Source organism: Dendropsophus ebraccatus, chromosome 5 (genome assembly GCF_027789765.1).
Source record: "Dendropsophus ebraccatus isolate aDenEbr1 chromosome 5, aDenEbr1.pat, whole genome shotgun sequence".
NCBI classification, from domain to species: domain Eukaryota; kingdom Metazoa; phylum Chordata; class Amphibia; order Anura; family Hylidae; genus Dendropsophus; species Dendropsophus ebraccatus.
Window position 1 is genome coordinate 21,310,966 of NC_091458.1, and position 144,179 is coordinate 21,455,144.

The window sequence follows — 144,179 nt, forward strand, 5'->3', positions numbered from 1 at the left end:
TCCTCTTGTTCCATCCTCATACCACTACACCCCCATCATCCTCTTGTTCCATCCTCATACCACTACACCCCCACCATCCTCTTGTTCCATCATCATCATACCACTAAACCCCCCATCATCCTCTTGTTCCATTATCATCATACCACTACACCCCCATCATCCTCTTGTTCCATCCTCATACCACTACACCCCCATCATCCTCTTGTTCCATCATCATACCACTACACCCCCCATCATCCTCTTGTTCCATCCTCATACCACTACACCCCCATCATCCTCTTGTTCCATCCTCATACCACTACACCCCCCATCATCCTCTTGTTCCATCATCATACCACTACACCCCCATCATCCTCTTGTTCCATCATCATCATACCACTACACCCCTCATCATCCTCTTGTTCCTTCATCATACCACTACACCCCCCATCATCCTCTTGTTCCATCATCATCATACCACTACACCCCCCATCATCCTCTTGTTCCATCATCATCATACCACTACACCCCCCATCATCCTCTTGTTCCATCATCCTCATACCACTACACCCCCATCATCCTCTTGTTCCATCATCATCATACCACTACACCCCCATCATGTCCTTTAAAACAAAAAAATCTTTACTCACCTGAATGGTTCCTCTAGTCTTCTAGTCACGCGCGCTGGCGGGCTTCTCGCGGCGGGGGAGGGGCTTCCCGCGGAGGGGGCGGAGCTTCGCGGGACCTGTCTTTTTGCCTACCTGATGCCCCCAGCCCCGCACGTCAGCCGGCCCCGTCCCAGCCGCCTCTTGTGATCGCAGGCAAAACATTGCTTGCGGTCACAAGAGGGAGTGGGAGGGGAGCAGTGCAGTGGCAAGGGGGGGCCTCGCTGCGACCGTGGTAGCTACGCCCCTGCAAGTAGCTTTGGGGACACAGCAAGGTGGCATGGGGGGCCCAGCCGGGCCGGGTCGCAACTGCGACCGTTGCGACCCCTGTAGCTACGCCACTGTTTTGCCTGCGATCACAAGAGGCGGCTGGGACGGGGCCGGCTGACGTGCGGGGCTGGATGATGGGGGTGTAGTGGTATGATGATGGAACAAGAGGATGATGGGGGTGTAGTGGTATGATGATGGAACAAGAGGATGATGGGGATGTAGTGGTATGATGATGGAACAAGAGGATGATGAGGGTGTAGTGGTATGATGATGGGGGTGTAGTGGTATGATGATGGAACAAGAGGATGATGGGGATGTAGTGGTATGATGATGGAACAAGAGGATGATGAGGGTGTAGTGGTATGATGATGGGGGTGTAGTGGTATGATGATGGAAAAAGAGGATGATGGGGGTGTAGTGGTATGATGATGATGGAACAAGAGGATGATGGGGGGGTGTAGTGGTATGAGGATGGAACAAGAGGATGATGGGGGGTGTAGTGGTATGAGGATGGAACAAGAGGATGATGAGGGGTGTAGTGGTATGATGATGGAACAAGAGGATGATGAGGGGTGTAGTGGTATGATGAAGGAACAAGAGGATGATGGGGGTGTAGTGGTATGATGATGATGGAACAAGAGGATGATGGGGGGTGTAGTGGTATGATGATGAAGGAACAAGAGGATGATGGGGGTGTAGTGGTATGAGGATGGAACAAGAGGATGATGGGGGTGTAGTGGTATGATGATGGAACAAGAGGATGATGGGGGTGTAGTGGTATGATGATGAAGGAACAAGAGGATGATGGGGGTGTAGTGGTATGATGGAACAAGAGGATGATGGGGGGTGTAGTGGTATGATGATGATGGAACAAGAGGATGATGGGGGGTGTAGTGGTATGAGGATGGAACAAGAGGATGATGGGGGTGTAGTGGTATGATGAGGATGGAACAAGAGGATGATGGGGGGTGTAGTGGTATGAGGATGATGGAACAAGAGGATGATGGGGGGTGTAGTGGTATGATGATGATGGAACAAGAGGATGATGGGGGGTGTAGTGGTATGAGGATGGAACAAGAGGATGATGGGGGTGTAGTGGTATGATGAGGATGGAACAAGAGGATGATGGGGGGTGTAGTGGTATGATGATGATGGAACAAGAGGATGATGGGGGTGTAGTGGTATGATGATGGAATAAGAGGATGATGGGGGGTGTAGTGGTATGATGATGGAACAAGAGGATGATGGGGGGTGTAGTGGTATGATGAAGGAACAAGAGGATGATGGGGGGTGTAGTGGTATGATGAAGGAACAAGAGGATGATGGGGGGTGTAGTAGTATGATGAAGGAACAAGAGGATGATGGGGGTGTACTGGTATGATGATGGAATAAGAGGATGATGGGGGGTGTAGTGGTATGATGATGGAATAAGAGGATGATGGGGGGTGTAGTGGTATGATGATGGAACAAGAGGATGATGGGGGTGTAGTGGTATGATGATGGAATAAGAGGATGATGGGGGGTGTAGTGGTATGATGATGGAACAAGAGGATGATGGGGGTGTAGTGGTATGATGATGATGGAATAAGAGGATGATGGGGGGTGTAGTGGTATGATGAAGGAACAAAAGGATGATGGGGGGTGTAGTGGTATGATGAAGGAACAAGAGGATGATGGGGGGTGTAGTAGTATGATGAAGGAACAAGAGGATGATGGGGGGTGTAGTGGTATGATGATGATGGAATAAGAGGATGATGGGGGGTGTAGTGGTATGATGAAGGAACAAGAGGATGATGGGGGGTGTAGTGGTATGATGAAGGAACAAGAGGATGATGGGGGGTGTAGTAGTATGATGAAGGAACAAGAGGATGATGGGGGGTGTAGTGGTATGATGATGAAACAAGAGGATGATGGGGGTGTAGTTGTATGATGCTGGAACAAGAGGATGATGAGGGGTGTAGTGGTATGATGATGGGGGTGTAGTGGTATGATGATGAAACAAGAGGATGATGGGGGTGTAGTGGTATGAGGATGGAACAAGAGGATGATGGGGGTGTAGTGGTATGAGGATGGAACAAGAGGATGATGGGGGGTGTAGTGGTATGATGGAACAAGAGGATGATGGGGGTGTAGTGGTATGAGGATGGAACAAGAGGATGATGGGGGTGTAGTGGTATGATGAAGGAACAAGAGGATGATGGGGGTGTAGTGGTATGAGGATGGAACAAGAGGATGATGGGGGTGTAGTGGTATGAGGATGGAACAAGAGGATGATGGGGGGTGTAGTGGTATGATGGAACAAGAGGATGATGGGGGTGTAGTGGTATGAGGATGGAACAAGAGGATGATGGGGGTGTAGTGGTATGATGAAGGAACAAGAGGATGATGGGGGTGTAGTGGTATGATGAAGGAACAAGAGGATGATGGTGGTGTAGTGGTATGAGGATGGAACAAGAGGATGATGGGGGTGTAGTGGTATGATGATGATGGAACAAGAGGATGATGGGGGTGTAGTGGTATGATGATGGAACAAGAGGATGATGTGGGTGTAGTGGTATGATGATGAAGGAACAAGAGGATGATGGGGGTGTAGTGGTATGATGGAACAAGAGGATGATGGGGGGGTGTAGTGGTATGATGATGATGGAACAAGAGGATGATGGGGGGTGTAGTATTATGAGGATGGAACAAGAGGATGATGGGGGGTGTAGTGGTATGAGGATGATGGAACAAGAGGATGATGGGGGTGTAGTGGTATGATGAGGATGGAACAAGAGGATGATGGGGGTGTAGTGGTATGAGGATGGAACAAGAGGATGATGAGGGGTGTAGTGGTATGATGATGATGATGGAACAAGAGGATGATGGGGGTGTAGTGGTATGATGATGGAATAAGAGGATGATGGGGGGTGTAGTGGTATGATGATGGAACAAGAGGATGATGGGGGTGTAGTGGTATGATGATGGAATAAGAGGATGATGGGAGGTGTAGTGGTATGATGATGGAACAAGAGGATGATGGGGGTGTACTGGTATGATGATGGAATAAGAGGATGATGGGGGGTGTAGTGGTATGATGATGGAATAAGAGGATGATGGGGGGTGTAGTGGTATGATGATGGAACAAGAGGATGATGGGGGTGTAGTGGTATGATGATGGAATAAGAGGATGATGGGGGGTGTAGTGGTATGATGAAGGAACAAGAGGATGATGGGGGGTGTAGTGGTATGATGCTGGAACAAGAGGATGATGAGGGGTGTAGTGGTATGATGATGAAACAAGAGGATGATGGGGGGTGTAGTGGTATGATGATGGCATAAGAGGATGATGAGGGTGTAGTGGTATGATGATGGCATAAGAGGATGATGGGGGGTGTAGTGGTATGATGAAGGAACAAGAGGATGATGGGGGGTGTAGTGGTATGATGAAGGAACAAGAGGATGATGGGGGGTGTAGTAGTATGATGAAGGAACAAGAGGATGATGGGGGGTGTAGTGGTATGATGATGAAACAAGAGGATGATGGGGGTGTAGTTGTATGATGCTGGAACAAGAGGATGATGAGGGGTGTAGTGGTATGATGATGGGGGTGTAGTGGTATGATGATGAAACAAGAGGATGATGGGGGGTGTAGTGGTATGATGAAGGAACAAGAGGATGATGGGGGGTGTAGTGGTATGATGATGAAACAAGAGGATGATGGGGGGTGTAGTGGTATGATGAAGGAACAAGAGGATGATGGGGGGTGTAGTTGTATGATGCTGGAACAAGAGGATGATGAGGGGTGTAGTGGTATGATGATGAAACAAGAGGATGATGGGGGGTGTAGTGGTATGATGATGAAACAAGAGGATGATGGGGGGTGTAGTGGTATGATGATGATGGAACAAGAGGATGATGGAGGGTGTAGTGGTATGATGATGATGGAACAAGAGGATGATGGGGGTGTAGTGGTGTGATGATGAAACAAGAGGATGATGGGGGGTGTAGTGGTATGATGATGATGGAACAAGAGGATGATGGGGGTGTAGTGGTGTGATGATGATGGAACAAGAGGATGATGGGGGTGTAGAGGTATGATGATGATGGAACAAGAGGATGATAGGGGGTGTAGTGGTATGATGATGAAACAAGAGGATGATGGGGGTGTAGTGGTATGATGATGAAACAAGAGGATGATGGGGGTGTAGTGGTATGATGATGATGGAACAAGAGGATGATGGGGGGTGTAGTGGTATGATGAAGGAACAAGAGGATGATGGGGGTGTAGTGGTATGATGATGATGGAACAAGAGGATGATGGGGGTGTAGTGGTATGATGATGATGGAACAAGAGGATGATGGGGGGTGTAGTGGTATGATGATGGAACAAGAGGATGATGGGGGGTGTAGTGGTATGATGAAGGAACAAGAGGATGATGGGGGGTGTAGTGGTATGATGAAGGAACAAGAGGATGATGGGGGTGTAGTGGTATGATGATGATGAAACAAGAGGATGATGGGGGTGTAGTTGTATGATGCTGGAACAAGAGGATGATGAGGGGTGTAGTGGTATGATGATGGGGGTGTAGTTGTATGATCATGGAACAAGAGGATGATGAGGGGTGTAGTGGTATGATGATGGGGGTGTAGTGGTATGATGATGAAACAAGAGGATGATGGGGGGTGTAGTGGTATGATGAAGGAACAAGAGGATGATGGGGGGTGTAGTGGTATGATGATGAAACAAGAGGATGATGGGGGGTGTAGTGGTATGATGAAGGAACAAGAGGATGATGGGGGGTGTAGTTGTATGATGCTGGAACAAGAGGATGATGAGGGGTGTAGTGGTATGATGATGAAACAAGAGGATGATGGGGGGTGTAGTGGTATGATGATGAAACAAGAGGATGATGGAGGGTGTAGTGGTATGATGATGATGGAACAAGAGGATGATGGGGGTGTAGTGGTATGATGATGGAACAAGAGGATGATGGAGGGTGTAGTGGTATGATGATGATGGAACAAGAGGATGATGGGGGTGTAGTGGTGTGATGATGAAACAAGAGGATGATGGGGGGTGTAGTGGTATGATGATGATGGAACAAGAGGATGATGGGGGTGTAGTGGTGTGATGATGATGGAACAAGAGGATGATGGGGGGTGTAGTGGTATGATGATGATGGAACAAGAGGATGATAGGGGGTGTAGTGGTATGATGATGAAACAAGAGGATGATGGGGGTGTAGTGGTATGATGATGAAACAAGAGGATGATGGGGGTGTAGTGGTATGATGATGGAACAAGAGGATGATGGGGGTGTAGTGGTATGATGATGAAACAAGAGGATGATGGGGGTGTAGTGGTATGATGATGATGGAACAAGAGGATGATGGGGGGTGTAGTGGTATGACGATGAAACAAAAGATGATGGGGGTGTAGTGGTATGATTATGATGGAACAAGAGGATGATGAAGGGTGTAGTGGTATGATGATGGAGGGCAGGAGGATGAAAGGGGTAGTAGTATGGTGATGAAGGGGCAGGAGGAGGGGACAACATGGGGGGCATCTGTAAGGGGGATAAAATGGGGGGCCATCTATATGGGGGATAACATGGGGGGCATCTATATGGGGGATAACATGGGGGGGCATCTATAAGGGGGAAACATTGGGGGGCCATCTATAAGGTGGACTACATGGGGGGTGTATACAATAGGGCATGCACAGAGGGGGATATGTACTATAAGGGGATCACATAGTGTCAGGGCTAGCTACTAAATGAGGGTGTAAAGGGGCCAATACAGATGTGCAGTGTGTATAGAGATGAGGATGGTGTCAGTGTGAGGAGACTAATATGTCTGTCTGGCAGATTCTGTGGATTCGTGGCTCAGACGTTCTCATAATGGCCCAGGGCAGATGGAGAAGAAGATGAAAAGGGAAGAACTCCGATCAGAGAAGACGTCCCCTGTGAGTCACTTGATATAACTGCACTGTAATGTATATGGTGTATAGAGCCTGTGTGGAGCTGCATCCACCTCTATATGACTGGATGAGGTGATATTGGTCTATGTACAGAGGATTATATTCAGTAGCAGTGGTGGTGTTAGTCAGTATGTGGTGGTATTAGTCAGTAGCAGCAGTGGTGTTAGTCAGTATGTGGTGGTATTAGTCAGTAGCAGCAGTGGTGTTAGTCAGTATGTGGTGGTATTAGTCAGTAGCAGCAGTGGTGTTAGTCAGTATGTGGTGGTATTAGTCAGTAGCAGCAGTGGTGTTAGTCAGTATGTGGTGGTATTAGTCAGTAGCAGCAGTGGTGTTAGTCAGTATGTGGTGGTATTATTTGTTGTTATCTGGTACTGTGTTTTATTGGATTTAGTATACTGGATTTGGTCAGTAACAATATGGTGGTGAGGGTTGTGGTGTGGCAGTAATATTTCCCCTTGTGTACTGGTAATATGGGTCTCAGTAAACAGGATTTGTTTAGTAACAGTATGGCGGTAATATGTACGGTGATAATATTTCCTGTATACTGGTATTATTGGTAATATCAGTCTTGAGATATATATCTACCAATAGCATCGAGAAAGGGGGGGGGGGGCAAGTTGACCTCTTGCACCAGGGCCCAAGAGACATTAGCTACGCCCCTGTATCTATCTATCTATCTATCTATCTATCCAGGGCCGTTTCTAGCACCGGGCGGGCCGGGCTACCGCACGGGGCGCCGAGAGCTAGGGGGCGCCCGGCGGCGCCCGACCCCCCCGCACTCACCAAATTCACAGCGCCTCCTGCACCGCATCAGAGTGCCCCCCACCAGGCCCCCTCCTCCCAATCCATCCCCCTTCTCTGAGGTCGGACCCCACGGACCTCCGTGTTGATGATTGCATCAGCCAGCGCGACGTACCGCACGCTGGGCACGTCAGCCGGCACGTCATTCCTTCATTGATTGGACGCCAAGGGCGCCACGCTCCTGCGGCGCCTCTCTCCTGCCTCAATTCACACGGCGGTTGTTCAGTGCCCCGGCGATAGCGGCACCAAGCTTGGATCGCGGGCAAGTATTACAACTGGGGTGATGGCGGGGATGGCGACCGGCAGGTAGTGTATGTGTGGGGATCGCAGCGGGGGCATTGGTCTGTTGTTATGGCGGCCAGGTGCTGTTGTGTGTGTGTGTGTGTGTGTGTGTATGTAGAGGGAGATATAGTGTGTGTGTAAGTGGGGGGCAGGAGAGAGATATAGTGTGTGTGTGTAAGTGGGGGGCAGGAGAGAGATATAGTGTGTGTGTAAGTGGGGGGCAGGAGAGAGATATAGTGTGTGTGTAAGGGGGCAGGAGAGAGATATAGTGTGTGTGTAAGTGGGGGGCAGGAGAGAGATATAGTGTGTGTGTAAGGGGGCAGGAGAGAGATATAGAGTGTGTGTAAGGGGGCAGGAGAGAGATATAGTGTGTGTGTGTGTGTAAGGGGGGCATGAGAGAGATATAGTGTGTGTGTGTAAGGGGGGCAGAAGAGATATATAGTGTGAGTGTGTGTAAGGGTGGTGGTGGCAGGAGAGAGATATAGTGTGTGTGTGTGTGTGTGTGTGTGTGTGTGTGTAAGGGGGGGGGGGCAGGAGAGAGATATAGTGTGTGTGTGTAAGGGGGGCAGAAGAGATATATAGTGTGAGTGTGTGTGTAAGGGTGGTGGTGGCAGGAGAGAGATATAGAGTGTGTGTGAAAGGGGGGCAGAAGAGAGATATAGAGTGTGTGTAAGGGGGGGGGGCAGGAGAGAGATATAGTGTGTGTGTGTGTAAGGGGGGCAGGAGAGAGAAATAGAGTGTGTGTTTGTAAGGGGGGGCAGGAGAGAGACATAGAGTGTGTGTAAGGGGGGGGGCAGGAGAGAGATATAGAGTGTGTGTGTGTAAGGGGGGCAGGAGAGAGATATAGAGTGTGTGTAAGGGGGGGGCAGGAGAGAGATATAGTGTGTGTGTGTGTGTGTGTGTAAGGGGGGCAGGAGAGAGAAATAGAGTGTGTGTGTGTAAGGTGGGGCAGGAGAGAGACATAGAGTGTGTGTAAGGGGGGGGGCAGGAGAGAGATATAGAGTGTGTGTGTGTGTAAGGGGGGCAGGAGAGAGATACAGAGTGTGTGTAAGGGGGGGGGGCAGGAGAGAGATATAGAGTGTGTGTGTGTGTGTGTGTGTGTGTGTGTGTAAGGGGGGGGCAGGAGAGAGATATAGTGTGTGTGTAAGGGGGGGCAGGAGAGAGATATAGAGTGTGTGGGGCAGGTTTATTGCAGGCAGAGGGGGAAACTTTATTACTATGGTGGCTACAGCAGGTGCATTATTACTATATGGTGGCACAGCAAGGGACATTATTACTATATGGTGGCACAGCAAGGGACATTATTACTATATGGTGGCACAGCAGGGGACATTATTACTATATGGTGGCACAGCAAGGGACATTATTACTATATGGTGGCACAGCAGGGGACATTATTACTATATGGTGGCACAGCAGGGGACATTATAACTATATGGAGACACAGCAGGGGGACATTATTGTTATATACAGGCACAGCAGGGGGACATTATTGTTATATACAGGCACAGCAGGGGGACATTATTGTTATATACAGGCACAGCAGGTGATCCTACATACAAGGGGCACCCACATACCTACTGACTTTACTGCACCTAACAGCACAGTTACTACAGTTTGGAGTCTATAAGGTGGAAAAGGGAATGAAGTTGCTGGAAATGTGCAGAGCCTAAGATGTTTGTCTGGCAGGTTGGGAAGAGACGAATTGTAGCTGGAAGAAATCATCACGGTGGTCCGGGCAAGAGGAAGAGGAAAAGGAAAGTGACACCTCAGATCAAAGAAGACGTCACCTGTGAGTCACTGAATGACACTTTTATATTAAGTAGAACATTATTTGGTAGGGGTGCAACACTGTTCTATGCCATAATACTCACACTGCTTCTTCCTAGTAACCCAAGTAACCCCCCTTCCTTCCCCAGGGCTGAATTGACCGGGGGGGGGGGGGGGGGGGGGGGGGGGGGGGGGGGGCGCTTTTATCAAGATTCGCCCTGTTGCCAAAATGACCTAGAAACTGCCCTGTATCTATCTATCTATCTCCTATCTATCTATCTATCTATCTCCTATCTATCTATCTATCTATCTATCTATCTTCTATCTATCTATCTATCTATCTATCTATCTATCTCCTCTCTATCTATCTATCTATCTATCATCTATCTATCTATCTATCTATCTATCTATTATCTATCTATCTCCTATCTATCTATCTATCTATCTATCTATCTATCTATCTCCTATCTATCTATCTATCTATCTATCTATCTATCTATCTCCTATCTATCTATCTATCTATCTATCTATCTATCTATCTATCTCCTATCTATCTATCTATCTATCTCCTATCTATCTATCTGTCATGCAACAACAGGCTACAGCAGCGATAATATATATAAGTAGGGTACTAGGGAAATTTTTAGGATATGTAAAATAATATTACACATATCCTGTATCATGTTAGCACTGGTAAGACAATTTTCTATGCATGATAATACTGTATATCTCTAAATAGCTGTCATAGTTACCAAATAACACCAGTATACAGGAAGCGAATATCATCATTATACATATTACCACCATACTGTTACTGATCAATCTATTATAAAGAGACTGATACTACCATTATTGCAGTATACAAGTAACAGATAATATCTCAAGACTATGGCCACTACCATCATCACAACAACATGACTAATACCACTATGCTGTCACTGAATAAAATCCACTATGTGAACACAAGTATTACCAATAAAATGAGTATACACAGGACAAATAATACTGACATACAATGAACACTGCCGTCATCACCATACAGTGACTGGATAATACTGCTGTACTGTCTATAAATAATATTCCCTTTATACCACCAGTATATAAAATTTAATATTCTACCTCAGCATTGACTAGAGATGAAGTTCAGAGCATTTGGGTTCATGTGAACCTAAACTTACTGTAAGGTCACTCATCTCTAGCAGTGACCAAATAGAGGTAGAGATCCAGCTATACAAAGGATCTACAGACCTTAAGAGTGTGTTCACACATACAGGATCTGCAGCAGATTTGATGCTGCAGATAGCTTTGTTACTCAATGACGGAACCCAGCATCAAATCTGCTGCAGATCCTGTACGTGTAAATGCACCCAAAAAGTGATTATAGTGCAGTTACATCCAGTGACTTACAGGAGGCATCTTCTCTATATGAATCATAAGTGACCTTTTGGTAGGTTTTTTTCTTTTCTTTCCATCTGGCTCAGCCCATCATGAAGATTTCTCCAGCCATCACTTGTCTCCCCAGAATCTCCGAGACAACACTTTAGGCTCCACGCTCCAGCATCATCCTAACCCTATACCTCATCATAACATTATACTCCCCATTGCTTTACACAGTAGCAGTGCCCCCTCTGTGCTCCTACATAAGCAATCAGGGCCAATATGCGCCTCCAAATAGTAGTCAGGCAGCTCTGTGTGCCTTTATAGTATTAGACCCTCTCTGTGCTGTGTCATTATATAGGCAACTTCAATGCTCCCCTAAAGTAAGCTCCCATGAGCAGCAGTCCCCATATACCATAGGTCCCACTGATCAGCAGAACTTATATAGCACAGGTCCCCATGTACAGCCCCTGAATGATATAGCCCCCCACACATAATGTAGATGCCCTGTGCAGTCCCACATAATATCTGCCCCCCCCACATAGTATAGCCCTTTCCCCTGTGTAGCCCCTATAGTATATCCCCCCTTTGTAGCCAGCCCCCACATAGTATAGCCACAACGTATTATCCCCCCCTTCTTGTATCCCCCACATAGTATAGTTCTCTATGTAGCCAGCCCCCACATAGTATAGTCACAACATATTACCCCCCCCCCCCAGTGTAGCCCCCCACATAGTATAGGTCCCTGTGTAGCCAGCCCCCACATAGTATAGCCACAACATACAGGGATGTCACTCAGTATATGCACAGTATACAGGGATGCCACTCAGTATATGCACAGTATACAGGGATGTCACTCAGTATATGCACAGTATACAGGGATGTCACTCAGTATATGCACAGTATACAGGGATGTCACTCACTCTATGCACAGTATAAAGGGATGTCACTCAGTATATGCACAGTATACAGGGATGTCACTCACTCTATGCACAGTATAAAGGGATGTCACTCAGTATATGCACAGTATACAGGGATGTCACTCACTATATGCACAGTATACAGGGATGTCACTCACTATATGCACAGTATACAGGGATGTCACTCAGTATATGCACAGTATACATGGATGTCACTCAGTATATGCACAGTATACAGGGATGTCACTCAGTATATGCACAGTATACAGGGATGTCACTCAGTATATGCACTGTATACAGGGATGTCACTCAGTATATGGACAGTATACAGGGATGTCACTCACTATATGCACAGTATACAGGGATGTCACTCAGTATATGCACAGTGTACAGGGATGTCACTCAGTATATGCACAGTATACAGGGATGTCACTCAGTATATGCACAGTATACAGGGATGTCACTCAGTATATGCACAGTATACAGGGATGTCACTCAGTATATGCACTGTATACAGGGATGTCACTCAGTATATGGACAGTATACAGGGATGTCACTCACTATATGCACAGTATACAGGGATGTCACTCACTATATGCACAGTATACAGGGATGTTACTCACTCTATGCACAGTATAAAGGGATGTCACTCAGTATATGCACAGTATACACGGATGTCACTCACTCTATGCACAGTATACAGGGATGTCACTCAGTATATGCACAGTATACCGGGATGTCACTCAGTATATGCACAGTATACAGGGATGTCACTCAGTATATGCACAGTATACAGGGATGTCACTCAGTATATGCACAGTATACAGGGATGTCACTCAGTATATGCACAGTATACGGGGATGTCACTCAGTATATGCACAGTATACAGGGATGTCACTCAGTATATGCACAGTATACAGGGATGTCACTCAGTATATGCACAGTATACAGGGATGTCACTCACTATATGCACAGTATACAGGGATGTCACTCACTATATGCACAGTATACAGGGATGTCACTCACTATATGCACAGTATACAGGGATGTCACTCAGTATATGCACAGTATACAGGGATGTCACTCAGTATATGCACAGTGTACAGGGATGTCACTCAGTATATGCACAGTATACGGGGATGTCACTCAGTATATGCACAGTGTACAGGGATGTCACTCAGTATATGCACAGTATACAGGGATGTCACTCACTCTATGCACAGTATACAGGGATGTCACTCAGTATATGCACAGTGTACAGGGATGTCACTCAGTATATGCACAGTATACAGGGATGTCACTCAGTATATGCACAGTGTACAGGGATGTCACTCAGTATATGCACAGTATACAGGGATGTCACTCAGTATATGCACAGTATACAGGGATGTCACTCAGTATATGCACAGTATACAGGGATGTCACTCAGTATATGCACAGTGTACAGGGATGTCACTCACTCTATGCACAGTATACAGGGATGTCACTCACTATATGCACAGTATACAGGGATGTCACTCACTATATGCACAGTATACAGGGATGTCACTCAGTATATGCACAGTATACAGGGATGTCACTCAGTATATGCACAGTATACAGGGATGTCACTCAGTATATGCACAGTGTACAGGGATGTCACTCAGTATATGCACAGTATACGGGGATGTCACTCAGTATATGCACAGTATACAGGGATGTCACTCAGTATATGCACAGTATACAGGGATGTCACTCAGTATATGCACAGTATACAGGGATGTCACTCAGTATATGCACAGTATACATGGATGTCACTCAGTATATGCACAGTATACAGGGATGTCACTCACTATATGCACAGTATACAGGGATGTCACTCAGTATATGCACAGTATACAGGGATGTCACTCACTATATACACAGTATACATGGATGTCACTCAGTATATGCACAGTATACAGGGATGTCACTCACTCTATGCACAGTATACAGGGATGTCACTCAGTATATGCACAGTATACATGGATGTCACTCAGTATATGCACAGTATACAGGGATGTCACTCAGTATATGCACAGTATACATGGATGTCACTCAGTATATGCACAGTGTACAGGGATGTCACTCAGTATATGCACAGTATACAGGGATGTCACTCAGTATATGCACAGTATACAGGGATGTCACTCAGTATATGCACAGTATACAGGGATGTCACTCAGTATATGCACTGTATACAGGGATGTCACTCAGTATATGGACAGTATACAGGGATGTCACTCACTATATGCACAGTATACAGGGATGTCACTCACTATATGCACAGTATACAGGGATGTCACTCACTCTATGCACAGTATACAGGGATGTCACTCAGTATATGCACAGTATACAGGGATGTCACTCAGTATATGCACAGTATACAGGGATGTTACTCAGTATATGCACAGTATACCGGGATGTCACTCAGTATATGCACAGTATACAGGGATGTCACTCAGTATATGCACAGTATACAGGGATGTCACTCACTATATGCACAGTATACATGGATGTCACTCACTATATGCACAGTATACAGGGATGTCAATCAGTATATGCACAGTATACAGGGATGTCACTCAGTATATGCACAGTATACAGGGATGTCACTCAGCATATGCACAGTGTACAGGGATGTCACTCAGTATATGCACAGTATACAGGGATGTTACTCAGTATATGCACAGTATACCGGGATGTCACTCAGTATATGCACAGTATACAGGGATGTCACTCAGTATATGCACAGTATACAGGGATGTCACTCACTATATGCACAGTATACATGGATGTCACTCACTATATGCACAGTATACAGGGATGTCACTCAGTATATGCACAGTATACAGGGATGTCACTCAGCATATGCACAGTATACAGGGATGTCACTCACTCTATGCACAGTATACAGGGATGTCACTCAGTATATGCACAGTATACAGGGATGTCACTCACTCTATGCACTGTATACAGGGATGTCACTCAGTATATGGACAGTATACAGGGATGTCACTCAGTATATGCACAGTATACGGGGATGTCACTCAGTATATGCACAGTATACAGGGATGTCACTCACTATATACACAGTATACAGGGATGTCACTCAGTGATATCCCCATATAGAATAGCCCCCCCCCCATGTAACATCCCCATATAGAAAAGTTCTCCCCTTTGTGACACTGCGATATATAACATATATAACCTTTATATGGGGTATAAAGGTCCCCCCGGGTAACATCCCCATAAAGATTTGGTACCCCTTTTGTAATATCCCATAAAGAATATGCACCCCTGCTGTGCAGCCCCCATATGAAACATAAAAAAACTGCATGCTCACCTGTCACATCGTTCCCCGTAGCTGTTCATTCGGCTCCTGTCAGCAGCTATTCTCTGCTGCTGCGGCTCACATGTCTTCTCCTCTGCGGCGCGTCCGGTAGTGACGTCAGCCGCCAGGGGTGGGTTGTAGCAGACGTGCCTGTGCGCGGCACGTCTGCTAAACAGAGTGGTAAGGGGATTCGGCGTGGGCTTCGGCGCGGGGGCTGGGGGCCGCGGGAATATGCCACCCATCCCATCCCTGGCACAGGGGCTAAGTGCATAGAATGGAGGCCGGCCGCACTGTTCTCACCTGCTGCAGAGGGCCGCCGGTACCGATGCATAATTACACCTGCGGCCGCGGGCCTATGCGGCGTTCGAGAACAGTGCGGCCGGCCTCCATGCTATTCACTTAGCCCCTGTGCCAGGGATAAGATGGGCGGCATATTCCCAGGTCAGAGCGGCAAGTGAATAGCGCGGCGGCCGGCCGCACTGTTCTCGAACGCCGCATAGGGCCGCGGCCGCAGGTGTAATTATGCATCGGTACCGGCGGCCCAGAGGGCATTTGCCCGGTCCGCCAGATTACCAATCCGGGCCTGGTCAGGACATTTCCAGTATCTAAAGGTTCGTCTACAGTGGAGCAAAGAGCATCTACAGCCGAAGTACTCCATTGGTATTCACTCAGTCATCTTGGGAAATCTTGAGTGGCTAGCTACATCTGGTTGTGCAAGCCCAGGGCCTGTGCTACACGACACTTGCAGAAACTTGTGTCAGTGTAACCGGGGGTGAGAATTACCACTCCTGGCCACCGTGACAATTGCCTAGTTAGTACACTTAACACCTAGCCCCAGCTTGCTTGTCTTGCTGTGCCCCCATAGTAAATGCCCCCTGCTGTGATCATCTCTATCAAGAATTCTCTTTATGCCTCTCCTGTTGGCGCATACAGATGCGTTTCTATGCCGCCAGGTATGTGATACAGAAGCCCATACGAAACGGACTGAAGTATTATACCATGAATATAGACTATCTGGACTATATTACAATTCACTTGGATTTCCATTGGTTACAGTTCATGCTGTGATTAAATAGATGTAACATCACGTGTCGGGTTTTTGTTTCTTTTCACACCGATGTGTAACAGAATACAATATACGGCTTTGTCACACTTGATACAATGGAGGAGAGAATGAATAGCGCTGATATACACGATACGTAAATTAGTGTGAAATTCTACAGCTTCACTTCATAAATAAAGACGACCGTGAGTTAATCACCGAGGGAAGGTTTATTTTACCTTTCTGCTTATTGTATCAGTGACGTACAGCAAGGGGAAGATGGGAAATGAGCTTCTCGCAGTAAACCTGTTATCAGGGCTCGGCTCACACCGCGTTAGCATCTATTTATTGGATGTATACCTTAAAAAAACGTACTTTTTTAATGGATCTTTCAAAAAGTTTACAGATCCCTTAGAGTTATACTCAATCTGGTAGTGAAAGTCTTGTCAAAAACTAAAATATCAACAATATAGTATGGTGTCCGCCATATCAATTCTTTGGGCGCATGGCAGAAACCGCCTGAGCCTAGAATGAAGCCCATGGGATGGCCAGATGTTCAAGCGGAAGCGTGTACGGAATCCGCGGCAAGTTATCCATGTGGTTTCCGTAGTGTACAAGGGCCCTAGGCGTGTTTGAGCATATGTGGTGTCCTACCACTGGTGTTACAGTTACATAGAAACTTGGCAAAAGTCTGTAGTTATTGTATTTGTATGGTGATGAAAGCAGTACCAAAGTTTTGCCACTAGATGTCGCTGTATTATATATATGTATTTGGAAGTTGCTCAGCTGAAGGATGTAAAGGGTTATTGTTTCTTTGTGTGTTACACAACTCTGTAGACCAGTAGGAATCTGTCTTTCTTATCTCCTATCAGCTCTCCTTATTTCTTTCGTTGCACTCTTCACCCGCTCACAGCGCACGTCAGTTACGCGGGGAAGTAAGTCACATGGGTAGAGGAAGTGTGAAGGTCTTTCGTGTTGGACGTTGTGGAGGAAGGACACAAGCTAGATAGCTATCCACAGTGGTCCTATCTGGGCCCTGGCCCTCTGCCAGATCCCCGTCTCCTCAAGCTTCAGTCTTAACTAGAACCCCGTATGGGTAGGACGCAAGACAGTACTCAGTTTTTCTTCTCAGTAACACTACACAGTAATATGCACGGTTAGACTCCTCTTAGGAGAGGACAAGCCAGAGACAGCCTCAACCCACGCCGTGGACTAGGAGAAGTAACAGAGCAGGACCTAATTCCTTCCTGCCTGACTTACTCGTTGTTCTGACCTCCGCCTGACTTTTGACTATCCCTTGTGTTACTGACTTTGTACTGCGTTGCCTGTGTGGTTTGACCCGGATTGTTCCACTATTTTATATTGTGTTTTGTCTGTTCGTATTCTTCTGTGTTTCACTTACGCAGCGTAGGGAACGCCTTCGTGGTTGTCTGCGACCATCTAGGGTCGACTGAGGCAAGTAGGTAGGGTCAGTGGGTGGGTTCAGATGCAGGGCCCACTGTCTCTGTCCTGTCTGTGCCTGCCAGTCCTGACACCCCCCTCCCCCAATATGGCCCTAAAGGGAATCTGTCACTAGGTTTATTCTGCCTTAAATGATGGCAGCATAAACTAGTGACGGAATTGCTAAACAGATTGGTGTACAGTAGTACCTTGGTTTAAGAGTAACTTGGTTTAAGAGTGTTTTGGTTTAAGAGCTCACAAATTTTCAAAGTTGTGACTTGGTATAAGAGCATTGCTTTGGTTTAGGAGCTCCCTGTGCTAGGAGGCAGTGCAAGTGGGGGAGGGGCAAGGCCTGCATAGCGGGGTCTCCCTCACCTTCCAAATCATAGCAGATCCACTTCAGGCTGGGGCTTACATCAGGGGACAGGACTGTGGAGGTAATCTCTCCATAGCTGTAACCCCTCTCTCCCCGGACAGAGAGCGCTGCATGTATGTGCCCACATCTGCCCTGCTCATTCCTTCATGCCCCCTGCAGTCTCTGTCAGTCCTTGTGTTTCCCATCCTCTCCATTACTGTACAGTAACTTATAATATCACAGATTCTGCTGTTTCTGAATGTTTGTTTCATCTGTTTTAAATGTTATTCAGAATAATAAATAATTATTTTTGGGGTGTGGAACCATTCGTCTGCATTTCTATGATTTCTTATGGGAAAATTTGCTTTGGTTTAAGAGTGGATTTGGATTACGTCCCGGAACGAATTATGCTCGTAATCCAAGGCACCACTGTATTACTTACATCATTTTGTTCGACCGTTCTCTTAATATGCACGAGAATAGGACCCTTACCACACCCCTTCCCCCACCCTCCTGCTTCTGATTGACAGGAGACTGCCTATACACAGAATGGATAGATAACTGCCAATCAGCAGCTGGTGGGCGGAGTTTTCTGCATCTCATGAATATCCAGGACTACTGGGCTCATGCACATAATGGAGAAGACTACTTATTGTCCGTGTTATTCAGGAGGAGATCTCTGGATCAGCTGCACAGAACAATGTAAGTGATACATCATTCTGTTCAGCTTCTCTGTCACTAGTTTAAGCTACCAGGATCTCAATATGATTCTTAAGGCCCTATTCCACGGTAAGATTATCGTTCATAAACTTGTTAAAGACAATCACTTCGTGGAATTGGTGTAAACGAGCGAACGACAAAGGCGTAATCGTTATATTGTCGTTCAAAATTGATTTTCAGCATGTCGGGAAAAAAAATCGTTGGTCTTTGAACAACAATTCGCTAATCGGTTGGTAAAATTAGAAATCTTTCAGTCGTTCGTAAAAAACTTTAAAAAAAGTAGGTGTGTCGTATGGTCATGAACGTTTTAAACGACCATGTAACGACCGCAAAATAATGGTTACACTACATATATCGTTCACGTTATGTGTTATCGTTCGCTAAAAGGATTGTTTATTGATCGTTAACGAGCGGTCGTTGGAGCGAGATTATGAACGATAATCGGGCCTTTAGGTTCCATGGGGGTCCTAGAGGTCAGAGCCCCCCCTCCCCCATAGCTGGCCCCACCTGTAAACCACACACAAATCTTTTTGCTATGAAGTCGGCCTCATAGTCTGAAGAATACGCTGGATAGACACGGGGTGAACAGTTTATTCAATAAGTCAATACGTGACTTGCTTTTAGCTAAAGCTGCGGGGATGCGGGTAGGTGGTCACCGGGGGGTCATACCATCTGTCATGGTGGAAAATAGCAGTGACCGCTGTACGACCTTGGGTTATGTGAAGGGCGCCCATCATACACATAAGAAGGATTGGTAACATACAGCGAGGCGACACGTGGAATCCTTCCAAAATGTCTCAAGGAATCAACGTGATGTGCAGATGTCACCCACATCATGTGACCCTGAACATACAGCAGAGCCCCCTCAGTCATCTGATTATGGACGATCCAGCGGTGACTATTAACCAGTTCACCACCGAGACAGTTTCCTCCCCGATCAGGACCAGACAAAGGTCGGCTTTTTATTATTACACGCAGAGTTGGAGACCTTGTAATACATTGTACTCAGGTTATTTAAATTAATTCAGTAGAATTTTTCAGTCTTTTATGTGTGAAACATCCGGCTTAAAGGGGAACTCTGGTGAAATAAAAATTGGGTTCAAATCAGAAAGTTATATAGATTTGTAAAATATTTAAAAATCTCCAGTCTTCCAGTACTTATCAGCTGCTGTATGTCCTGCAGGAAGTGGTGTATTCTTTCCAGTCTGATAAAGTACTCTCTGCTGCCACCTCTGTCCATGTCAGGAACTGTCCAGAGCAGAAGCAAATCCCCATAGAAAACCTGCTCTGGACAGTTCCTGACATGGACAGAGGTGGCAGCAGAGAGTACTTTATCAGACTGGAGAGAATACACCACTTTCTGCAGGACATGCAGCTGCTGATAAGTACTGGAAGACTTTTTAAATAGAAGGAAACTACAAATCTATATAACTTTCTGACAGTAACTGATTTGAAAGAAAAGATTATCGCGGGATAACCCCTTCAAATATAACGCACACAATGCTGTGTGTGAACATTGCCTAAAACTTCACTAAAAACAAGAGGGAATTCAAACCCCCCCCCCCAAAGAAAAAGTAAAAGAGTAGTAAATTGTTCAAGAAGGGTTAATTAATTAGGAGAAACCCTTTAAATTCAGACTATTGGCGAAGCTACAGGGCGCTTCCTGAGTGTGAGGTAATTGTGGACAGCCACAGAGGACCACAAGGTGTGAAGAAACGGAGCGGGATCAAAGTCACGTGGTCCAATGACGTCACTGCCGAGGAACGCCTTTGAGAGAAAAAAAACCACGTGGGAATCCTGGTGATCATCAGCGGTGGGCGGGGCCACGTTCCCGCTACTTCTTACCAGGGCAGGTTAGTGGGATGAGTGGGCGTGGTTGTTGTGGGCACACACGTGGATGTGGGCGCGGCCTGGAGTCGGCGGTTGCGCAGTGTCGGCTAATAAGGATCGGAGGATGTGGCGGAGCTTCCGGAGGAGGAAAGATGAAGACAGAGAGCGGAGACTTACAGCGGGGGGAGGACATAGGTAGGGAGACCCGAGACCGGCACCGGGCGGCTCTATGGAAGGCTGGGGCGGTGGGAGAGACATGATAAGCTGGTATACTACACTGCCCCATGTATAACTGTCACTGCCCCTACATCACTGCTCCCTACTGTCAGCTGTCACTGCTCCTACATCACTTCTCCCTACTGTCAGCTGTCACTGCTCCTACATCACTGCTCCCTACTGTCAGCTGTCCCTGCTCCTACATCACTGCTCCCTACTGTCAGCTGTCACTGCTCCTACATCACTTCTCCCTACTGTCAGCTGTCACTGCTCCTACATCACTGCTCCCTACTGTCAGCTGTCCCTGCTCCCTACTGTCAGCTGTCACTGCTCCTACATGACTGCTCCCTACTGTCAGCTGTCACTGCTCCCTGCACCACTGCTCCCTACTGTCAGCTGTCACTGCTCCCTGCACCACTGCTCCCTACTGTCAGCTGTCACTGCTCCTACATGACTGCTCCCTACTGTCAGCTGTCACTGCTCCCTGCACCACTGCTCCCTACTGTCAGCTGTCACTGCTCCATGCACCACTGCTCCCTACTGTCAGCTGTCACTGCTCCCTACTGTCAGCTGTCACTGCTCCCTGCACCACTGCTCCCTACTGTCAGCTGTCACTGCTCCATGCACCACTGCTCCCTACTGTCAGCTGTCACTGCTCCATGCACCACTGCTCCCTACTGTCAGCTGTCACTGCTCCCTACTGTCAGCTGTCACTGCTCCCTGCACCACTGCTCCCTACTGTCAGCTGTCACTGCTCCCTACTGTCAGCTGTCACTGCTCCCTACTGTCAGCTGTCACTGCTCCCTACTGTCAGCTGTCACTGCTCCCTACATCACTGCTCCCTACTGTCAGGGGGCAATGTTCTAGAATACACTGACGTTGAGACACGTGATGGTGTCTCTGCGGTGTTTTGGTTGATCTCCCTGAGGTCAACCAGCGTCCTTTTGCATGCACTTACTAGTCATTGCTCCCACTAGCCAGAAACCTACTCCACACTGATGAGGGGCAAAAACCCTGAAACAGCTGTCTGTGGATGGATACCTTGCTGAGGTGGTTTCCTTGACTGGAAAATGCCTTTGGCTTGGTTGTTCCTTCCCGGAGGGAAGGTCTGGCTAGTTCACTGACGTCGAGACATGTGATGGTGTCTCTGCAGTGTTCTTTTGCATATTCGTTTTCCCAGGGGGCAATGTTCTAGAATACACTGACGTTGAGACACGTGATGGTGTCTCTGCGGTGTTTTGGTTGATCTCCCTGAGGTCAACCAGCGTCCTTTTGCATGCACTTACTAGTCATTGCTCCCACTAGCCAGAAACCTACTCCACACTGATGAGGGGCAAAACCCCCGAAACAGCTGCCTGTGGATGGATACCTTGCTGAGGTGGTTTCCTTGACTGGAGAACACTTTGGCTTGGTTGTTCCTTCCCGGAGGGAAGGTCTGGCTAGTTCACTGACGTCGAGACATGTGATGGTGTCTCTGCAGTGTTCTTTTGCATGCTCCCTACTGTCAGCTGTCACTGCTCCCTACTGTCAGCTGTCCCTACATCACTGCTCCCTACTGTCAGCTGTCACTGCTCCCTACTGTCAGCTGTCACTGCTCCCTGCACCACTGCTCCCTACTGTCAGCTGTCACTGCTCCCTGCACCACTGCTCCCTACTGTCAGCTGTCACTGCTCCCTGCACCACTGCTCTCTACTGTCAGCTGTCACTGCTCCCTACTGTCAGCTGTCACTGCACCTACACCACTGCTCCCTACTGTCAGCTGTCACTGCCTCTACAACACTGCTCCCTACTGTCAGCTGTCACTGCTCCCTACTGTCAGCTGTCACTGCTCCCTGCACCACTGCTCCCTACTGTCAGCTGTCACTGCTCCCTGCACCACTGCTCCCTACTGTCAGCTGTCACTGCTCCCTACTGTCAGCTGTCACTGCTCCCTACTGTCAGCTGTCACTGCTCCCTGCACCACTGCTCCCTACTGTCAGCTGTCACTGCCCCATCATCACTGCTCCCTACTGTCAGCTGTCACTGCTCCCTACTGTCAGCTGTCACTGCCCCTACATCACTGCTGCCTACTGTCAGCTGTCACTGCTCCCTACTGTCAGCTGTCACTGCTCCCTGCACCACTGCTCTCTACTGTCAGCTGTCACTGCTCCCTACTGTCAGCTGTCACTGCTCCCTACTGTCAGCTGTCCCTACATCACTGCTCCCTACTGTAAGCTGTCACTGCTCCCTGCACCACTGCTCCCTACTGTCAGCTGTCACTGCTCCCTACTGTCAGCTGTCACTGCTCCCTACTGTCAGCTGTCCCTACATCACTGCTCCCTACTGTAAGCTGTCACTGCTCCCTGCACCACTGCTCTCTACTGTCAGCTTTCACTGCTCCCTGCACCACTGCTCTCTACTGTCAGCTGTCACTGCCCCTACATCACTGCTCTCTGTCAGCTGTCACTGCTCCCTGCACCACTGCTCTCTACTGTCAGCTGTCACTGCCCCTACATCACTGCTCTCTGTCAGCTGTCACTGCTCCCTGCACCACTGCTCTCTACTGTCAGCTGTCACTTCTCCCTACATCACTGCTCCCTACTGTCAGCTGTCACTGCTCCCTACATCCTTGCTCCCTACTGTCAGCTGTCCCTGCTCCCTACATCCTTGCTCCCTACTGTCAGCTGTCCCTGTTTCCTACACCAATGCTCTCTACTGTCAGCTGTCACTGCATCACTGCTCCCTACTGTCAGCTGTCACTGCTCCCTACTGTCAGCTGTCACTGCTCCCTGCACCACTGCTCTCTACTGTCAGCTGTCACTGCTCCCTGCACCACTGCTCTCTACTGTCAGCTGTCACTGCCCCTACATCACTGCTGCCTACTGTCAGCTGTCACTGCTCCCTACTGTCAGCTGTCACTGCTCCCTGCACCACTGCTCTCTACTGTCAGCTGTCACTGCTCCCTGCACCACTGCTCTCTACTGTCAGCTGTCACTGCTCCCTGCACCACTGCTCTCTACTGTCAGCTGTCACTGCTCCCTGCACCACTGCTTTCTACTGTCAGCTGTCACTGCTCCCTGCATCACTGCTCTCTACTGTCAGCTGTCACTGCTCCCTGCACCACTGCTCTCTACTTTCAGCTGTCACTGCCCCTACATCACTGCTCTCTACTGTCAGCTGTCACTGCTCCCTACATCCTTGCTCCCTACTGTCAGCTGTCACTGCTCCCTGCACCACTGCTCCCTACTGTCAGCTGTCCCTGCTCCCTACTGTCAGCTTTCCCTGTTCCCTACACCAATGCTCTGTACTGTCAGCTGTCACTGCTCCCTACACAACTGCTCCCTACTGTCAGCTGTCACTCCCCCTACATCACTGCTCCCTACTGTCAGCTGTCACTCCCCCTACATCACTGCTCCCTACTGTCAGCTATCACTGCTCTCTGCACCACTGCTCTCTACTGTCAGCTGTCACTGCTCCATGAATAACTGTCACCGCTCCCTACTGTCAGCTGCCCCTGCTCCCTACTGTCAGCTGCCCCTGCTCCCTACTGTCAGCTGCCCCTGCTCCCTACTGTCAGCTGTCCCTGCTCCCTACACCACTTCTCCCTACTGTCAGCTGTCACTGCTCCCATAGTCAGTAATGTCTTTGCTCCTGGCTGCCCCATCCGCTGTCACTGCTCAGTAAAATTTCTGTTCTCCAAGATCCCTACTGTTCTGTCATTTCCCTTTAACCTTCAGTCACTGATCTCTCCTGTGTTCTGAAAAACTGTTACTATGCTGTGTCCCAGGTGACTGCTCCCCGAACGTCTACCTCCTGTACCATCCCTTACCAGGGACCTCTGATACTGATCCCTACTATACCATCCCTTACTCCAACCTCTGATACTGGTCCCTACTATACCATTCCTTACTCCAACCTCTGTCACTGATCCCTACTATACGGTCCCTTACCACTAACCTCTGTTACTGATCCCTACTAAACCATTCCTTACTCCATCCTCTGTCACTGATCCCTACTATACGGTCTCTTACCCCTAACCTCTGTTACTGATCCCTACTATACTGTCCCTTACCCCTAACCTCTGTCACTGATTCCTACTAACCCATCCCTTACTCCTAACCTCTGTTACTGATCCCTACTATCCCATCCCTTACCACCTCCCCATCTTATCCCTGCTCCCTACTGTCCTGTCTGCTTCCCATCACTTCTCCATGCTGTTTTAGTGACTGCTCCTCATTGCCTTTTATCATTGATCTGTCACTGATCCCTATTGTCATCATCACTGGTCCTGCCTATGTCTAGGAGGATCCTGGGAGGTGGGACTGAGCACGTGCGACCATTAACACATCTGAAGAACAGAAAATTCTTTTACTACTATAATAGCATCATTATTACTATTATCACTATTGTGACCATCATGGCGTCCTAGTTGGCAATCCGTGAAATATTATTTTTTTGTGTAAGCGTTCTTTTGGTGTGTTTCGGAACAGCAGAACACTTCCCGCCTTCATTCCTCTACAGTTTTCTCTAGAAGCCTTTTCGGTGCAATAACTTTGTCGGGGTCAGCGGGTTTCAGCGTGGCAGATGTAATCAGTCACAACATCAGGATCCCTATCTATCATGTCCTCGGTTATTACCCGGACCTGTCATCTGTACGCTGGGAGATTAGAGTCACTGATCGGCTCACGGCGGATGACTGCGATGTTGCACCCTTAGTGTTGTTTTTAGCTTTTTATATGTTTTTTTTTTTTTTGTATTTATAGAGGAGCGATCACCTCACCTCGTGTCTGTTAGTCAATTCTTGTGTTACCTGTGAGGTATCATTCCTGGAACTTCTTTTCTAATACTTGGCATTATGCCGGTCCTCTAGTTTAGTCAGAATGTTAGGCATACCTCCCAACTTTTGCAAAGAGCAAAGAGGGACATGTGCGCCGCGGTCCCCATAGCCACGCCCCCATAGCGACCCTCCATAGCCACGCCCCCATAGCAACCCTCCATAGCCACTCCCCTACAGTCACCACATGCTGCTGACTGAATAGTGCCCTATATAGTATCCAATCCCCCATTATAGTGCCCCACATAGTATCCAATGCCCCCATATATGCCCCACATAGTATCCAATGCCCCCATATATGCCCCACATAGTATCCAATCCCGCACATAGTGCCCCACATAGTGTCCAATCCCCCACATAGTGCCCCACATAGTGTCCAATCCCCCACATAGTGCCCCACATAGTGTCCAATCCCCCACATAGTGCCCCACATAGTGTCCAATCCCCCACATAGTGCCCCACATAGTGTCCAATCCCCCACATAGAATCCAATCCCCCATATAGTGCCCCACATAGTATCCAATGCCCCCATATAGTGCCCCACATAGTAGCCAATGCCCCCATATAGAGCCCCACATAGTAGCCAATGCCCCCATATAGTGCCCCACATAGTAGCTAATGCCCCCATATAGTGCCCCACATATTATCCAATCCCCCCATATAGTGCCCCACATAGTAGCCAATGCCCCCATATAGTGCCCCACATATTATCCAATCCCCCCATATAGTGCCCCACATAGTATCCAATCCCCCATATAGTGCCCCACATATTATCCAATCCCCCATAGAGCCCCACATAGTAGCCAATCCCCCCATATAGTGCCCCACATAGTAGCCAATCCCCCCATATAGTGCCCCACATAGTAGCCAATCCCCCATATATGCCCACATAGTAGCCAATCCCCCCATATAGTGCCCCACATAGTAGCCAATCCCCCCATATAGTGCCCCACATAGTAGCCAATCCCCCCATATAGTGCCCCACATAGTAGCCAATCCCCCCATATAGTGCCCCACATAGTAGCCAATCCCCCATATAGTGCCCCACATAGTAGCCAATCCCCATATAGTGCCCCACATAGTAGCCAATCCCTCCATATAGTGCCCCACATAGTAGCCAATCCCCCCATATAGTGCCCCACATAGTAGCCAATCCCCCATATAGTGCCCCACAGTAGCCAATCCCCCATATAGTGCCCCACATAGTAGCCAATCCCCATATAGTGCCCCACATAGTAGCCAATCCCCCATATAGTGCCCCACATAGTAGCCAATCCCCCATATAGTGCCCCACATAGTAGCCAATCCCCATATAGTGCCCCACATAGTAGCCAATCCCTCCATATAGTGCCCCACAGTAGCCAATCCCCCATATAGTGCCCCACATAGTAGCCAATCCCCATATAGTGCCCCACATAGTAGCCAATCCCTCCATATAGTGCCCCACATAGTAGCCAATCCCCCACATAGTAGCCAATGCCCCATATATGCCCACATAGTAGCCAATCCCCCATATATGCCCCACATAGTAGCCAATACCCCCCATTAGTGTGGCCCCAGCGGAAAAAACAATAAACCAGTAACTCACCTGTCCGCCGGTCCCAGCAGCTCCTCTCCCGGCAGAGCGCGCACTCCCGTCATCCTCCGGGGCGGGCAGCGGGCGGTATACAGACACTGACTGTACCGGAAGTGACCTGCAGCCTCTATATGAATTACTTCCGGTACTGTCAGTGACTCTGTACCCCGCTGCCCGCCCCGGAGGATGACGGGAGTGCGCGCTCTGCCGGGAGAGGAGCTGCTGGGACCGGAGGACAGGTGAGTTACTGGTTTATTGTTTTTTCCGCTGGGGCCACATATATTGCGGGACACGGGGGGCCGTTCCGGGACCGCGGGACAGAACCCCGAAAACGGGACTGTCCCGCGAAATCCGGGACGGTTGGGAGGTATGTGTTAGGACACACCCTATTGACAAGGAGAAAGGTAACGCCCACTTGTCATTCCTTCCTTTTTCTGTACTTACTATCGGTGTTTCAGTACACACTGGGGGAGATTTATCAAACATGGTGTAAAGTGAAACTGGCCCAATTGCCCCTAGCAACCAATCAGATTCCACCTTTCATTCCTCACAGACTCTTTGGAAAATGAAAGATGGAATCTGATTGGTTGCTAGGGGCAACTGAGCCAGTTTCACTTTACACCATGTTTGATAAATCTCCCCTGACTTTAATCAAGTTTTTGTCTGGTTTCGGTCCTCACTTCCTCCCTCTGCTCCCCGTTGCACACAATGGAGCGTGCGGCCGCAAGAAAACTGACATGTGAGTTTGTTGCGGCGCTGCTAGCGATCCCGGCCGGAGTGTATACTGTGAGGGAGCTTTATCAAACATAGTGTAAAGTGAAACTGGCTCAGTTGCCCCTAGCAACCAATCAGATTCCACCTTTTATTCATCACAGACTCTTTGGGAAATGAAAGGTGGAATCTGATTGGTTGCTAGGGGCAACTGAGCCAGTCTCACTTTACACCATGTTTGAAATCACCTACTATGTGTATACACTCCGGCCGGCATTCCATAGGTGGCAGTACTATGTAAGTTTCATATTAATACGAAACTTACGTAGTGTGAACATAGCCTTATACTGCAGAGTCTCAGTGTAGTCTTATGAGATGCTGCTTACAAACTGGGAGAGCAGGATCAGTCTGCATCTTATAGGATATGTTGGACAACGAAGAAGATACAGACCGTGTGACTGTGCAAGTTTTACGTGAACAGTGGTGCCGTCCGGATTGTTTCCTTTTACTTGAAAGGGGGGAAAACCGGTGACCAGGATACGGCCCTATATGGCTTACGGCGTACACCGCAGTCTACCACTTCCCTTCGGTGACTATGTTTGTGGCGGTTTCATCCACACTTATTGGAGTTTAGTTTTGCAAGCAGCGAATATTTTTCTTTTGAACTCCTCAGTCTGGAAACTTTCCTAACCTGAAGAAAACCCCTCAGTCTTATCTCCAAAGGAAGGAAATTAAAGTTTGCCTGAAGACGCCTTAATGAAATTCCTTACTTTTTATTTTCTCCGTAATTTATTTTTTTTACTTCTAATTCAGCATTTCAGTGTTTTTAATGAGAAAGTAGGAATCGCTGCTTTCCGCTTGATGTAATAAGAAGACGCCGTGTTCGGGGCCGGTAATAAGCGTGCAGATGTTTATAGCCTGTGCGGGAGGGACAGTTCAGAGGGGGGCCGCGCAGCGGCCCTGCTCTAAACTGCCGCAATCCCAGGTGCTATGTGCAGCCTGGGATCATGGCTTTTCGCGGCGCAGTCTGATTGCCGCTCCCGCTAATCAAACATTTAAATGCAGCTGTCAAAACTGACAGCTGCATTTAAATTTATTATTTCCCCCTATCCATGGTGTCTAGTGGGGGGATCTCCCCCCCGCAATGCGATCACAGAGGGATCTCTTCTGCTTACCGTGCCGGGGCTCAGCAATCTGTAGATCTGGTCTGCTGACCAAAGCAATATAGCAATGATCTGATCGATCATTGCTGTATTAAGTATACTGCAGTGATCTCTATGGGAGATCACTGCAGTAATGCTGAAAGTCCCCCAGGGACTTAAAGAGGACCTGTCACCCACCCCCCCCCCCCCCCCCGACCCCCAGCTAGATCCCCTTATACTGACCTCATCTGGCCGAGTCCCGCTCCCGGAGCCGGTCCCGGGACAGAGATATCCTGGTCAGAAGCCGGCACGCGCGCTGTGGAGATGGGTCCGGCGCCCATAGAGAATGAATGGAGCCGTGCACGCGCTGCAGAGATGAGTCCGGCTCTATTAATTCTCTATGGACGCCGGACCCATCTCCACAGCGCGCGCCGGCTTCTGACCAGGATATCTCCATCCCGGGACCGGCTCCGGGAGCGGGACTTGGCCAGATGAGGTCTGTATAAGGGGATCTACCTGGGGGTCGGGAGCCTGTCACCTCGGCACGGGGGTTGGTGACAGGTCTGCTTTAATGTATACAGTAATAAAAAAAGGTTTTTTATTAATAAAAAATCCCCTCCCCTATTAAAAGTTTGAATCACCCCCCTTTTCCCATTTTATAAATAAATATATAAACAAACATATTTGGTATTGCCAGAACTGATCAAAATAATCAGATTCTTGATCTCGCACGGTAAACAGCGTAAGCGCAAAAACTCGCCAAAATGCAAAACTGCACATTTCTTGTCACATCAAATCCAGAAAAATTGTAATAAAAAGCGATCAAAAAGTTCCATATACGCAAGTAAGTTACCAATAGAAAGTACAGATCGTGGCGCAAAAAACAAACAAACACCTTACACAGCCCTATAGACCAAAGGAAAAAAGCTGGAAATAGAGCATTTTAGATTTTTTTTTTTTTAAAGGTTTTAATTTTTAAAAGCAGTCAGATAAAAGATGTGATATAAATTACATATCATTGTAATCGTACCGACTTGAGGAACATATATAACATGTTAGTTTTACTATCAGACGATTGGCGTACAAAATAAAAACAATTTCCTTTCTTTTTTTTTTTCAATTTCAATTTCACTGCACAAATAATTTTTTTCTCACTTCACAGCATACTTTTTAAAAAAATTAAGTCTGCCATTTCAAAGTACAATTAGTGGCGCAAAAAATAAGGGCTCATGTGGGTCTGTAGGTAAAAAAATGCAAGTGCTATGGCCTTTTAAGCACAAGGAGGAAAAAATGAAAACGCAAAAACCAAAATTGGCCTGGTCATGAAGGGGTTAAGGTTCGGTTCAGAGGACCTAAACTTTGCATCAAAGTTTGGCGAACCTGCCGAACATAACTTTTTAAAAATAAATGTTATGCTAATACATGAGAAAAAAAATATTAAAAGCTACACAAATTAACAATATTTGCAGTTTTTTGGTCGCGTTTTTCCCATAATAAATCATATGATTGTTTGATCATGTGATTTAAAGTATGCAAGACTGAAAAAATCCAAAAAAACAACAAAATGAAGAAAAATGCCACTGGCGATAAAGTTTTATATTTCCTTATTGATTTCTAGCGGACGCCTGGCTGCATTCTTTCAAAAAAATGCAGAAACTCCACAGCTATTTTTCCTCATGGTAATGTACCCTAGGGCTATGTTTTTCTATGTATTTTCAGTTTAACATAAAATTGCAGTTTTTCATATGAAAACAGCTGAAAGTTTTGTTTGACCATTTTTTTACATGCCACCAATCCCATCCCCCCCCCCCGGGAGTCATGATGTCATCACAACTCCGGGGAAAACGCTCTGCACAGGCACAGGGAGAGGTAAGTTAGTGCTCAATTTATTCCCTGCCGACTGCAGGATTTTATAATCCGCTAGACGTCTCCTTTAATGAATGAAGTTTTTAGCACCCCCTGATTGGCAGGGCGATGTGCTGAATCCATCGGTGCGCTTCATTAGCGAATCCGTTCCTGAGAAATATCAGTTTTTGTAAATAAGCTAAATAGTAAGTCTATTGCACTAGAGGTGGGGTCAGTGCCCCCGGTGCAGTGATTTCCCTCCCATTAATGAGGCACCATTTTTGTTATTCATCCGGCCAAGACTTCTTTATTGTTACTTCTTAGGAACCAGATGCAAAACAGGAGTCCATGGAGCCTCGGTTGCGAGTCTCAAAACACGGGATAGCCAGATATCTCTAGCCTGTTGCCAACGGGGCTCCTCCATGATGGGGAGAGCACCACACCACCCTGATAGATAGCCCCTTACGTCCCACTCGGTTGTGAGTATTGGAACATAAATAGGGAAATACCAGGGTGGCCCCTTTTTGTCATCATCTAAATCAAGGTGCGAGTACTGCGATCATGACAAGGGCTTGCCAAGGCAGACATCCATCCACAGACAGCTGTTTCGGGGTATTTGCCCCTCGTCAGTGTGGAGCAGGATTCTGGCTGGTTGGGGCAATGACAAGTCAACCAACAAAACCCAGTAATCACTGAACTCAAGGAGTTCCAATACTCGCAACCCAGTGGGACTTAAGGGGCTATCTTTCCCCATCAACATGACGGCACCATGGAGAGAGGGACCCCGCCCCCAGGGACAGGAAACCTAGAGTATAAAAAATTTAGGCCCTCCTCTCATCCTCAGTGGTTTCCTGTCCCTGACGGGAGACCTGGAGTACAGAGGCTCTGCAGAGTCTCCAAAGAACAGATGCCGGGACCTCTCTCCTGCTGGGCCGCCCTAGTTGGGGTGTGCTGAGGAGGTCCAGAGGGGATGCAGGGGCCTCCCAGAGAAGACCGACTCACCGTTCCTCCCGGACGCGGTGTCGTCTTGAGACCGGGAACCGGACAGACCAGGGCAGCTCAAAGACGCTGCGGCGAATGAGCTACTTCCGGTTCGGAAGCTGGGATTCCCTATGGGCGCGAGGTAGTGACGTCGCGCGGGAGTCCCGGCCAGGACGCGCCGGAAGTGACGTAGCACGCCGGTCAGAGTACTTCCGGGGCTGGCGGCTGCAGATCTTTCAGGCTGAGTGAGTCGGCCGGCGCTCGGAGCAAAGTAGCAGCAGTAGCAGCGGTAATGAGCTCCAGCAGTGAACGGAGGAAGGAGTCATCCGGCGCGGCATCATCCAGGGTATCGGCCATGCTTCTCCCCCGGTTGGGGGTGGTGAGATGACTTCTATTTGATTGTTCCTCTGTATCACATATTTATGGGCTTTCATTATGATTAATTGCAGGATGAAAGTGCCAAGCGCTCAAGGTCCTCTAGACATAGAGAGTGCAGGATTTGTAAAGATAAACTAAAGTCTGATTACAACAAGCCCACATGTGAAGAGTGTATTTCCAGAATGGTTAGGGCTGAAGTCCCTTCTATGGAGGCTATTATCTCATCTGTAAAAGATATTAAGAGTGAGATCCAGAACTCCTTAAAGGATATTAGACCTGCACCAACGCCTTCTCTCCCGCTTCCAATAGCTATGTGTCAACCTCCTCCTGATGAAGAGGTGCCAGGTCCCTCCAGAGCTCCACTTGAAGTTTTTGGTGAAGCTGAAGATGAGGGAGTAATAACAAAAGAGGGTTCGGGAGCAGAGGGCTCGGACTTCTCCGACACAGATATTGGGGGGAAACCTCTCTTTTCTATTGAGGATATCAGTGCTCTAGTAAAGGAAGTTAGAGCTACTATGGAATTGGAAGATGTTAGAGAACCTAAATCCGTACAGGATATAATGTTTGGAGGACTAGACACTAAAAAACAAAGAGTTTTTCCGGTACATAGAACAATTTCATCACTTATTACAAGAGAGTGGAAAAAGCCAGAAAAAAGGGGGTTCATTCCTAGAGCGGTTAAAAGAAAATACCCGTTCGACGAATCAGAGAATCCTTCCTGGGATAAACCGCCTAGCATCGATGTTTCTATAGCCAAAATGTCCAGAAAGGGAGCTTTACCCTTTGAAGACCTAGGAACCTTAAAGGATCCTTTAGACAAAAGAGCAGACGCTTTTTTAAAGAAATCCTGGGTAGCTTCCACAGCCTCATTTAAACCTAACATTGCAAGCACATGTGTAGCTAGGTCTATGATGGTATGGCTCAGTAAACTAGAACAGGATATACAGGCAGGAGAATCGGGGGAAAAGCATTTACCCATGTTAAAGAAATCTGCGGCTTACCTTTCAGATGCTTCAACTGACGCCTTGCGGTTCTCGGCACGTTCAGCAGCTTTATCAAATTCGGCCAGAAGAGCCCTATGGTTAAAAAATTGGTCGGGAGAACCAGCATCGAAAGCTAAGTTGTGTGGTATACCATGTGAAGGCAATTATTTGTTTGGTTCTTTTCTAGATGACCTACTAGACAAAGCGTCAGATAGAAAAAAGGGGTTTCCCTATTCCTCGCAAAGGAGTCACTACCAGTCCTTTCGGAACAAGGGAAAAGGTGGATTCCAGAGGAAAGGGCCAGAAACCTCTGGAAAAGGGAAAGGAAAAGCCAGAGGGTATATGTTCTCTCAAAAGACAGACAATTCCAAGAAGCCCTCTGCCCAATGACGCCGAGCCACGAGTGGGGGGCAGGTTGGCTCAGTTTGCTCAGGAATGGGAAAAAATCTGCGGCAGTTCCTGGGTGTTACAGTCCATTCGAGAAGGAGTAAATATAGATTTCCATTCATTGCCTCCCACTCGTTTTATAATAACAAAGAGTCACTCGGGAGAAAAGGGCCAACATCTATTGGAGACAGAGGTCAGGACTCTCATGGAGAAGGGAGTTCTGATACCAGTTCCAAACGGGGAAGAAGCACAAGGGTTTTATTCAACCCTGTTCCTAATACAAAAACCGGACAAATCCTACCGAGTAATCATAAACTTAAAACCATTGAATCAGTTCATAAAATACCAACGATTCAAAATGGAGACAATAAAAAGCACAATAAATCTTCTTTATCCAAATTGTTTTATGGCGTCTGTGGACCTAAGAGATGCCTACCTGCACGTGCCAATTCATCAGACATTTCAAAAATACCTCAGAATAGCAATCTGGATAGACAAGGTGCTTCTACACTTACAATTTCGAGCCCTACCATTCGGGATATCAATTGCCCCGAGGGTTTTCACAAAAATTATTGCGGAAATGGCAGCTCATATAAGAGAAGAGGAAGGGTTGTTCATTCTGTATCTGGACGACTTTCTGCTTGTAGCGGAAAGCAGGAGCAAACTGCAGATAATGATAAAAAGAGTCCTAGCCATTCTACAGAACCTGGGCTGGATCATAAACGAAGAAAAATCCTCTCTAGTCCCTGCAACGAGGAAGAAGTTTCTGGGAATAATACTGGATTCAGTAATGCAGAAATCTTTTTTGCCAAAGGAGAAAATTCAGAAGTTGCAGCATGCAGTAAAAACTATAATTCAAAATCCAAAAACGTCCATAAGGAACGGTATGTCCTTGTTGGGTCTGTTTACGGCCACCATTCCCGCAGTACCCTGGGCTCAATACCATTCCCGACGTCTGCAGGCAGAGTTATTAGCAGTATGGGACGGCTCACCCACAGACCTTGACAGAAAGATCACCCTGTCACAAGGAACTCTAGACAGTTTTTCATGGTGGCTTACGGAAAAGAATTTATCAGCGGGTCTGAGCTGGGTTAATAAATCCCTTAAAGTCATTACCACAGATGCGAGTCCCTGGGGATGGGGAGCACATCTGGATCACCGCAATTTCCAGGGCCCCTGGTTGGAACAGCATACCTTTGGGTCTTCAAATCAAAAAGAATTAGCTGCAGTTCACCAAGCTTTGCTGACAGCAAAGAGATTCATTTATAAAACAGATGTAAAAATTATGTCAGACAATTCTACTACGGTTTCTGTGATCAATAGACAGGGTACAACTAGAAGTCAAGGTTTGCTTAACCTGTCTTATGATATCTTTTTATTTGCAGAAAACAACTTGTTAAGTCTTTCCGCAGTGCACTTGAAGGGGAGCATGAATACGAGAGCGGACTTCCTGAGTCGTCACCAGTTACATCAAGGGGAATGGCAGCTAAACCCTACAATATTCCGAATGATAACAGACCTATGGGGGGTACCAGTCGTGGACTTATTCGCAAACCGTCAGAACAGGCAAGTCAAGCTTTTTCTTTCATTGTCCCCAGCAGACCGGCCCCTAAAAGTAGATGCATTAGCTCACCACTGGTCATGGAGCCTTATGTATGCCTTCCCTCCACTAGCACTCCCCGAGTGTTGAAGAAAATAAGACAAGACAGAGCCAAGTTAATTCTAATAGCGCCATTCTGGCCACGGAGAGCATGGTTCTCGTCTCTTCAGAGTCTGTCAGTAGCGGACCCATGGGTGCTGCCGGAGCAGGAAGATCTTCTTTTTCAGGGACCCATCTTGCATCCCAGTGTGAAGCAACTGCACCTGACAGCATGGCTTTTGAAAGGATGATCCTTAGAACTCATGGCCTTTCTGATGCAGTAATTACCACTCTACAGAAAAGTAGAAAGGCGATAACATATAAGATCTACTTTAGGATCTGGCGAACTTTTTTCTCCTTTGTGGGTTCCAATATTATAGACTTACATAAACCAAATATTGCCCAGGTGCTGGATTTTCTACAAAAGGGTCTAGAGAAAGGACTAAAACCAGCCACGTTAAAGGTTCATGCTTCAGCACTGGGGGCATTGTATAATCAGCAGGTGGCATGTGATCCATGGGTCATGAGATTCTTTAAAGCGGCAGCCAGGTTCTCCACCACAGTTAGCTGTGCCGTCCCACCATGGGATCTGAATTTAGTACTAAAAAGCCTGACAGATGCTCCGTTTGAGCCACTCACGGAAATTTCACTAAAGAATTTAACATTAAAAACAGCGCTTTTGGTTGCAGTCACCTCGGCCAGGAGAGTAGGAGAATTGGCAAATATGTCCTGTTGTGAACCTTATACAAAAATCTTATCGGACAGAATAATCTTTAGCCCCGATCCAGCCTTTCTTCCAAAGGTAGTGACTGATTTTCATAAATTTCAGGACATTGTTTTGCCATCTTTTTGTGAGAACCCATCTAACGATAAAGAAAAAGAATTCCATTGCCTAGATGTCAGAAGAGTGGTTTTGCAATACTTGGAATCTACCAGGCAATTTAGAAAGTCCAGATCACTGTTCATACAGTTCTCTGGAGTCAATAAGGGATGTAAGGCAAGCAGTGGCTCCATTTCCAGATGGATAAGACAAGCAATATGCGCTTGTTATTCGGTGGCAGGGGTTCCTCCACCACTTAGGCTTAGAGCTCATTCCACCAGGGCAATAGCGACTTCCTGGGCGGAGAGGAGGGACGCTTCTATTGCTCAGATCTGTAGGGCGGCGGTTTGGTCTTCACCCCACACTTTCTTCAGGCACTATAGATTAGATTTATCTGATTTATCGGGTGTTGCCTTTGGTAGGAAAGTCTTACAGGCCATTGTCCCCCCCTAGTGGTTTCTTCTCTGGTACTCTCTCCATGGTGCCGTCATGTTGATGGGGAAAACAGAAATTACTCACCGATAATGATGTTTCCTCGAAACATGACGGCACCACCACATTCCCACCCTTTTTTGGTGCTATCTCACTTTTTTCACGAGGGTGTGCAAAAAAAAAAAAAAAAAAAAAAGGACATATATATTTTGCATGATTATTAGTTGGTGAAGGTATGGTATTATTATCCTTGTACTAACCAGGGCTCTCTTCGGTCTCTGTAAATCACTGAGGATGAGAGGAGGGCCTAAATTTTTTATACTCTAGGTTTCCTGTCCCTGGGGGCGGGGTCCCTCTCTCCATGGTGCCGTCATGTTTCGAGGAAACATCATTATCGGTGAGTAATTTCTGTTATCAGGGTGATGTGGTGCTCTTCCCATCATAGAGGACACCATGGCAACAGACTAGAGATATCTGGCTATCCCGTGTTTTAGACTCGCAACCGAGGCTCCACGGACTCCTGTTTTGTATATTTAATTTTTGGGGGCATCAGTGGAGACTCTTGAGTACTTCATTGGAATTTTTTCACTGATCTCCTTGAGTTCAGTGATTACTGTGTTTTGTTAGGAACAAGATGGTTGATTCGCTAATGAAGGGCATCATTGGATTGATCGGGTATTGCAAAAAACAAGCTTAATTTATTAAATCTAACGATAGATTTGCTTTTTTGAACTGTTATGTCTGGTGGAGTAGTGTGTATTGTGGTGCAGTTGGTTTATATAAATGGAGCAGTATGTAATGGTGCTGTGTGATATTGGGTTATACAGGTGGAGCAGTATGTACTTGATGCAATGGGATGTTGGGTTATACAGCTGGAGTAGTATGTTATTCTGCACTGTGGTGTTGGTTTTTCACTGGAAGAGAAGTACCTATTTCTGCACTGCAGTGTTGGTTTACTACAGGTGGAGCAGTATGAACTGATGCAATGTGATGTTGGGTTATTCTGCACTGCAGTGTTGGTTTACTACAGGTGGAGCAGTATGAACTGATGCAATGTGATGTTGGGTTATTCTGCACTGTAATGTTGGTTTACTACTGGTGGAGCAGTATGAACTGATGCAATGTGATGTCAGGTTATTCTGCACTGCAGTGTTGGTTTACTACAGGTGGAGCAGTATGAACTGATGCAATGTGATGTCAGGTTATTCTGCACTGCAGTGTTGGTTTACTACAGGTGGAGCAGTATGAACTGATGCAATGTGATGTCGGGTTATTCTGCACTGCAGTGTTGGTTTACTACAGGTGGAGCAGTATGAACTGATGCCGTGTGATGTCGGGTTATTCTGCACTGCAGTGTTGGGTTACTACAGGTGGAGCAGTATGAACTGATGCCGTGTGATGTCGGGTTATTCTGCACTGCAGTGTTGGTTTACTACAGGTGGAGCAGTATGAACTGATGCAATGTGATGTTGGGTTATTCTGCACTGCAGTGTTGGTTTACTACAGGTGGAGCAGTATGAACTGATGCAATGTGATGTTGGGTTATTCTGCACTGCAGTGTTGGTTTACTACAGGTGGAGCAGTATGAACTGATGCAATGTGATGTTGGGTTATTCTGCACTGCAGTGTTGGTTTACTACAGGTGGAGCAGTATGAACTGATGCAATGTGATGTTGGGTTATTCTGCACTGCAGTGTTGGTTTACTACAGGTGGAGCAGTATGAACTGATGCAATGTGATGTTGAGTTATTCTGCACTGCAGTGTTGGTTTACTACAGGTGGAGCAGTTTCTATTGTTGCACTCTGCTGCCGATTTGGCACTGCTCTGAGATATTATGTGCATTTCTTGGCAGTATCTGATGCTGCATAGTAGCATGTGTTTGTGGGTGAGGCCAGAAAACAAAAATTTTGAAGAGCCCTGCTGTACACAGAAAAGCCTTTGGGTGCATTGGGTGTTTTTTTTTTTTTTTCAAAGGCAAAAATTGTGGAGATGTGTGTGTTTTTTTTTTTTTTTTTTTTTTTTTTTTTTTTTTTTACCCACCCATGTCAAAGTGCTGTAATAGACTTTCTTCTTTTGGCTTTTTGGGCCTTCTCTGGGTGTGCATTCCTTACGTAACGTCTCTGTATACACTCCTAAGTGCTCACGTCCATATTAAATAGCCCCCTGTGGATTCGCGGCCCCCCGCTCCGCTCTGTGTGTTCTGGATTAATATACTTTTAATTACTCGTATTTCCTCGTCTATGGCAGACTTGGCTCTCTGATGTACTTTGATTTGGGAATTGTTATCAGTGCTAATGAGCAATTATCTATAGACTTCTCCTCGTGTCTGAGCCTTGGGGGATCACCTAATGTAAACCCGCTAGAGATAATGGGGGTTCTTAAAGAGGCAGGCCCCTTTTAAATATTAATATCGGTGTGATGCCCTAATAGAGCTTTATCGGTAGGTGGGTAGAATTGAATCAACCAAACAGCCCCCTACAATGTGCAATGAGGGTGAAAAAGAGCAAATGTCCATCCAGTTCTGTCTTTCAGCCCGGAGTGTTCATCCAGAAGAAGGCAAAAATGTCATCATGACTCCAGATCTAGGAATCGGAATAAATCCCTGTGACCCTTCGGCAAAAGCAGAATAGTGAGTGCAGCTCTGGAGTATAATACAGTATGTAACTCAGGATCAGTAATGTAATGTATGTACACAGTGACCCCACCAGCAGAATAGTGAGTGCAGCTCTGGAGTATAATACAGGATGTAACTCAGGATCAGTAATGTAATGTATGTACACAGCGACCCCACCAGCAGAATAGTGACTGCAGCTCTGGAGTATAATACAGGATGTAACTCAGGATCCGTACAGGATATGTAATGTATGTACACAGTGATCCCACCAGCAGAATAGTGAGTGCAGCTCTGAAGTATATTACAGGATGTAACTCAGGATCCGTACAGGATATGTAATGTATGTACACAGCAACCCCACCAGCAGAATAGTGAGTGCAGCTCTGGAGTATATTACAGGATCTAACTCTGGATCAGTACAGGATCAGTAATGTAATGTATGTACACAGTGACCCCACCAGCAGTATAGTGAGTGCAGCTCTGGAGTATATTACAGGATGTGAAAAAAAAAACTAATAAAAAAACCTAAAATAGTATAGAGTATAGTTATGTTAGTTATTGTTAGTTAAAGGGGTAGTGTGGTGTTTCACTAAATTTTTCACTAAATAACACACATTACAAAGTTATACAACATCGATATGTGTGTTATTTAAGTGAATGCCCCCTTCCCTGTGTTTCCACCCCCTGATGCTTAACCCGGAAGTGTATACTTACTGAATCACTGTCGACCCTGGCCGCTATCCAGGGGCGTAACTAGAAATGGCTGGGCCCCATAGCAAACTTCTGATTGGGGCCCCCCTTCCTTCCCGACTGGCCACTAAGCTGTTAAGTGTAGTCGTAACTGCAAGCACTTGTCAGGGACATTTGCAGAACCCCAGAGGCTCGCTTGTCCACCTGGTGCTCCAAATGATGACAGCTCAAGGGGCTCAGCGTATTGTAAGAGCTGGCTATGGGGCCCCCTGATGTGGTGGGCCCCATAGCAGCCGCTATGGCTGCTACAGTGGTAGTTACGCCCCTGCCGCTATCTTGGGACGATCACGTCATCTTCAGTAGGCCGACCGGACCGCTCCAGCCCTGCCTCATGCCGGTCCCCCTCCAGCGCATCATCAGCTGCTCAGCCACCATTGGCTGAGCATAACAGGAGACATCTGGGGCTTCTGTTATGCTCAGCCAATCACGTGTTTGTCCCAAGATGGTGGTCGGGTCGACAGTGATTCCGCGAGTATACTGTATCACACTTGCGGGTTAAGCATTGGAGGGTGGAAACATGGGGAAGGGGGCCATTCACTTAAATGACACACATTACAGTGTTGTATAACTTGTATACACCGCACTACCCCTTTAAGTTGTTATGACTTTTGCGAGTGTTATTATTTCTGTTTATTATTGTGGCGTTTTTTGGGAAAAATTTAGTTTGGACATGTGGGGGATAATACAGTAGTGTGTTGGGTGAATATGAGGCTTGACCAGCCAATACCTTTATAGACTTGTATATATTGTACAGTTATGTTATTTATGTTGGTTAGTTTTGGTAAAGTTTTTATATTTTTAAATAAAGGATCTACAGGATGTAACTCAGGATCAGTAATGTAATGCATGTACAGTCATGGCCAAAAGTTTTGAAAATTACACAAATATAATATTTTCACATGGTCTGCTGCCCTCTGGTTTTTATGTGTGTTTGTCAGATGTTTTTATCACATACAGAAATATAATTACGATCATATTATGAGTAACACAAGCTTATACTGACAGAATGAGTTAATGCAGCAAGTCAATATTTGCAGTGTTGACCCTTCTTCTTCAGGACCTCTGCAATCCTCCCTGGCTGCTCTCAATCACCTTCTGGACCAAATCCTGACTGATAGCCGTCCATTCTTGCACAATCAATGCTTGCATTTTGTCAGAATTTGTTGGTTTTTGTTTGTCCACCCGTCTCTTGATGATTGACCACAAGTTCTCAATGGGATTAAGATCTGGGGAGTTTCCAGGCCATGGACCCAAAATCTCTGTTTTGTTCCCTGAGCCATTTAGTTATCACCTTTGCTTTATGGCAAGGTGCCATAAAGGCGCCAAACTGCTCTTGGACGGTTGGGAGAAGTTGCTCTTGGAGGTCATTCTGGTACCATTCTTTATTCATGGCTGTGTTTTTAGGCAAGACTGTGAAAGAGCCGATTCCCTTGGCTGAGAAGCAACCCCAACTGCAATGATGTTGAAATGTGTTTTAGGGATAAACTTCACTTTCTAGGCAAATATTGACTTTGCAAGTAATTGCTGTTAAGCTGATCACTCTTTATAACATTCTGGAGTATATGCAAATTGCCATTTTAAAAACTGTAGCAGTAGACTTTGTAAAAATTAATATTTGTATCATTCTCAAAACTTTTGGCCATGACTGTACACAGTGACTCCATCAGCAGAATGGTGAGCACAGCTCTGAGGTATAATTCGGGATCAGTAAAAGATAACTCTGCTTTTTGTAGATTAACTCTAAGTAAAACTTTAAAATGGTGCCCAAAGGTGGACATACCCTTTAATTTAATGCAATCTGTTCGGAGAGCTAGAGAATGAAATGCAGAGTGAATCTTCCAGGATTTAGGTGACAGCCGAACGTCTCTGCTCGAAACACTTTAGGCTGACAGGATATTGATTTTGAGAACTGAATGACAACTGAACCCAGAGAGAAGCGGTAAATGGAACGCCGAGATGTGAGACGTTGAAATTGGCCCCAGCCATTGTAATCTGCTGATGCTGGGAGTTGGTGAAGTATACTCCTGGGCTCAATCATTAGAAGTCATTTCCCGCACAAGCAGGATGGTTGGGAACATTATGAATTATAGGATATGGAAGGTATTATACAACCATGTACAGTATCGGTGCGATGGCTTTAGGCAGGTTTGCCGCTTCTCCGTGCGTTGCCACACTTAGGCATAATATTGATGATCCTTATACCACTGATCAAGGGACGGCTGCCTGGTGACTGTGTGTGGTGGAGAAGAGGAGACACCGGGGCCTAGGGCTGGGAGGTTAATCAAATTAATCTGACTAATTCGCCTGATACTACTACCCCCACTACTGATACTACTACCCCCAATACTGATACTACTACTACTACTCTCAATACTGCTCCCACTACAATGGCTACTACTACCCCCTGTCCAGATATTACGACTCCCATTACTATTGTTACTACTACCCCCACTCCTGGTACTACTTCCATTACTATAGCAACTACTACTTATTCCAGAAACTACTACTCCCACTGCTATTGTTACTACTACTTTCACTATTTCTACTACTCCCACTACTATGGCTACTACTACTCTTACTCCTGATACTAGTACTCCCACTACTATGGCTATTACTACTACTCCCACTACTATGGCTATTACTACTACTCCCACTACTATGGCTATTACTACTCCCACTCCTGATACTACTACTCCCACTACTATGGCTATTACTACTCTCACTCCTGATAGTACTACTCCCACTACTATGGCTATTACTACTCCCACTCCTGATAGTACTACTCCCACTACTATGGCTATTACTACTCCCACTCCTGATACTACTACTCCCACTACTATGGCTATTACTACTACTCCCACTCCTGATACTACTACTCCCACTACTATGGCTATTACTACTACTCCCACTCCTGATACTACTACTCCCACTACTATGGCTATTACTACTCCCACTCCTGATAATACTACTCCCACTACTATGGCTATTACTACTACTCCCACTCCTGATAATACTACTCCCACTACTATGGCTATTACTACTACTCCCACTCCTGATACTACTACTCCCACTACTATGGCTATTACTACTCCCACTCCTGATACTACTACTCCCACTACTATGGCTATTACTACTCCCACTCCTGATACTACTACTCCCACTACTATGGCTATTACTACTCTCACTCCTGATAATACTACTCCCACTACTATGGCTATTACTACTACTCCCACTCCTGATACTACTACTCCCACTACTATGGCTATTACTACTACTCCCACTCCTGATACTACTACTCCCACTACTATGGCTATTACTACTCCCACTCCTGATACTACTACTGCCCACTACTATGGCTATTACTACTACTCCCACTCCTGATACTACTACTCCCACTACTATGGCTATTACTACTCCCACTCCTGATACTACTACTCCCACTACTATGGCTATTACTACTCCCACTCCTGATACTACTACTCCCACTACTATGGCTATTACTACTCTCACTCCTGATAATACTATTCCCACTACTATGGCTATTACTACTCCCACTCCTGATACTACTACTCCCTTTATCTACTACTCTACCCCTCATCTTCTATACCTCTACTATGACTTCACCCCTCATCTGCTATGCCTCTACTACTACAATCATCGTAATTAGCAAAAAAAAAAAAAAAAGAGATTTAAATCGAGAATCAAGAACATTTTTTTTTATTTTTTATTTTAATCAAGATTTCATGTTTTGGCCATATCGCACAGCCCTACCAGGGCCCATATTAGACATGAGCACAACTCAGGCAAGCTTCAGTCAACCCGCTCTGCATTTGATAACTGGTGGCTGAAGAAGTCGGATGCAGCCCTAGGGGATCTGGGAAAACATGGATACATCCATAGGCCATAGGCTGTATCCAGGTTTTCCCGGACTCTCTAGAGTTGCATCCAACTTCTTCAGCAATCGGCATTCAAATGCCGAACGATTGCCCCCCCTCCCCCCCTCGCACCCACGTTGCACTGTTGCATAATAGATGCAGCAAACTGATAATTTAAAGGATTTGTCCAAACCTACTAAACTAGACTTGGGTCATCCACTTTGGTCACTGAACAAGCATTTTCAGCATGCCAAAAGAAAGTGCTGCTCAGTAGAGATGAGCGAACCTTGAGCACACTCGGGTTAGTCTGAACCCAAGCGTGCAGAATTTAATTACAGCCCGAAGACTGCCTGGAAAACATGGATACAGCCTAAAGTATGGTTTTCCAGAGATCCCTAAGGCTGCATTCGACTTCTGCAGCCATCGGTAATCAAATGCTGCACACTCTGGTTGGACGAAGTGGAGTGTTCGAGATTCACTCATCTCTAATGCTCAGTCAAGACTGGTCAGGATTGACATGGAAGGGATTTGGAACAGGTGAACGTTTTTTTTTTTTTTTTTTAGTTAAAAGTTTAACTAAAACTTTTGTGGGACCAGAGAATCCCTTTAAGGCTAGGATTGACACAACTTTGCCTCTTATTCAAGTGAATTGGGTTGGATTGCAGCCATCTCTGATGGATTTACAGGGTCACAGTCATGGTCAGGCGGTGCGACCAGGACTCGCCTTATAGCCCTAGCCTGCCTCGTCCAGTACAACAGTGTGACCGTTCCAGTCTAACCAATTAGATGCATCTAGTGAATTGTTAAAAAAGAAAGTCTCATCGTTCTGCAGAACTCTTTACTTAGCTGCTAGGAGAATTGCATAGATTATTCCGTCCGACTTTAATCTCTTTTTGATCTCTGAAAGCTCAGACCACTATAATTTTTTCTGGGTCTCGTATGAGTAGTCCTCGAAAAGCATTTCAGAACTATTAAATGACAAATTGGGAATATTTCTTATCCAGGATCTCGATCAGATAATAAAAGTCTTAGACCTAGACCCATTTTGCCTAAATTACTTTAAACAGGCCCTCTATGGGCTCGCTGCACTACATCTAATAATACGCCACCCGCCGCATAATTTACTGGACAACATTGAGCAAATTCTGCACAATTTTCTCCTTCACTGCTTTCTGGGAACCCAAGTTTTGGCCATGTTAATCTATCTTCAAGATTAAGTTTTATCCTCAGATCTCAGCCAGGCCCTGGGTTGTTTTGTGACCTTTTTGCTCCGGAGTTCTTACTGTGTCTTCTACTTGAATTAGTCTTTCATTATACTTTCTTATTATACCATCTCTATATGTCTGCATTTCCCTCTTGAAGCAACCAGCATTATTTCTTACTAGCTATATATTATATAGTCACCAAAACATGGCCTACCAAAGGCTCAGTTTCTATTACTGCCATTTTTCTATTACTGCCAATATGACTGCAAACTTCAAATGGAGGATTGGTTGCATCTAGAGATGAGCGAACCTGGAGCATGCTCGAGTCGATCCGAACCCGAACGTTCGGCATTTGATTAGCGGTGGCTGCTAAAGTTGGATAAAGCCCTAAGGCTATGTGGAAATCATGGATATAGTCATTGGCTGTATCCATGTTTTCCAGACAACCTTAGAGCTTTATCCAAGTTCAGCAGCCACCGCTAATCACATGCTGAACGTTCGGGTTCGGATCGACTCGAACCCGAACCCGGTTCGCTCATCTCTAGTTGCATCTCCACATCACAAAGTACATCAGATATGGCCGCTATGGTCCATTAAAGAGTTGTCCATTATTACATCTGGGTTCCGAATGTTTGTGGCTTGTATATTTGTTCTAACCTTGTTCTTGTAATGGTTTAACATAAGTCGAAATGTAAAGAAGGGTCTCTGGCCAAGAATCGTTGAGACTGCAGTTGGTTCTGTGCCTGATGGACTGGGCTTCAAAGTTTAAAGTAGAAGATACCCAAGTTGGGGTCCCCAGAATGGACACCACTTGGCAGCTGAGCATAGTAGGGATGGAAGGACAGACACCAGACCAGAAGTGTGGATAGCCTATGGTAGGGAGCATGGAGAGTGGACAGTGGGACTGGAACAAAGCTGTCAGAACTCATAGGAGCAGTAGTCAAAGACACAGGACCACCAGACAAAGAAGTCACAGGATTGTAGGACATAGAGTACAAGATGTGGTGTCTAGAAGTGTCAAGTAAAGACTTGGAACAAAACAAAACAAAATAGGCAACTAGGAACAGTTGTGAAAGATTATGGCTTGGTGTGGAATCCATGGGATACAGACTCTGGATTGATCTAGAACATAGATTACTTGGGATAATGTTGATCCAGGGATTTATTCTGATTGCCATATTGGAGTCGGACAGGAATATTTCTCCATGTGATGGGGCAATTGGCATCTGCCCAGAGGGTTTAACTCCTAGGTTGTATGGTAGGAGTACTCCTGTCTTCAAGAAGCAGAGAAAATGGGCAAGGTTAAGGTTTGGAGAGACTGGCAAAGGCCAGTTGTGTGGATGACTGGACCAGAGCCTTGCAAAAACGGCCCGTCTTGTGAGGTGTTGGTATACAGCAGGAGTGGGGAACCTCTAGCCACCGAGATCTCCTGATGCGGCCTGCGGACTTGTGTGCCACTTACAGCGGCTTATGGGTGGCGTGCGACATAGACTACAAGAGTAGGCAGAGGGCATGGCCAGCGCGGGAGTGTGGGAAAGGTACATGGGATGTTTATTTATTTATTTTTTAGTTGGTACTGACTATATAAGGGGCATCACTGGGGGGGGGTAACTACTGCTACCAGGGGCATTATTAAAGGTCAACTACAATACTAGGGGCATCAGGGGAAACATCACTTTGCTTTTCCCCTGGTGCTGCCAACCCACGCTACACCACTGCCATGCACAGTATAACATTGTGTGTGGAGGCCGTGTAGCCTCAAACGGTCCTCCTGGTATACAGTGTTTAGTACTTACCCAAAGCGCTCCAAGGAAGGAAAACCAGGGACAGAATTCTACCCACCCTAGGCTCAGGATATAAGGGTGTCGTCCTCTGGATCCAGATACTTACTGCTTATAAACATTGGTTACTGGACGTTTACTATAGGTTGTCTGCTGTTTATTATTTTTGTCACCTATTAGCACTCAGGTATTGGGAAGGAGTAGCAGAACAGGTTGGGGAAGGGATGACCACGTACTCTGCTGCATCGTAATTATACTCTATTTATAACAACATCTTTTAAGGGGAGTTGTAAAACAGAAATTATAGCAACTAACACTGGGTTAACACTACGTTTTTGCAATCCGTCTTTTTTTTTTCATCTGTTTTTTTCCAAAAAACTGATGAAAAACTCATGAAAAAAACTGATGCATTTGTGTGCATCCGTTTTGATCAGCTTTTCCATTGACTTAAGTTTTAACATACACAAAAACGTAGTTGACCTCATTTTTGTGTCCTTTGGAAAAACGGATGCATGCAATTTTTTTTTTTTCCATCAGGTTTTCTTCCTTTTTTTTGGAAAAAACAGATGAAGAAAATGGATTGCAAAAACGTAGTGTGTACCCAGCCTAATCGCTTCCATTTTTCAGAAGCAGAATATGAAACGAAAGCTGTGCTGTGATTGGTTGATGTGGGAGACAGAGACCCTGTATCCCTTGTTGCTCAGAGTGAAAGTTGTCTCGTAAATCGCTTCCAGGAAGGAGGTAAAAGTGATCTGCCATAGGAATACATGGCATGGTCTACAGGAAAGTGCTCTCGGAGAAGGGTTTTTCTTGGCGGTATACAGTGTGTACCCTCAAGTATACATAATCGACCACAATCTTTATGACCTCGAATAAGTGCAAACAGGGGAAACGTTTATCAGAGTTTGTTCCAAATGGGTCAGCCATGTGGTGATGGAAACAAAGAAAAAAAGTGTGTCTAGCCCATTGTCAAACGCCACCTTGTGTACACTTACACAGTTAGAAATGTATAGTAAAGTATGGGTAAGCATTAAGAGAATATGTAAAATAAAGGGAGGGCTAGGGTTCACTCCATTATGGCAAAATAGCAATCTGAAAGAGTTTTTTAAGATTACTAATACACAGTTCTGGAGACAGAAAGGGGTAAATTATCTATCACAGGTAGTAAGAGATGGTAAACTAATTACGTGGGAAGAGTGTAAGAGGGAATGGGGGTTGTTAGACTCACAAGTATTTTGGTATGCACAAATTAAAAATGCTTTCACACATACAATAAATAAGGAATTATGGAATATTAGTGATCATAGTATAATTGAGTACATTAAGGAGTCAGGTCTAGCTGGGAAGTTCCTAACCCCTTTATATAGAATGCTGATTAGAGAAACAGGAAAAGGGCAATTAGAGAAACTGAAAGATAAATGGGACTTACTTATTGGAGAAATTCATGGAGATAATTGGAGTATTATCATTGCTAATTCTGGTTTGGTTAGCTGTAATGAGCCCTACAGACTTATAGTCTTAAAAATTTTGTATAGGGTTTATTTTTCCCCATTAAACGCAATGAGTAGAGGATACAGAAATAACTCAGAGTGTCCAAAATGTCTGAGGGAACAAGCTGATTTTTTGCATCTATTATGGGACTGTGAAAAAGTTCAAATATTATGGAAAAAGGTTATGGCATATATGCGAGATGTCCTGCAAATGGACCCTGGGTCAGATCTTTCCCAAATATTACTGGGGGGATTCCCAAATGACGGAAAGGAAGGTTCCCTTAAAAATAAATTGTTCCTTTTAGTTAAGGTGCTGATTGCTAGGAAGTGGGGAGGGAATGATTCACCCAGTTTTGGGCAGTGGAAGGAATTAGTAGATAAAATATGTAAATATGAATTAATGTTAGCCAAGAAGAATTCTGTAAAATCAGAAAGAAGATGTAGGAATATTTGGAGTAAATGGGATAGCTGTGGGGGTAATTCTTGAAGATAACTGATAAATGGATCACCTCCTCTCCCTTGCTTTTTGGGCTTCCCCCCAGGTAAATATCTGCAGATATTTATTTATATATATATATATAATTTTTTTTTTTTTTTTTTTGTGGGTCTTTGGTCTATCTCTCTTCCTCGTGGGGGGGGGGGGGGGAGGGGAAAGGGGTGGGTTTAGAGGGGGGATATATAAATGTATATAATGTGATTTTTTTTTTTTTTTATTGTTCTTCACAAATATAATTGTGTTGTGGAGTGTTCTATTGGTATAGAAAAATAAAAGATATTTAAAAAAACAAAAAAACAAAAAAAAACGCCACCTTGTAGCCATTGGCCTGAATGGTTGTAGCCCAGAGGTGGCCGGCCAAACAGAGCCAAACAGATCTGCCACCAGCCTATCCTTCCAAGAACTGGGTTGGATAGTAAACATCCATCACGCTCGACCCTTCTCTCCACTGACGACATCTTTCAATGAGGTTAATGATCATTGGTGTAGTGTGAGGAGGAATAAATCTGCCCCAAAAATCACGTAACCTGGTACTCCACATTAAACGTGATAGGAAAGAAAGAAAATTAAAGGGGTTTCGCAACTCTGTTCTATTGAAGTAAATGTAGTTTATTTGCAAACCCACACCCAAACTGGTGAGAAGAGTGGAGCTATTTCTGGAAGAAAGCGGCCTTGTTTTTTTTTTTTTTTTAAGCCTGGACAACCCTTTAAAAAAATTGATTTGTTTTTGAGCACATTATAAGTAGATTATCTATAAACTCCACACACTTGTTCAGAAGCTGTGAGTACAGGTTACTTTGACCTGACACGTAGGTGACATTGCTGCTCACATTACCGGAGCAGGTGCTGGAGCTGTGATCACTGATCCGGTCATGTCTCCTTAGGAGCGATGCTTGGAAAATTTGTGTTCACCTGCAAAAGGCCCAGAGGTTTCACAACTTGTGTACGTTTCTTCTGGTGCATAACAAAAGGCCAAAATAAGAACGGAGCTCAGTACTGAAAACTTTTAAACTCTCCAAAAAAAAAAAAGTTATAACTGGGCAGTGAGAGGTTAAATGGAGCTCAATACCTTTTGCAGATGGTGTTCAACCAAGAGAAAAAGTAGCGAGAGTGCTGCATTGATGAATCTGCAGTTAAAGTCTACCTGTCATTCCAGATGATTTTTTTTTTAAAAAAGGTCTTCTAATGCTGCGTTTACACGGAACGATTATCGTGCGAATTTGCACGATAACGATCGAATTCGAACAATAATCGTACGTGTAAATGCTGTGAATGATCAAACAACGAATGAGAAATCGTTCATTTTGATCTTACAACATGTTCTAAAATCATCGTTCGCAAAGAATTCGCAGATCGTTCCGTGTAAACAGTCGTTCGCCGATTTAACCAACGTGTGTGAGATAGGCTTAAGCAATCGCAAAACGAATTACCGTACGATATATTGTACCGTCTGAACGTTACTCCGACATCGTTAATCATACGATCGGGCCAATTATCGTTTCATGTAAAGGCAGCATTAGGTTAAACCTTCATAGTGGTGACCAGGTGATGTTGGAGCGTCAAAAGAAGCGTATCTACGTTACGCAAAACAGCTGTCACGCTGATTAGAAGGTGTAGGCGTCTGCTCTCCTGCTTGTCCTGCTATGGCGTTTTTAAGAAACATATGAATTAAGAGAAGTTTTATCGGTGAGTGCCCTCTACATTTTTCTCCCTTTTTCAGAGGGTGGGATCAGAGCTGGGTGGTTTTCCAGTAGTACTCTTTGACACATTTTTAAGTTTTTGTGTGATCTCCCAATACAGGACTGTGACAGAAACTGGTTACAAATAGTGTCACAAACGGATGGAAAAGTTCTTGCTCTGTTCTTACTGGTACTGTAGCATCTTACTTTAGGCACTACGTACTGAAGCCCTTTCTAAAGTGCCATTTAACACAGGAGTAGAGAGCGCCCCCCCTGGCGTTCCTAATTCAGTGTGCAGAGCAGGTACCATGTGAATCTTTACTGATGTCTGAGCCCGGGACACGACTTGCTCTTTGGTGTCCAGTATCAAAGGCCGATGTGAGATCTGTAGACTTATCTTCAAGGGAATATATAAAAAGCAGAAAATATTTATTGGTTTAACAAGAAGGCGCAGCAGGAGGCTCGACCCGGGGAGCAGAGAACGCGCTCTGTTTTACAAGTCTCTTTGCAGCACGATGTTTGAAGCCGTTAACCTTCTGGTCCTGATCGGTGCGGCAGGCGGTGGAGCGTTCGCATTTCTCCTTATTTCGTTTGTTTCATGTAAATTTGCGTCCTCGCTTACAAGACTTTGCCTTGCTTGTGACTCTGCGGCGTGTAGAGAGGACCGCGGCGCACATCTACAAAGACTGCTGTTTTTGTTTTGTTTTCTGGTCCAGTTGGAAAATTTACTTTTCCACCCAAATTCACCCTATTTTCTGGCTTTCTCAAAACTAACCACCCCTAACCCACCCCCACCCAAAAAAAAAAGTTTGGTGTGACTTCCGAAGAGTGGGAGAAATCCTGCAGATTGATTAGAGAGACATTTGTTGGTGTTTGCCCAATTGGCAGCCAAGAGGCTGGAGGAAGAAGTCTGGGACTACTTTCCCGAGAAGTTAAAGGGATTATCTTGACCACTTTCTTCCAGAGGCAACACCACTCTTGTTTCCAGTTTGGGTGCAGGTTTGCAACTCTGTTCCATTGAAGTGAATGGAGCATAATTGCAAACCGCACCTGAACTGGAGACAAGAGTCGTGTTGTTCCTGGAAGAAAGTGGTCATGTTTTTTCTGAAGCTAGATAATCCCTTTTGAAAGTGATACTTTTTGCATTCTGACTTCTCTACACAAGTGTTGAAGGTAAATTTAGCAGTTTTCATACCTTATTTTATATTGTATAAAAGATCACTTTTGACGGTGCTTGTTCAAATAAAGTGATCTTTTATCATCGGCGGATTGTGCTACCTGGGCAGGGCTTCAACAACGCCACTTAGCCACGCCTACATCACCCCCCTTGGCCCCACCCCTCCATGACGTCATGGGCACGTTGGCCCTGCCCTCGCTGACCATTGGAACAAGCTGGCCTAAAGGTCTAGGCTCCACCCCTTCTAGGTCGGCCCATACCAGTGGGCGTCGATGGGGCGGGACCTATGCGCTGATGATCACTGAGGGGCGGAGCCAGTGGTGGACTGGGCCAAGTGGCACTGTTGCCATGAAGCCCCGCCCACTTTCATTTTACTGGAATAAGCACCATGAGGTATGATATAAAATAAGGTATGAAAACTGCTAAATTTACCCATTACACCTGTGTAGAGACGTCGGAATGCAAAAAGGGGGGGACAGTGTCACTTTAAGTCTCTTTTTCAGATGGCAGTATTAGGCAGATGTAATAGCTGTAAATTTGTAAACACATGGTGGGGGTTTGCCGTCCCTTTTTTCTTTAAAGGAGAACTCCGGATAAGAAAAACTTGTTTTCTATTAAAAGTACATTAAATGTTATATAGATGTGTCTATACAATGTATTACTGTATCTGTACAGTTCTGCCACACTGATAGAAATCCAGGAAGTGAAAAAAAATGGCCCTGTGCCAATTCACATTGTCTCCTGCTCCTACTGCTCTCCCCCCTTAGGAGACAAATCTTCCATGTCTCTGTCTCACATTGTGTGTGTTTGCTGATGATGCAGACAGGGGGCGGGGTGTGATGTCACAGGAGGCGGGGCTGTATAACCCAATCCCCTGACTGATTCACAATCTCTGTCCGGCCAGAAGCAGCTGCTGCACTAATTTTACTGATTGTAATGGGTGAGGGCTGTGATGGTCAGCTGAAGGAAAGCATTGCATTCTGGGAAATGCTGAACCAGGAAACACAGAAACACAAAACAGAACCCCCCCCGAAACAAATGGATTTTTCGTAGTTTCAAAACTGGGATAGACAGGTAAGTAATATGTTATGCTTCTGCAGAAGTTTCATTTTTTTTAACCTCTACGCGGAGTACCCCTTTAAAGGGTTTTTCCCATCTCAACCAACATAGTTAGGCTGCATTCCCACGTTCCGTGCACGGACGTGGAATGCATGTACCAGAGTCCCCCCACGCCCGGACAGCATCTGTAATTAGATGGTGGGAGCGGGGGAGACTGTATTCATAAGTGCAGTGCTGTTACTACCGCGCGGCGCTTATGAATACAGTCTCCCCCGCTCCCAGCATCTCATTACAGATGCTGTCCGGGCGCGGGGGGAATCCAGTACATGCATTCCACGTCCGTGATCCGTCAGGATCACGGAACGTGGGAATGCAGCCTAATATTTGTCAATTTAAGTATTTTTGCAAATACATTCATTTACCAAACTTGTTTCCTCCTCCTGATAGGCTGCTCTTTCCTTCCCATTGTTGGCAGCTCATTGTCTGGGTCACTGACCACCACTCTGCTGTAAAAGCAGTGCTCTGGCTAGTGTATATAAAGTTATAATATACACATTTATACACAGGTATATACACTATGGGGGATTCCAATCAGATTCCACCTTTCATTCCTCACAGACTCTTTGGAAAATGAAAGGTGGAATCTGATTGGTTGCTAGGGGCAACTGAGCCAGTTTCACTTTACACCATGTTTACACCATCTCTCCCAATATTTTTATACCTCTACATTATAGTTATATATACACTACCCAGACCACTGCTTTTAGAGCAGAGTGGTGGTTGGTGACCTAGACAACGAGCTGTCAACAATGGGAAGGAAAGAGCAGCCTATCAGGAGAAGCAGACAAGTTTGCTGAATGAATGTGTCTGCAAAATTTCTTAAATTGCCGAGTCCTACAAGTATAACTATATTGGCTGAGATGGGAATACCCCTTTAAGTCCAGAAATGATTGTTGTATTAGCTGACAATATGGCTCTGGAAATACTTTTCTATTATATTGTTATTGTGCCGGCAGACGCACCCTTAATAGCTAAGCTGGTTTCCTGCAATGCTTTACCAGATTGAATCCTTAAAACAATTGTCTGACCCAGAAGGGATAACAGTGTGATATGAGGAAACAAGCTGAATTCTGAATGCAGCTCTGGATGTGTATTGAGAACAACTTAAAGGGTACTCACTTGAGTTCTTCAGATCGATGTGGGGAGATACAGGTCCATGCTGAGCGGTCCTTGGCTTACAGTACACAGACAGTTCTGTGTACAGGCCCATTTCTAATTCACATTACCCTTAGGGGAACCTACTGGGCGTCCTATGGTCGCCTCAGCAACCTGGAAGCCCAGCGTGGTTCTGCATCTGTCCACACTGATTTGATAGACAGGGCTGGAGTTCATCTCTGCAGGTATTCTTTAAAGGAGATAGAAAAACATAGCTGCTTTCTTTTAAAAACAGCGCCACCCCTGTCCTCAGGTTGTGTGTGCTATTGCAGCTCTACTCCATTCGCATCTTAAGGCTACGTTCACACTACGTATATTTCAGTCAGTATAGGTATATTTCAGTCAGTATAGGTATATTTCAGTCAGTATAAGTATATTTCAGTCAGTATAAGTATATTTCAGTCAGTATTGCAACCAAAACCAGGAGTGGATTAAAAACACAGAAAGGATCTGTTCACACAATGTTGAAATTGAGTGGATGGCCGCCATATAATGGCAAATATTTGCTGTTAGTTTAGAACAACGGCTGTTATATTGAAATAATGGCCGTTATTTACTGTTATATGGCGGCCATCCACTCAATTTCACCATTGTGTGAACAGATCCTTTCTGTGTTTTTAATCCACTCCTGGTTTTGGTTGCAATACTGACTGAAATATACGTAGTGTGAACGCAGCCTCAGGGTACAAACACACACAGCAGATACGCAGCAGATTTGATGCTGTGTTCAGTTATTTAGTTCTAATCTGCTGCGTATCGCAGCAGTAAATACGCAGCGTATATGCCGTGTGTGTTTGTACCCTTAGGGTACAAACACACATACCATATACGCAGAGTTTTTACTGCTGTGATACGCAGCAGATTAGATCTAAATAACTGAACACAGCATCAAATCTGCTGCAGATCTGCTGCGTATTTGCTGCGTATCTGCAGCGTGTGTTTGTACCCTGAGGGTATAAACCCACACACCGTATAAGCAGCGTATTTACTGCTGCGATACGCAGCAAATACGCAGCAAACACGCAGCAAATACGCAGCAGATTAGATCTAAATAACTGAACACAGCATCAAATCTGTACCAACAAATCTGCTGCGTATTTGCTGCGTATTTGTTGCGTATCTGCTGTGTATACGGTGTGTGGGTTTGTACCCTGAAGCTTGTTGTTAGCAAAGCATCAGTTGTTAACAACCTGTGCGAAAAACGCATGTAGCTTCATGCTTCAAAAATACGCAACTGCGTATTTTAACACAGAACAATCGTATAAAGCCAACCTGCGTTTTGCCTGCTTATTTTTAAGACTGATTCACGCAGCAAATACTTCAAGTGGGTTTGTACCCTAAGGGTACAAACCCACACAATAGATACGCAGCAGATTTGATACTGTGTTCAGTTATTTAGATCTAATCTGCTGCGTATCGCGTAAATACGCAGCGTATAAGCCGTGTGTGTTTGTACCCTAAGGGTACAAACACACACACCGTATACGCAGCAGATTTGATGGTGCAGATTTGATGCTGTGTTCAGTTATTTAGATCTAATCTGCTGCGTATTTGCTGCGTATCGCAGCAGTAAATACGCTGCGTATACTGTGTGTGTGCGTGTGTTTATACCCTAAGAGTTAAACTGAAATACCACATATCAACGGAGGATCTGGAAGTAGAAGTCCGACCATTCAAAAAATCTCACAGCCGGCAGGGGTGAACATAACTATCAATCATTACTAGCCTTTCCCTGTGCCCGCAAAGCGTTGGCTAACAGGTTCCGGGACCCCCACCGGAAGGCATTTTACCCCCCATTTCTGATGATGTCATGAAAATGCTTGTCCTGGCTGGCAGACTGGTCACTCGGCCAATTTACATTGACTGCAGTGGTATCCTGCCCCAGTCGCTGACTGGCTGAGCAGTCCATCAACTGGGTCATAACGTCAGCTCTGCAGGAGACCCCGGAGCCCAGCGGGGGTCCCGGAGCGGCGATCCAGTGCTGGAGAGGCACAGGGAGAAGTGAGTGTAGATAGTTTAGTCTGTTCCCCCTGCCGGATGGGAAGTTTTTCAAATAACAGAACTTCTCCTTGAACTTTAAGACCCCCCTCCATGTCACCTCTATGTCTCAACAGTGTTCTTTTAACGGCGATTGAGTGGAACCCCCCACCAAATACTAGAATTAGGGGGTCTGCAGCTTGGTCCAGATGCTGTGCCGCTGACATCTAGGTACTCCGCACATACTGCCTGTTTCTATTAACTTCAATTCCATGACGCATTGTGTAATCCTGAACCCCTCCTGACCCCTATAACAAAGTTATTTTACTCATCAGTGCCTAGGTAAAGTAATATCTGAACTATCCGGCACATGGAATAAGGAATCCATACACTTCTCCCCCCTCCCCATGTTTTTCAATTTTGCTGGTGTAATGATTTGGGGTGCAGGCAATAGGTGGCTGGTGCGTGGCCTTTCTATATGGAAATACATGGAAGCCATTAACATATCGGTGAGGGGGGGGGGGGGGGGGCTGCGGGGCGCCATTGATTCATGCCGCTCATTCCTTACTCCTGTACCTCTGATTTATTCTGCAGACATGGAAGTAATGAAGCCTCTAATAGGAGATGAAGGAAGTTCTGATGGGAACTCTGATGAGGATGAGACGGCTCGGCGCGATTACCACCCCAGCAGCAACCAGGACGGCCTGACGTATGTATAGCAATCCATCTTATCCCTGATGTGCCGTTCATTCATGCTGGATGGGAGGTGTAGTGCTCTATGTATAGAGTATAATAGAACATGTTAGGGGTTGTAGTCTTCTATGTGTAGAGTATAATAGAATTGTATTATGGCCATAGGGCTGTGTTTGGCCACCTGTAAACATCCTCAGGTTTGCCCCCTCTGAAAAAAAAAATCCAAAAAAGCGTCTCCTCATAGTAGAAAAAGGAGCATACTCACGGCCCGATCGATATTGTAAACATGCGCTGATCTAGTGCACTGACTGTACTACTACTGTACTGCATATGCACTCCAGCAGTCTTATATAGTACAGGATGGGAGATGGTGGTGCACTGACTGTACTACTAAACTGTATATGCACTCCAGCAGTCTTATACAGTACAGGATGGGAGATGGTGGTGCACTGACTGTACTACTACTGTACTGTATATGCACTCCAGCAGTCTTATACAGTACAGGATGGGAGATGGTGGTGCACTGACTGTACTACTACTGTACTGCATATGCACTCCAGCAGTCTTATATAGTACAGGATGGGAGATGGTGGTGCACTGACTGTACTACTACTATACTGTATATGCACTCCAGCAATCTTATACAGTACAGTACAGGATTGGAGATGGTGGTGCACTGACTGTACTACTACTGTACTGAATATGCACTCCAGCAGTCTTATACAGTAGAGTACAGGATGGGAGATGGTGGTGCACTGACTGTACTACTACTGTACTGAATATGCACTCCAGCAGTCTTGTACAGCACTGTTCTGTATGTGAAACCTTACCAGTGCTAAACTCACCAGGTACAACCTGCCATCTACACTCACAAAAAATGTTCAGATATCGAGCAGTTTGAATAATGTGCAGTGTTAACCCAGCTTTATCCTTGTGGGTTTTGCTGTTAAATCACTATGTATTTTTCCATGGTCTTTAAATGTATAGAAGTTAGGGCTGCTATAAAAGGGAGAAGGACTACAGGTTTTGTTTGTAGTCTGTCACCATGGTATCACACTGATCTTCTTTTTTATTTTTTTTTAATTCTTTTATTTTCAGGTTTGTTCAGACACTGATACATGTTTTGAAAGGGAACATAGGCACTGGCCTTCTGGGGCTTCCTCTTGCTATGAAGAATGCAGGAATATTGGTAAGTTCTTATTCGTACCTTGCCGTTTAATCCATGGGCATTGGGGGCTGGCTTTAATATTGTCCGGGATTCCCCTTTTTCTCCGGGATTCTCTTTTTTGGTATGGAATTGCAAGGATGAATTAGAATATATATTTATATACACACACACATATACAGTGGTACCTTGGATTACGAGCATAATTCGTTCCGGGACCGTGCTTGTAATCCTAATCACTCTTAAAGCAAAGCAAATTTTTCCATAAGAAATCATTGAAATGGAGACAATTGGTTCCACATCCCCAAAATAGTGTTGTTGTTTTTTTTTTTTTTTGAATAACATGTAAAACACATGAAACAAACAATGAGAAACAGCAGAATATGTGATATTATAAGTTACTGTACAGTAATAGAGAGGATGGGAAACACAAGGGTTGACAGAGACTGCAGGGAGCATGAAGGAATGAGCAGGGCAGATGTGAGCACAGTATAGCAGCACTGTCTGTCCGGGGAGAGAGGGGTTACAGCTATGGAGAGATTACCTCCACAGTCCTGTCCCCTGATGTAAGCCCCAGCCTGAACTGGATCTGTTATGATTTGGAAGGTGATGGAGACTTCCTGGGTCGGAGTACAGGGCTGTAGACCACCCTGTGAAGACCATGCCCCTCCCCCTTGCACCCAGTACAGGGAGCTCTTAAACCAAAGCTCTCTCAATCCAAGTTACTCTTAAACCAAGGTGCTGCTGTATATGATATATATATTCCTTGTCTAGGTAATAAAGCTGTGAAAAAAAAGTTGCAAAGGTTTTATTACAGTGGTGCCTTGGATTACGAGCATAATTCGTTCCGGGCCTGTGCTTGTAATCCAAATCCACTCTTAAACCAAGGCATATTTTCCCATAAGAAATCATAGAAATGCAGACAATTGGTTCCACACCCCAAAAATAATGATTTAATATTCTGAATAACATGTAGAACAGATGAAACAAACATTCAGAAACAGCAGAATCTGTGATATTATAAGTTACTGTACAGTAATGGAGAGGATGGGAAACACAAGGGCGGATAGAGACTGCAGGGAGCATGAAGGAATGAGCAGGGCAGATGTGGGCACAGTATAGCAGCACTGTCTGTCCGGGGAGAGAGGGGTTACAGCTATGGAGAGATTACCTCCACAGTCCTGTCCCCTGATGTACATGAGGTGGATCTGCTATTATTTGGAAGATAAGGGAGACTTCCATGGTCAGAGTACAGTGCTATAGACCCCGCTATGCAGGCCATGCCCCTCCTCCACTCGCGCTCCCACCCAGTACAGGGAGCTCTTAAACCAAAGCAATACTCTTAAACCAAGTCAAAATTTTGAAAAACTGTGAGCTCTTAAACCAAAACGCTCTTAAACCAAGTTACTCTTAAACCAAGGTACCACTGTATTATTATTTTTATTATTATTATTACCAAGCTTTTGACTTTATTCTGTGGGTTTAATAGAAGGCTAGGTTTATAGGTGTAATGCTCAGCCAGGCTGGGCTTTGTTATAAATTTCTCTCCCAGCACAGGAATCTATGAGCTTTACGGATGCATTCAGCCTACAGAACAATGCTCGATTTTCAAGTACCTGTGAATTCCTATTCATCCCTCTTTATAGCCTGAATTTTATGTGCTTGTTCTGTCTTGACTTTTATTGTCACTCTGACAATGAATCCAAGGATTCTTCCACGAGTTACTTTGCTAGTTCACCTTTCGAAAAAATTTCCACGCTTGAAATTGTACGTCCTTCTCTTTAACATAATGTACATCTCCAGTTTAAAATCCTGTACCACGTGTTTTTAGTATATCTGCATATACACTGTTTCTCTGAGCTCTAAACCCCTCACATAGATAAAGCTTTAAAATATACAACTTTGTGTACGTGCAGTCATCACTAGGGGGAGCTGAGGAGCTCACTGCATACTCTGTATACATTAAAGGAGAAGTCCAGTGAAAATTTTTATTAAAGTATTGTATTGCCCCCCAATATACACTTATTACGGGAAATACTTATAAAGTGCTTTTTTCCCTGCACTTACTACTGCATCAAGGCTTCACTTCCTGGATAACATGGTGATGTCACTTCCTGGGTAACATGGTGATGTCACTTCCTGGGTAACATGGTGATGTTATGACCCGGCTCTCAGAGCTGTGCAGGCTGTGACTGCTGGAGAGGATGATGGCAGGGGGACACTGAGGGATACAGGACACTGGAGGGACACTGAGCATCCCCCTGCCATCATCCTCTCCAGCAGCCACAGCCCGCACAGCTCTGGGAGCTGGATTGTGACCTCACCATGTTATCCAGGAAGTGACCTCACCATGTTATCCAGGAAGTGACATCACCATGTTATCCAGGAAGTGACATCACCATGTTATCCAGGAAGTGACATCACCGTGTTATCCAGGAAGTGAAGCCTTGATGCAGTAGTAAGTGTAGGAAAAAAAAGCACTTTATAAGCATTTCCCTAATAAGTGTATATTGGTGATTTGTGTAACTTTTGGGGAGTAATACAATACTTTATTAAAATTTTTCGTCCATCATGCACTGACAGCATTTGGCCGCGGGTTAGGGAACAGTAACATAGAAAGATGATATTGATATCCATTGACCAGTTATTGATTTGTTATTTTTTCTTTCTTCTTCCAGTTGGGCCCAGTGAGCCTTTTATTCTTTGGCATTGTCTCCATTCATTGTATGAACATCTTGGTACGCTGCAGCCATTATTTATGTCAGAGGTAAGGAGGGACATTTTTTTTCTTTGTCTCATTTAAATGGGAATCCACTGAATAACCATTCTCCCCCCTCAGGTACGCGGCTATTTTTCTCCTTTGTTCCTTTTCTCTCATTTGTTCCTTCGCTCTCTGGTTATCTCAATCAGAGCTCGGCTTTCATTGCAGAAGACCTTGTTAAGCTATGAAAGCTGAGTTGTGATTGGTTGCTTATATTTATCCCCCACCCATCTGCATGGGTAGACGCCAGAGGCTGTAGCAGCTTCTCTCAGGTAGGGAGCATTGCTTGGCCTATAAGACCCCTGCACCTGCTGGCAGCCTTCACAAGGAGACACAATACCCATCAAACCTATTAGAGGTCTCTAAGGGTACTATTCCATGGGCCGATGGGGGCCCGATCAATAATGTAAACGAGCGCCGAATGTCCTTGAAAAGAGACCGCGATCAGTCGATCGTGTCATCAGCTGATCGTTTATTTAGGTTCAAACCTAAAATTATCGGGCACGGACCGCGCATCGCTGCATGGAATAGTGATGCGCGGCGTGCGACTAACGATTTCACCAGCATCATAGATTATCTAACATGTTGCAGGTCTTCTCCTCCGCTCCTTTTTCCTCACGGTCCCGTGTGCAGCAGCAGCTTCGGTGCGGCCTGTCTGAGCTGACTGCTCAGCAAATCACTGGCCACTGATTGGCTGAGCGTTCTGTCAACTCAGACAGGCCGCACCGAAGCTGCTGCTGCTGCGCGCGGGACCGTGAGGAAGAAAGAGCGCAGGAGAAGACCTGCAACATGTTAGATAATCTATGATGCTGGTGAAATCGTTAGTCGCACGCCGCGCATCGCTATTCCATGCAGCGATGCGCGGTCCGTGCCCGATAATTTTAGGTTTGAACCTAAATAAACGATCAGCTGATGACACGATAGACTGATCGCTGTCTCTTTTCTGCGGAGTGATAATAATCGGAATCGGACGATTATCACTCTGTGAAATAGTCTCCTTACCCAGAAAACCTGCACCCTGCTTTGTACTGACAAGGAGCCACACCCTACGACAGCCCAGTCCCACAATAGCTCTCTACTGGAGGGAGACTCTTCCTATTGGAGGAGATTCTGGTTTGGCTGATAATCCCTCATCATGTAACAAGGCTCTATAGTAGCTAAGACACTGACTTTAATGGCAGCTCTATCCAATAGGTGGCACTTTCCATCAGCTTTCTGCCTTCTAGAGAAGAGCTAATTTACTGATATATCTTTTCTAGAAGGCATTGCCTGGCCTATAAGGCTTCTTATGCTAGTTGGCAGTGTCCACCAAAAACATGACCCCGTCAGACCTTTTTCAAAACCTATTTCATATATATATAATATATTTATTTGTAAATTACTTCTATTTAAAAAATTCCAGTCTTCCAGTACTTATCAGCTGCTGTATGTCCTGCAGGAAGTGGTGTATTCTTTCCAGTCTGACACAGTGCTCTCTGCTGTACATCTGTCCATGTCAGGAACTGTCCAGAGCAGTAGAAGTTTTCTATAGGGATTTGTTCCTGACATGGACAGATGTACAGCAGAGAGCACTGTGTCAGACTGGAAAGAATACACCACTTCCTGCAGGACATACAGCACCTGATAAGTACTGGAAGACTTTTTTTTTAACAATTATTTCTCCAGAGTACCCCTTTAATTCCTTTCCCCAGTTTGACTAGTAAAGAGTATATAATACAGAATGCAATGAACTCGGCCTCCCTTATCTCCTGTGTAGCAGCGGATCCTCCTTTATTACCAATAACAACCCCTTATTACCATCCTGATGCTTCTGAAAGCTGTTTCCAACACCTATGTTATGACTGGGGCTGTGCAGGTATTACCTCTATATGTGCTCGTGTTGTTTCAGGTACAAGAGAGTGAGTTTAGGCTACAGTGAGACGGTGGGGCTAGCCCTAGAAGTGGGACCTGTACGATGCCTCCAGCAATGGGCTTCAGCCGGAAAGTAAGTGTGCTGCAGAATAAACACAGCAGAGAGGAGGGTGTCAGTCGTGTCTTCCTTCACAGATTACGAGGACATGTATAGCCGCAGGGCTAGGTTATCTACTGCCCGAACGAGTGCTGTTACACTGTAGGGGTTAACAAAGGAATCTGTAGAACACATATCCCTGAGGAGTGACAACCCTGGCTACCTGATATGGTTACCTTTCTTGTCTGTGTGTGCTTACATATAGGGTTTTATTATTTACCTTTGTGTTTCAGCTGGGATATTAGTGTTATGCCCCTATTCCACGAGTCGTTTGGAGGAGCAAACGAGCGCTATTAGCGCTCGTTTGCTCCTCGTTCCCCGCTCGCTGCCGCCGCTATTCAACGCGGCGGCAGCGAGCGGGTGAGTGCGGGAGAGGCGGCGGGGGGCTGCCCGGGCGATCGCTGATCGTCCGGGCAGCCCATAGGATACAGCAGCGCCTGCTGCCGATGCTCCTATTCAACGGAGCGACGGCAGCAGATCGCTGCTATATCAGTCGCTTGTTTTTCAACATGTTGAAAAACAAGCGACTGCAACGATCAGCCGACATGAACGATGTCGGCTGATCGTTGCACTCTATTCCACGGGACGAATATCGTTCGTATCGGCCGAATACGAACGATATTGCTCCTCTAAACGACCCGTGGAATAGGGCCATTAGTTTACACTAGGAACCAGTGTGTGTATATGTCTGCGTTTTGGTTTAAGAGCTCCCAGTTTTTCAAAACTGTGCCTTGGTTTATGAGCATTGCTCTGTTCCCTCTGTTGTAATGTAGCATCAGACAGGGGGTGTAAGCAGCCACCAGCTGAGTATTGGCCTCTCATGTATCTGCTTACATGATACGGTTTAGTTGTGTTCCCTCTCACTTCCATTTATTTCCAGCCGGCACCTCTCTCCCGATCAGCCGTTCATATCTCCTATTCCACTTCACGTGCCCCCTCCCCACCTCCTTTATCACTTTGTTTCCTTCATAACCAGCATGTGTTTTTCTTTCCCCTAGTCCACCTACTTAGTCGTACATTAGCACATCGCTCACTATAAGCGGTTACCGGAGCAGATTCCGTATCTCCGGCACAGCTCGTCTCCGTCATTAGTTGCCGCCTTGATAAAACTCGGGCGACATGACAGACATTGGTGTTTAATTCTCGCCGACGGGTTTCCAGATGGAGCCTTTGGTGAGGGCTGCGCTCACATTCCAGCCCCCCCACTCGTGTTACCTTAGCGCCCCAGTTTCCCGAGCAGACGTCTGCAAGGACATGCTCGTTTTCTTGTCACTGACTGATCCGTCCGTAACTATTGTAAAGTGCACCGACAACGATACGGAGGAAGACAATGAGACCTAATCGCTCACCGTCTGCATAGATGGCCGTGTTATCAAGGAGTATCCAGGGAAACTGGAGCATTTACGTCCTCTGAGGTGAGAGGATTGAGAACAGGTTCTGAGGACCATGGAAAGGTGTGGATTTTTAAAGGGGACTTATCAGATAGACTTTTACTGTAAGCATACATCGATCAGCCGTAACTTTAAATCCACCGATAAGGGCAGTGCATGAAATTATTTTCTAGTGATAGTGACTCCTATCATGGCGGAATATATTAGGCAACAAGTGAGGAGTCCGTTCATGAGGTTGATGTGTTAGAAGCTGAAGTATGGGCAGGTGTAAGGGTCTAAGGGACTCCGACCAGGGCCAAAATCTGATGTATAGATGACTGGTCAGAGCAATTTCAGAACAGACGGCCTTTTGAGGTGTTCCTGCTATTAGTGGTTAGTACCCGATCTTATGTGAGCAGGAACAAGGCCCTTAATGTGTGTGGGAAGAGAACACTAGCCCATCTGGTCTGATGGATGAATAGAAGAGCTTCTGTAGCGCAATCTGCTAAAAAAGTTCCTGTTATGTTAGAAAGGAGTCAGATCACACAGGACATGTATGGGGCCCCGTAGATGGGTCAGAGCCCATACGACCCCCAAAAGTGTCCGAAATGGAGCATGGAGAAATAGAAGGAGGAGTCTGGTCTAATGGATCACGTTACATTGTGTGTGCGTCTCTTACCTGGGGCACCAGGATGCACTATGGGAAGAAGACAAGATGGCGGGGCCAGTGTGATGGGCAATGCTCTGCTGGAGACCTTGTGTCCTTGCATCATGTGGATGTTACTGTGATACGTACCACCTACCTATTATACACACAAAGTATGAATTCCTGCATTAGTGGGTTCCCGACCATGCTTGGCGCATGCACTGTTCTCTGGGCTTCCTCTAGCACCTGTGTGAAGTTGAAAGTAAAGCCTAGTGGATGGCAACCTATAAGCTGGAGATGAATAGATGTGACCACAAGGGTATTGCAGACAAGCTGTGCAATTTACATAGCTGGGCTGTTGCATCCAGAAGTAACACCGCCTGGACTTTTGGAGCTCAATTTTATATTGATAAAAAAACAGCTATCTTGGCACGAGAGGGCTCAGTCTGTAAAAAACATGGTATGCCTGATATCCTTCCCTCCACCTACCTCATCTATTAGGGGAAAGTCAGAAGGTCTCCATACACTCTAGACTGGCGGCCGGATTTTTGAAAAAGGTTGTGGCACAGGTCAGGTGGGCATGGCTTGTTAACTATTTTTCATGGGTGCTAGTGTTTGTATCACATTACATGCATTGTATGTCTGCCAAAAATTTTTGAAAAAACTCCTTCAATAAAAAATTATAGAAACGTTAACTATTTTTCATGTCTAAAAGGGGTTTTACCGAAAGTGGGCGTGGCTTGTTTTGATTTTTGAAAAGTGTTGATTTTGTTTCCCTAATTGATGCCAATTGTTGTGCTTTAGGCGTTTGTTACTTGTAGATGCCATGACTTTCTGGGGCTGCCTGATAAATCAGTCATCGCCTATGTGATTTCTATTAATTTTGTTCTCTCTCTCCTCACAGGAATATAGTGGATTTTGCTTTGGTGGCCACACAGCTGGGGTTCTGCAGCGTCTACTTTGTGTTTCTAGCTGAGAACGTAAAACAAGTGAGTACCCAGCCCGGTGGTGTCCTACATCACTTCCCTTCATAGTGTTTGGTCTATTTTCACATATATTATATCTGTGTGTAGTTCAGGAAGCGCATACTTTCAGAAACGGACCAAACATAGTCACCCTTACACTATTTGTCGCTTTAAAGTCAGTGGGCATGTTGGGGCTCCACGTTAGCTTCCTCTTCTGATAATTTGCCAACGTAGAGCCTGACAGAAGGGCAGAAACATGGTGTTAATGGGGCCTTGGGCAGCCGTGAGTAGTTGAAAAGTCCAATAACAAAGTAAAAGGATCAGCGGTTGAGCATCTTCCTATCTATAGTTCAAAGAAAAACTTCACATCCAGTCACAATATGATGTAGGTGCCAGTGGTGAATGTCCCTTGGCTTGGAATCCCTGAAGTATACAGAAGCAGATATCTATGGCATGGAGGCATCTGCTTCTGTCTGTCTGTCTGTCTATCTATCTATCTATCTATCTATTCATCTACATACATAGATAGATTAAATTAGAGAAAGAGATGAAACAACAGTGTCTTCTTTCCCCTACACTGCTCAGGAGAGGCTGTTTCTCCACCCTTGGCCAGGTGGTCACTCTGTGATGACAGTGGTGGGTGGGCTTACAGATGAGGTGTTACAGCTTGCCTGGCAATAGAAGAGACAGAGATCATGTGACCTCTGTCTCAGAAGGGAGGGGAGGACAGAGGAAAGGAGACAGAGTAGACCAGGCAGTGAGGATTTTCAGCTGATTCAGTGTGTGGCGGCCCAATTTATGTCATAAAAACCTATTACAAACAAGCTTAGATTATAGGTGGGGATTCAACAGGGTTAAATCTTTCTGAACCGGAGTTCCCCTTTAATGCTCTTGAACCTAACAAAAGACCAGGGGTCCAGTATGGTGCAGAAAGTGGCAATTGCTGCTCTCTAATTACTCATATGACTTGTCCCGTCTTCCTGCTCATAGATTTCTCTTTCCCATTAGGTCACCTATTCTCCCCTCTTTCTGCCTGTCAGGCTGCTGGCTGCAGCAGGAGCCCCCCCCCCCCCCCCCCCCCCCCCCACTGCTGTTGGCTGTTGAAAAACTACAACTCCCGGTATCCACTGGCAAGTGGATCTGACAGAGCATGCAGAGAGTTATAGTTTTGCAGCGGCCGGTATCCCGTGGGTGGTTTGACTTCAAAACATGATGGGAGTTGTAGTGGTTGGGTAGACTAAAAGGTGAGTCTGAGGACCCCGGATAGTTGTTGAGGTTTCCTCCAGTGACACCATTCATTTTTTACGTTTCCAGGCTCAAAAGTTTCATCCCATAAAAAGAAAAACCCAAACTAGCGCCATGTGACCCCGGTGACTTCTCCTGTAATAAGAGTGTGATGTTCTTGCAGGTTTTTGAAGCTCAGCTTGAGAGCCATCTCCAGTACACCGGAGCAGCAGGGAGATGGAGTCTTGATCTGCGGCTGTACATGTTATCCTTCCTTCCCTTCATCATACCGCTAGTCTTTATACGGGACCTGAAGAGCTTGTCCGTCTGTTCCTTTTTAGCCAATGTCTCCATGGCCGTCAGCCTTGTTATCATTTATCAATACGTTTTGCTGGTAAGTGCCGTCGCTCCTCTCTTCTTACTCCTGTAACTCTTTTTTCCTAATGGGAAACTGAATCCTTAAATAAGGACATCTGTGGGGTAACCCTAAGGGGTTACATCTTAAAGGGGTACTCCAGAAGAAGAAAATGTTTTTAAATCAACTGGCATCAGAAAGTTTTACAGATCTGTAAATTATTTCTATTTAAAAATCTCCAGTATTCCAGTACATATCAGCTGCTGTATGCTCTGCAGGAAGTGGTGTATTCTTTCCAGTTGGACACAGTGCTCTCTGCTGCCACCTCTGTTCATGTCAGGAACTGTCCAGAACAGCAGCAAATCCCCATAGAAAACCTCTCCTGCTTTGGACAGTTCCTGACATGGACAGAGGTGGCAGCAGAGAGCACTGTGTCAGACTGGAGAGAATACACCACTTCCTGCAGGACATGCAACAGCTGATAAGTACTGGAAGACTTGGGATTTTTAAATAGAAGTAAATTACAAATCTATATAACTTTCTGACGCTAGTTCGTGTAAAGTACACCTTTACATAATGACATTTGTGGGGTTACCCTAAGGGGTTAAAGTGTATAAGCAGGTTTGTAAAGTTTAGTCTGTGTTCCCATCTGAAGCTTGGCATCCATTCCTGGGAGGCGTCTGTCATTGCGACAGTATGAATATTATTGCTTCGATAGCAGAGCCTCTGACACACCCTATATTATACCCTGTATACAGGGTACTGATCCTGTATTATACTCCAGAGCTGCACTCACTATTCTGCTGGTGGGGTAACTGTGTACATACATTACATTACTGATCCTGAGTTACATCCTGTATTATACTCCAGAGCTGTACTCACTATTCTGCTGGTGGGGTCACTGTGTACATACATTACATTACTTATCCTGTACTGATCCTGAGTTACATCCTGTATTATACCCCACAGCTGCACTCACTATTATGCTGGTGGGGTAACTGTGTACATACATTACATTACTGATCCTGAGTAACATCCTGTATTTTACTCCAGAGCTGCACTCACTATTCTGCTGGTGGGGTAACTGTGTACATACATTACATTACTGATCCTGTACTGATCCTGAGTAACATCCTGTATTTTACTCCAGAGCTGCACTCACTATTCTGCTGGTGGGGTAACTGTGTACATACATTACATTACTGATCCTGAGTAACATCCTGTATTTTACTCCAGAGCTGCACTCACTATTCTGCTGGTGGGGTAACTGTGTACATACATTACATTACTGATCCTGTACTGATCCTGAGTAACATCCTGTATTTTACTCCAGAGCTGCACTCACTATTCTGCTGGTGTGGTCACTGTGTACATTACATTACTGATCCTGAGTTACATCCTGTATTATACTCCAGAGCTGCACTCACTATTCTGCTGGTGGGGTCACTGTGTACATACATAAATTACATTACTGATCCTGTACTGATCCTGAGTTACATCCTGTATTATACCCCAGAGCTGCACTCACTATTCTGCTGGTGGGGTAACTGTGTAGATACATTACATAACTGATCCTGTACTGATCCTGAGTTACATCCTGTATTATACTCCAGAGCTGCACTCCCTATTCTGCTGGTGCAGTCACTGTGTAGATACAGTATATTTTTTACGTTGTGCTCTGCTACATCTGTATACACATTATGATCTGTTTTGATCCTATATTGATGTAGCCGATTCTTAGTCGGTGACTGAATCCTTTGAGGCTGCTATGAGTTAGAATAACACAGTGATTTTACCTTCAGTCCTATGTAAAACCGCAGATGAGAAAATGTGCTGTCACTGTGAGTTGTGTCAGATGTCGTTCTCTGCAGGAAGCTGCTTTACAAGGAGCAATTCCAGCGCTGAGTATTAATAGGGAATGTATTGTCTGTGCCGGCTAACCTGCTGTGCCGGGAAGTGCAGCGCAGCACAAGTGAGCCGGGTGCCGTTCCCTTCCTAAGGCCTCATTCACGTGATCATGTGGCACGGATCCCCTAGCAGTGCAGCCCCCCCCCCCCCCCCGCGACGTGAATAACCCTAACCCCAGGGGTGAATAACCCTGACCCCGGGGGGGCTTAACCCTAACCCCAGGGGGGCTTAACCCTAACCCCAGGGGGGCTTAACCCTAACCCCAGGGGGGCTTAACCCTAACCCCAGGGGGGGAATAACCCTAACCCCAGGGGGGCTTCTAGTAAGTGTGTAAAATTATTAATAAAAAGTGTGTTTATTATTTAATAAAAGCCCCCTCCCCTAATAATCAGAATCACCCCCCTTTTCCCATGTTATAAATAAAAATAAATAAACATGTTTGCTATCGCCGCGTGTCTGTAATCGCCCAAACTATTAATTTATCACATTCCTGATCTCACACGGTAAACTGCGTCTGCGCAAAACAATTCCAAAGTGCAAAATTGAGCGTTTTTGGTCGCATCAAATCGAGAAAAATTGTAATAAGAATTGATCAAAAATTTGCATATGCGCAATCAAGGTACCGATAGAAAGAACGCATCATGGCGCAAAAAATGACACCTGACACAGCCCCATAGACCAAAGGATAAAAGCGCTATAAGCCTGGGAATAGAGCGATTTTATAAAGCCATCAAATAAAATAAGTTATACATATTACATATCGTTGTAATCGTAACGACTTGAGGAACATAAATATGAAGACAGTTTTACCCCAGGGCGAACGGCATAAAAACTAAAAAAAAAAAAAAAAGTGGTGTTTTTTTTTCAATTTCACTACACATATAATTTTTTCCTGGTTTTGCAGTGTACTTTATGCAAAAATTCAGCCAGTCATTGCAAAGTACAATTAGTGGCGCAAAAAATAAGGGCTCATGTGGGTTTTTTAAGGTGAAAAAATGCAAGTGCTATGGCCTTTTATGCACAAGGAGGGAAAAACGAAAACACAAAAATTGAAATTGGCCCCGTCCTCTAAGGGTTAATGGTCTTAAAATTGTCTGTGGTCGACGATCTTTGGTCAATTTTACAAAACGTGTGAATGCAGCCTAACATGGAGCCAGGAGCGGCGCTGTGCATGACAATTTCTTGAGCTGCAGCTCTGCGGCCCCTTCATTCTAATAACCATGGGGGTACTGGGACAGTCGAACCCCCACCAATCAGTAAGAAGTAGCGTAACCTAGCAGAAGCATTTGTGATAGTACGCTTGTGTGTGTGTGTGTGTGTGTATGGAGTGAGCAAATTTACAGCAGTGTCTCTGTCATCGGCTTGTCTGCCTGCTGTCTTGGAACTCAGCGCCGCTCCACTCTGGGTCCCTGGAAAAGCTGGATCCAGTCCTGGGAACTTCTCCTAGTTTTCCAGGACTGGATCCAGCTTTTCCAGGCACCTGGAGTGGAGCGGCGCTGTGTTCAAAGGCAGCAGGCAGACAAACCGATGACACTGCTGTAAGTTTGCTCATTTCATAGATGTTATATTTACAGATGATTACAGTTTTACATCATGTCATCTGTCTAAAAACTAAAAAAGTCTGTCTATCTATCTATCTATCTATCTATCTATCTATCTATCTATCTATCTATCTATCTATAGTAAGGTATACGGAAAGCAGCACTACCTCCAGGTAGTAAGGGGTGCCAGCAGATCAAAGTCTGATTCTAGGACCGTATTCACATATGCAAAGGAAAATCCACAGCACTGCCCAGGGGCGTAGCTAGGATTCACAGGGCCCCATAGCAAAAATTTGTAAGGGGCCACTGACCCCTGACCTCTGCACCAGTTCTGTACATTTTCCTTTCCTACTTGATTGCAGCTGGAGAACAGAGGTCAGAGGTTTTCAGTGCAGTGAAGCAGAGATCTCTGTCTTCTGCTTGTTAACCTTTTTTGTGTTGCAGCATGTATGTAAAAATTGGGTCACTTACACACTGCAGTACATAAGGGATTAAGCAGAAGGACACTTGCTCTTACCTTCTCCCCCAGACCCCCCTACTGCATGGGCCCCATAGCAACTGCCTACCCTGCCTCTATGGTAGCTACGCCACTGGCACTGCCGGATTTGTGAAAAAACTTCAAACTGGTGTTTATTTCAGTGTTTCATCATATACAGCAATCATGAGACGCGACGTTTCGGCAGCCGTCTGCCACCATTTTCAATGGTGGCAGACGGCCGCCGAAACATCGCGTCTCACGGTTGCTGTATATGATAAAACACTGAAATAAACACCAGTTTGAAGTTTTTTCACAAATCCGGCAATGCTGTGGATTTTCCTTTGCATATTTATCTATCTATCTATAAAATGTGTGTGTGGGTATAATTTGTACTTTTGGGTTCTATTTAACATTTTCAATTATTCCCTTCCTCAGAATATCTCAGATCCTCGTACGCTTCCCTTGGTGTCCAATTGGAAGAAGTACCCGCTGTTTTTCGGAACGGCCGTTTTTGCCTTTGAAGGGATAGGAGTGGTGAGTTGTACGTTGTTGTTGTTAAGTGTATTCCCTTCTTATAATGGGGGGCGGCGAGGCTATGCCATACCGTTATTAGCAGCAGGAAACCTCTCGCTGATCTACACTGAAGTGATAGGAGCGGCGGTGCGGTTCGCGGCACTGTGGGTGGTCAGCACCAATGCTCTGCAGGGGAAAAGCTTTGAAGGCAATGTGATGGCATACAGGAGTAGGCGAATAAATTATTAGTGTAGAATGAAGATAAAAAAAACAAGTAAGACATTAGAGGGATTGAAAATCAATAAGAAATTGTTTATACTTTTAGCAAGATCATCCACGGCTTAGATAAACCCCTCTCTTCCGGAAACGGCGCCTCTCCTGTCCTCAGTTTAGGTATAGTGTTTTGCAGTTCAGTTCCATTGAAGTAAATGGAGCTGAATTGTAATATCACCCTGTCCTCAGATTGCACACAATCTGAGGACAGGGGTGGCACTGTTTTTGTAAGAAAATAGCTGTGATTTTTCTAATTCTTTTTTCTTTCTTTCTTTTTTTTTTTTAAACCGCTGTATTTTTGTCACACTTAGCACAGATTTGTAAACACAGTCTATGTGACTTAAAGGGGGAACTCCTGCGATCTCAAAATAATAAAATGCACGAAAAGCTTTATCTATCTATTCATCTAGATAGATCAATTAGAAAAAGAGAGAGATGAAACAACCGTGTCTGCTTTCCCCTATACTGCTCAGGAGAGGTTGTTCTTTCCCCGCCCTTGGCCTGGGGATTGTGTGAAGTCAGTGGTGGGCGGGCATACAGATGAGGTGCTACAGCTAGCCTGGCAACAGAAGAGACAGAGATCATGGGACTTTGACTTTTGACAAGTCATCAGGCATTTCAAAAGTTATTGATCACAGTGGCTCTCCCTGCTTAGACCTGCTGGGATCAGGAGATATAGCTGAAGAGAGCATGGAAGCAGTGCCATCCACTGCTCTGCTGAATCTCTGTAAGGGTATGTTCACACTGAGGAATAGGCGAGTATTCAGCAAGGAATTGAAGAGAAACATTTTCTGCTTGAAATTCCTTGCCTATTCAGCCAGTTTGAGCTCAATTTGAGTTAAGTGGAATTCAAGCAGAATTTAAGCCCCCATGAACTTCTATAGGATTCCTCAAGCAGAATCCACCCAAAGAGTTGACATGTCAATTCTTTGGGCGGTAAGCAGATTCTGCTTGGAAATTCTGCAGTGAGAGCAACAAAGCGGAAATTCCATTAAACACAATGTGACTTTGGTCTGTTCATATTTTACGGGAGGAATTTTAAGCGGAAATGAAGAATGGATTCCTTTTTACTTTGTCGCCTATTCCTCAGTGTGTACAGAATTAACCCTAGGGGCCCTTGCACACTGAGGAATTGAAGAGGAATCCACTCTTATTTCTGCTTGAAATTCCTCCCATAAAGTATGAACAGAGCAAAGTCACAATGGGGGACATTTATTAAGGAGTCTAATGTTTGCAACTATTCTAATGGAGATTGATGTGTATTTTGTTTCAATAGCTTGTGACTGATTCTGTAAATTGTAGCACTGCCATAGTAAATGTATCTAAGTAAAAAGACGCAAATGTCAAAAAACTGCGCAGTTATATTCACCTGGTACTGACTAGACGTAAGCCTGCACCTGTTTGTGCGACTTTTCAAAAAGTTGCAAATGATAAATTGGACGCTAATCCCGGATTATTCGAATTTTTGGGTGAATACTCAAAACAGGCAGATTAAAAAAAAAGTTGCATCTAAAAAATATTCACCTGTCGAATACTGGTTCATAATTTCCCAATTTCCCAGCCTCCCCCTCTCACTTATCTGTGCATTATTAGGCAAATTCGTCTTGGACACAGCAGAACCCGTCTTCACTGGCTTCTCTGTAATTATTATATCCTATGGAGGGGGAGGGGCAGAGGGAGATGAGTGAGCAGGGAGAAGAAACATGAAGGTCAGCTGTTTGTAGACTGTCTGGGCACCTAAAACACTGGATTCAGGGGTCAGAAAGGTCAGTGCTTATCTAGGAACTTGCTGAGAGAAGATTTCATGGTGTTGTGCTGTGCAGGACTGCTCCGTGCTCACTCACTCCTCTCAGCCCCTCCCCTCTCCATAGAGCATAATGGACACAGAAATTCTGCTTCTTCTGAAGTCAGGGGGGAGCTAGGAAAACAGCTTTTTCAGTACAGAAGGAAACTCTTTTGGTAAATAATACCTATTAAAGAGTTTCTTAAAATCGCTTGTACTATAGATATTTATTGTTTTCAGAAAAATGACCCTGAAATGACAACTTACACTTTAAATTTCTGCTTAGAATTCTGCTCAAAATCGGCTTTTCAGCAGAATAGAAGAGAAATTTCAAGCAGAAATCTTTCCTCTTCAATTCCTCATCTATAGCTCAGTGTGCATGAGCCCTAGCGGTTAATTCTGATGCTATAAGGCTATGAGACTATATAGATGGAATTAGGAAGCGGCCAGATTGTAAATCGCTCTGCTGCTGCTCTCTCTCCCCAGATATATCTGCTGATCACAGCGCATCTTGGCAGAGAAACCTTCTGCATTTAGTAACTTTTGGCAAGTTGAATGACAGGTACTCTTTAAGAACTTGAACAAAATAACTGATCACTGTTTGGTAAAAAAAAAAAAAAAAAATTAAGAGTATTTGGTGACGTTTCTTCCATTTGTCTAGTTTTACTAATTATTATTATTATTATTATTATTATTATTAATAATAATAATAATAATAATATTCCAGAAATCTTGCAGTTTCCATTCTAGCCACTAGTCTTCAATGGAGGAAAACCAAATAATCACGTGGCATCGGTGATGGAGCACACTATCATGCCATTAATAATTGGCACCTGCAGGCTGCTGTTCTCTTGGTCATTGGGGGTCCTAGCAGTCCGATCCCACAAAACTTAGGGTGCGTTTACACAGACAGATTTATCTGACAGATTTTGGAAGCCAAAGCCAGGAATGGATTTAAGTAGAGGAGAAATCACAGTCTTTCCTTTGACATGTTCCATGTTTATAGTCTGTTTCTGGCTTTGGCTTAAAAAATCTGTCAGATAAATCTGTCTGTGTAAACGCACCATTACATTTATCACTTATACTGTCGATAGATTGGTAAATGCTTTTAGTCTGCTGACCCGTTTAAAGGGTTAATGGAGTTAAAAAAAAAAAAAACATGGCCACAAATAGTGCCACACCTGGTTGTATGTGGTATTGCAGCTTGGCCCCATTCATATAAGTAGAGCTGAACTACACTACCAGATACAACCTATAGTGAGGGGTAGCGCTGTTTTGGGGACAGCTTAGCCATGTTGTTCCAGTCTCGTAGCTTAGGAGTCAAGCACTATCTCTTCTAGTTTCTGCAACTGAGCGAAGTGGATGTAAATAATCATAGTGTCAGATACTGCCGTGTCAACACCCACAGGCAGCCATAGACTCTGAGCGTTCACAGACGATAGACTGAATTTGCATGAATATTTGCTTCAAACTACAGATGAAGCCCGAAAATAAACTTTATTTTTATTTACTTTTATTCATTTATCCTTTTTTTTTTTTTTTTTTTCCCCCTTCAACTTTTTCAACAATCTGCCATTGAAAAAGTGCAATTTGACTGCCGCCACGGGCCTCTGCTCCCGTCCCTGCTATGATAAATTGCTGAATTTTCCTCTCCAATTGATAAAAGGCACATTTCCGGGACCTCTGTGTTCATGATTTCCAGAAGTCGCTTGAAGGAACGTTGTCATCCGTGCTGCAATGTAACTGGTAAAAAGGACTCTGTAGATTTATTAAAAAAAAAAAAAAGGAAGAAGAAAATGAAGCGGCTCGCCTTCCCTGTATTTGGAACATTTTTCTCTACCTTACAATGCGCCTGCCTGTAACTTTGACATCTTCTACGGCCTAAGGTCCGGCATGTGGAGCTTCTCAGGCTTCCTGCTGAGTTTCTATCTGTCATTGAGAAACATCCACTAGATGTCCTTTATGATCTGTTTGCGCACAACACTGACTTGCTGGTGTGTCCTCACCCTTAAATATCCCCCACTCACATCTTCATTGTGGGTGAAGTTAGCAGTGAAAAAGTTAAATGGGATCATTTATCAATCAATTTTAACCTCTTTTGTGCCATGGAAAAAAAAAAGATGCAAACGCCGCCGTCCAGGCCCCACACCTACTCGCCGTCATCCTTTCAGCTCTTTTGCTGTGCTCCATACTCATCCTGTTCTCATCTTGTTTTTTTCCTTCTGCTGCAATTAGTACACATGGAGCCGCTTGCTCTGGATTTATAGAGGCTGCTTGTCTCCACCTGCTGCTGCCGTCTGTCAATCCAGAGCCACATGCACCTTATGAAACTAGGTCCACCTGTTCAACCTTGCCCGAGTATTGTTGCATTGCTGCACACCAAGTGAAGGTGCGTTTCTGCTTACTCTCCGTGTATCCTCGTCTGTACCGTGTGCCTCTTCTGTTGCCGACTCGGAATGTCTGACCTGCCTTTCAAGCCGCCTGTCTGATTGTGATTTCCGTTTCATCCCCCGTACATGCCAATGACTCGGAATGCTGACTACGATTATTCTGCCTGTTCCCCGGTTCCTCTCACAGACTGTCTGGTCCTTTGGGGGGCCAGCTGCTGCTCACACAAAGACCACATTTGTAGAGTGACCTAGTGTCCTCCCTGGTGTGGCCCAAAGCCAAACCGGTTGAGTATCACTGTGGGACCACATTTGCTGTTACATGTTATATATGTCAACACCGATACCCAGTGTGAATTGCACCTGCTCCTTCCTGATCAGTGGCCGGGTGTGACCGATTAGCTGTTCTGTGGATAGATTACCATGATGCTTTGCCCAGCAAATCCCTTTGATACATTTGACACATCATATACCCTCTTCAGTTTCTTACCATTTTGGAGGATCTCCTTCTCTATGCCTGTGCAGAGTATGGGAGACATCCTGTGGGTTAGCCTTCACCCATTAGCCCACGGACAGTTGAAAATTTTACATTGAGTCTGCAGAGAAGAAAACTGGTGAAAAATGTCACAGCCAGAACCAATGGCAAACCTCATGTACAGATGTAATGTATAGCAACAATTAACAGGGCTGTGCAACATATAAAGGAGTAGAATCTCCTCTTCTGTGTATGGGAGACATCATGGTTCCACCCAGTAGCTCGGAGACAACTGAATATTAGAAATAGAGCCTGTAAAGGAGAAAACTGGTGAAAATGCCAAATAAAAGTCTGTAGTAGAGCTCGTCTTTAAAGGAGAAGGCTGAACAAATTCAAAAAAGGCGGTGGTGGTGGTGGGTTGGGATGAAATAATATACAAGTAAACTCACCCCCCCCCCCAGTGCCTCCTTAGTGCCACTCCCAGGTCCCACTGAGGGACGTTGGATATCATTTTCCGCTGTAAACTGGTTATTTCACATACACAGCTCTTCTAGCTGTGAAGTCACAGCCTGTGTCCTACCCCAGTCACTGATTGGCTGAGCGGGCATTTACTCAGCTGGGGGCGTGACGTTCCAGCTTGAAGAGCTGCAGGACACTGGTGGCTCTCAGTGAGACCTGGGAGTGGTGTTAGTGAGACCTGGGAGTGGTGTTAGTGAGACCTGGGAGTGGTGTTATGGAGCACAAGGAGGGGTATGTTTACTTTATTTTCTGCCTTCCTCTTCTTCTTTTTTTTTTTTTTTTTTTCTTTTTTTTTTTAATTTGCTTGGACTTCTCCTTTAAATCTCTCCGCTTTACTTTAAAAGTTACTTTGAAAGAATTGAAAATGGGTCAATTGATTCTGTAATCAGATGTCTTCTTACCCCCCAATCTCCATGGATTGAGTGCAGCGGCTGTGCTGCCATGTCTCAGCTTGTCTCCCAGTTACAGCCTATTACATTGTAACGCATGACGCCGCTGTCACTTGTCATTCTGACAGGGAGCGATCGAATCGGACACACGTGTTACTTTCATGCTCTTCCCTCAATAATCTCTCACTGAGAAAAATTCTCATGTATGACTTTATTGATCCTAATGGAAAAGTGGTGGAGTTTAAGGCGAATCATCTCTCAAATAGAGCTGGAAAGCAGAGCAGCTCTAATATAGACATCGATTTCTCTCGCCTCCAATGATTTCTGAGTTGTATCTTACACTCCTGGTATTTATTTTCTTTTTAAGTTGCCATTTTTTCTTTTAATCTATTTGGATTATGTGTGTGTGTCTTGGGGGGGGGGGGATGTTTTCCACGTTAAGTAGTTCACTTAAAGGAGAATGTTTCCCTATAGAATTCTGTTTGGAATGGGAAATGAATATTTATAGGTGTTCTGGGCCTTTTATACATTTATTCTCATTCATGTTTCTCTGAAAATAAGCCCTACCCCGAAACTTACAACGAGCTTTATTTTGCTGGGTTTTTTGAGTAGCCGCGAAATATAAGCCCTGTTCCATATGTAAGCTCTAGTTCCAGTCAGCTGACCAGATCCCAAGCATCAGCCAATCACTGCCAGACATTGTGATATATTCTATTCTTTTGTCGTCCTTCTCTCTTTCAGGGTGGGTTCATACTGAGGAATTCTGCCGGATAATGTCCGCGGAATTCCGCTGTCTGTCCACACGCACGGCCGTGCGCCTTTCCACCGGCTCCATAGACACCATTCTATTGGCCGGCGTATTCCACTATCCGCCGAATATCTCTCTCCTTTCTTTTCTTCTGCTCTCTCCTTCTCTCTTCTCTCATTCTTCTCTCTCCTCTCTACTCTTCGTCTCTTCTTTTCTTCTCTTTTTCTCTTCTCTTGTATCTTCTTCTCTCTTCTCTTTTCTTCTCTTTTTCTCTTCTCTTGTATCTTCTTCTCTCTTCTCTTTTCTTTTCTCTCTTCTTCTCTCTTTTCTTTTCTCTCTTCTCTCTTCTTTTCTCTTTTTCTCTCTCCTCTCATTATTTCTTTTCCTTCCTTCCTTCCATCCTTCCTATATTTCAGAACTTAGAAACCAACAGGCGCCATAGAACGTTTCCATATTGCAGCAAAGAGAGGTTCGCTTTACAGCTCTGCATTTTGCTATTATGACATTACATTTATCATCTGTAAATCAGTCTGCTTCTTCCTGCAGACCCCCAGCCCTGCGCTTTCATCTCGGCGCAGTCCTCTTTAACCTCCCGATATTACAGCACTGTGTCACTTGATAGATGATCAGCCTGAGGGAATAATACACATTTAGCCGTTCTATCCGAGTAAAGTGGAAAAGAATGGTGGTGGGATATTAATTGAGAGCGGTTTCATTTGTGCTAAATGCCCCCCCCCGGCCAGTAATATCGATGGCATGAGAGAGTTTGGCAGCAGGCTCTTCAGGCTCCGTGGTGGTGTCTGTAGAGCGCTGTGAACGCTGGAAGAAGAGAAGCCGGAAAATAACCAATATTCTTCTAATAATCATTGGCTGGTATCAATGATATTACCTCTTGACATTAAAGGGGTAATAATACATTGCTTTACAAATGATTAATCCCCCCCCGTGTACTGTATATAAGAAATAATCTATATAGATAAATTAGAGAGAGAGAGAGAGAGAAGAAACAACAGTGTCTTCTTTTCTATATACTACTCAGGAGAGGCTGACCTTCCCCCTTGCTAGGTGCTTACTGATTGGTGTGATGTCAGTGGTGGGCGGGGTTAAAGATGAGGTGTTACAGTAGAGACAGAGGTCATTTGACCTTTGTCTCAAAAGGGAGGGGGAGGATAGAGGAGCGGAGACGGAGTGGAGCAGGCAGTGATGCTTTTCTGCAGCTTCCGGGTGTGAGATAGGATGTGCTGCAGACAAGTGGCCCAATTTATGTAGTAGAAACCTATTACACACAAGCTTAGATTATGGGTGGGGATTGAACAAGGTTAAATATTGAGTATGGGATTTCCCCTTTAAATGTTTGGGATCTTAGCTGTTGATAGTAACTGCTTGGTAGTGAGCTCAGCTCTTGAAGGAGAAGTCAGAGGGGAGGCAAAAAAATTATTTCGGGCTGGGGGAACATAAAAAAGAGATGATATTCACCTGCCCTGGCGTCCGCGCAGTGCTGCGTCCCACTCCTGCACCCTGGCCGGCTGTCTTCCCAGGTCCCGTCCGGCTACGTCACGACCCAGCTGATGGATGTCCTGCCCAGCCAATCAGTGACTGGGGCGAGACACCACTGCAGTCACTGATTGGCTGAGCTGGCTAAATCCCACCCACTTGTGATGTTTCAGTCAGGTCGTGACGTACATGGGAGAAGGTGACACCCGGCGGTTTAGGGAAGTTCAGTCATGCGGCTTAACACGGGCACGAGGACAGGTGATGCTGCGTTTACACTGAACGATTATCGTTTGAATTTTCGCAATAACGATCGCATTTGAGCGATAATCGTTCCGTGTAAACACAGCAAACGATTAAGTTACGAGCGAGAAATCGTTCATTTTGATCTTTCAACATGTTCTCAAATCGTCCTCTAAAAATTCGCAGATCGCTTCGGGTAAACAGTCTTTAAAAGATTCACCCTATGTGTGAGATAGGCTTAAGCGATCTTAAAAAAAACGATCGCAATAACAAATTTTCTAAGGATTTTTCGAACGATTTATTTGTCTAAACGCTGATCGTTATAAAAACAACCAAATTGTTGCTTCAAAATGGTTAAACGATTGATTGGGCGAATTATCGCTCAGTGTAAACGCAGCATTAGTTCAGTGCCATTCTGACTAGGTAATCCATGTTATTCGCGATAACTGAATAAGTAACTCTCGCATAATATGTGACTTTTAAACATGTTCCCTTTCTTTGCTGATCCTTTATGTTACAGGTCCTTCCCCTGGAAAACCGAATGAAAGAGAAGCGAGAATTTAGCCGAGCCTTGAACATTGGCATGGCTACAGTGACGGTTTTGTATATCTCTCTGGCCACAGTGGGGTACCTAAGTTTTGGAGACCAAATCAAAGGCAGCATTACACTGAACCTTCCTCAGGATTCCTGGTGAGCGCCTTTTATACATTTTATCTTTGAGAAATCCTGGCACGACTTTTTTTTTTTTTTTTTTTCTAGCACAGAACATTCAAGAAGAGACGCTTTGTGTGCTATCGGCTCCTTAGATAAGATATTGATATTCATCTTACGAAATCTAAAGACATTGTTATATACAGTTGGCGAGAATGTCTGACGGCGTATCATAGCGTGTGTCTTAAAAGGGGGTTTCCAGGGCTTAAAGGGGCACTCCAGCAAAACTTTTTTTTTTTTCTTTCAAATCAACTAGTGTCAGGTAGTTATATAGATTTGTTATTTACTTCTATTAAAAAATCTTCAGTATTCCAGTACTTATCAGGTGCTGTATGTCTTGCAGAAAGTGGTGTATTCTCTCTAGTATGACACAGTGCTCTCTGCTGACACCTCTGTCCATGTCAGGAAATGTCCAGAGCAGCAGCAAAGCCCCATGGAAAGCCTTTCCTGCTCTGTTGTGGTTGTAAGTGGTTAGAAGGTCAGGACAGGCAGACGCCCAGAAATGGGTGACTGGGTAGTCACTTAACAGATATCTAGTGTCTGTCTTTAGCTAATGTCAAAAATAAGTATGACACAGTGGAGCCAAGAGCCCAAACATTTAAATAGACCACCCCCCTTCTTTTCCGCCTGTTGACTGCAGCATCTAGGGGGTTAAATGCTGTGTATGGCAACACAGCATTTAACCCCCTAGATCAGGGGTCCTCAACTGGCTGACCGCGGTCCGAACCCGGACCGTGGAGGCCGGCTGTCCAGACCCCTGGTCAGACCTCCCAACCGCCCCGGCTCCCATGTGTCCCTCTCCCCACCGCACTGCCTCCCGCTCCATAGGCGTACTGTCCTTAGATGTCAGAATGCCTGTGGGGCTAGGGGCAGTGTCAGTCCGGCCCCCGGCTGATTCGCGCTCTCTGGGGATGTCCCGGGGATTCCCCAGCAGAGCGCGCACCTGTGAGCTCAGTGTATGCCGTCGGTCTGAACTTCCCGAAAGTACAGGCCAGCAGCATACACTGAGGTTTCTGGTGCGCGCTCTGCTGGGAAATCCCCGGGACGTCCCCAGAGAGCGCGAAAAAGCCGGGGGCCAGACCGACATGAGAAAAGAAGACAGGTGCGGCGGGGGGAGCGAGGTGCTAGGTGAGTTGTGATTTGTTTTTTTGTTTTTTTTGTCTCGGGGCTATATACTACTGGGGGGGTCTATATACTACAGGGGGGAGCTCAAGGGGGTCTATATACTACAGGGGGAGAGCGCACAGGGGGGGCTATATACTATGGGGGGGAGAGGTCACGGGGGGCTATATACTACTGGGGGGAGAGGTCACGGGGGGCTATATACTACAGGGGGGAGAGGTCACGGGGGGCTATATACTACAGGGGGGCTATATACTACAGGGGGGAGGTCACAGGTGGGCTATATACTACTGGGGAGAGCACACAGGTGTTCTATATACTACTGGGGGGAGCTCACAGGGGGCTATATACTACTGGGGGGAGCTCACAGGGGGCTATATACTACTGGGGGGAGCTCACAGGGGGCTATATACTACAGGGGAAGAGGTCACAGGGGACTATATACTACAGGGGGAGAGGGCACAGAGGGACTATATACTACTGGGCGGAGCTCACAGGGGGCTATATACTACAGGAGGAGAGGTCACAGGGGGGCTATATACTACTGGGGGAGCTCACAGGGGGCTATATACTGCAGGAAGAGCTCAGAGGGGGCTATATACTACAGGGGAAGAGGTCACAGGGGGGCTATATACTACAGGGGGAGAGTGCACAGGGGGACTATATACTACTGGGCGGAGCTCAGAGGGGGCTATATACTACAGGGGGAGAGGTCACAGGGGGGCTATATACTACAGGGGGCTATATACTACAGGGGGAGAGCACAGGGGGCTATATACTACAGGGGGAGAGGTCACATGGGGACTATATACTACAGGGGGAGAATGCACGGGGGCTATATACTACAGGGGGAGAGCTCACAGGGAGGCTATATACTACTGGGGGAGCAATAGGGGAGCCAGTTTTCCCAGTAATAAGCATCAATTCTGTGTGTAAATAGTTGAATGTTTGTGAAAAGTAACAAAACACGTTTCTTACTGATGTTCAGCTCGAACCTTAACCTGACAATAGACCCCGGTAAGTGGACCTTCACTAAAAGTTGAGTACCACTGCCCTAGATGCTGCAGTCAACAGGTAGAAAAAAAGGGGGGGGGTCTACTTTAAATGTTTATCTGCATCCTGCTAATAAGTTGTAAAGCAGCTGCGGTGACCTCCTTACTCTAATGCAGGGGTAGGGAACCTTTCCTCTCCAGCTGTTGCAAAACTACAACTCCCATCATGCCGGGACAGCCAAAGCTTTAGCTCCAGGCATGATGGGAGTTGTAGTTTGGCAACAGCTGGAGAGCCACGGTTCCCTACCCCTGCTCTGTCTGATGTACAGTCTTGTATGACCACTCGCTGTAACCCTCGAGCTTCCATGTCCTCTTTTTTCAGGCTCTATCAGCTGGTAAAGGCTCTCTACTGCTTCGGAATTTTTGTGACCTATGCAATTCAGTATTACGTTCCTGCTGAAATTATCCTGCCGCTGGTTACCTCAAGAGTGTGCAAGAGATGGAGGCTGCCCTGTGAGCTGGCCGTCAGGTCATTGCTGGTCTGTGCCACCTGTGAGTGAGGTCTACCCCTTTTTTAGATTATGATACATAGAAATTACCCTGTATCGGCCATTCATTTTAGTGTCCCCTGCCAGATTAATTTACCACTTTAAAGTGTCACTGTCGTTTAAATTATTTTTTTGCAGAAATCAGGCGATTTTAAGAAACTTTGTAATTGGGTATATTAGCTGAAATATGCATTTTTATCATGAAAAAGCAGTTTGAAGCTCTCCCCCCGTCTTCATGGTTCTGTTATGGAGAAGGGACTGGTTGAGGGAGATGAGGCGCCAGAACAGGACAACAAAGAGTTAATTTACAGCTACATCTCCAGGCTATCTCCTCTGAAGTCAGCACTGACCGCTCTGACCTCTGAATATTGGCTTTCACACAGCTCCCACTGTGTAATCCTTTTGTCCTCTGCTCTCTGCTGGCGACTAATTTCCCTCCTCCCCTCTCCATAAATTACACAGGGCTTGACTGATGTAAAAGAGTTGAGATTTCCTGATAATGAGCAGCAAGAGAGAGAGGAGAAGGGGGGACCTGGGGAAAGTCTTTTTGAATGCAGATAATGGCATATTTACCTAATAAACCCAATTACAAAGTTCCTTAAAATCACCTGTACTATTGATTTCTGCAAAAAAAAAGTTGCAAGCTGGGATGCTTCCTTGCCTTTTTTGAGGCTTAAAAGTTCTAGGGGTGTTCCTCAGCATGGCAAGAGCCCAAGTAAGTGCAGCCCCCATCTTTATTTATTGGCTCTCAGTGAAATGGAGTAGATGGAGGCATGTGGGTGAATAAGAGGATATGATCAGGACTTACCTGGGCTTTTACTCTGTTAGGGAACACCCCCTAGACTTTTGGAACTCATTTACATATAAAAAAGGCTTTTTTTTTTTAGTAACAGTAGGAATGATGATGGTGATAAAATAGGCATGCCAAGTATTATGACAGCTAGCCCTATCTGGGCTTGTTCACACAACTGTTTTCCTGCTAAGGTTCTGTACCCCACAGGTAGGTTCTTTGCCTGTTTTGTGCCCAGTGCATATGACCTCCTTGAGACCGTGTGACCCTATAGAAGCCTTATCTGTGTGCGGGTATAATACTAAGCAGCCACTCCACTTATAGATATAGGAGTGTGAGTGACATGAGCAGCCTCCTACATAGAACATTGGGTCTTGTCTGCATCCTGCTGGGAATCTCTTTAACCCTTGTATCAGTAAGCATAGCCTTTTTTTCCTTTTGATTATAATTAAATTTTATCCCCTTTTCTGTGCTTTAAAGGGGTACTAAGGTGTCAGAAAAATTATATTGAAATAAGACGAACTCACTAAGATGTAAGTTACTAAACTAGTGTTGTTGCTAATAGTATTGGCTTCAGTTTGCCGTTATGTGATTCATCCCTGACAGGAAATGAAGAATCAAAGAACTTCACAATGTGTATTGTCTTCAACTCCCTGGCTTCTCCCTCTCTCCATAGACAACGCATTATCCTCTGATGTCACTGGAGGCAAGGCTGGATCTTCTATAGCCCTGGTCACTGAGTAATTCACTATATGGGGGAGATTTATCAAACATGGTGTAAAGTGAAACTGGCCCAGTTGCCCCTAGCATCCAATCAGATTCCACCTTTTATTTTCCAAAGAGTCTGTGAGGAATGAAAGGTGGAATCTGATTGGTTGCTAGGGGCAACTGAGCCAGTTTCACTTTACACCATGTTTGATAAATCTCCACCTATATCTTCTCTGGCCAGCTCCTCCAGCCTAAGCAGACAGGGGGTGAATGCAGCAGGTGCTGCAGGTTTACTGATTTTGCAATAGTCTGCAGTGAAATTGGATGTTCTGCTACTTCTTGAGTGGGGAACTGGAAAGAATACTACTGAGGGAGGGGAGTAGGAAGAGTGTAGGAGCACTGTGACGGAGAGCTGAGAGAAAGCAATGCATTCTGGGAGTTGTAGTACTGAGCAAATGCTCAACCAGTGGATTTTGGTAAGCAACGCTATATGCTTCTGCAGCATGTTTATTATTTTACCTAGTGTCGGAGTATCCACAAGAGCCACAAATTAAAGGGGTAGTTCCAGGGGCGTAGCTAATGTCTCCTGGGCCCTGGTGCGAGAGGCCAACTTGGGCCCCCCCCCTCCTTTCACGACCAAGTGATGCTATTGGTGTGTGTATATATATATATATATATATATATATATATATATATATACACACACACACCAAGACAGATATTACCACTAACACCAGCATATTGGAAGAGAAAGTATTATCACCGTACATATTACTGCCATACTGTTACCGACCAAATCCTGTATACTGAGACCTATATTACCAGTAATACCAGTATATAGGAAGGAAACATTACTGCCACACCACAACCATCACCACCATATTGTTACTGACCAAATCCAGTACAGTAAATCACCTCATCCAGTCATATAGAGGTGGCCCCAGCTCTACACAGGCTCTATACACCATATACATTACAGTGCAGATATATCAGGTGACTCACAGGGGGACGTCTTCTCTGATCGGCGTTCTTCCCTTTTCATCTTCTTCTCCATTTGCCCTGGGCCGTTATGAGAACTTCTCCAAGCCACGAATCCACAGAATCTGCCAGACAGACATATTAGTCTCCTCACTCTGGCACCATCCTCATCTATATACACACTGCACATCTGTACTGTCCCCTTTACACCCTCATTTAGTGGGTAGCCCTGACTCTATGTGACCCCCTAATAATATATGCCCCCCTCTGTGTATTCCCTCTCCCCCTATGTTGCCCCCCCAAATAGATGGCCCCTCTCCCCCCATGTTGCCCTCCTTATAGATGGCCCCCTCTCCCCCCACCCTCCCTTATAGATGGCCTCCTCTCCCCCTCCATATAGATGGCCCCCTTTACCCCCTCCCTTATAGATGGCCCCCCCTCTCCTCACCCTCCCTTATGGATGGCCCCCTCTCCCCCCCCTCCCTTATAGATGGTCCCCTTCCCCCCCCCCTCCCTTATAGATGGTCCCCTTCACCCCCCCTGCCTTATAGATGGTCCCCTTCACCCCCCCTCCCTTATAGATGGTCCCCTTCACCCCCCCTCCCTTATAGATGGTCCCCTCTCCCCCCCTCCCTTATAGATGGTCCCCTTCACCACCCCCCCTCCCTTATAGATGGTCCCCTTCACCCCCCCCCCTCCCTTATAGATGGTCCCCTTCACCCCCCCTCCCTTATAGATGGCCCCCTTCACCCCCCCCTCCCTTATAGATGGTCCCCTTCACCCCCCCTCCCTTATAGATGGTCCCCTTCACCCCCCCTCCCTTATATATGGTCCCCTTCACCCCCCCTCCCTTATAGATGGTCCCCTTTACCCCCCCCCCCTCCTCCCTTATAGATGGTCCCCTTCACCCCCCCCCCTCCTCCCTTATAGATGGTCCCCTTCACCCCCCCCTCCTCCCTTATAGATGGTCCCCTTCACCCCCCCCTCCTCCCTTATAGATGGCCCCCTTCACCCCCCCTCCCTTATAGATGGTCCCCTTCACCCCCCCCCTCCTCCCTTATAGATGGTCCCCTTCACCACCCCCCCTCCTCCCTTATAGATGGTCCCCTTTCCCCCCACCCTGCAGGCTGATAAAAAACAAAACTTAACTGTCGCGTCTTATCCCCGGCAGCGCGCGCATCCCAGAGCTCCCTGCGCGCCGGAACCGGAAGTCAGGGCCCAAGGCGCGCAGGGAGCTCTGGGATGCGTGCGCTGCCGGGGATAAGACGCGACATCCCCGGCAGCTGCGCAGCAGCCGGGGGAAGACGGAGTCGGACTCTTGTGACCGCAAGCAAAACAATGCTTGCGGTCACAAGAGTGATTGAAACGGAGGGCCTTGCGGGGCCCTGAGGGCCCCGCGGGCCCCCCTTTGTGGCGGGCCCGGTCACGGCGGCGACCCCCGCGACCACGGTGGCTACGCCACTGGGTAGTTCACAAAAAAAAATTCTTTCAAATCAACTGGTGCCAGAGATTTATTTACTTCTGATAAAAAAAAAAATTTCAAGTCTTCCAGTACTGATCAGCTGCTGTATGTCCTACAGGAAGTGGTGTATTCTTTCCAGTCTGGAGAGCATGTGAGGTTTTCTATGTGGATTTGCTGCTGATCCTGACATGGACAGAGGTGGCAGCAGAAAGCACTGTTTCAGATTGGAGAGAATACACCACTTCCTGCAGGACATACAGCAGCTCATATTTCCTGGAAGACTTGAGATTTTTTAGTAGAAGTAAATTGCACATCTTTGGCACTTTCTAGGACCAGTTGATATAAAATAAATTTTTTTGTATACTACCCCTTTAAATGTTACAAACCACATGGCACTGGTTAGGGACCACTTCCCTGTAAAATTTATGTCATACTAAAAGGTTTTGCAGGATGGAACTACAACTCACAACATGTCCTAACATCTGCATTCTAAGGGTGGTATTACACGGAACGATTATCGTTAGAAAAATCGTTAAATCGTTCGGATTTGAACGATGATCATTTCGTGCAATAGCAGGCAACGATTAAACGACCAACAAGAAATCGTTGATCGTTTAATAGGATCCAGACCTATTTTTATCGTTCGATCGTTCGCATATCGTTCGGTGGAATAAGAATTCACAGCTGAAACGTACGCAATAGCGACGACTAAACGACCGCAAGAACGATCATAAATAACGATCATCGTTTCGTGTACTTGGGTGAACGATTTCGGGTTGTTTGCTTTAGCGGTCGTTTAAGATCGTTTATCGTTAATCGTTAGTTGTCGGAAAATTGCTTGGTGTAATAGTACCCTAAGAGTTGCTGTTTCTTAGACATTGATTCCAGCAGCTCCCATAGCAAATTAATCTGATCTAACAGAGGGGGCCCTAAAATTTCTTTCTTCCAAATGAACTGGTGCCAGAGATTTGTAATTTACGTCTATTAAAACATCTCCAATCTTCCAGTACTTATCAGCTGCTGTAGGTCCTGCAGGAAGGGGTTATTCTTTCCAGTCTGACACAGTGCTCTCTGCTGCCACCTATGTCCATGTCAGGAACTGTCCAGAGCAGCAGCAAATCCCCATAAAAAAACTTCTCCTGCTCTCCAGACTAGAAAGAATACACCACTTCCTGCAGGACATCCAGCAGCTGATAAGTACTGGAAGTCTTAGGATTTTTTTTTAATAGAAGTAAATTACAAATCTCTGACACCAGTTTTTGGTGAACTACCCCTTTAGGCTGGGTTCCCACTACGTATATTTGAGGCTGTATAGCAACCAAAACAAGGAGTGGATTGGAAACACAGAAAGGATCTGTTCACATAATGTTGAAATTGAGTGGATGGCCGTCATTTAATGGCAAATATTTGCTGTTATTTTAAAACAACGGCCGTTGTATTGAAATAATGGCAGTTATTTACCGTTATATGGCGGCCATCCACTCAGTTTCACCATTGTGTGAACAGAGCCTTTCTGTGTTTCCAATCCACTCCTTGTTTTGGTTGCTATGAGGACCAAATACTGCCTGAAATATACGTAGTGTGAACCCAGCCGCAAGGTGTGAAACCAAAATTTCCCTTCTCCACTTAGACTCCTCTCTTCCTTCTCCTTATTCTTTCTATGGGATGTGAAGATTATGAAAAGATGAAAGGAAAGGTTTTATGTTTTCCGCAGTAAATGGAGTTTTATTATGCGAGAATTTTTTTTTTTTTCCTTTTTTTAATTTACCGTTTGGAAGTTTTTCTAATCTGTATCTTTACACTCTATTTTCCGACTTTTCCCAAACAAGTCCATTAACATCTGATGTTCTCGCTTTTGACAATTTGCGTTCTATTGTGTGCCGGCGTGAATGATAAAACCGCCTCGCACCGTATCATACCATTCAAAGTCCCGGCTTTTTTTTTTTTTTTTTTTCTGTAAAGCTTTTAAACTGTGCGAAATATGGATTCAATTATTTGCAGCGGAGGGACATGAAAGAGAGAGCTACTGTTTTTTTTTTTTTTTTTACTACTTCTGAAATCAGTCTTGTGAAATGACCCCATTCTGTCTCATTCATCTGATAGGCGGCTTAACAAAATAGATTGTATGAACTCATTTCCAAACATGGATATCCCCTTTGTCCCGTATAGAAAAATACAAGCCACAGACGCGAGACTCGGGCCGGTTTCCGATACCGCAATGGTAACTGGGGTTTTAGAATTTGCGTAACTGAATGGGATGATTCTGTATCTTGGGCCGGTACGGACGTTCCTGTATCGGACGGCGAGTGTTCTTCCTATCTGTGGTTTTGTATGTGTAGCCTGACTGTAATATGATACCTTGCATCTATAGGCCATGTTCACACAACGTATGTTTTGTACAAATCACGGCTGTTGTTGCAATTTGCAACAACGGACATGATTTATACAAAATATATACGTTGTATGTAAATGAATGGAATCCCAGCCGGAGCGTATACACACAGGGGGAGATTGATCAAACATGGTGTAAAGTGAAACTGTCTCAGTTGCCCCTAGCAACCAATCAGATTCCACCTTTCATTTTCCAGAGTCTGCGAGGAATGAAAGGTGGAATCTGATTGGAATCTGTGAAAACTGGCTCAGTTGCCCCTAGCAACCAATCAGATTCCACCTTTCATTCCTCGCAGACTCTGGAAAATGAAAGGTGGAATCTGATTGGTTGCTAGGGGCAACTGAGCCAGTTTTCACAGATTCCATCAGGCCGAACGAAAAACTGACATGTCAGTTTTCTGCGGTCGATATTCATTCAATAGTGGATGCACAGAACCTGTCAGTTCACACAATGGAGCATGCGGGCGCATCCGAATCACCAGAAATGAAGACCACCGGCCTGTACTGCAGTAGCGGCCAGGATAATCTTCAGTAACTCCAGCCGTTCTGCGACCCGGCCTGGTGACAGAAAGACCGGTCTCACCCAATGTGTGAACATGGCCATATATACGGTGAAGCTTTGGAGACAAGTAACTTGGTCTGGGAGCATTTTGCAAGACAAGTTAATAATTTTGATATTCCGAACCCCTCTCATTTTAACCCACTGCTACCTGATCAACTCTGCCAGTGATCGGACACCTTCCGGCTCTCCTTTGTCGCCATCCGCATCACTACGGCTTCCCTCTGACCCTTAAATTAACCCCTTCACCTATAGCTGCTACAGGAAGCCAGCACTAGTACCAGCAGGTTTGCAGCCATCTGGGAATTGTGTGTGTGTGTGTGTGTGTGTGTAGGGAGAGTTAACTGATTAACCCCTTCTTTGCTGTTACAGAACATCTACCTACCTTATGTTTGGGTTGTGTAACAAATCATCTGCGTTTTAGTTATTTCTTATGGGAAATTTTCTTTTGATTATACAAGTGATTTTTATTACAAGCACATTCACAGAAGGAACTATGCTCGTAATCTAAGAATTGACTGTATAACATTTAGTAGTTCATAAATTCTTTGTTTGTTTGTTTTTTTAACTTATCCTACGCTACAGTTACAGTTTATATAAGGATATAATGTACATAAAAAGTTGTAAAACTTTGTAAATGTATCAAATTACTCCTGATCCTGAGTTACATCTTTTATTATTCTTCAGAGCTGCACTCACTATTCTGCTGGTGAAGTCACTGTGTAAATACATTACAGTACTAATCCTGTGTTACATCCTGTATTATACTCCAGAGCTGCACTCACTATTCTGCTGGTGAGGTCACTGTGTACATACATTACATTACATATCCTGTACTGATCCTGAGTTACATCCAGTATTATTCTCCAGAGCTGCACTCACTATTCTGCTGGTGGGGTCACTGTGTACATACATTACATTACATATCCTGTACTGATCCTGAGTTACATCCAGTATTATTCTCCAGAGCTGCACTCACTATTCTGCTGGTGGGGTCACTGTGTACATACATTACATTACTGATCCTGTACTGATCCTGAGTTACATCCAGTATTATTCTCCAGAGCTGTGATCACTATTCTGCTGGTGAGGTCACTGTGTGCATACATTACATTACATATCCTGTACTGATCCTGAGTTACATCCAGTATTATTCTCCAGAGCTGCACTCACTATTCTGCTGGCGGAGTCACTGTGTACATACATTACATTACTGATCCTGAGTTACATCCTGTATTATACCCCAGAGCTGCACTCACTATTCTGCTGGTGAGGTCACTGTGTACATACATTACATTACTGATCCTGTATTATACTTCAGAGCTGCACTCACTATTCTGTCGGTGCTGTGTAAATTAAAAGAAAAAGCTCTGGAGAGCTTTTTTCCTCTGTAGTAAATGATATTATGCAATTTTATCTTTTTGAGACCTAAATAGCCCCAAAGTAACTCGCTGGCACTTAGATTTGTAGGGGTTTTGTGTCCCCTCTTACAGCAGATATACTGTATACCATTCCACTCCTAGTTTCATGTATTTGGACGCCTCATATCCTCTACTGTAAATCTATACTGTATATATTTTTTTATATGACTGATGGATTGCAGTTTTTTTTTTACAAACTTTTCTTTAATTAGGTAAGCAAATTGCTGCAAGTAAAGCACTAGAGGGCGCTAGAGGACATCTTGTTCATTTCACTCTTGGCCAGCACTTCATCTGTATCTCGATGATGTATTCAGGTGATTTCATTGATTCCTATCAATATCCGTTCCCTAAATATAGGCAATTAATCATTATTGTTATACAGACTTATTTCAACCCGTCCATTTAAAACTCTCGACAGGTCTTTTTTTTTTTTTTTTCTTTCTTTCATGACAAGTACGCTTTAAGACCACTGTGTAAGATGCCAGTCTTAATAATTTCCCCTGATAAGCTCTGCAGCCTGCCCACTGATAGGGAAGGCCTATGAGCTGTCCCACACATTGATAGAAAAACCGTGTTATCCCCATCCGTCCATTCACTTGTGTCTAAGGCTATGTTCACACAACGTAAATTCTGCGGTACTTACGTAGTGCTGCAGGCTGAGGGAATCCCTTCTGGAGTGTATACACATAGTATACCCTCCAGCCGGGATCCTTAGCGGCTCTGTAAAAAACTGACATGGCAGTTTTCTGCAGCCGCTATTCAGTGAATAAACTGGACGGGTCACGGAATGGCCTGTCTCATACTATGTGTGACCATAGCCTAAGTATGTATAGTCAGATGAGAAGCCCCATCCTATGTATATGAATAGAGTTTCTGTAATACCATTCACATGATTTGCCCCATAAATCCCAATTATTACCTTGTAGCACCACAAGCTCCGTTGTTTCTGAAGTCCAAGAATTATTGAAGCTGCATACAGAATTACAGTGCTGCAAAGCTTACCCAGTTCCCATTAACCTCAATGGGCATTACAGTAACTTCAGAGAACAGCCGGCTCTGATGGTTTCAACTTCCTGGCCACTGCTGGTGGCTATGACCAGGACAGAGGAAGAAGTTTTTTTTTTTTTTTTTATCTATCTTCACGATATGTTCATGCCCTACCTATAGGACTTGCACCTATCAGATGTTTTTATATAGTCTGTGGCTGTGCTATAAACTTACCAGATGGGAAAAACCCTCCTTGATGGCTCATCTCCATTTTGGTCTCATCCTGATGACTTCCTCCTGGCTTGGAGAGGGTAGACTGAGACGGTGGGGCAGGTACTTGGGAGTATCACGTGCTGGTGAACAGAGGCCTCTATGTGGTGGTCATCCGTCATACTGATTATCACAATGCAGTGTCCTCCTCCATCGTGTCAACTCCCTCCCTGCTCAAAGAGGGTATGCTAACCGGCCAAGACTCAACCAAGACCCAGGGGAAATAAGGTGATACCACTAACCAAAAGGAGCTATCCGAAACAAGGCTCCGGGCATGTTCGTGTTGGCAGAAATCAAATGTATAGCTTAAAGGGTAACTGTCATTTCAGGGTCATTTTTCTGAAAACATTAAATATCTATAGTACAAGCGATTTTAAGAAACTCTGTAATAGGTTTTATGTACTAAAAGAGTTTCCTTCTGTAGTGAAAAAGCAATCTCCCAGCCTCCCCCCTCACATCAAATGAAGCAGGGTTTCTGTCTCCATTATGTGGCTATGGAGAGGGGAGGGGCTGTTAGGAGTGACTGAGCACAGAGGATTTCTGCACAGCACAACACCCTGCAATCTTCTCTCAGTAAGTTCATAGATAAGCACTGACCTTTCGGACACCTGAATTTTGCGTTTTAGGTGCCCAGAGAGTCTACAAACAGCTGACCTTCATGTCACCTCTTCCTGCTCCCTCATCTCCCTCGGCCCCTCCCCCCTTCATAGGCTTACAATGGAGAGAGCAGAACCCGTCTTCACTGGCTTCTCTGTAATGAAGACGTGTTTGCCTGATAATGCACAGATAAGAAGTCAGGGGGGGAGGCTGGGAGATTGCTTCTTGAGTACAGAAGGAGGCTTTTTTGGCTGATGAAACCTATTACAGAGTTTCTTAAAATCGCTTATACTGCGGTATCTGCCGAACCGGCCCAATTTGGGCGATTATTGCCCCGTTTAATAGAGACAACGATCAGTCTATTAAATGATCGTTGGTTGATCGTTTCTTTAGGTCCAGACCTAAAATGATCAACTGCAGACTGCGCATTACTATGCACGGCCAACAATGGACAATTGAAACCGTTAATACATTAGCTCTCTATGCTCCCGGTCTTCTCCTGCACTCTGCATGCGTCCTCGGGCCACGGCTGCAGCTTCAGAATGGCCTGTCTGACCAAAGAGATCACTCTGAAGCTGCAGCCGTGGGACTGGGACGCATGCAGAGCGCAGGTGAAGACCGGGAGCGTTCAAAGGTAATGTATTAACTCTTTGCTAAACGATTATCGGGCTGTGTAATAGCAGTTTGGCGCTTGTTTACAATATTGATCGGGCCTTCAGCGATCCGTGTAATAGTGCCCTTACTTTGTACCCACGCAGAGTTGTATGCAAAGTCATCTTTTTATTGCAATCTTTTGAACACTACAGTGTCTAGTTGTCCGTTATGACACAGTATGGACGGGGATGTATTTGATAGGATTTGCCCTTTTTGCAACCGTAGCCCCCCACATTCTGGAGACCAGGAGTATACGGACCTATGACTTTCCGAGGATGACGTCTGTAAAAGTTTTGGAAACGTAAAATTGTTAAGAAGAATGCTTCCTTGTTTAGCACTTTTACAACAATAGAATTATTCTTCCACGTGAAATCCTTTTTTTTTTTTTTTGTATGCAATTTTTAAGCCGTACGTTGTTATCCGCTCTTTTGTTGGCTAGAAGAACTCCTAAATCCTAGCTTCCCACCGATTTGCATAACAAAGGCCTTCACTCCTTGATACGACGTGTGCAGTCTCATTGTCACTACCTCCTGGTTTTGTTTTAAAATTTTTTGTCTATTCTTGAAAACACATCAAGTGGAGAACTTAGTGTTGATTGTTCAAAGTGATTTGTTGTGTGTTACGTCCAAGTAAATTCATACTCTTGTTTTCCTCCCGACGCTTTCGGTGTGTTGTGACATAAATGCATGGTTTAGTTGTTGGGCGGCTATTGTGCTTTGGACAACATTCTTGACAGTGCAACAAACAGAATCTTCCACGCTTAAAGGGATAAAAAGATGGTTTATCTCTTAGGGAAACAGCGCTACCATCGTTCATGGTTTGTATGTGGTATTGCAGCTCGGATCTAGTGGATCGACTCCAGGGCAGTAGAGAAATGTTCTCTGGTGTGATTAAAGGACAACTCCGGGCAGGGCAATTTTTAGTAATAGTGCAGGGAGAGCGAGGCTAAAAGAAATAACATGCTCTCACCTCCCAGGCTCCAATGCTGATGCCGCGTACCGCCGCTTTAGTCTCCTGGGTACGCAACTGCTTTCTGTTTAGAGAGGGTACCCAGACTGTGACGCGTCAGGGCTACTCAACCAGTCAGCGGCTGCAATAGGGTCCCGCCTTGGCCACTGACTGGCTGAGCGGCCCTGACACATCACGCCCTGGGTCCGCTCTCTAACCATGAAGTGGCTGGGGCCCTGGAACCGGAGCTTTTACAAAAAATTAGCCTGTCGCAGTTGTCCTTTAATAATGTCTCACTAGTTGGCAGTCTGATGGATGAATCTGAGTTAGGGAGGGCTCTTCGGGCATCTGCCAATCAGGATGCAAAGTGTCTACTGTAAAAGGTTTTAAAAAAATATATATATAGGAACGTTTCCCTTTTGTGGGTTTTGCCATTTGTTACTGTTTGCAGAACTTTTTACACAATTGTTATTTCCAATTATGGAAAACCTCATCCTCTCCTGCTTTAGCCCTTGTGTACAAAGTGAATTTTAGTTTGGAAGAACTGAGGTGACTACACAGGGTCCTGAACACCCTCAGCCAGATCTTCTCACCCAAGATCAGTGCCTGATCTTTACAAAAGCTCTTTGGCCCATATGGACTCGAACAATCGAAGAGCTTTTCCAAGTGTGAAGTGTGTTTTATCCAACAATGGAGCCCGACTCCATGTTAGCACCCATTGTTTTTGGAATGGGATATACAACAGGCTGATATACACTCAACGGCCACTTTATTAGGTACACCTGTCCAACTGCACGTTACCACTTAATTTCTAATCAGCCAATCACATGGCGGCAACTCAGTGCATTTAGGCATGTAGACATGGTCAAGACAATCTCCTGCAGTTCAAACCGAGCATCAGTATGGGGAAGAAAGGTGATTTGAGTGCCTTTGAACGTGGCATGGTTGTTGGTGCCAGAAGGGCTGGTCTTAGTATTTCAGAAAATGCTGATCTACCGGGATTTTCATGCACAACCATCTCTAGGGTTTACAGAGAATGGTCCGAAAAAGAAAAAACATCCAGTGAGCGGCAGTTCTGTGGGCGGAAATGCCTTGTTGATGCCAGAGGTCAGAGGAGAATGGGCAGACTGGTTCGAGCTGATAGAAAAGCAACAGTGACTCAAATAGCCAACCGTTACAACCAAAGTAGGCAGAAGAGCATCTCTGAACGCACAGTACGTCCAACTTTGAGGCAGATGGGCTACAGCAGCAGAAGACCACACCGGGTGCCACTCCTTTCAGCTAAGAACAGGAAACTGAGGCTACAATTTGCACAAGCTCATCGAAATTGGACAGTAGAAGATTGGAAAAACGTTGCCTGGTCTGATGAGTCTCGATTTCTGCTTGAACATGACAATGAGTTCACTGTACTCAAATGGCCTCCAGAGTCACCAGATCTCAATCCAATAGAGCATCTTTGGGATGTGGTGGAACGGGAGATTCGCATCATGGATGTGCAGCCGACAAATCTGCGGCAACTGTGTGATGCCATCATGTCAATATGGACCAAAATCTCTGAGGAAGCTTCCAGCACCTTGTTGTATCTATGCCACGAAGAATTGAGGCAGTTCTGAAGGCAAAAGGGGATCCATCCCGTTACTAGCATGGTGTACCTAATAAAGTGGCCGGTGAGTGTAGATGTGGTTAGGTGTCCATATTTTTAGTTCGAACCTCTTCCCGCACCACAACATACAGTTGCGTTGTGGTGCCAGTAAGAGATGAGCGTCTCATCGAAAAAGCTCTGAGACGATCGGCTGCCGGGAGAGCTTCATTCTTCCGGAGCTCTTCCAGCAGCTAAGCGTCTCCGAGCTTCTCCAATGAGACGCTCGGCTGTTCTGGAAAACTTCAGGGATCCCCGGCCCAGTCAGTGTACGTCACACTGCCTGCGCCAGGAATGGGACAGGAGGCGCGCGGAGGCTGAGAACGGGCCCTAGGTGAGTTAACTGTTTCTTTAGTAGTGGTCACCCCATACGGTGGGGATGGGGACATTTTTTAACTCCCCCACCGTATGGAGTGACCATATCCAGCGGATAAGACGACCCCCGACTTCTAAGAAGATTTTTGGGGGTTAAAAAGTTGTCTTATATGCCGGAAAATACAGTATGTACACTTGTATGGATTTCTTTTTCCAACTTCACCCCATAAATAATATTTTGACGGCTCCGTCTTACATTTTATATTAGATTGAAAGGCGCCAGAAGTCCACCTGTTACTGAAAAACACCAGCCCTTACATGGCCCTGTAGATGGAGAAATAACAGCGCTATAGCTCTTAGGGAGGAGGAAAAAACAAAAATGTTGCGGTCATTTCGCACTGAGCCATGAAGGGGTTAAACACTACAAAAAACAAAGGTGCAAAAATGAAACTTGGCTGTGACATTGGCGCTCTGCATGTAGAGTATGAAGGGGTTAATGGGCCAAAAGGTGCACAGGAATCGCATGTGAATAAGAGAAATCAAGTGGTAAATATTCCCCTGTAAGTCGGATTTTATAATGTCAAATCTGAATCAAGTAAACGTTGCGTGTCCGTTGCCAAAAGTGTTATAGTTATACAATACAGCCGCCGGCCCCCTCACCACAACATATAATCCCAACAAATGACCATGGAGCCATTTCAGACATTTTGTGCATTTTGATAATTTCTTATCAAATTCTAACGCCGTGGAGGCTGAATGGAAAATGATGTGCGTCTCCGAGACCCGGCCATTTAGGAAGCCGGGGACGGCAGAAAACACTGCAATTATGGATGATTTTGTGGCTTCCAGTCAGACGAACAACCCTGGGAGCACTAATGGCCAGATGAGCTTGTTAATGATTCGCGAGACATATTTTACCAAATTGCTAAAAAAGGTATAAAAAAAAAAAAATCAAACCCTTTTGGTTTTATAAGGTTACTAGCGGAATGATGTATTTACATAAACAGTCACTTCAGAGACAAACAGTCTCCTTCCCCAGAAGGATGAAAAGCCCGGCTTATGTGATCTTAAAGGGGTAGTCCAGGATCAGAAAAGTACACCTAACCCTTTCATGACCAAAGGTCATTGCTGCACGAATGTCCAGGTCACACCGAAGCAGTGTTCTCCTCCTCATCTAAGAGACATAACTCTTTTAGTTCCACCTACAGGGCCGTTCGGGGGCTCATTTTTGTTCCACCACCTTATAGTTTTTATCGGTACCTTATTGGTGTAAATGGGAATTTTAGATAGATTACAATGTTGTATTTTAATAGACCAGAAAATTCGGCGCACTGCGATACCAAATATGTTAATTTTATTATTTACATGTTGATTTGTAAAATAGGAAAGAAGGGGCTTTGTAATATTTTTGAACTTTTTTTGTACACTTTTTGAGTCCCCCCTTGGAGACTTGTATAAGCAATCATTGGATTGCTTATATAGATCAATGCTTTGTTATTGCATAGCCATTGATCAGTGGAATTGGCACTCTGAATGTAGAGTTTGCCTATGGCAGACTCTAAATCAGGGGTCTCAAACTTGTGGCCCTCCAGCTGTTGCAAAACTACAATTCCCATCATGCCTGGGACAGCCAAAGCAAAGCTTTGGCTGTCCCAGGCATGATGGGAATTGTAGTTTTGCAACAGCTGGAGGGCCGCGAGTTTGAGACCCATGCTCTAAATGCATGCAGATTGCCGATCCAACAGGAAGGGGGGTAAGTATTATTCCTCTGTCTATCGGGGAACCCCCAGCAGTGTGCAGTGTTCCAATCAGTTACAGGTGCTGCTTCTGTTGCTGACATCTTAAATGCCAAAATTGCTATTGATCTCAGCATTTAAGGGGTTAATGGCGGGCACCTGCACGGTCACTGCTGTCTGTCATAATGCCTGGCACTTTAAAACGCCTCCACGCCATGAATGTTTATAGACTTTGCAGCTGAACAGGGCAGTTCTGACTTGTCTTGATAGGGTTAAATAGAATTATAACCCTGAGATCTATATGAAATCTGCCATTATCTGCATTCAAAAAGCCTTTCCCCAGGTTCCCCCCCCCCCCCTCCTCCTCTCTCTCATTCACTGCTCGTTATCAAGAAATCTCGACTCTTTTACATCAGTCGGGCCCTGTGTAACCTATGGAGAGGGGAGGGGGAAGGTGGGAGATTAGTCGCCAGCGGAGAACAAAGGATTACACAGTGGGACCTGTTTGAAAGCCGGTATTCAGAGGTCAGAAAGGTCAGTGCTGACGTCAGAGGTGATAGCCCGGTGATGTAGCTGTAAATTAACTCTGTTGTCCTGTTTTGGTCCTCACCTCCCTCCACCCCTCCCCTCTCAATAGAGAACCATGAAGACAGGAGGGAGAGCTTCAAACTGCTTTCTCATGATAAAAATGCATTTTTCGGCTAATAAACCCAATTAAAACGTTTCTTAAAATCGCCTATACTATTGATTTCTGCAAAAAAAATAAACGTCAGTGACACTTTAACCCCACCCCTTACGTGATGTCATCACCTCTGATCAGCCCCAGCTACATCATCACTTCTATCTTATACACATGCATATATATCTTTTATTGGGACAAATAGGGAGAATGAGGTGTGCTTACAGCATGCTGCCTTTGTAACCTATGACACTTCAGGCAGTGAATGCAGCAAGTGCTGCTGACTTACTGACTGCAGGGCAATAGTCTGCTGTATATAGAAATGTTCTGCAGGGCAGAAGGGCTTTTATGAAGAGCTGAGGGTGTACAATGCATTCTGGGAATTTGGTAGTCTTTTGGTAAACTTTTCAACCAGTGGTGAGTGGACATGGTAGGGAAAAGAATTACATACTCTCAAAACAAATAATCAGTGGGTAAATATCATGTCTTTGGTTTCTTGGTAACTTCACAACCGTGGTAGACGGCTAAGTAATGCTATACACTTCTTAACCTTATTTATTTTAACTGAACATTGGAAACGCACTTTAAAGTAGACATAACACCAAAGGAGTATAATATACATATTGGGGAAGATTTATCAAACATGGTGTAAAGTGAAACTGGCTCAGTTGCCCCTAGCAACCAATCAGATTCCACCTTTTTTACCAAAGCGTCTGTGAGGTATGAAAGGTGGAATCTGATTGGTTGCTAGGGGCAACTGAGCCAGTTTCACTTTACACCATGTTTGATAAATCTTCCCCATTGGGTATGGTAATAGGAAAGGCAAGGGTGTACATTTAGTGAAAGACCGTGCAGCTGCTATGTGGTCCTTAACCCCTTAGCGACCCATGACGTATCTGATACGTCATGGTGCCGCTCGGGGTGTTCAGAGCGAGGTCCCGGCTCTGAACGGCGCTGATCCCGGCTGACACGTGCAGCCGGGCAACTGCACTTAGAGGCTTAGGTAAACACATCCCTGGTGTCTAGTGGGACGGATCTCCCCCCCGCGATGCGATCGCGGGGGGGAGATCCGTTCTTCTGCCCGTGCCGGGCCTCAGCGTCGGAATGACGCTGATCCCGGCTCGGCAATAGATTGCTATGGCCTGCAGCAGGCCATAGTAATCTATGACCGATCTAATCGATCTTTGCTGTGTATATACACAGCATTGATCTCTATGAGAGATCAGTGCTGTCTATATACAAGTCCCCCAGGGGGGCTTCTAGTTACAGTAAAAAAAAAAGTTAAAAAGTGTTTTTATTAATAAAAAATCCCCTCCCCTAATAAAAGTCCAAATCACCCCCCTTTTCCCATTTTATAAATATAAATTAATAAATAAATAAACATGTTTGCTATCGCCGCGCGCGTAATCGTCTGAACTATTAATTAATCACATTCCTGATCTCGCACGGTAAACGGCGTCAGCGCCAAAAAATTCCAAAGTGCAATATTGCGCATTTTTGGTCGCATCAAATCCAGAAAAAATGTAATAAAAAACGATCAAAAAGTCGTATATGCGCAATCAAGGTACCGATAGAAAGAACACATCATGGCGCAAAAACTGACACCTCACACAGCCCCATAGACCAAAGGATAAAAGCGCTATAAGCCTGGGAATGGAGCGATTTTAACGAACGTATATTTGTTAACAATGGTTTGAATTTTTTACAGGCCATCCGATACAATATAAGTTATACATGTTATATATCATAGTAATCGTAACGACTTGAGGAACATGCATAACAAGTCAGTTTTACCATAGGACGGACGGCGTAAATGCAAAACTCCCCAAGATCAAAACAAATTCGTTTTTTTTTCAATTTGACAGCGCAAATGATTTTTTTCCGGTTTCGCAGCATATGTTATGGAAAAATAATGCCTGTCATTGCAAAGTACAATTGGTTTCGCAAAAAATAAGCGCTCATATACGTCTCTAGGTGAAAAAATGCAAGCGCTATGGACTTTTAAACTTAAAATGGAATAAGCAAAAGCGCAAAAACGAAAATAGGCTTTGACCTTAAGGGGTTAAGGAGAGAGGTCCCTGGTGTCAGGGTCCATTTTTTCCTCCAGATGTCAGCATTTTGTTTAAAAAAAAAAATCAGGGTCAAAGAGGCGGGGCCTAGAGCATCGATGCCCTAGGCTTGCAAGCGCTTTTGTATGTACTTACTGCCCTACCTGCCCCTAAGCCAAAAAGAGAGGAGCTGCAGGTCAAGACATTTACCCACTGCTAATGTAGTACAGGGTTAGTGATACTGAACTTTCTGAATAGTGGGAAAGCACTAGGATATGCAATTGATTTGACTAGAGATGAGCTAATATCGAGCGTGTTTGGGTTTGTCCAAACCCAAACGTGCGGCATTTGATTACCGGTGGCTGAAGAAGTTGGTTGCACCCTAGGAAATCCTGGAAAACATGGATACAGCCATAGGCCTATGGCTGTAGCCATGTTTTCCAGGCAGGGTTAGAACTGCATCCATATTCAGCCAACTAATTAAATGCTGAGCGTTCAGGTTCAGATGAACCCGAGTGTCATGATCAGTGGAAGTCTGACCTCTGGGGCCTCCACCAATCGGGAGACTTTCAATGGATCCCATCTCCTGCAACACATTGGATTGAATAGTCGGCCGGGGCCTGAGGAGCCTAGTCATGCATTCCTCCAGCTATCTTTATCCATCACGCCAAGCCCCCCTGACATGTTGAAAGTTTTTATTTTTTTAACACCACTTGTGATCCCGTGAGAGGGGTTGGGATGTCACATAAAGGAGTCTTCAATCATTTCATAATTACCCATCTTTAATTTATTTTTTTTTTTTTTTTTACTTTTCCATTGGTGTCTTCTCCTTTTTCAAACCTTTGCATCTGAACTTAGAACAGACAGATTCTAATTGCCTTTTGGATGAAAGCTTCGAGTATCCAAGTCCATTTTAATCAGTAAAGTGGTGTGCTCCCCTCCCCCCCCCCCCCCCCCCCCCCCCCTTGCATCTTCTGCCACAGTTTGGGTTGAAAGACGCGCTGCCATCATAACAAGTTAAGCTGTCGAACAAAGCTTGACAGCTCGGAACAACAACAAATGAATGGCTGATGGATAAAGGATGCGCACAAACACTGGCAATCCATTTAGAGCTGTCCGCCGTCATTCCCTTGATCATAGAATCTCAGGTATTGCTCACGTTGCTTCCCGTGACAAGTGAATTGGCACCTGGGCAGCTCTACAAGATGAAGTAATGAGCATATTGTACATTGGCTTACCCTCAGAGTGTGCCCAAATCCCCACAATCCTTTGTTCTCAAGTGTTTTTTGCTCCTAGCCGGCTCTTCATCATCACAAGCCTCTTTCCCTTTATTAGTTGAGATGTCACTCACTTGTGTCCTGTCATCCTCTTCACAGTATACGAGGTCAGATATGATTGCCGAGCACATCTACTACACATTTTATATCACATGTTCCGCATGTTGCAGACTTCACACGGCATTTTAAATGGGACTTGTAGTCAGGTTGTTTGATTTATGGAAAATGTAGAGCATTTATGTCTATTTTAAGCAGCCGTGTACAGGCCCAGTGCTCTCTGTTGTCTGCCCTGTTCTTCCAGTGTGTGTGTGTGTGTGTGGGGTATGGGGTCCATTTTTTTTTTTAAGGGTATCTTTTTCATACTGCCCAAACCACAGGCAGCCTACAGCAGATGCTGAGACTCTATGATTACTATTATAGTTTTAAAAAGCATCCAGGACCCTGGTAAGTCGTCATGGAGGGTGGTCCCTATGGCTGCTCCCTTCTCTGCCAGTCCTTGGGCACTTCAAGGGAAAGTTGCATCACTCAAGGCCGGTAGGGAAGGGAATCTGTCACTAGGTTTATTGTGCCTCAAATGAGGGCAGCATAAACTAGTGACAGAAATGCTGAACAGATTGGTGTTTTACTTGTATTATTATATTCAACTGTTCTCCTAATATGCAGGAGAATAGGATTCTTGCCACACCCCTTCCCCCGCCGTCTAGCTGCTGATTGATAGGCGACTGCCTACACACAGCATGGATAGATAACTGCCAATTAGGAGCTGGTGGGCGGAGTTTTCTGCTTCTCATGAATATCCAGGACTACTAAGCTCATGTACATAATGGAGAGGGCTACTTATAGTCCATGTTATTCAGGAGGATATCTCTGGATCAGCTGCACAGAACAGTGTAAGTGATACATCATTCTGTTCAGCTTCTCTGCCACTAGTTTATGCTACCCTGAGATAAGACACCATAAACCTACTGACAGAGTCTCTTTAAGGACTCTGATAAATCTCCCCCATAGACTTTAGCAAAATTGGTCAAACAAAAGAGTGCATTGGAAATATTGGGCTTCAGGGCAAATGACATGTATGAGAGGTAGATCCATTACCAGCCAAGGTTTTATAGAGAATAAAAAGATTAACGACACATCCATAAAAACCTCAACAAGACGCGTTTCCGACCTTAACAGCTCTTAATCACATGACCTGATGTGTCATAGGTGACATGGCGTGTTAATGAGGAGATGATCCCTTTTATACAAGGATGAATATGTGACGGCTGGAGAGGAATCGGGCTCCTACAATTACTCTGCGTACAGTTTCTCGTGTTTGACACAGACGAGTCTGAAGAATTCATGTCCTTTAAACGAGTAAAAACAGGAGGCCAACGACAGGTCATAGCAGGTTACGGGGGCATCGGAGAATACTGTAACCCCTAAGGCTTCTCATTTAGACTAAGCAGATCTGTTTAATGTCGCCCGTGTTTGTTTCGAAATGGATTATGCCAAGACATACACATTAGCGGGACTCGCGTGCCGGTTCACTATGCAAATGTGACCTTCTTTGTTAAAATAACACGCCGCACGCTGCAGGCAATTAATTAAAATCTAAGGCTGGGTAAGCAGAAGGGCCGATGTATCTGTCAGTGTCATGTGCCCTTCTCTTTACTTACCGCTCGGATGTATTTCCTGGAAATCTATCCCTCTGCATGAAATCTATCTCTCAGCATTTTACTGGTTATGTCCAGTCGTTGGCCTTGAGCTTAGGCCACAACTTAGTTACAGATCACTACGTTAGAGAACCCAAACTTTAACCTCTTAAAGACGCAACTCCTTTAGACCTGTCATTAAATTTTTTTTTAAGTGATTTTTAGAAACTCTAATATAGGTTTTATTGGGCAAACAAAGCTGTTTCCCCAGCCCCCCCCCCTTTCTTACTTCTTATCTGTGTGTTATCAGGCAAAGTCGTCTTCATTACAGAGGAGCATAGTAAAGACAGGCTCTGCTTCTGCTGTGCCCATTATATCCTATGGTGGGGGGGAGGGGCTGAGGGGGATGAGTGAACAGGAAGAGGAGGCAAACAGCTGTGCAGTTTGGCGACTGTCTGGACACACAAAACACTGAATTCACAGGTTCCAGGTCAGAAAGGTCAGTGTAACATGTAGTGTTTTTCAGGACTGCCTTTTCTCCTCTCCGTGCTCACTAACCCCATGGCCCCTCCCCCTACATAGAACATAATGGACACAGAAATCCTGCTTCTTTTGAGTGAGGGGGAGGTAGAAAAACAGCTTTTTGAGTATCGAAGAAAATTCTTTTGCTTAATAAAACCTAGGCTGCATTCACACTTTTTGTTTTCCTGCACAGTGATCAGTATTTTTCAGTACTAACAAGGGTACAAGTTATATAACATACACCGTTACTATATGTTTGGCATCACATTATACAGTATAATCCCATTGGGATCATCCACAGGAGGAGGAAGAAGGGTGTACCACTTATCTATTGACTATAAAATATTGTTAAACCAATTTAACACTTGTAGACGTCCTCTTCCTTATCAGCCGTCATCATGGGGCACCATATGCAGAATTTTACTTCTAACCCCAGATAAGATAAGACACACGGTACAGATGAGAAATAATTAGTCTCTGAGAAACAAACTTTATTACAATCCCATTTCTTATCCATAATTAATTGATGTCGGTGATAGCGGAGCAGCCTAGAGGAAACTGGGCAGACAGAACTTTTTGATTTGTATTCTCGATTTCTGCCTAGTATCTTGGGGAATGGTAATTTTTTGCCTCATTCAACTTTTTAACACAAAATACTTTATTATTTATTTATATTTTTTTAATGAAATCTTCAGTTAATTATGCAAAAAAACAAACAAAAAAGCTGTTCTTTACGTCTGTCATACCTGTCATAACTTCAATATTCTGTAAAAAAAAAAAAAAAGCATCATTGTAGGTAGACATATACATTTCATTTACCTAGAAGGTAACGGCACTGTAGATGTGCATAAAGATTATTATTATTGTTAATAATAATAAAGTGACTCTGTACCCACAATCTGACCCCCCCCCCCCAAAACCACTTGTACCTTCAGACAGCTGCTTTTAATCCAAAATCGGTCCTAAGTCCCGCAGTTATTGTCCTAAAAAACAACTTTTAAACTTGCAGCCCCGTGCCCAACAGGAGTATCTGTGCCCTAATTTTGCACCACCCTCTCTGTCCTTCCTCTCCACCCTCTTCTTCATCATTAGGAATGCTCCAGGCAGATTTTCTCCTATTCCCCACCTGTGTCAGCCCGACACATGGGCTGGATCGTTAAGGCACCTGTGCAATGTTCAGCATGGAGAAAATGTTCCAGTGGCATTCCTAATGGGGAGGAGGGACGGATGGGTGGTGCAACGTTAGGGCACAGATACTCCCGTTGTGCACGGGGATTCGAGTTTAAAAGTTGTTTTTTAGGAGAATAACTGCATCACCTGCCGAACGGACCCCAGGACAGATCTTGAATTAAAAGCAGCTATCTGAAGGTACAGGCGGTTTGGGGGGGGTCAGTTTGTGGGTACAGAGTTGCTTTAATACAGCATATGTAGAAGAAAAAAGGAAAAAAAGATACAGCTCACCAATAGTTGACTCTCTGCAGCAAAGCAAATGGCATAGGAAGGGTGCTGAAACTTCAGGGCGTTGGTCATGCGCCGTGTGTAAGACTTAAGCAGAGGAGGAAGGTGTGTGAAGTTGGCACTCCAGGACGTAAACTATTAATTTAACTTTTATTCGTGCATATTAAAAAATGATTGTATGCATAGCAGGACCTACGCGTTTCGCGCCACTGCGCTTAATCATGGTCTAAAGATAAATGAATATCGGAAAGAATAAAAACAGGCAACCAACCAATGGGAAAGAGTTACGTCCTAAGTCATGTGCCAATCGTGCAGCCTACATAGAGCAGATGACAGCAGGTACATTCAATAATATAGATCACATGATCACTGTTGCAGTTTAAAAAATCGTCAATCTTATAAACTCTGTTTTGATCACTATTGGAAAAAAACTTTTTTCTTGACAATAAACTTGCAACTCGGGCAACGGGTGTCCCCGCATTTGAAGCAACCCGTGACTCTACAATCGTTCTGAGCGGTTTCAGGATGCAGCATGCTTGGTGACAAAAGGATTTTCCCCTACGAGACACACATCTGAAGCCTTCTTCTAATATTTCAGATAATACCGCGTCTTGTCTAAGAATGGGAAGATTTTTCTTCAACATTTCTATGATTTGTTTGTACTGGGGTCAATAAGCTGTTGAGAAGGTAATGGGATTAGGTCTGTGTTCACATTGTGCTTTTGGTTTATTGGAACCCGATAATAATGAGTCTCGACTTTTAGTGGACACAATGTTACGGGCTCTCCTGATGATGTTTTCCCTGTAGCCCCTTTGCACTAAACGTGCGGTGGTTTCCATGCATTGGGACTCAAGTCGCTCCATCTGAACATATCCGTTTGATACGTGTGAATTCCCCTACTGGAATCACTTGAATGCCCGAGTTGCAAGTTTATTGTCCAGAAAAAAGTTTTTTTCAATAGTTATCAAAACAGAGTTTATAAGATTGACGATTTTATAAACTGCAACAGTGATCATGTGATCTATATTATTGAATGTACCTGCTGTCGTCTGCTCTATGTAGGCTGCACGATCAGGAAGTTTAAACAGCGTATTAGTGAACATCTTGCTAGCATTAGAAAGCTAAACAAAGCCAATGTGTCTGGAGCAGCCAGGCACTTCATTGAAATACCTGGAGGGAATGTCAGCACCTTCTGCGTATATGCCATCATAAAAGTTAATAAACCATCAAGAGGAGGTGACTGGAATAAACAGGTTTTACATAAAGAAGCCGAAATGATATACCGTTTGGACACCAGGTAACCCTAAAGGACTAAATTCTAAAAATGATTTACTTTTTCATTATTTATGAAAACCTCCCCCTTTTTTTTTCCTTTTACAATACTAGGATTTAGAATTTATTTTCTGATATGAATTTATTGTGCAAAGTATTCAACTTTGTGCATTGTTATTCACCCCTTCTGTTGACTATTACAACTGTTGTCTCAGTATAGCATCACTACCAGTAGGGGTTAATGAATTCATAGCACCTGTGCTACCTTGGCACATGACTTAGGACGTAACTCTTTCCCATTGGTTGGTCGCCTGTTTTTATTCGTTCCGATATTCATTTATCATCAGACCATGATTAAGCGCAGTAGCGCGAAACGCGTAGGTCCTGCTATGCATACAATCAGTTTTTAATATGCACGAATAAAAGTTAAATTTTAATAGTTTACGTCCTGGAGTGCCGACTTCACTCACCTTCCTCCTCTGCTTAAGTCGCTTTAATATTCAGTAATTAAAAAACAAAAAAACATCATTGTAGGTAGATGTATACATTTCATTTAACTGGAAGGTAACAGCACTGTAGATGTACATAAAGATTATTATTATCATTATTATTATTATTATTCATAACGTTAGCAATTTTTTTTGTTTCTCTCTCTCTCTCTCCTTTTAAGTGAATAAGAAAAGTCTGGCAATTTACGAATTCAGCAAGCAGGGGGGAAATTAATTAAATGTACTAACTTACCTCTTTGTGCCTGTGGTGAACATTGGGATTGGCCGCAGGACCCTCGCCGGGCTTTGGGATATCAGGCGCTGACATGTCATGACTCTGCTGATGGGCTGGCCACTCAGCCGGTCAGTGGCTATGGGGGGGGGGGGGGCGCCGCTCCAGTCATCAGCCGGGATAGGCCTTTTCATGATGACTGGGGGAGGGGCTCAGTGTTAAAGCCGTCTGTTAGGAGGGTGCCGTGGGCACGGGGAGAGGTAAGTTAGTACTTGTCATCAGTTTCCCCCATGCCCCTGCTGGCTGCGGGGCCCCATGTACCCCAGGTCTACCTGCGGAGCACAGACTCGGGGACACAAGTGGATGACTATATCTACATCGTCTTTTATGTAGTTGCTGAGGGTGGACACTGTACTGTACTTACTATAGAATTTTCTATTTAATTATTTTATTTGTATTCTTTTCCTATTTAATTCCTTAATTACTCGATAAAGGTTCTGTATCTAGCCGGGAAATGTTCTCCTGTTTCCTTACACACAGCTGTAATAATACTGGCCGCCCGCTGCTGCCAATAAAGAGACATTTGTACACGGCTCCCTCACAGGACATTATGAGCAGTACAGAGCTGCTGTACATCCCCCCCCCCCCGGGCCGCTGGAGTACTGTATGGGCGTAGGACAAGTACCATAGACGGGACATCCAGTATAACAAAGACTTTAATAAAGTGTCACATAAAAATAAGTACAGGCAGATTAGAAAAAACAAAAAAAAAAGCACAAAGCTCTACATAAACACAATTCTCCAGCCCCACACATGGAAATATAACACCGTACAATAAGAGGGAACACAGAGCAGAAGTACAACATTAGGAGTACCCCCTCCTCCTGCCGAGATGGAACATTCACCAAAAATAATGCTATATGAAAGTTGCCTAAAAATATACAGAAGTAAAAGCAAAGTCACATACTATATGAAGCATGGCAGCGCTCACATACTGTACTGACCCCTGTGCCCCTTGAAGTTAAAGCGACTCTGTACCCACAATCTGACCCCCCCCCCCCCAAACCACTTGTATCGTCAGATAGCTGCTTTTAATCCAAGATCTGTCCTGGTGTCTGTTCGGCAGGTGATGCAGTTATTGTCCTAAAAAACAACTTTTGAACTGGCAGCCCCGTGCACTATGGGCGTGGCCTAGATTGTGTATGCATTAGGCTGGCACACCCTCTCTGTCCTTCCTCCCCACCCTCCTCATCATTAGGAATGCTCCAGGCAGATTGCCTACTATTCGTCAGCTGTGGAAGAATGGCACATGGGCTGGATCGTTAAGACACCTGTGCAAATGTTCAGCATGGAGAAAATTTTCCATTGGCATTCCTAATGATGAAGAGGGTGGGGAGGAGGGACGGAGGGGTGGTGCAAAGTTAGGGCACAGATACTCCTGGAGGGCACGGGGCTGCAAGTTTAAAAGTTGTTTTTTAGCACAATAACTGCATCACCTGCCAAACGGACCCCAGGACAGATCTTGGATTAAAAGCAGCTATCCGAAGGTACAAGTGGTTTGGGGGGGTCAGATTGTGGGTACAGAGTCGCTTTAAATATAATGCACAGCATGCCCATTACAGTTAAAGGACAACTCCGGCGGGACCCCCCAAAAAATAAAAAACACAGACACACACAGACACCATACTCACCATCCCTCCGGTGACGATCGCCACTCCATTCGCCCGCCGTCCGCCTCACCGTCACCTGCCTCCGCCGTCCAGCGATGTCTCTTGCTTCCGGGTCCATGAGAGAGAAAAGGCTGCCAGTGCGCTTGCGCACCGGCAGCCTTTTCATTGGCTGGAGCGCATCACATGGCTTCCAGCAAGCTCAGCCAATCAGGGCTGAGCAAGCTGGAAGCCATGTGATGCGCTCCAGCCAATGAAAAGGCTGCTGGTGCGCATGTGCACCAGCAGCCTTTTCTCTCCTATTCACTCTCAATGAAGACGCCGAGGAGGAAGAAGACCCGGACCGCCCCCAGCTCTGACATCACCCGACACCAGAGAAAAGGACCGTGACGACCGTAATAGGTAATGTATATATTCTTTAACTTCCGGGGTGGGGGGTGGGGGGTCGGGGGTCGGAAAGTGGGGGAAGGGGGCCAGACCGGGTATTTAACCACATTACAAAGTTATATAACTTTGTAATGTGTGTTAAATAATCCAAAAAAATTTTTCGCCGGAGTTGTCCTTTAATGGGGTTTTATAGGGAGCTAAGAAGTCTCTTTGCTCCCTGGCACTCCATTTTTTACTCCATACTGATGTGGATGAATAGTTTTCCTTGACTTGATAAAAGGTGGACTGGGAACTTAAAGGGGTATTTCACTCAAACTTAACTTTTGATACGTTGCTGCACATGGTGAGACTAACAATTCATTCCATTCTTTTTATTATCTATTCATTCTTCTTTCCCCAGTTCTGAGCTGCTGCTTTCTGCTAAAGACACAGAAAACTGTACAAGCCTGGAGAGACAGAAATGGCTGCACATCACACCCATGGTTGATACGAAAGCTTGTTTAGCTACATTAAAAACCAAATTGATCAAATTTTATACTAACTTCTGATGTTTGTTTTTAATGTAGCTGATAGGCTTTCGTGTCAACCATGGGTGCGGTGTGCAGCCACTTATGTCCTTTAGGCTTGTGCATATTTTATGTATTCTGTCCCTTCTCTTTGTGGCTAGCACAGTAGCCTTTGTAAGACCATGTGATCCTAATTAGCAGGAAGCACCTGTGTACATATGGTAAGTACCTCCCACTCTACCTGCAGGAGCAATGGTGAGAGGTAACAGCTTGTTCACACTTGTGTTGCTTGGTGGCCGCTTTCTCCGCTGGCGGCACCTGAGAGGTTCAGGGGGCCCTTGGGGTTTGGTCCTGTAACAATGGGGTTGCAGGGCCATTCCGTGGCCCCCTTGCGCACGCTTTGCTGGGTTTGCGTTCGCTGACTGACACAGTGTAGTTTGGTTAGGGACTCATGTGTATCAGAGACCTGCACGTTGGTACATGAGGCAATATGGTTTTGATCAAATTATATACTAACTTCTGATGTTTGTTTTTAATGTAGCTGAAGAAGCTTTCATGTGAACCATGGGTGCGATGTGCAGCCATTTCTGTCTTTTAGGCTTGTACACAGAAAACTATGTGTGAGCTTTTCTCTCTGTCTCCCCCTCCTTTCTGAGATGGATGATGTAAACAGGTCCCTGGCTGGCTTTATCTGCAACATTGTAGCTTCTTTGTAATGCTAGGAGGGTTATTGTGAGGCCAAGTTGCTAATGAACTCACTGTGATTAATCCTTCCAGCATAACAAAGAAGCTACAATGTTACAGCCTGCCAGGGGCTTGTTTACATGGCTCACACACAGATTTTTGTGTCTTCAGCGGAAAGCAGCAGCTCAGAACTGGGAAAGGAGACTGAATAGATAATAGGTATAGAAGGAATTGTTAGTCTCACCATGGGCAGTCACATATCAATAGTAATGTTTAATACCCCTTTAAATGTGACTGCTGCATGTAAGAAGGTAAAACCATTGATTGTGCAGCAATTGGCCACTGTGTGCGGGCATGGTTTTGCTTATATGTGGCTGTCACAAAGTAGTACCCTACCCAGGTAAAAAGGCCTCCCCCCTTTAAGCCATGGAAAACTAGTGTGGTGTTTGGGAGTGAGAAAAGGTAGTGCCTCCCTAGACAACCCCTTTAAATAGGCACTGTCGTATCAGCAGAGTTTGTCTCTACTGTAGATCAATAGTACAAGCGATTATGCTAAAGTTTATTATATCTTACCAGACAAAAATCAGGTAAGAACAGTGTAAGATAACGGGGACAGACGGCGAATACTGACTCCGAGTTAATTGCTCCATTTGAACGTTTCTCCGTTTCTTTTCTCCTGATACGAGGAGCCGCATATATATATGTACATACATACATATATATATATATATATATACACACACCAACTGAAAGGCGTCAGTCAGTCGTGGGAATAAAACCTTATAATAAACAGAGAAGTGTTTGTAGGAAGAATCATTAATGCGGCATCCATATCCACTCTCATTTCCTTTGGCTTTGAAATCGTTTGATTGCTTTCATGAGTTCTGGTTATTATTCATGTTTATGGAAGCAAGTTGGGAGCCGTATTACGCCTTGGTGGCAGAAATTTTCCCGTGTAGTTTTAATTAGCGCTTTCATTAAAGGACTGGCTTTTACTTTCAAGCTTCTACATACTTTTTAATTTATTACTTTTTATTTATTTAGCTTTTTTTTTTTTTTATAAACTTATTTGGGGATTCAGTCCATTGAAACCTACTTTACATGAATGTTTGAATGGCTGTCATGTAGTGCTTGACTCGACTCCACATTTACTCCACCATGGTACCGCTTGGTCTTGGGTAACCTGACGCAGGACAATAAGCTTGCTGCCAGACTAAGGGTGTTATTCCATGGGCGGATGGGGGCCCGATTATACTTGTAAACGAGCGCCAATCTGCTAGATCGGCGCTCGTTTACTGGGCCTATTACTGGGCCCGATAATCGTTTAACAAGGGCTGCAGGGACATCGTTACCGATGTCCTTGCAGCCCTTGTTTAAACTTTATACATTACCTATCCAGGCTGCAGGGCTCCTTTTCCTCTGTGCTCCTCCCCGGCCTGTGATTGGCTGAGCGGCCTGTCAGCTGAGACAGGCCGCTATGAAGCTGGAGCGCGTGGGACGTGGGGAGAACAACAAAGGAAGAGGAGCCTTGCAACCTGGATAAGTATGTATTCCTCTTTGCATATCGTCAGCGTTGGCCACGCACCGCTATTACATGTAGCGGTACATGGTCGGCGCCCGAAGATTATAGGTCAGAACCTATATCAACGATCAGCCAATGAAAAAGATTACCTCGGCTGGTCGTTGTCTTTATTACACGGAACGATAATCGGCCAGATAGCCGATTCGGCTGATTATCGTTCCGTATAATAGTACCCTAAGAGTCCTATACCGCGGAGCGATTTTTAACGACGAGCGATCGCAAAAGAGATTGTTTATCGTTAACCTGAAATTGTTCACCATATTACACAGAACGACGGTCGTTAGTTGCAATCGTTACTACGATTGTTTATTCCTTCTGATCCCAGCAAAACAATGAACAATGTGCAAATACACGGAACGATTAGTGAACAAATGCCGAACTTGAGCGAATGAATGTGGAATCACAGCCAACGATTAACGATAATGTTAGGTTCACATCTATATCAACAATCAATGACATAAGAACTATTTTTCGATCGTTGTCTGCAATTACACAGAACGATTATCGTTTAAATTGGAACGATATAACGATTTTTCACCGGATAATCGTCCCGTGTAATAGGGCCCTTAAAAGTTATTAATTATTTACCGTTTAAATTTGTATCCTTTTTATTTGAATCCCACCAAGGTTAGTGTCTGCAAGGAGTTTGTATATTCTCCCTGGTTTGTTCTTACATCCAAAACATATAGATAGGGAAGTTAAAATTTACATAATGGGGACAGGGACCGATTCTGGTGTAAAGCACTGCGGAATAAGGTAGCGCTATATAAAGAAAGGAATTAACTGCTATCAGGAAAGTATTTAGATTTGTGAATTTACTTCTTTTTTAAAAAAATCTCCAGGCTTCTAGTACTTATCAGCTGCTGCATGTCCTGCAGGAAGCAGTGTATTCTTTCCAGTCTGACACAGTGCTCTCTGCTTCCACCTCTGTCCATGTCAGGAACTGTCCAGAGCAGCAGCAAATCTCCATAGGAAACCTCTTGTGCTCTCCAGACTAGAAAGAATATATCACTTCCTGCAGAACATACAGCAGCTTATAAGTACTGGAAAACTGGAGATTTTTTAATTAAAGCAAATTACTAATTTCTGGCCCTTTCTGACACCAGTTGATTTAAAAGAATTTGTGTGTGTGAAGCACCCCTTTAAGTTTTATGCAGTTTTATATTCAGTGGAGGTTAATTTAAAGGATTTTAGGGGTAAATATAGGCTTGTATGGTTACATAAAATACTTTTTCCTCCTTTTGCGTGATTGTGCGTCGCCGTCCATGCTGTGTACAATCACCACCTGCCACGGCGCTGTCAGTATAGACGACACGTTAGTTTGGATGTGGGTGTGCTGCAAGCGGCGGGGGCACGGGACCGGAGAGGAATCGCTCACCATAGTTTCATGTATCCCGAGAAAAGCGCCTTTAACTACGCCGGCTATCGTTTTAACACTTGAGCCCTGTGTTAATATTGACTCCTCTGCTTGTTTGACTAGAATAGGCCTAATTGTGAATGCGTTTTACGCCTCACAGACAAATGTTTCTAAGCACCGGTATAACAATGGAACACAATGTACTGTGCTACAAATGACTGTAAGCCCGGGCCTAAGTGAGCAATTCCTTTAACAATTTGCCAGCATTTACATATAAAGGGAGCATTATATTTCAGAACAGTTACCATCACGCAACATCAGTATCTCTCTCCAGCAGAAATTAAATTGTCAGCTGCAGCGTTGCATGCCGGCGCTATCAAGGCGGGAGCCGAATGTTTCCCACCACAAAGAGATTTATTTGCATATATTCGCATATACTGTATATCGTCTGCAATTCACTGGCTTTCTGTTGTGTGTGTTTGTTTGTTTTTTTTGTTGCTAGAATATGAACAATTTCACCCCCTTGTGAATCACCAAGATAAGAACCTGGATTATTCATATAGAATATTAATTTTGTACTAACAAAAAAACTTCCCCAGGATATGTTTGTTGTGTTGATCCTCGAAGGGTTCGGGTTTTTTTTTTTCTTTTTTTTTGCATAGAATCACATATAATATGTTCTGTTATGTTTGGATGCATGCACATAACCTATTGTAGTGGCTTCTATCATGGAGCTCTTAAAGGAGAAGTCTGGTGAAAATTTTTATTAAAGGATTGTATTGCCCCCCAAAAGGTATACAAATCCCCAATATACACTTATTATGGGAAATGCATATAAAGGGCTTTTTCCCTGCACTTACTTCTGCATCAAGGCTTCACTTCCTGGATAACATGGTGATATCACTTCCTGGATAACATAGTGATGGCGCTTCCTGGAAAACATGGTGATGTCACTTCCTAGATAACATGGTGATGTCACTTCCTAGATAACATGGTGATGTCACTTCTTTGATAACATGGTGATGTCACTTCCTGGATAACATGGTGATGTCACTTCTTTGATAACATGGTGATGTCACTTTCTGGAAAACATGGTGCTCTCATACCCTGACTCCCAGAGCTGTGCGGCTGTGGCTGCTGCAGAGGATGATGGCAGGGGGACACTAAGGGACACAGGGCACTGGAGGGACACTGAGCATCCCTCTGCGATCATCCTCTCCAGCAGCCACAGCCCGTACAGCTCTAGGAGTCAGGGCGCGACATCACCGTTTTATCCAGGTAGTGACATCACCATGTTATCCAGGAAGTGACATCACCATGTTATCCAGGAAGTGACATCACCATGTTATCCAGGAAGTGACATCACCATGTTATCCAGGAAGTGACATCACCATGTTATCCAGAAAGTGACATTGTCATGTTATCCAGGAAGTGACATCACTTCGTCATGTTATCCAGAAAGTGACATCACCATGTTATCCAGGAAGTGACATTGTCATGTTATGCAGGAAGTGACATTGTCATGTTATCCAGGAAGTGACATCGCCATGTTATCCAGGAAGTGACATTGTCATGTTATGCAGGAAGTGACATTGTCATGTTATCCAGGAAGTGACATCACTTCGTCATGTTATCCAGAAAGTGAAGCCTTGATGCAGTAGTAAGTGCAGGGAAGAGAACATTCAGACTCTGCAAGAGAACATTCAGACTCTACAAGGCTACAGTGCTAACCGCTCAGCCACCATGCTCCCCAACATCTGCTCATGTCTAGCCTTGATAAATATTTTTATCACAAGATAATATTACGGCTGTGTATTTCACAATTTAATTGTACCTTTTAGTTTTTTTATGCTTTCAAAGTTAAAATGTTGTAAATGCATTGTGTATGATGTACTCCTATGTATTGTACCAGGGCATCACATGGTATACTGTCAAAACTATAGGTCAGGGATGGGGAACCTTCAGCCCTCCAGTGTTGCAAAACTACAATTCCCATCATGCCTGGGCAGCCAAAGCTTCGCTTTGGCTGTCCAGGCATGATGGGAATTGTAGTTTTGCAACAGCTGGAGAGCCAAGGTTCCCCATCCTTGCTATAGGTAGACCACATCTGTCAGTGATTAGCAGTTACTGCACCACCGCTGTGTGATCCAAAAAAGTTTGTTAACTACAATGTAACATAATTTACTTGTTTATCTAAAAACATTTCGTCTCCCCCCCCCCCCCCCCCCCCCCCCTCTACTGACTTATTCCAAATACACACGGCTGCCAAATTGTTAGGGAGTCTGAGACCTGCACATTTTCGGTTCCCCGCTGTGCTCCGCAGGACAGTTTCCACTATAAAACTTGTAATTGCACAGTCAGGTATGAGGCTGTATTAAATACGTTTGGCTGTGGATTCCTGGAGCAGCGTATTTTATTTATTTTTTTCTTCATCCAATTAATTTTTTTGTGAGCACTTCTGCAAAGTATAATAATCATTGTATAAACGCTATTCTTATTGTTGAGAAACAGATTGAAAATGCCAGTCGGCGTGTTAGTGTTAAGCTAGATAGACACTTATGCCACAGGGCTCGCATCGTATGGTGCATGCTAAGTGCAATTCCGCTCTGCTGTCTCCTATATGGAGTAACTCTTTCAGCAAGTCAGTTCAAAAGTTGAATTTAAAGGGGTTGTTCACCAATTTTTTTCTTTCCTATTAATTGGTGCCAGAAAATGTCAGAGATTTGTAATTTTTTTTTATATTAAAAAAATCTAAAGTCTTCCAGTATTTATCAGCTGCTATATGTCCTGCAGGAAGTGGTGCATTCTTTCTAATCTGACACAGTGCTCTCTGCTGCCACCTATGTCCATGTCAGGAACTGTCCAGAGCAGTAGAAAATTACATAGAAACCTCTCCTGCTCTGGACAGTTCCTGACATGGACAGAGGTGGCAGCAGAGAGCACTGTGTCAGACTGGAAAGAATACACCACTTTCTGCAGGACATACAGCAGCTAATAAGTACAGTGGTGCCTTGGATTAGGAGCATGATTCGTTCCGGGGCCGCGCTTGTAATCCAAATCCACTGTTAAACCAAAGCAAATTTTACCATAAGAAATCATAGAAATGCAGACAATTGGTTCCGCCCCCCCAAAAATGATTTATTATTCTGAATCACATGTAAAACAGAGGAAACAAACATTCAGAACCAGCAGAATATGTGATATTATAAGTTACTGTACAGTAATGGAGAGGATGGGAAACACAAGGGCGGACAGAGACTGCAGGGAGCATGAAGGAATGAGTCGGGCAGATGTGGGCGGAGTACACGTAAACACGGCGAGAACATACAAACTCGTTACAGATGTTCCCCCTGGTGGGATTCGAACCCAGGACCCCAGCCCTGCAAGGCGACAGTACTAAGAACCTAACAACCATTTAGTTTTGTCCTGTGAAAAACCTTCCAGATTTGAAATAGGGCGTGCACCACATTAATGAATTTGGCACCAAAAAAAAAACAACACAAACCACAGCATAATGGGTCAGAATTGATGCATTGTTAGTCAATGAGGCCCAGTATCTCTGTATGCGTATGACCAGTTTACTGCCTACTCGTTGGGTTTTCGGGATAATCGTCTAGCTATACAACCAATCCCGAGACAGTAGTAGTTATTTAGGTGATTACAAGGTTAGAAATGAGCTAAAAATGCTTCTAATTTTACAATTTCTTAGCAATAAAGTCACTTTAGGCCCAGTTTTCTGTAGACATCAATTTTAACTTCTTGGACCAGTGTTCTGTCGTAACGATAGGTTCTGTATGATACTTCATCCAATGGAGAATACAAGAGAAAAAAAAAGTGTCCATGTAGGGTTCGATTGCCAGTTTTTTTTTTATTGGCTTACCAGGCACCAAACAATGTAAGTGTGCTTTTCGGGTATTACACGGAACGATTCGGAACGTTCAGATTTGAACGATGGTCGTTTATTCTTTGTCTATTACACGAAACGATTAACGAGAAATCGTTGGTCGTTTAATAGAATTTGGACCTATTTTTTTCCCACTCATGATCCTAAATCATTCGCATGTAATAGGACGTCGTTCGCAGTAGCGGCGAACGCAGTTGCGACAACAGGGGGAACGCAGTAACGATCATAAGTAACGCTCACCGTTCCGTGTAATTGGGTGAACGATTTTAGGCCGTTCGCCATAGCGGTCGTTTGAGTTTGTTTATCGTTGATCGTCAAACAATTGCTTTGTGTAATAGTACCCTAATACTTTTCAAATGAACGTATCTCCTAGAGCCCCACTAGGCTAATCGTAACAAACAGTACTGTTCAGCTTATGGTGGAGGATTATTTATGATCCCACAGGACTTGTCTAGTAGTGTTGAGTGGACTTGCCGAACTGTTCGTGCACGGCAATGTTTTCCGAACCCTAAGGTTCCTATTAGACAAAGCGATTTTTAATAACAATAAACGATCGAAGAGGGGATTATCGTTAAGCTGAAATCATTCACCGTATAAGGGTCCATTTACACAGAAAGATTATCTGACAGATTATCTGCCAAAGATCAGTCTTTCCTTTGTGACCTGTTTCTGGCTTTGGCTTCAAATCTTTGGCATATAATCTTTTTGTGCAAATGGACCCTCAGGGTGCAAGCACACTATGGAAAAACACTATTTTATGACCGGGCCGATTCCGCCATCTGCCGAAAGAATTGACATGTCAATTCTTTCGACGGATGGAGGAATCCGTCTGTGCCTAGAATGGAGTCTATGGCACAGGCGGAGATGCACGCACCCGCGAGCAGGGGCCAACGACTGAATCCGCAGCGGCCTTTACGCGCGCATTCCATAGTGTGCATGCACCCTTAGATAGAATGATAGTCATTAGTTACGATCGGTACAATAATTGTTACTACTATAGTTTACTCCATCTGATCAAAGCAAAAGAAGGAACGATGTGCAACGATTAGTGAACAAATGAGAAATTACAGCAAATAGCCATGATTTTAGGATCAGATCTAAATCAATGATCAAAGACACACAAACGATTTTTCGATTGTTTCCTGATATTACACAGGACGATTATCGTTTAAATTCGAACGATATAACGATTTTCCACACGATAATTGTCCTGTGTAATAGGACCCTAAGGGTGCCTTTACACAGAGAGATTTATCTGATAGATTTTTGAAGCCAAAGCCAGGAACAGACTCTAAACAGGGAACCAGTCATAAAGGAAAGACTAAGATTTACCCTAACGCCCATGACAGCACCCCTGGAGAGCACCTCCCACCGCAGGACCGGAAACCTGGGAACATAAAAGCTTGACACACCTCTCAGACCTCAGTTCAGGTTTCCTGTCCTAGCGGATGGGAGGTCTGGGAAGACACTCCTGTGGGAGTGAAGAAGCAGTACACACAGAGATAGTCGCAGGTCCCCCGTCGGCCGTTCTGCTCTGTGGGGTTCCCTGGGAGTCTTTCCGGCATCTGTCCTGGCTCTGGCCGTGAGGAGTGTGGCTCCGTTGGGGTCCGCAACTTGCAGGGGGACGCCGGCTTCTGTGGGAGTAGGCTTCCGGTTTTCCTGGGCGTCCGTAGTGCGCACGCGCGGCCGGCGTGCGCACGTAATGACGTCAGACGCCCCGTGTCATTTCCGGCGGCAGGCGTCACTTCCGATGCGGCGCCCGGGACCGCGCATATTTAAAGCCCCAGACGCCAGCATACAGTGTCCGAAGCCTGTAGCGTCCACAGGCACTGAGACTCCCACCAGCCGACACCTATACTAAGGATACCGCTGGTACACCTCCTGCAGCTTGTCTGAGCCCTCAGGAGGGGATAGAGGACGCCATGATCGTGGTGAAAGAGGGAGCAATAAAAGAAGCTCCAAACCTTCCAGTCCGGTACCAGTGAAGACCATAGGGGGGTGAGATTTCCCTGTTTTCTTTTGTATCTTACTAATTGGGGGATTCTTGCTGTTTATGTTTTAGAGATCTCCACACCGCTCTAAATCCCATAGCAAGGAGCGGCATCGCCGCAGAGAATGTGGGGAATGCAGAAAAGAGTTAAGGGAAGACTATCATAGATCAGTATGTCCTGCATGTGTGGATCATCTAGTAGCACAGGAGTCACAAGCCCTTGCAGAGAACATTAAGAAGATCGTAAGGGATGAAATAAATACGTCCTTATCGCAGCTAAATCTAACCCCCCAGGCAGAGGGCCTCGGGCACTCAGGATGTTTCAGAGCCAGCTCCCGTAGTCTCCTGGAGGGATTTAGAGGAAGGGGAAGTGGAGCAAGCAGCACACTCTGAGGAGGAAGAAGCTACTCCTAATAGAACCTTGTGCCCAGCTGAGGACACAGAGCAGCTAATTAAAGCTATCCGAGCCTCCATTAATATGGAGGAGGTTAAACAGCCCAAAACAGCGGAGGACGCTTTATATGAAGGACTGGAACCAAAACAAGTGCGTACCTTCTCCCTGCATTCCAGCATTAAGGCACTAATCAAAAGGGAATGGGAAAACCCCGATAAAAAATTCTTTGTTCCTCGTTTCTTTAAAAGGAAGTACCCCTTTGAGGAAACGACGCTAAGACTTGGGATAAAGCCCCGGCATTAGATGCCCCGGTAGCAAAGATTTCGAAGAAAAACAGCCTGCCCTTTGAGGACTTAGGTTCATTAGCAGATCCTATGGATCGCAAAGCGGATCATTTTAATCGTAAGACCTGGGAGGCTACTACTGGGGCACTAAGAACAAACATAGCCTCTACCTGCGTAGCCCGTTCCTTAAGACTATGGTTAGGGGATTTGAAGACTCAACTAGTTAATGAAAATGCTTCAGTCAAGATCCTAGAGGACTTACCTGTCCTCTCTAAAGCAGCCGACTTCCTGGCGGATGCATCTGTTGATTCTTTAACGTTAACCACCAGAGCAGCGGCGTTGTCCAACTCAGCCAGACGTGCTGTCTGGCTAAAATCCTGGAAGGGGGACGTGGCTTCCAAGGGAAAGCTTTGTGCCATTCCTTGTGACGGAGAACATCTCTTCGGCCCTTTTCTGGACTCTATTCTAGAGAAGGCGTCGGATAGAAAGAAAGCTTTCCCGACCCAGCCTAAATCACAGGAGACATCCCAGGGCAAAAGACCATACAAGAGGCCCTTTCATCCTAGACAGGACTCTAATAAGATATTCAAGGTCTCTGGAAAGGGGAAAGGGTTTCTTTTCTCTTCCAGTGATAAGCCAAAGGACTCCCAATGACGTTTGTCCGGTGGGGGGCCGCCTGTCCCTTTTTGCCCCGGCCTGGAGAGAAATCTCCTCCAGTCCGTGGGTCTTAAGTACCATCTCCTGGGGTCTGCTGAATTCAACAGTGTCCCGGGGGACAGGTACCTTCCCACCAAACTGATGTCAGACGGGGAAAAACAGTCCGCTCTGGAGAAAGAGGTTCTGTCTCTAATAGAAAAGAATGTGATAATCCCTGTCCCAGTCTCATAACAAAAGAGGGGGTTTTACTCCCCACTATTTCTAGTCAGAAAGCCAAACGGCTCATACCGAGTAATTATCAATCTGAAGGGACTAAACTTGCATCTAAAATACAAAAAATTCCGCATGGAGACCCCCAGGTCTGCAATTCATCTGCTATTCCCTCATTGCCTGATGGCATCAATAGACTTAGAGGATGCATACTACCATGTACCAATTCATCCATCACATCAAAAATTCCTGAGATTTGCCATAAACATCAAGGGCAGGTGGGCCCATTTTCAATACAAAGCTCTTCCCTTCGGGGTATCTCAGGCCCCGAGGGTATTCACCAAAATAGTAGCAGATATGGCAGCCTTCATAAGGACCAAGGACATAGTTCTCGTCCCATACTTAGACGATTTCCTCCTGATATCGGACTCAGAACAATCTCTAATCCATTAATTGGATCAGGCATCCCAGATAATAAAACGGTTAGGATGGAACATAAATATAAAAAAATGCAACCTTGTCCCATCTCCTCGTTGCATCTTCCTGGGGTACCTACTAGACTCCACGGTACAGATGACCTTTTTACCAGAGGTAAAGAAACAGGTAATACAGGAGAGAGTTCAGATGCTATTTCTAACCTCAAGCCATCATTAAGAGAGGCAATGTCTGTCTTAGGGATTTTAATATCTTGTATTCCCGCAGTGAGATGGGCGCAGAGCAGGACAAGAGATCTTCAGGAAAACATCCTGTCAGCCTGGAATGGTGCTCAGATTACGCTAGATCTACCATTCCTCCTAACATCCAAGGCCAGATTGTCCCTGAGGTGGTGGATGAACCCAAACAATCTTTCCTCAGGGATCCATTGGTCTCCCTCCCCTCTGGTAAGAATAACGACAGACGCCAGCCCCTGGGGTTGGGGGGCTCATATGGGCAGCAGTATTCTACAGGGACACTGGACATCTCAGGACGAACAGACTTCCTCAAATTACAAGGAACTGTCAGCAATCTTTCAGGCCCTGAAGGGCTTCAAAGCCCAGATCCAATACAAACACGTACTCATCTATTTGGACAACACGACGGCAGTAGCCTATGTGAACAGACAGGGGGGCACAAGGTCCCAGATACTTTTGCATCTGTCCTCACAGATTTTTTCTTTCGCCGGAGAGAACTTGATGTCTTTGTCAGCAGTCCACCTAAAAGGCAAGGAAAACACGATGGCGGACTTTCTAAGCAGGGTTCAGCTGAAGCAAGCAGAATGGTCGCTAAGCGACGACATATTCCTCCTACTCAAAAAGAGATTCGGCAACCCATCAATAGACCTGTTTGCAACAAGGAAAAACAGAAAAGTAAGGAGGTTCTGCTCGCTGGATCCTCGGGACAACCCGACGGCAATAGACGCCTTCTCCCTTCATTGGAGGGAAGAGAAAGGATATGCCTTTCCACCATTTCGCCTCATCCCAAGGGTGATCAAAAAGATCACAGAAGACAGAGCAACCCTTCTACTAGTGGCCCCGTTCTGGCCAAGAAGACCATGGTTCACGTGTCTGAGAAACATGTCAGTAAGCCAACCGTGGGTACTTCCAGAGATCGGAGATCTGCTAAGCCAGGGTCCAGTAACCCATCCCGGGGCTCCGAGCCTCCACTTGACGGCCTGGATGCTGAGCGGGTCATCCTGAAGAGGAGAGGATTTACGGACAGTGTCATCAATACCTTATTGGCCAGTAGGAAAGATGTCACATCAAACATCTATTATCGTGTCTGGCAAGCCTTCCTAAATTCTCTAAAGGTAAACAGGACCCACTAAATGAACCCAACATCCCTCTAGTGCTTAGCTTTCTTCAGGCCGGGCTAGATATGAACTTAAGCCCTAGCACTTTAAAAGTTCAGATCTCTGCTTTAAGTTCCTTTCTAAACTACAAACTTGCAGAGAACTCGTTGGTAAAGAGATTTATAACAGCAGCCACACGTCTCAATCCACCTAAAAAAAGTGATGGTGCCCCAGTGGGACTTAAACTTGGTCCTAAATGCATTAACAGCAGATCCCTTCGAACCAATAGAGGACTTGTCCATTAAAATGCTTACTATCAAAATGACTTTTCTTCTAGCTATAACTACCGCACGAAGAGTGAGCGAGATTCAAGCCTTGTCCGCCCATCCCCCATATACGCAGGTATTGGAGGATAGAGTAATCATGAAGACTTTACCAAACTTCCTGCCTAAGGTGGTATCAGAGTTCCATAAGAACCAGGACATCATCTTGCCATCCTTTTGTAATAACCCAAAAAAAAAAAAAAAGAGGCCACCTTTCACACTCTTGATGTCAGGAGGTGTTTGCTGAAGTATCTAGAAAAAACCAGAGAGTTTAGGTCAGCTGAAAATCTATTGCTTCAATTCTCAGGTCCCAATAGAGGTAAAGCAGCTACTAGGGCCACGGTCAGTAGATGGATTAAACAGACAATAGCTCTAGCTTACTCTAGTAAAGGTAATGACCCACCTACATTCTGGCAACATCTTGGGCGGAAAGGGCGGAGGCCACTTTAGATCAGATTTGCAGAGCGGCCACCTGGAAGTCGGCTCACACCTTTTTCAAACATTACAGAGTTCAGTTGAGGCCAGTTTCTGATCTAGCTTTTGGCCGCAAAGTATTGTCGGCTGTAGTCCCCCCCCAAAAGAGGTTTCCTATTCTAGTCCTCCAGGGGCGCTGTCATGGGCGTTAGGGTAAAAGCAGGATTAGGCTAGGTTCACACTGCGTTTTCAGCATCCGTTTAACGGATCCGTTTTTTTTTAACGTCTAGAAAAATAGGGTCAGCAACGTTTTTTGATCCGTTTTGGTCCGCCAAAAAAAACGGATCCGTTTTTTTTTTATAATGGAAGTCAATGGAAAAACGGATGCACACAAATGAATCAGTTTTTTGCAATCCGTTTTTCATGCGTTTTTTGCAAAAAACGGATGCGTTAAACGGATGCTGAAAACGCAGTGTGAACCTAGCCTTACTTACGGGTAATCTTGTTTTCGGGAGCCCATGACAGCACCCCTCATTAAAACCCTACCCTATTCTTACAATTATTTGTCTTTATATAGCCAGATGTTGCTTTCCTATAAGTTGTTTATACATTAATTTTATTATACCTCCGCTGGAGTACTTATATTTGAACTGAGGTCTGAGAGGTGTGTCAAGCTTTTATGTTCCCAGGTTTCCTGTCCTGCGGTGGGAGGTGCTCTCCAGGGGTGCTGTCATGGGCTCCCGAAAACAAGATTACCCGTAAGTAATCCTGCTTTTCTCGTATTTTCAAATCCATTACTGGCTTTGGCTTCAAAAATCTGTCAGATAAATCTCTGTGTCACCCTAAGCTCTGCATTTGGCAGCTGAAGAAGTTGCATACTGCCCAGGGGCTTCCAGGAAAACATGGATACAGTTTATGGCCTGCTTACCGGAACTCCCTAGAGTGGCATCCAACTTCTCCAAACTTCTGGAGTCAAACTTTCAGGTTTGGAGAATGTTGACGAGCCTGAACACTTAGGGGGAGATTTATCAAACATGGTGTAAAGTGAATGGCTCAGTCGCCCCTAGCAACCAATCAGATTCCATCTTTCATTCCTCACAGACTCTTTGGAAAATGAAAAGTGGAATCTGATTGGTTGCTAGGGGCAACTGAGCCAGTTTCACTTTACACCATGTTTGGTAAATCTCCCCCTTAGGGTCCTATTACACGGAGCGATTTTTAACAGTAAATAACTAACGGTAAACGATTGGAACGAGATTGTTTGTTTATCGTTAACCTGAAATTGTTCACCGTATTACACAAAACAATGGTCGTTGGTAGCAATCGTTAATACGATTGTTATTGCGATCATTGTTATGATCGTTTCCTCCATCTGATCCCAGCAAAACAATGAACAATGTGCAATTACACTGAACGATCAGTGAACAAATGCGGAACTTGAGCGAACGAATGTCGAATTACAGCAAACGATTAACGATAATTTTAGGTTCAGATGTAAATCAACGATCGACATATGAACGATTTTTAGATTTTTTTTTTCCTGCAAGTACACAGAATGATTATGGTTTAAATTCGAACGATGTAACGATTTTTCGCACGTTATTCGTCCCGTGTAAAAGGGCCCTTAGGCAATTCCCCTTAGCGCTACTCTTTAGCAGTCATCATGTGTGCCCTAAATATTAAAGTTTTAACAGTACGGAGTAAAACTGGCCGAATTCTGCAACGGAATTCTCCGCAGCGCAATCCTGCCAGCCTCCGTGTCATACTGGGAGTCTATGGGAGGCTCTCAGGCCTCCTCTCTCCGCACTGAAGAATTGACATGTCCATTCTTCAGCGCGGAGAGAGAAGGCTCGCAAGTCTCCCAAAGACTCCCAGTATGACATGGAGGACAGTTTTACTCCATGTGAACGGAGCCTAACACATGCAAGGACTAGTCTCTAAACTCAAACTGGTCCATCTCCAATGGCCAAAGACTCTGAACACCATAAAGTTTTAGAACATATTTACAAAGCGTTTGGTTCTATTTGCGGTCCTGTTCGTGACATTAGTTTTCCGGCTGAAAATGCTTGCCTAAGAGTCCCTGCTCAATTGACTTTAAGATGACATTTAGCTTGACACATCAAATTCCAATATTCAAAGTATTAGACGTCTCACAGAGCGCAGTAGGGGATAAAACTTATGCGACAGTTCCTAAACTTTTTTATCAGCTTCACAGCCATGTCATTTAAATTTGACTCAGGAGAACGAAAATGAAAAAGAGGAGGAAAACCTACAAAAAAACCCTTTAACTTTTCACAAAGTGCTGTGCAAGTTATAAACCATCTAAACCAAATATAAAGCTGCTTTATCGGTAAAGAAATTCCAGTAGACATTGGTAAAACCCAAGGCTGAGGCTATCTGAAATGTTCCATATTCCACGCTTTATACACATAACCTTGGCCCGGGCTAAAACCATTTTGATTCTAATTTCGAAATCTGTTTATTGGAGTAAGTGACCTCTTAACATTGTTAATTTGAAGTTAATTAGTTTCTTGATTGTGAGATTAAATTTTGCCTTTCTTATTTGCTGACGTACGTGCTCGGCGTAGAATTGAGTGATGTTCATTGTTAGGGAATCTGAGCTGAAATTGGTTAAAAGTCCTCTGGGTCCAGCGATGAGAATGAAGAGCACGGGCGGTCATCCGCCTATTTCTGCACCTGCTTGAAAAGCGAGGTGGTCAATGGTTATTGTTTGCTGTTACTATTTGTATAATGGAATCTCTAATATTTACTTTTTTTTTTTTTACTTGTGATAAGGATGACTTATGATTATAGTCAAGGCTTAATAGAATAAGCCTTAAAGGGGTAGTCCAGGAAAAAATCACTTTTCCCTTATCCACTGGATAGGGGAAAAGTAGAAGGTTGTGAGGGGTCCGACCTCCCCTGTCGATCTCTGTATTGGGCCCAGCCGCCTCTGTTACAGAGCCGCAGGTACGGCACGTGACCCGTAGCCCTATTTTATTCCTATGGAGCTGACAGAGCACAGACCCCCCCCCCTGTCACCAGGCACGGATTTCCCTCAGTCACTTCCTTTTGCGAGACGCTAACAACGAGAAGCATGCAGCTGTGCACTTCTCCCCGAGTTGTTGCAAATGATTGGATCCATTGAGCCTGTCTTGTGCAACAAGCCGAACCAAGCTGCAAGCCGAAGAGTGAAACACACGGCCGACTGCACCTTCTGTCTCGATGAAGTAATTGGCGGTGGTGGGGGAACTTTTAGAGAACCTTTAGGAATAGTCTGTACAAAATACTCTCTGTCCAGAAGTTGTCACCCATGTCTGTGTCACCGCTTTTGGGGTGGAGTTCCTTAGGAACCTAGTAGACAAAGCAATTTTTAACCCCTTCACGTCAGCCATCTGTATATATACGTTCCTATTGCACATGCCCCGTGCAGTAGGAATGTACATATACGTTCCTGACTGACAGGGGCTTTGTGATGAGAGTGGGATCGCTGCAGGGACAGCGATCCCGCTCTCATCTGTGTACAGCACCGGAGATAATGAGGATCAGCTGCGATCCCGCAGCTGACCCCCATTAACCCCTTAGTGACCGCCGAAACGGCGGTCACTAATGGGCCGGTGCCGCCGCTGTATTTCATCTCCCCCCACCGTGAATCCACGGTGGGGGGAGATGAAATAAGTAAAAGTCAGACCCCAGATCAGCCCCCTAGTGCCCCCGTCACTAACCCCCCCTCCCGCGGCGGCCATCGGATCCAAGATGGCCGCCGCGATCACTGTGAACAGACTAATGTCTGTTCACAGTGATCAAGCAAGAAAAATGAATGAAAGCCCCATGCTCTCCGCCACCGGAGGTAGCGGAGAGCATGGGGCAGTCATCGGGACCCCCCCTGTGGGGTCCCGGTACAAGCGATCAGCGGTATATACTATATACCGCTGATCGCTTGTGCCATGTGCCGCCGGCACTTTTTATCCCCTGTCACCATGAATGATTGGTGACAGGGGATAAAAAGTGATGTCCCCCCCACCCCCCAAGTCGCCCCCCACCCCCCCTGTCACCCCCCGTCCCCCAGTCACCCCCCCCCCCCCTTCCCCATATACTCACCGGAACCCACGGAGCTCCTTCCTCCTCGACGTCCTGGCTGGTTATGAAGTGCGCATGCGCTCCACAACCAGCCAAGCTCTGAAAATTTAAAGTGACAGAGACCAATTTGGTCTCTGTCACTGAACTATGATTACTGTGATAGAAAATATCACAGTAATCATAGTAATACAGTGAAAATGAATGTGTAAAGTACAAAAAGTGACAAACATACAAAAAAATAAAACACACACTTTTTATTATAGTAATAATTACAGTTTACTCCCAAATTACCCCTAACCCCCCCCCCCAGATTACCCGTAACCACCGCAGGTTGCCCGTAACCACCGCACGTTGCCCGTAACCACCCCAGGTTGTCCGTAATCACGTCAGATTGCACGTAACCCCCCAGATTACCCGTAACCACCGCACGTTGCCCGTAACCACCGCACGTTGCCCATAACCACCGCACGTTGCCCATAACCACCGCACGTTGCCCGTAACCACCACACGTTGCCAGTGACCCCCTCCAGATTGTCCGTAATCACCCCAGATTGCCTGTAACCACCCCAAATTACATGTAACCACCCCAGATTACCTATAAGCACTTCACTCTATCCGTAACAATTCTAGATTGTCTGTAACCCCTCCAGGTTGCCCCTAACCACCGCAGGTTGGGCATAACCACCGCAGGTTGGGCATAACCACCCCAGATTGCCTGTAATCATGCCAGATTACATGTAACCCCCCAGATTGCACGCAACCACCGCAGGTTGCCTCTGACCACCGCACGTCGCCTCTGACCACCGCACGTCGCCTCTGACCACCGCACGTCGCCTCTGAACACCGCACGTCGCCTCTGACCACCGCACGTCGCCTCTGACCACCGCACGTCGCCTATGACCACCGCACCTTGCCTCTGACCACCACACGTCGCCTATGACCACCGCACATCACCTATGACCACCACACCTTGCATCTGACCACCGCACCTTGCCTCTGAACACTGCACCTTGCCTCTAACCACCCCAAATTGCCAGTGACCCCCTCCAGATTGCCCGTAACCACGCCAGATTACAGGTACCCACCTCAGATTACCTATTAGCACTTCAGTTTATCCGTAACCACAGCAGGTTGCCTGTAACCACCCCAGATTGTCCGCAACCACCCCAGATTGTCCGTAACCACAGCAGGTTGCCTGTAACCATACCAGATTGTCCATAACCACAGCAGGTTGCCTGTAACCATACCAGATTGTCTGTAACCACAGCAGGTTGTCCGTATTCACCCCACGTTGCCCATAACCACCCCAGGTTGCCTCTAACCACCCCAGGTTGCCTCTAACCACACCAGGTTGCCTGTAACCACCCCAGGTTGCCGTAACCACAGCAGGTTGCCTGTGACCACCCCATGTTGACCGTATCCACCCCAGATTACCCGTAACCACCCCAGACTGCCCGTAACCACCCCAGACTGCCCTTAACCACCCCAGACTGACCGTAACTACCTCAGACTGCCCGAAACCACCTCTAAATTACCCGGAACCACCCCAGATTACCCGTAACCACCCCACATTACCTGTAATCTAATTTTTTTTATTGTATTTTAGTAACTGCGCTATTCTAATAACTGTTACTAGCTGCGGTTTTGCTCCAGCAAATTGGCGCTCTTTCCCTTCTGAGCCCTGCTGTGTGCCCATACAGTGGTTTATGCCCACATATGGGGTACCGTTGTACTCAGGAGAACCTGCGTTATAGATTTTGGGGTACATTTTTTATCCTGTTCCTTGTGAAATTTAGAAATTTCAAACTAAACCAACATATTATTGGAAAAATTCAAGTTTTTCATTTTTACTGGCCAATTTTGAATACTTTCCTCTAATACCTGTGGGGCCAAAATGCTCATCCTACCCCAATATGAATTCTTTGAGGGGTGTACTTTCCGAAATGGGGTGACTTTTGGGGGGATTCTATTCTGTAGACACTACAGGGGCGCTGCAAACGCACCTGGTGCTCAGAAACTTCTTCAGAAAAATCTGCACGGAAAATGCTAATTGGCGCTCCTTCCCTTCGGAGCCCGGCTGTGTGCCCATACAGTGGTTTATGCCCACATATGGGGTACCGTTCTACTCAGGAGACCCTGCGTTACAGATTTTGGGGTGAATTTTCTCTCCTGTTCCTCGTGAAATTGAGAAATTTCCAACTAAAGGAACATATTATTGGAAAAATTCGAGTTTTTCATTTTTACTGTCTACTTTTGAATACTTTCCTCTAATACCTGTGGGGTCAAAATGTTCACCACACCCCAAAATGAATTCTTTGAGGGGTGCACTTTCCAAAATGGGGTGACTTATGGCGAGATTTTACTCCGCTGGCACTACAGTGGCGCTGCAAACCCACCTGGCGCTCAGAAACTTCTTCAGCAAAATCTGCATTGAAAAAGCTAATTGGCACTCCTTCCCTTCTGAGCCCCGCTGTGTGCCCATGCAGTGGTTTATGCTCACATATGAGGTACCGTTGTACTCATGAGAACCTGCGTTACAAATTTTGGGGTACTTTTTTTCTCTTGTTCCTCGTGAAATTGAAAAATTTCAAACTAAAGGAACATATTATTGGAAAAAATTTGAGTTTTTCATTTTTACTGTCTAATTTTGAATACTTTCCTCTAATACCTGTGGGGTCAAATTGCTCATCCTACCCCAAGATGAATTCTTTGAGGGGTGTACTTTCCAAAATGGGGTGACTTATGGTTTTTTTTCTCTCTGCTGACACTACAGGGGCTCTGCAAATGCACCTGGCGCTCGGAAACTTCTTCAGCAAAATCTGCAATGGAAAAGCTAATTGGCGCTCCTTCCCTTCTGAGCCCCGCTGTGTGCCCATGCAGTGGTTTACGCCCACATATGGGGTACCGTAGTACTCAAGAGAACAGGTGTTACAAATTTTGGGGTGCTTTTTCTCTCATGTTCCTTTTGAAAATGAGAAACTTTAATCTAAATGTATATATTATTGGAAAATTTTTATTTTTCATTTTTTTACAGCCTAATGGTGAATACTTTCCTCCAGCCCCTGTAGGGTTAAAATGCTCATTATACCCCTAGATTAATTCTTTAAGGTGTCTAGTTTCCAAAATGGGGTCACTTATGGGGGTTTCCAGTATACAAACCTCCTAAATCAACTTAAAATAAGAACTGGTCCCTAAAAAAATCAGTTTTGGAAACTTTCACGAAAATGTGGTAATTTGCTGATACATTTCTAACCCCCGTAACACCCTAAAAAAGTGAAATATGTTTATGAAATGAAGCCAGAATAAAGAGGACATATTGGTAATGTGACTTAGTTACTAATTTATGTAATACAACTTTCTTTTTTTAGAAGCAGAGAATTTCAAAGTTCATAAAATGCTAATTTTTTCAATTTTTCATGATATTTTGATGTTTTTCACAAAAAACACACAAAGTAGTGACCAAATTTTGCCACCAATATAAAGTGCCATATGTGACGAAAAAACAATCTCAGAATCGCTAGCATACGTTAAAGCATCACTGAGCTATAAGCGCATAAAGTGAGACAGGTCAGATTTTGAAAAATGAGCCTGGTCTTTTAGGTGCAAATAGGCTCGGTCTTGAAGGGGTTAATGATAAGTGATCACAAATGAGATTGTTTATCGTTAACCTGAAATTTTTCACCATATTCTGGTGCGTTTACACAGAGCAATAATTCGCCCACCCGAACGATTACCGATTTCGAAGTAATAATGTGTTTTTTTTATAACAATCAGTGTTTAGATGGAACGATATATTGTTTGAAAAAATGGTTATTGCAATCGTTTTAAAATCGTTTAAGCCCATCTCACACATAGGGTGAATCGGTGAAAGACTGTTTACATGAATCGATCTGCGAATTTTAAGTGAACGACCAACGATGATTTGAGAACTTGTTGAAAGATCACGATGAATGATATATCGCTCGTCGCTTGATCGTTCACTGTGTTTATACGAGCCGATTATCGCTCAAATGCCATTGTTGTTGTGAAAATTTGAACAATGATCGTTCCGTGTGAACGCACCATTTCACAGAACGATAGTTGTTAGTTGTGATCGTTACTATGATCATTTACTCCACCTAATCCCAGCAAAAGAAGGAACAATGTGGAATTTCACTATGACATGTCAAAAGTTTTATGAAGTGACAGTGACACGTTAAAGCGGCCCAATGAACCTGCTGCTATGCCGCAGGAGATCTTTACCTGATGACAGCAGGGCTGCTAATGAATCCTTTCTTCTCCTCCGCATTCGTAGGATATTCGCTAATTGCCCCTATGATAATGAGATGCATAGGAGCATTTGGGGCATCACCCTAAGCTGGGAGCACCAGCTCTGCCTGCCCAGTCCGCCACCTCCCTTGCCGCTCACTATGTATATATGAATATGCATAGTGGGTGTAACATAATAGAAAAATTAGTACTGGTGCTTATACACTGTGTGACTATGTCCCAATCAAAAACCAAGCCGCTAACTCGGTGTCCACATCATAAATAATCGCAATAATGGAACTATGATCCAACTTGAAGTTGCAAAATTATTTTTTTATATAAATCTTGTACTCAAAATGATACAAATAAAGTCTTTCACATAACAAACAAAAAGAAAGTCACCACAGTGTAACGGACAGGCAGACGCTGGATGGTATTCGCACCATGCTCCGGTGCACAGCAAGTCTCAGTCCTTACGAGGCTCTCACCCTCTGGGAAATGATGACGCAGAGACGTACGCTACGTTTCGAGGGAGGAGCCCTCTTTCTCAAGCGCTGATAGTAAGTGATCCCACCACCATATTTATACTAAATACGTAATGAATAACATGTCACTAAAAAAACAAAAGATAACAAATATCATTACACTTACTAAAAACATGGCTATAGCTATGTGCATATACTCTTATTTTATGAACTTACATAATTTTAGTTCTAATTTGCACTGATATAGCCAATTCCTACGTCATTTAAATAGATAAAATATACTTTCAACATTCTGAAATACATGTACAGCGCTCAGCTAGCCTTACTTTCATTGTCTACAAGAATACAGAGAAGTTACACATTTCGTTCAATCCTTTGGGGGCCACACAATCTAGTGTATATATCCAATATGTTTCTTTTTGGAGTAACTTTTTTCTCATATCAGCTTTACCTCCTAATGTAATTTCCTCCAGAATGACCCATTTGAGGTCAAATACTTTGTGTCTATGTTCGTGGAAATGTCTCGCCACTGTTGTTTCACCAAAACTTTTATTTGTGTCGCTTTCTATGGTCTGTTTTAATTTCTGTGTGTAGGTGCGAATTGCTGACCTATGTTCATTGATTGTAATGCGCACTTCTCTTGACGTCTGACCTACATAAACAAGCCCACATGGGCATTTCAACATGTAAATCGCATTGCTGGTTCTGCATGTGAACATTCCCTTCAATATAATTTGATTACCATTCTGTGGATGGCATATAGAGCCACCTTTTATTATGCTGTTACAATTCTGGCAGGATAAACAAGGGAAGGTGCCGTTTCTACACGATCTCATCTTCGTTTGCCTTGTCCTTAATGTTTTCCCAATATCTGACCTAATCACATTATCGGCAACAGACTGTCCCTTTTTATAGACGAAGTGTGGATTTTGTTTAACCCATAGCTGCACCAGGACGTTATTGAACGTCCTCGTGCCGCTATGGGAGTTCAGAGGGGGGTCGCGAGGCGACCACCCTCTGAACTACCGCGATCCCGGGTGCCGCGTGTAGCCCGGGCTCGCGGCTATTAGCGGGCACGGTCCGATCGCCGTGCCCGCTAATTAAGTACTTAGAAGCAGCTGTCAAAGTTGACAGCTGCTTCTAAATACTTGCTTTTATTCATACCTGGTGGTCTAGTGGGGGGATCGCCCCCCTGCGGCGCGATTGCGGGGGGGCGATCCCTGCATCCATCCCGGGCCGGGGTCTGCTCCATAATGGCGCTGATCCCGGCTCGGCATTCTATTGCTTTTGGCTGCAGCAGCCAAAAGTAATAGAACACCGATCTCATGGATTCATGCAGTATAACTATACTGCATGGATCTCTATGAGAGATCAGAGTACATATACAAGAAGTCCCCCAGGGGGGCTTCTAGTATATGTGTAAAGTAAAAGAAAAATGTATTTTTAATAACACAAAACCCCCTCCCCTAATAAAAGTCTGAATCACCCCCCTTTCCCCATTTTATAAATAAAAATAAATTAATTAATTAATAAACAAACATGTTTGCTATCGCCGCGTACGTAATCGCCCAAACTATTAATTAATCACATTCCTGATCTCACACGGTAAACGGCGTCAGCGCAAAAAAATCCCAAAGTGCAAAATTGCGCAATTTCTGTTGCATCAAATCCAGAATAATTGTAATAAAAAGCGATCAAAAAGTCATATATGCGCAATCAAGGTACCGATAGAAAGATCACATCATGGCGCAAAAAATGACACCTCACACAGACCCATAGACCAAAGGATAAAAGCGCTATAAGCCTGGGAATGGAGCCATTTTAAGTGACGTATATTTGTTAACAACGGTTTGAATTTTTTACAGGCCATCAGATACAATATAAGTTATACATGTTACATATCGTTTTAATCGTAACAACTTGAGGAACATGCATAACAAGTTAGTTTTACCCCAGGGTGAATGGCGTAAAAACACATTTCCCCCAAATAAAAGAAATGCGTTTTTTTTTTCAATTTCACCACACTTTGAATTTTTTTTCTGGTTTCCCGGCACATTTTAGGCAAAAATTACATCTGCCATAGCAAAGTACAATTAGTTGCGCAAAAAATAAGGGCTCACTTGGGTCTCTAGGTGGAAAAATGCAGGCGCTATGGCCTTATATACACGAGGAGGGAAAAACGAAAACGCAAAAATGAAAACTGGCTGTGTCCCCTAAGGGTTAAAGAGTCTACCATATTTATCATCAAACGCCAATAATGGCCAATATTTATTTATAGTCTTTCTGACCAGTGTAGCATGACTGTCATACTTAGAAATAAACATTATATTATCTTTATCTCTTCCTTTTTTATTGTTCTTTTTTTCTAGCAGGTCCTCTCTTGACATAGCATCTACCTCCATTACAACTTTATTTATTTCGTTACGTCTATAGCCCCTATCACATAATTTTTCAGCCATCTGTTTACTCTGTCTCTTGTATGTCTCACTGTCTGTACATATCCGTTTCACTCTCATTAGTTGACTTTTAGGTATACCCTTAAAAGTTGTGGGGGCATGATGGCTAGTGCGCAACAGAAGATTATTACGATCCATTTCTTTTCGATATAGTTTGGTATCTAGGTGTCCATCATTTACCATGATCTCGACATCCAGGTACCGCACTACATGTTCATTCATTTCTGCGGTAAATTCTATCAGCTCATGAGCACAATTTAGATGTTCAACAAAGCTAATGAGCTCTTCTTTACTGCCACTCCATAGTAACAGCACGTCATCCACGTACCTAAACCATGAGTGGATATAGTGACTGTGCTCATGAGCTGGGAGGAACCTGTCCTCAAACATAGACATAAAGATATTGGCGATACTTGGGGCCACTGGGGACCCCATCGAAACGCCTTGTAGTTGGAGAAAAAATTCATCACCAAACCTAAAATAATTCCTGGTCAAAATTAAATCTAATAGTGACAGCAAAAAGCTAATGGTATTGTTATCTAGTGTGGCATCTAAACATAATTTTTCGCGGACCACCTCTATGGCCTCTGAGCATGGAATGTTGGTGTACAGGCTCTTAATGTCGAGAGTGCACAAATGGATGCTCTTGATGTCGGGAGTGTGACATATTTGTGCACTCTCGACATTAAGAGCCTGTACACCAACATTCCATGCTCAGAGGCCATAGAGGTGGTCCGCGAAAAATTATGTTTAGATGCCACACTAGATAACAATACCATTAGCTTTTTGCTGTCACTATTAGATTTAATTTTGACCAGGAATTATTTTAGGTTTGGTGATGAATTTTTTCTCCAACTACAAGGCGTTTCGATGGGGTCCCCAGTGGCCCCAAGTATCGCCAATATCTTTATGTCTATGTTTGAGGACAGGTTCCTCCCAGCTCATGAGCACAGTCACTATATCCACTCATGGTATAGGTACGTGGATGACGTGCTGTTACTATGGAGTGGCAGTAAAGAAGAGCTCATTAGCTTTGTTGAACATCTAAATTGTGCTCATGAGCTGATAGAATTTACCGCAGAAATGAATGAACATGTAGTGCGGTACCTGGATGTCGAGATCATGGTAAATGATGGACACCTAGATACCAAACTATATCGAAAAGAAATGGATCGTAATAATCTTCTGTTGCGCACTAGCCATCATGCCCCCACAACTTTTAAGGGTATACCTAAAAGTCAACTAATGAGAGTGAAACGGATATGTACAGACAGTGAGACATACAAGAGACAGAGTAAACAGATGGCTGAAAAATTATGTGATAGGGGCTATAGACGTAACGAAATAAATAAAGTTGTAATGGAGGTAGATGCTATGTCAAGAGAGGACCTGCTAGAAAAAAAGAACAATAAAAAAGGAAGAGATAAAGATAATATAATGTTTATTTCTAAGTATGACAGTCATGCTACACTGGTCAGAAAGACTATAAATAAATATTGGCCATTATTGGCGTTTGATGATAAATATGGTAGACTCTTTAAACAAAATCCACACTTCGTCTATAAAAAGGGACAGTCTGTTGCCGATAATGTGATTAGGTCAGATATTGGGAAAACATTAAGGACAAGGCAAACGAAGATGAGATCGTGTAGAAACGGCACCTTCCCTTGTTTATCCTGCCAGAATTGTAACAGCATAATAAAAGGTGGCTCTATATGCCATCCACAGAATGGTAATCAAATTATATTGAAGGGAATGTTCACATGCAGAACCAGCAATGCGATTTACATGTTGAAATGCCCATGTGGGCTTGTTTATGTAGGTCAGACGTCAAGAGAAGTGCGCATTAGAATCAATGAACATAGGTCAGCAATTCGCACCTACACACAGAAATTAAAACAGACCATAGAAAGCGACACAAATAAAAGTTTTGGTGAAACAACAGTGGCGAGACATTTCCACGAACATAGACACAAAGTATTTGACCTCAAATGGGTCATTCTGGAGGAAATTACATTAGGAGGTAAAGCTGATATGAGAAAAAAGTTACTCCAAAAAGAAACATATTGGATATATACACTAGATTGTGTGGCCCCCAAAGGATTGAACGAAATGTGTAACTTCTCTGTATTCTTGTAGACAATGAAAGTAAGGCTAGCTGAGCGCTGTACATGTATTTCAGAATGTTGAAAGTATATTTCATCTATTTAAATGACGTAGGAATTGGCTATATCAGTGCAAATTAGAACTAAAATTATGTAAGTTCATAAAATAAGAGTATATGCACATAGCTATAGCCATGTTTTTAGTAAGTGTAATGATATTTGTTATCTTTTGTTTTTTTAGTGACGTGTTATTCATTACGTATTTAGTATAAATATGGTGGTGGGATCACTTACTATCAGCGCTTGAGAAAGAGGGCTCCTCCCTCGAAACGTAGCGTACGTCTCTGCGTCATCATTTCCCAGAGGGTGAGAGCCTCGTAAGGACTGAGACTTGCTGTGCACCGGAGCATGGTGCGAATACCATCCAGCGTCTGCCTGTCCGTTACACTGTGGTGACTTTCTTTTTGTTTGTTATGTGAAAGACTTTATTTGTATCATTTTGAGTACAAGATTTATATAAAAAAATAATTTTGCAACTTCAAGTTGGATCATAGTTCCATTATTGCGATTATTTATTATGCATAGTGGGTGGCCCGTAGCCCATAGGGGGCGGGCTGGGTAGCCTGAGAGGGGGTTGCTCCGGGCGGGACAAAGTGGGTTATGGGTCGCCCACATAGTGAGTGGCACGGGGCGGGGCGGCACGGGGCGGGCGGGCCAATTTTGTGCTTTTATTGGACTTTTAAGTGTACAATAGAATAATTAGAGGCACAATAAGTGCAAATGGAAGCATGGCCTACTTCTTGGTCTTAGACCGTTCCTTACTCAATGGCGTTTTGATCACACAAAGAACAGGATAAAACAGCATTTGAGATTTTTCACCTTTTTCGGTATGGTGGTCAGGGTACGGGAGGGGAGTGTGGCATTTTAATGAGGACGGATTTATGAAGAAAAGGGTAGTAGTCTAAAAGTACACGCAAGTGGTCATGAAAGACCAAAACAAAATGGATTAGGGTTTTAGTCCAGGAACCAATTACAGTGGGGAGATGCGCCGGCCGATTTAGCGAGGAGTTTAATTTTCTCTATCTGGCGTCGGAGATTATTGGCTCTAATCTTGAATGTGCTGCTAATTATTACAGTGGCCCACATTCAGGTGTTTCCCGTCTAGAATAATGGAAAAATAGTCTGCCATCTAACCTACAATTGGAAGATTAAAAAGTACATTTATTACAGATTTGCACAGTTCATAGTCGTCCACTTCTCAAAAGAAAATGTATTGGAGGAGAATCAAGGGCAAAAGCGAACTGAGGCCAAGATCCCATAGTCCACACCACCCGTGTCTCACATGTCACTCTTGTTATAGGATATATTTTTTTAAATTCCTTAGAAAACCTTTCCTTTGGTGTAGTAGTAGATTGGGAGATCCCAGGAGCCGTTCCAGAAGCAATTGGTTTATTACCAAGATGACTTTTATTGGGAATCCATTACAGAAGGGGTTTCTTTTTATAACAGAGATTGTAATATTTCTTTCCTGAAAGGATTCCCTGCAGCTTTTCTGAGCCTAAGGGCCCCTATTACACGGAATGATTATCGTGCGAAAAATCATTATATTGTTTGAATTTAAACGATAATCGTTCTGTGCCAATGGCTGTATCCCAGTTTTCCAGGCGTTCCTTATGATGTATCCACCCGCTGCACGGAGGGAACAGACAGCGGGAGTCAGCCGCTGAGATTTCTGATTCATACGAACCAGAAATCCGGCTGGTTCGCTCATCTCTAGTTGTGCTGGTACAGTGTGGGCAGGTGTGTCTAGTGGTTGTGGTGTTACAGTGTAGGCAGGTGTGTGTAGTGGTGGTGGTGTTACAGTGTAGGCAGGTGTGTGTAGTGGTTGTGGTATTACAGTGTAGGCAGGTGTGTCTAGTGGTTGTGGTGTTACAGTGTAGGCAGGTGTGTCTAGTGGTTGTGGTGTTAGTGTAGGCAGGTGTGTGTAGTGGTGGTGGTGTTACAGTGTAGGCAGGTGTGTGTAGTGGTGGTGTTACAGTATGTGCAGGTGTGTGTAGTGGTGGTGATGTTACAGTATGTGCAGGTGTGTCTAGTGGTTGTGGTGTTACAGTGTGGTCAGGTGTGTCTAGTGGTGGTGGTGTTACAGTGTAGGCAGGTGTGTCTAGTGGTTGTGGTGTTACAGTGTAGGCAGGTGTGTCTAGTGGTTGTGGTGTTACAGTGTAGGCAGGTGTGTGTAGTGGTTGTGGTGTTACAGTGTAGGCAGGTGTGTCTAGTGGTTGTGGTGTTAGTGTAGGCAGGTGTGTGTAGTGGTGGTGGTGTTACAGTGTAGGCAGGTGTGTCTAGTGGTTGTGGTGTTACAGTGTAGGCAGGTGTGTGTAGTGGTGGTGTTACAGTATGTGCAGGTGTGTCTAGTGGTTGTGGTGTTACAGTATGTGCAGGTGTGTCTAGTGGTTGTGGTGTTACAGTGTAGGCAGGTGTGTGTAGTGGTGATGGTGTTACAGTGTAGGCAGGTGTGTGTAGTGGTGGTGGTGTTACAGTATGTGCAGGTGTGTCTAGTGGTTGTGGTGTTACAGTGTGGGCAGGTGTGTGTAGTGGTGGTGGTGTTACAGTGTAGGCAGGTGTGTCTAGTGGTGGTGGTGTTACAGTGTAGGCTGGTGTGTCTAGTGGTTGTGGTGTTACAGTGTAGGCAGGTGTGTGTAGTGGTGGTGGTGTTACCGATAACACTTTTCCACATGTGCAGCTAATGTTCCTGAGAACATCTGCTGCAAGAGTTAAAATTATGATTCAACAATGGTAAGCTGGTTTTTACCGGTTTGCACCAGATTTTGTGCGTGTTTTGGACACAATTTTGCATGGCATAAAATTTACTTGAGGAAAATATTGGTTGAAAACAATCCAAAAAAGAGGTGGTATAATGAAAAGCCTCTACGTATGTGGCAAAATGACCCAATCTATGGCACAGCATGGGCCACCTTGGTACGTTTGGCGCAGCTTCTGCCCTGACTCATCTAGGTTTATGCTGTCAGAATGTAAGATCTAATTACACAGAATCCCTCTAATTGTTCCTATTGGTTTGCATTCTCTTTTTTCATTTATTTTGTGCCGCCTTTTCAGTTGTCAGCTTTTTCAGCTGTTATATTAGCCCGCTCCATTTTATATTCATGACATTCATTCTTTTTTTTGTTTTAGTTCCTTGTGCTTTTTACTTTTTTTGTGTTTTGTTTCCATGAAATGTCATTTACTTAGGGATATTGGAAATTATCTACATGTTTTTCCGCCTCGGTTTGCTTAGATTACAACCTAGTGAATTTGCATGATGAGTCTTCATATGTGTATCAGCATGTAGCAATGGCATCTCTGCAGGGCGAGTCTCTCCGCGGGTCGCGGGTATCAATCTTATGAATAAACATCATTCATTGGAAGAAGTGATGGCTGTCTCAAGGAGGTGACTTTGTTTAAGTGCTAGAGGATGAAAAGTGGAGACATGCTGTGGTAGTGAGATATTGGCACCACATCACCACATGAGTATAGTTTGTAGATTTAATGGACTGTCATAAATCGAGAATGTATATACTATATTATAACTATATTTTACCAGTTCTATGTTATAGAATCTGTACATCTTGGTTGAAATATATTTCCTACCGTTATAGTGTTGTTGATTCCAGAGTATCACAGATTGACAGGGATCATAAATAGTCTCTTTGTAAGAACTGTGGCCCCTATCCCTTAGGCATACACGATGTGCCATGTGTTTAGTTTGGTGGGGTGTATATTACTTTTCCCAATGTACAAACATGTCCATAGGTTTCTATTACCAGATGAAAGTTTGGCTGGTAACGATCTAAATGAATTAGGGAATTCTGCAGTATACCACCTTATTCAACTGGGTTCTGATAAACACAGATTACCCATTAGCCGATGGCTGCCATTATATGGCATTCACCACTGCCAATACCTGAAAAGCTCAAGCGATGACACCTTCACTACTTCCTCTTCTCCACTTAGCTTTTTCAGAGCGTTGATGCTGCTGTCAGCCTCACATCTTGCAGTAAAATGTGTGTAGAGTAGCTGTCAGCAGTACCACCACTCTGCAGGGAGTGCAAGACTGCTCTCTGCAGAGTGGTGGTACTGCTGACAGCTACTCTACACACATTTTACTGCAAGATTTAAGGCTGACAGCAGTGGAGCCATACTACTCAGCTTAGAGAAGCTTCACATGTGATTGGGTTCATCATTAGGTACCCTACAGATTCCGGGAGTGGTCTGCATGCCTCTATATGGCCTTCAGCCTTCCTTCAAAGATATATATTCTAGGAATCCTCCCTACAGAATGACATAAGAAATTGTAACCCCAACCTTACCCAGATTTGACACAAGGTCAGAGTGTCATGGAGCAATTGTAAGTTCTTTGTCTCAAGGGTGGAAGCTGTCCCACTTTTATTGTGTGCCGATTAAAATGTGGCCAGCTTGGACAACCCCTTTAGCGTGAGGTAGACCATACCAAAATAAGTATTGAATTGGAGTGAAAGCTGTGGCTGACAAGGACAGTGGTTAAATGTCTTGGTTGGAGCTTAGACTAGACAGGCCTTGTGTTATGTACTACATGACTATAGTCATGGGGTTATATCATGGTCCACAGTAAACCTTTTTTTGTGATTTTTCTTTTCCGTTACGGTCCTTTGTCCTATTTGGCACTCTTGCTGAAAATTTTAATGGGGGTCAATGACTGCCATTTTAATAGGAACTGTAGCTTGTGTTCTTATGGGCACTCTGGCACTCAGGCATTAGTGTGACTACCATATTAAATATTAAATACTAAATATTAAATATTAAATACTACGCTGAGACTTAGAAAATGCTCTGGACTGAACAGATTGACACTGTGCTGCAGGATGAATTACTGTACACTAATATAGATGGCATGTGGAGAGAAGGGATTACTCATGCACTCGCTTTGCAAGGTGCTGTGTGAGCAGAAATGAAACCTCAGCAGTAGCACAGCAAGCAAGGGATTGCACCAAGCCCTGAGCTACAGCTGCTGCTGCAATGAGTTGAAAGCCTTGATTTACCTTTCAAGGACAGTGTAAACTTCCAGTTTTGTTTGATTGCAGGTACACAGCCCAGGCTATCTCAAACTCTCCCTTCTTATCTTCCGTCCCACTTTCTTGTGTTCTGTCTTGCTGTGTCTGTTATTAGAGACAGTTTTCCCCTAACAACAAACAATGGACTGCAGGGTGCAGAAAAGTAAGATCTAAAGTGATTTAGGCCATCACATCACATGGAGATACGCCAGTTAGTGATAAATGGTGTCTGGCCACAACAGAGTCAGAAAATTGCCCTGTGGTTACCCATAGTGTTTGTATGCAGGTATTCCATTAACACACAGTTATTAGTTATTCTAATTCACTTGACCACCTGCTGTGATTCCCCATAGAAAGTAATGATCCTTCAAAGTACAATTTTATTTGTTAAAAAAAGAGAAAGAAACGGGAAAGGTGAATGGAGACGGGTTGGAGAGGAGTGTGCGGCAGAGATTAGGATACAATGCGAGACTAATTCTAAGCAAACATATGTAGTCCTGCCAAAATCTCTATTAATATAATTCACAGCCGTTCTACCTGTCAGAAAACATTGGACTTTCTCCTTGACTTCTAAATGTTTAATAGACACAGTCTAATAATGTTCTCCTTGCAACTAGGTCAGAGCTAATAGACGTACTTAACTCTCTATGCATATTCATTTCTTTTGTCATCTGTCAGACAGGGGAGAGACAGGAACGTTTTTCTGTAGGGAATTAAAAAGAAAATGGAGACAATTGTTTCCAATGTGAAAACATATGGTTAGGATATCTGTATGGAAATGCTGACACTATGTTCTGTATGGATACACTTATTATGACTTATTGGCGGAGATTAGACCGCCCCGAGACCTCTGGCCAGAAGACATTTTTACCCTAAGTTGTGATGATGCCATGACTCGGGGAAGAATGCCCATCACGGCTGATGGACTGGCCGCTCAGCCAGTCAGTGACTGGGGCGGGATGCCGCTCCAGTCACTGATTGACTGAACGGGCTGTCCAACAGCCACGATGGGCATTCATCCTCCGAGTCATGACATCATCATAACTTGGGGTAAAAATGTCTTCTGGCCAGGGGTCCCGGGGCTGGTCAGGTTGCAACCTAGGCAACCTCTGTCAACATGACCGCAAGAAAGAGGGACCAAACTTCAAAAGAAAGCTATTTTGCTAATGCATTGCAGTGCTATTCCTTATATATAAGGTTTACTGTATGGTGGAG

The 144,179-nt window shown here is 44.8% G+C and overlaps 1 protein-coding gene across 1 annotated transcript; it reads left to right on the forward strand.

Moving 5' to 3' along the window:
- The first annotated feature begins 20,796 nt into the window (after positions 1-20,796).
- SLC36A4 (solute carrier family 36 member 4) lies at positions 20,797-93,107 on the forward strand. Its single transcript, XM_069972899.1, has 12 exons — positions 20,797-20,959; positions 56,601-56,715; positions 57,798-57,888; positions 60,543-60,631; positions 62,514-62,609; positions 65,554-65,638; positions 67,023-67,232; positions 71,556-71,654; positions 80,462-80,631; positions 83,149-83,318; positions 91,836-91,937; positions 93,022-93,107. The coding sequence occupies exons 1-12, from the start codon at positions 20,797-20,799 to the stop codon at positions 93,105-93,107; spliced, it is 1,476 nt and encodes a 491-aa protein (XP_069829000.1).
- Positions 93,108-144,179: the final 51,072 nt, after the last annotated feature.

Excerpts from the sequence above, each read along its gene's own strand:
- SLC36A4 (XM_069972899.1), top strand. The coding sequence starts at position 20,797 with ATGAGTGGGCGTGGTTGTTGTGGGCACACACGTGGATGTGGGCGCGGC. Across the intron at positions 62,610-65,553 it reads CAATGGGCTTCAGCCGGAAA|GAATATAGTGGATTTTGCTT; the intron begins GTAAGTGTGCTG and ends CTCTCCTCACAG. Across the intron at positions 83,319-91,835 it reads ATTGCTGGTCTGTGCCACCT|GTAAGCAAATTGCTGCAAGT; the intron begins GTGAGTGAGGTC and ends TTCTTTAATTAG.